We start from the raw sequence: 144,179 nt of genomic DNA on the forward strand, positions 1-144,179 counted from the left end.
CTGTGCGTCAGTCCCTATACCGCTGAAGGACTGCTGCAGTATAGGGCAGCGGTCAGCAGTAGTGCACGGCAACCCTATGTATTGTGGACCGATAGCGGTCCTTACAGAACAGCAGACTGTAACGCACTCAGGCCTATGTACCGTAGCACCCTATACCAAGTTACCAGTCCTTATAAGAACTTTTGTGGACCAAGCAGGTTGTGTGTTAGTGATTAGCAGACTGTACGTCAGTCCCTATACCAATGAAGGACTGCTGCAGTATAGGGCAGCGGTCAGCAGTAGTGCACGGCAACCCTATGTATTGTGGACCGATAGCGGTCCTTACAGAACAGCAGACTGTAACGCACTCAGGCCTATGTACCGTAGCACCCTATACCAAGTTACCAGTCCTTATAAGAACTTTTGTGGACCAAGCAGGTTGTGTGTTAGTGATTAGCAGACTGTACGTCAGTCCCTATACCAATGAAGGACTGCTGCAGTATAGGGCAGCGGTCAGCAGTAGTGCACGGCAACCCTATGTATTGTGGACCGATAGCGGTCCTTACAGAACAGCAGACTGTAACGCACTCAGGCCTATGTACCGTAGCACCCTATACCAAGTTACCAGTCCTTATAAGAACTTTTGTGGACCAAGCAGGTTGTGTATTAGTGTTTAGCAGACTGTGCGTCAGTCCCTATACCGCTGAAGGACTGCTGCAGTATAGGGCAGCGGTCAGCAGTAGTGCACGGCAACCCTATGTATTGTGGACCGATAGCAGTCCTTACAGAACAGCAGACTGTACTGCACTCAGGCCTATGTACCGTAGCACCCTATACCAAGTTACCAGTCCTTATAAGAACTTTTGTGGACCAAGCAGGTTGTGTGTTAGTGTTTAGCAGACTGTGCGTCAGTCCCTATACCGCTGAAGGACTGCTGCAGTATAGGGCAGCGGTCAGCAGTAGTGCACGTCAACCCTATGTATTGTGGACCGATAGCGGTCCTTACAGAACAGCAGACTGTAACGCACTCAGGCCTATGTACCGTAGCACCCTATACCAAGTTACCAGTCCTTATAAGAACTTTTGTGGACCAAGCAGGTTGTGTATTAGTGTTTAGCAGACTGTGCGTCAGTCCCTATACCGCTGAAGGACTGCTGCAGTATAGGGCAGCGGTCAGCAGTAGTGCACGGCAACCCTATCTATTGTGGACCGATAGCGGTCCTTACAGAACAGCAGACTGTACCGCACCCAAGCCTATGTACCGTAGCACCCTAGACAGACCAAGTTACCAGTCCTGATAAAGAGCTTTGTGGAACAAGTGAGTTGTGAATGATTAGCAGACTGCAGCAGAAGGGCAGCAGTCAAGTATAATATTCTTTCTATATTTGGAAGAAAGAATATTATACGTGTACAAGCCTATTACCGTACCACTGATACCAGTCCTGAAAAGAACCTTTGTGGAACTAATAGTAACAGCAAGTCTTTAAAATTATCCTCACTGCCTGACACACTGCTTCCTGCCTGTCCCTATACAAATTGGCAAAAAAGAGTAGGCTGGAACGATTAGCTGGAACAGCTCTTTTGTGGACCTGATAGTAACAGCTAATGATGATGATGATGATGATGATGAAGAAAGACTAATCTGGCTGAGCTGTCCCTAAAATAGCAGCATACAGCGCTCTGTCCCTTTATCTAAACTGACAAAAGAAACTCAGGCTGCTGACCTAACACCTATACCAGTCCTGAAAAGAACTTTTGTGTACCAAATAGCTAGCGTTTTCTCTGTCCCTACTCCACACAGGATCCTTTCCCTACAGTGACAGAAGAAAGAATGTAAAATGGCCACCGGATCGGGTGTATTTATAGGTTAGGGGGAATGTCCAAGTGTCCATGAGCTGTCATGTCTCAATTGGTTGTCCTGTAACACATGATAAACGTGTCACGAAAGGTTAAAGTTCTTGTATACATTAAACACGTAAGTCCGCCGGGGCGAACGACGGAAAAAGGCGTTCGAACCCGCGGACGGCGAAAGTCGGAAATTCGCCGCGAAACGACCGCCGGGCGAACCGTTCGGCCATCACTATATATGAGTTTATTGTGTCTTTGTGCCTTCAACCACTACAAAACTTCTAAGTTTCAAATCCTGTTTAACCTTTCCCATTAGAAGTCTGTTCCTTTTAACACGCTTCCCATTTCCATAGAAGCACTCTCCAATACAGATGTGTCAGCTGGTCACCTCTGACCCCTGGACATCTGTTAATGGAGGCCTGAGCACAGCTTGACGTTCTGTAGCCAAAGCAGGGAGATCGAACTAGCACAGGGAGCTGACTGGTGCAATGTGCGGGGATAAATCTGTGCCGCGTAGTTTTTAATGGGTTGGGAACATAGAAGTCTAAAAGGACTGAATGTACAATACTTAAAGGGCACGTTTCACCCTTTAAAGGGTAAGTCCACCATAAAAGTGATATATTAGCTATAGGTTGAGACCTATGGGCTTAGTCCTCCTGTGGCTTCTTGATTACACCAACAGTAAGATGTCCCTGCCATCATTCGGGATTCTGTTTGGTGTTCCCACCCACCTATGTGTCCCAGTTCTTCCTGTTACAGTCTACATAATATAAGATAAATAATTTATCAGGACAAGTTGGAGCACCTCATAATGGGCACAGCAAATGTGCAGATCTGGGAATTCAGTGTTATGCCGCATACACACGACCGGACTTTCCGGCAGACTAGGTCCGAAGGGATTAGTCCATCGGGCAATCCGATTGTGTGTGGGCTAGTCTGATTGTTTTTCGAAATAAAAACCTGACGGACCTAGAAATAGAACATGTTTCAAATCTATCCGACAGACTCAATTCCGTCGGACTAAAATCGGGAAAATCGTTCGTCGGTGTGCTGGTCCAACGGACTAAATACGACGCAAGGGAAGCTATTGACTATTTAGTCCCATTTACGTCATCACGTTCAAAACGAACTGACTTTCGAACTGATTTAGTCCGTTCGTGTGTGGCCAAGTCCGTTCGTTCGGAAAGTCCGTTGGATCTCTGCCGAAAGTCCGTTGGGAAGACCGTCAGACCTAGTCTGCCAGAAAGTCCGGTCGTTTGTACGTGGCATTACTAATAAAGTCTCTGGGAGATATAAGAAAATGTTGGATAGTTTAACTCTCAAACAAGCCTTTCTCCAACCAGAGTTCCATGGAACCCAAGGGTTCCTCCAGAGGTTGCTAGGGGTTCCATGAGCAATGAGCAATTTTCACTTCCCACATCAGTAAACACCGGCATAATAATATTATTAGCTATCTGTAAGGAGTATTCTTCCCTCTGACCATCACACTAATGTACCAGGAGCGGTAGATGTACATTAGTTATTAGCAGGGGTTCTCCGAGACTGGATAGTTATTTCAAGGGTTCTTCCGTGTCAAAAGGTTGAGAAAGGTGGATCTAACTTGACCACTTTTATTGTTTTCACAGGGAATATAAATATCCCCTGTGATAGCAATAGACTATAGGGGTGGGGGCACTTTTAAAAACTTTTTTTAATTGCTTATTTAATTTTTCTTTTGTTTACACAGTTTTTTTTTTGCTATCTCTTTTATTGTTATCACAGGGAATATACATTATATTACCAAAAGTATTGAGACACCTGCCTTAATGGCATCCCAGTCTTAGTCCTTAGGGTTCAATATTGAGTTAGCCCACCCTTTGCAGCTATAACAGCTTCTGGGAAGGCTGTCCACAAGTTTAGGAGTGTGTCTATGGGAACGTTTGACCATTCTATTAGAAGTGCATTTGTGAGGTCAGGCACTGATGTGGACAAGAAGACCTGACTCGCAGTCTGCGCTCTAATTCATCCCAAAGGTGTTCTATCAGGTTGAGGTCAGGACTCAGGTCAACACTATGGACTTTGCTTTGTGCACTGGCCAAAATCATTTGGTGGAGGGGGGATTATGGTGTGAGGTTGTTTTTACAGGGGTTGGGCTTGGCCCCTTCGTTCCAGTGAATGGCCTACCATGGCATACCAAGACATTTTGGACAATTTCATACTCCCAACTTTGTGGGAACAGTTTGGGGATGGCCCCCTTCCGGTTCCAACATAACTCCGCACCAGTGCACAAAGCAAAGTTCATAAAGAGATGGATGAGCGAGTTTGGGGTGGAGGAACTTGACTTACCTGAGTCCTGACCTCAACCCGATACAACACCTTAGGGATGAATTAGAGTGGAGACTATGAGCGAGGCATTCTCTCTAACATCAGTGTCTGACCTCACAAATGTGCTTCTGGAAGAATGGTCAAACGTTCCCATAGACACACTCCTAAACCTTGTGGACAGCCTTCCCAGAAGAGCTAAAGCTTTTATAGCTGCAAAGGGTGGGTCAACTCAATATTAAACCCTATGGACTAAGACTGGAATGCCATTAAAGTTCATGTGCATGTAAAGGCAGACCTCCCAATACTTTTGGTAATATAGTGTAAATATCCCCTCTGATAGCAATAGGCAGTGACAGGTGTTTTTTTAATGGAGAAATCTATAATCTATAAGTCCCAAAATCTTTGTTCTTAAAAGCATCTTATCTCACCAAGATTGGTGTGATCAGATACTTTCTCTATTTAAAAATGGCGCTATTTACATCCAGGGAAACTGGAAGTGCTGAATGCTCTTTGCCTCTTGTTTCAAATACCATAGAGGTGATCAGAACCATCTTGGTCTCTGATTGCCTCTATGAACAGCCAGCTGAAGCGCCGGTTGGTCACTCGGGTCTCTGATTGCCTGTATGATCTGCCAATGAAAGCATCAGCTGGTCGCTTGGGTCTCTTAGTGGAACGGGATAGCGGCTAATTAACTTATTTTACAAGAAAGCCGACCGTCTAAAAAAGGATACCAGGATGATGCCTGCGACTGTGGGCATCATCCCGGTATAACCGCTTGAAGTCCAGCAACGTACCGGTACATCGCTGGTCATCAAGTGGGTATACCAAAATATCAGTTTTGGCTGGACTAATCCTGAAGACAACAATCACATGGGCCAGGTTATTGCTTCAGACAATGCAGTTTGTCCATTCACTAAAAACCAGTGACGCTAATATGGGGTTGTGATGAGAAAAGTAACTTACATTTCTCTTTGATTAGGTAAAGTCCACCATGCTTCACAATTGCCTGCAGACATTCATTATTGTACCCCTCCTCAGCCATCCGGTTAACAAACTACCTCCTGCTACGGCCATATATTTTACATTTTGACTCATCAGTCCAGAGCACCTTTCTGCACCCCAGTTCCTATCTTTTCATGCATGGATGAGTCACTTAGCCTTGTTTCCAAGTCCTATGCATGAAAACATAGGAACTAGGGTGCAAAAAAATGTTCCAGAAGACGTCGCTCTGACGAAACGCGTAGGGAATGGCCAAGGACGTGCACCTTCCCATTGTCAACAATAGCAACGGCCGGCGGAGTTTGTTATAAACGCGAACGAATTTTTAACACTTTGTGAGTAATTTTCTTTTATGATGGAATAAAGATGGTATAAAAAACGTTTTTGCACTATGGATATACTTTTCTCTCCTCCCTTATGCATTTAACCACGGAGCATACTTGGAAGTGAAGAGCGAACATTCCCCCAGCGCACCAGCAGCAGAGTCTAAGCAGCAGCACAGTGGCTTATACTGTGAAGGCCCGGTTAACCCTATGAGGGTGCTTGATCTGGTGAGCGCAAACATATCTCCACAGCACTGAGTGGCACACCGGGGAGGAGTGTTTTTTCTTCTATATTGCCTTCCTTGCACTAGTCACTTTATTCTACCACCATCCCTTGAAACACTGCAATATGCGATTTTTCAGCAACTTCTGAATGCGATTTGAAAAAAATCTTTTCTTATATTGAAGGACGCTCTTTGGGACATTTTTTGCACAAATTTTTTGTATTGTTTGCACAGGTTGTTGCACGATATTTTATAGGACTGTTGTTTTGCACTTTTATACAGTCATTTTGCATAATTGTAATTTTTTGTTTATTTTGAATTTTTATGTATGTGATATCTATAATATTAGTAGAATATATATGCAGCACTGTAGGGTACGGCAGCACCAGCACTGTATATAGATATAAATAAGCAATATTTTGCTAGCACGGTTATATTTAAAGCACATATTCGTATGCACAGAGTTGCACAAACACAGGGTTTTAGCGCCATAGCTTATTTTCAATTCTCTATCTTTCACCTCCTCCTTTATTTAAGGGTGGAGGATCTAGGCATAGGCAGCTTCAACCCTTTAAGAATTTCCTTAGTAATTTCTTTCTTCTTTAAGCATTCACTTTATTTTTAAGAAACTAGTCCGTAGCGCAACTTTATTTATCTATTTGCAAAAAAATGACAGCAAGTACTCTGGACTGATGAGTCAAAATGTGAAATATTTGGCTGTAGCAGGAAGCAGTTTGTTGGCGAAGGGCTGGAGTTACAATAATAAGTGTCTGCAGGAAATAGTGAAGCATTGTGGAGGTTCCTTGCAAGTAGGGATGAGCTTCGTGTTCGAGTCGAACGTACGTTCGACTCGAACATTGGCTGTTCGGCCGTTCGGCGAATTCCGAACGTTTGGACCGTTCGCGTCAAAATTCGAGTGACGCGCGCGCGGACCACAATGCACTGCGATGGCGCAGTGCATTGCTGCCCCATGATTGGCCAAGCATGCACTGTGACCCCGCATGCTTGGCCAATCGCAGCGCCGGCAGCGAGGAGAGCCATGATTGGCCACAGGCATCCTGCCTGTGGCCAATCATAGCTCAGGCTGTGTAGTGCACGCCCCACACTATATAAGGCCGCCTTTGAGGCGGCCTCGTGTAGTGTGTTACTTAGCATCTGAAGCAGTGGGTGTTCTGTGTACCTTCAACACAGTACACACCAATCGTTTTTGGCTGATTTCCTATCTTGCTGCTGTGTAGTGGTTGTTGTCTGTGCCCTGACTGCAGTATACACCACTATATTCACCTCACCTATATAGCTAGTGATCTAGCTTTAACCACTTAACAACTGCCCATTGCCGATTAACGGCTTCAGGGGGGTTGTTTAACTCTGAGAGGCCGTTAATTAACGGCCTCCCAGAATTCTGCTCTCGCGTGCCCTGAGGTGTGCGCACTCGAGAGCATCCGCGACCGCCGGGTCGCATCACGGATCACGGTAAACGGCCGCTCATAGCGGCCGTTTACCACATGATTGCTCCGTCAAATGACGGAGTGATCACTTGGAAACAAACCGGCGTCATGTTATGACGCCTGTTCCTCCCTCCCCTCTCTGTACCGATCGGTACAGCGGAGGGGAAAGAGATCAGTGTCAGCAGCGATGTGGGCTGCATCTGCAGTGCCCACATCGCTGCTCACCGAATTTAACCCCTCAATTCCCTGCCAATACTCTGCAATACCAGTGCATACTCTGCAGTACCCTGCCATTACTCTGCAGTACCCCGCCATTACTCTGCAGTGCAGTACCCTGCCATTACTCTGCAGTGCAGTACCCTGCTATTACTCTGCAGTACCCCCCATTACTCTGCAGTAACCCCCATTACTCTACAGTACCCCCCAATACTCTGCAGTACCCGCCATTACTCTGCAGTACCCCCCAATACTCTGCAGTACCCGCCATTACTCTGCAGTACCCCCCATTACTCTGCAGTAACCCCCATTACTCTGCAGTACCCCCCAATACTCTGCAGTACCCGCCATTACTCTGCAGTACCCGCCATTACTCTGCAGTACCCCCAATACTCTGCAGTACCCTGCCATTACTCTGTAGTACCCCCCAATACTCTGCAGTACCCTGCTATTACTCTGTAGTACCCCGCCAATACCCCGCCAATACTCTGTAATACCCTGCCATAAATTGCCATACCCAGCCATACTCAGAGATACCCAGCCATACTTGGTGATACCCTGAAATACCCAGCCATAGACGCCCCCCACCCCTCACCGCCCTCCGGTGCTTCTACCAACTCGCCAGTACGATCAAAGCCAGAATCTTTTTTTTATTTTTTATTTCAGGCTTCCCAGCCTAGAGGTGAGATGTGGGGTCATATTGACCCCCCAGATTTCACTGTAAAGAGGACCTGTCACCCCATATTCCTATTACAAGGGATGTTTACATTTCTTGTAATAGGAATAAAAGGGATCAAAAATATATTTTTGGGGAAAAAAATTTCAAACTAACATAAATAAAGTAAAATGAACAATAAAAAAATAAAATAAAAATTAAAGCGCCCATGTCCCCATGTGCTCGCATGTGCCACACATGTGAGGTATCGCCGAGAATGTTAGAGCGAGAGCAATAATTCTAGTCCTAGACCTCCTCTGCAACTCAAAACATGTAACCAGTAAAAAAAAAATTAAAGCGTCGCCTATGGGGATTTTTTAAGTAGCGACGTTTGGCGTCATTCCACGGGCATGTGCAATTTTGAAGAGTGACATGTTTGATATCTATTTACTCAGCATAACTTCATCTTTCACTTTATGCAAACATTGGGATAACAAGTGGTTAATAATAGAGCTTGCAGTCAGTAGTGTTAGGAGATAGTGAGTGCTGTCTGCGTGCTCTGTACCCAGTACATACCGCTATAATATAGGGCAGGCCCCTACTTTCAAACATCCAACTTACAAACATCTCCTACTTGCAAATGCAAGGAGACAGCAGCAAGTGAGATGAAAAAAGATGGACGACAAAACAAATTATACAGGGGTGATAACCCTTCCCTATGTTTTCCAAAAAGCTTAAAGATAGTTTTTTTGACTGGAGCTACACTTTAAAAATGTACCGGTTGAAAATGACAAACAGATTCAACTTAACACAACAAACCTACACAGTCCCTGTCTTGTTTGCACCGCCTGTATACTGCTGTTCTGAGTATATAGGGCCTGGGGGCCACACGCATTTCCTTTTTTTAATATGGGTACGGGGTTCCCCTTAATATGCGTACAAGACCCAAATAGGCTGGTAATGGGCAGGGAGGGCTACCCATGCCATGTTTCTGAATGATTTTCAACCATATTGCAGGAACCAGATATAACATTAAAACCGCAAGCAGTTTTAAATGGTGTAATTTCCGTTTAATGTCATTTTGTGCAGGGACTGTTCTAAACACGGGAAACACGTGGCACTTCACAGGCATACTACAGACACCCCCCAGGCCCCATATTTAAAGGAATATTTCACTTTTTTTTTCACTTTAATCGTCATTAAAATCAGTGCTCCCGCCAAAACGGCAGTTTTTAAAACTTTTTTTTGCAGTGACCCATGTCCCCTGAGGCAGGAGGCAGGTCCCCAAACCCTTTTTAGGACAGTATCTTGCATATTAGCCGTTATAATTAGCACTTTCCATTTCGAACGTTCGAGTCCCATAGACTTCAATGGGGTTCTAACGTTCGTACCGAACGCGGGGGTCGTTCGCAAGTTCTGGTGCGAACCGAACCGGGGGGTGTTCGGCTCATCCCTACTTGCAAGTTTGGAGCTGAATTTCTGCAAATGGAGTTGGAGATTTGGTAAGGATCAATGGTGTGCTCAATGCTGAGAAATACAGGCAGATACTTATTCATCGTGCCATACCACCAGGGAGGCGTGCGATTGGCCTCAAACGTATTCTTCAGCAGGACAACGACCCCAAAGATACAGCCAATGACATTAAGAACTATCTTCAGTGTAAAAAAGAACAAGGAGTCCTGCAAGTGATGGTTTGGCCCCCACAGAGCAATGATCTCAACATGATGGAGTCTGTCTGGGATTTCACGAAGAGACAGAAGGATTTGAGGCAGCCTTCATCCACAGAAGATCCATGATTAGTTCCTCAAGATGTTTGGAACAACCTACCTGCCGAGTTCCTTCAAAAACTGTGTGCAAGTGTACCCAGAAGAACGGATGCTGTTTCGAAGGCAAAGGGCGATCACACCAAATATTCATTGGATTTGGATTTCTCCAAATCGTTCAGTTCATTTACTTTCCATTTGTTAATTGATAAAAATAAACTATTACCACTTCTCTTTCTGAAAACATTTTTCATTTGCAGCGTTTTTTCACACCTGCCTAAAACTTTTGCTCGGGACTGTACATATTCCAACTGTGTATTTAGATGTTTCCCTGAAGTTCACCTCTTAAGAGAAGCATCCAGTCTTTATGTTTTTTTAATACCTTGAGGGGTGGTTGCACAACTGTGGTCTGCTTTATTTGCATTATATACCGCTTATTATATATTACTTCCATGTACATTATTCATTGATGTCTAGAGAACACACGTCATGTAGATAGACCAGAAATTACTCTAGAGTTTAGAAGATGCTGATTTCAGTTTGATGGGGAGGATAAAGAAAACCTGTCATTAAAAAAAAACAACATACCAGTCTTTATTAACGGTTCCAAATTTACCAACATATTCCAATGCACTCCATGTGCAGTACATATAGTAATGCCTAGTACTATTCACATAAATCCCTCTAACCTTGAGGCTGATGTCCCTACAAAAGCCATACAGATACCCACTGGTGTCCGTAAGGCGGAAAGCAAGTTAAAGCAGAACTCAGCTTTGAAAAATTCCCAAATTCCTTTTATACATGCTTAAATCTAGCTGTTTTTCACCTTCGATCATATGATGTCCTAGACCAGTGATGGCAAACCTTGGCACCCCAGATGTTTTGGAACTACATTTCCCATGATGCCCACCTACACTGCAGAGTGCATGAGTATCATGGGAAATGTAGTTCCAAAACATCTGGAGTGCCAAGGTTCGCCATCGCTGTCCAAGACTCTTCATCGTCTTCTGTCACATGACGCGCATCGTAGGAGCGGGCAAGAGAGGGTGGTTACATTCCAACCTACAGTGGGACCATGGAGGGCAAATGTAGCCACCCTCTAACAAGGAGTCACATCACAGCAGCCAAAAAAATAAATGAAATCAGAGACCAGACCTACACTAAATAAAACAACCTATCTGCATCTGGTTCCTTCCCCGTTCCTCTCCCACAATTAGATTACAAATGACCTAGGCGAGAATGACTTTGAGCTCCCCCATTGCCTCTGAGGGCACATGCGCATCTCCAGATTCCGTGCGAGCGCACATGTGGCGAGTAAAAACCTGTGGAACATCTGCGTATGTGTGGGAGTGCAGGTCCCAGATCTCCTGGTGTATGCCCATGTGTAGGAAACCCCCGCGTGTGCGCAAATGTGCATCTGCTGGCGGGTGGAGCCCCTTCCATCATACCTGTTGGATTTTCAAAGATGGAGGTACAGAAGAGAGGAGGCATAATGAAGGACCAACTTTTCTCTTTATATTAAAAAAAAATTATAAAAATGATCTGTGTGGCTGTATTAACCAAATTGCGTCCTGATCCCCTATGCCGGACATGCTCGGCTAAACTTTATACAAATAAATGATATACAATAAACTATATAAAAATACATTATATACAATATACAACATATAAATACATTATATACAATAAACTACATACAAATACATTATATACAAATAAATAATATACAATAAACTATATACAAATAAATTATATACAAATAGTTTATATACAATAAGCTACATACAAATACATTATATAGAAATACATTATATCCAATAAACAATATGCAAATAAATTATATAAAATAAACTATATACAAATACAATATATTCAATAAACTATATGCAAATACACTATATAAAATAAAGTACATATGAATACATTTTATACAATAAACTATATAGGACTACATTATATACAATAAACTATATGCAAATACATTATATACAATAAAAAACTATATGCGAATACATTATATACAATAAACTACATACAAATACATTATATACAATAAACTACCATATCTGCAAATACATTATATACAATAAACTATATACAAATACATTTTATACAATAAAAAACTATATGCAAATACATTATATACAATAAACTACATACAAATACATTATATGCAATAAACTACCGTATATGCAAATACATTATATACAATAAACTACATAAAAATACATTATATACAATAAACTACTGTATATGCAAATACATTATATACAATAAACTATATACAATTATAATATATTCAATAAACTATATGCAAATACAAATGTTTAGATCTTCCAAAAATAATAAAAAAACATTGATAAGAACATATTTTGTATATTCAGAGATTTTGGGTCCAGGACGGCTCCCCCTGCATCCTGCGAGTGACAGATTCTCATGGTGGGCAGATTGTAGAGGACAGGCAGGCAGGGGGCAGGGATAACAGATGTATGGTGCTATAGGTAATTAGTGGCATATGGTTCTGGGTGGGGGCTGAGACCTCTGCCATCTGATCCCAAAAAAAAAAAAAAAAAAAGGAGAGGGAGACACCGAGGACACTGAGGACTGTCAGTACAGTACAGAACAGCCTGACATAAGGGAACATTATTACACACCACCACCGGCAGGCACAACTCGTCCCGCTACTCAGGATCTCAGCATTATCATGCTGGGGGAGGGGAAAGAATAGGAAGGGATTCACGCCGATATAAAGGGAGCTACAGGTGCATCTAAAAAAAATTTGAATATCATCAAAAAGTTAAATTATTTAAGTAACATAACTCATAAAGGGTAACTCATGTATTTTATATAGATTCATTACACACAGAGTGATATATTTCAAACATTTCTTTCTTTTAATGAAGCATGAAGGGCTCTAGAATATCCTGGTAGAGGGCTGCACTGACTTTGGACTTGATAAAACACAGCGGACCAACACCAGCAGGTGACATTATTATTATCATGCAGGATTTCTATAGCACCAACAGTTGATGATATAAAAGGGAGACGATACAGTTACAATACAATAAAATACAAAAGGGTTAGAAGGGCCCTGCTTAGAAGAGCTTACAATCTAATCGATAGCTCCCCAAATCATAACTGACTGTGGAAACTTCACACTGGACCTCATGGTCCCAGAGTCTGGAGGAAGAATGATAATGGTTCCGTAGGTTACACAATCATGGGGAAGACTGCGGACTTGACAGTTGTTCAGAAGGCAGTCATTGACACTCTCCACAACGAAGGGAAAGCTATGACAAAAGGTCATTGCTAAAGAAGCTGACTGTTCACAGAGTGCTGTATCCAAGCATATAAGTGGTAGGTTCAGTGGAAGGAAAAGGTGTGGTAGAAAAAAGGTACACAAGCAACAGGGATAACCGCAGCCTTGAGAGGATTGTGAAGGAATGGCCATTCAAGAATTTGGGGGTGATTTAACCACTTCCATACCAGGCCATTGTCATATGACATGGGCAGGAGCACTCTACCAACCGCGGAGATCGGGGGTGAGGTGTGTCTCTTGGGACACAGCCCATCCCAGATCAGTGTAAAGAGCCAATAAAATCGTCTCTTTGCCACATGACCAGCTATGTCCAATCACAGCCGGCCACATGCACTGTCCTCGTGCACGGCACTCATGCGCACCCCTAGGGGACGAGGCTTGTCACCCTGACACAGCCCAGCCCTGATCGTGGTAAAGAGGCAATGAAATTGGCTCTTTACCACATGACCGGCTGTGTCCAATCACAGCCGGTCACAAAATGTCAACAAACCGTGGAAATTAGCTGTCCCCAGGTTCTCCTCCCTCACACACAATGTGTGAGGAGCAGATTGCGGTAACAGCTAGTTACCACTTACAGTACACACTAAACACACAGAGTCCCCATCTGAACCCCCCTTGTATCAGAGTCCCCATCAGAACCCCCCTTGTATCAGAGTCCCCATCAGAACCCCCCTTGTATCAGAGTCCCCATCAGAACCCCCACTTGTATCAGAGTCCTCATCAGAACCCCCCTTGTATCAGAGTCTCCATGAGAACCACCCCTTGTATCAGAGTCCCCATCAGAACCCCCCTTGTATCAGAGTCCCCATCAGAATACCCCTTTGTATCAGAGTCCCCACTCAAACCCCCCTTGTATTAGAGTCCCCATTAGAATATCCCTTTGCATCAGAGTCCCCCCACCATTGTATCAGAGTCCCCTTTAGATTGCCTGCTTGTATTAGAGTCCCCATGATCAGAGTCCCCATCAGAACCCCCCTTGTATCAGAGTCCCCATCTTGTATCAGAGTCTCCATCAGAATACCCCCTTGTATCAGAGTCCCCACTCAAACCCCCCTTGTATTAGAGTCCACATTAGAATACCCCTTTGCATCAGAGTCCCCCCCCCCCATTGTATCAGAGTCCCCTTTAGATTGCCTGCTTGTATTAGAGTCCCCATGATCAGAGTCCCCATCAGAGTCCCCATCTTGTATCAGAGTCTCCATCAGAATACCCCCTTGTATCAGAGTCCCCACTCAAACCCCCCTTGTATTAGAGTCCACATTAGAATACCCCTTTGCATCAGAGTCCCCCCCCCCCATTGTATCAGAGTCCCCTTTAGATTGCCTGCTTGTATTAGAGTCCCCATGATCAGAGCCCCCCTTGTATCAGAGTCCCCATCAGAATCCCCCCCGCATCAGAATTCCCCCTCATATCAGAATCCCCACCTAAACCCCCTCCCCATATCAAAGTGCCCATCAGAATCTCCCTTGTATAAGAATCCCCCCTTACATTAGAGCCCCAATCAGAATCCTCCTTTATATCAGAGTCCCCATCAGAATCTCCCATTGCATCAGAGTCCCCATCAGAACCCCTGCCCCGGTATCAGAGTCCCCATCCGAATCCCCCTTGCATCAGGGCTTCCATCAGAATCTCCCCTTGCATCAGAGTCCCCCCTTGTATCAGAGTCCCCATCAGCATCCCCCTTGCATCAGGGTCCTTCCCTTGTATCAGAGTCCCCTTTAGAATCCCCCTTGTATTAGAGTCTCCATCAAAACCCCCCCTTGTATCAGAGTCCCCATCAGAATACCCCCTTGCATCAGAGTCCCCATTAGAATCCCCCTTGTATCAGAGCCCTACCTTGTATCAGAGTCCCCATCAGAATCCCCATTGCATCAGAATTCCCCCTTCATATCAGAGTCCCCATTGGAATTCCCCCTTGTATCAGAATCACCATTTAACCCCCCCCCCCCCGCATCAAAGTCCCTATCAGAATCCCCCCTTGAATAAGAATCCCCCTTACATCAGAATCCCAATCAGAATCCTCCCTTATATCAGAGTACCCATCAGAATCCCCCCCCCCGTATCAGAGCCCCCATCAAAATCACCCTTGCATCAGAGTCCCCATCAGGATCTCCCCTTGCATCAGAGCCCTCCCTTGCATCACAGTCCCCAGCAGAATACCCCCTTGTATCAAAGTCCCCATCAGAATCCCCCCTTGTATAAGAATCCCCCCTTACATCAGAGTCCCAATCAGAATCTTTCCTTATATCAGAGTCCCCATCAGAATCCCCCTTGTATCAAAGTCCCCATCATAACCTCCCCCTATCAGAATCCCTATCAGAATCCCCCTTGCATCAGGGCCTCCATCAGAATCTCCCCTTTTGTCAGAGTCCCCATCAGAATCCCCCTTGCTTCAGATTCCCCCTTGTATCAAAGTCCCCATCAGAATCCCCCCTTGTATCAAAGTCCCCATCAGAATCCCCTCTTATATCAGTGTCCCCATCAGAATTCCACCTTGTATCAGAGTCCCCATCAGAATCCCCCTTGCATCAGATGCCCCCTTGTATCAAAGTCCCCATCAGAATCCCCCTTGAATCAGAGTTCCCCCTTGTATCAGAGCCCCCTTTAGAATCCCCCTTGTATTAGAGTCTCCATCAGAACCCCCCTTGCATCAGAGCCCTTCCTTGTATCAGAGTCCCCATCAGAATCCCCTCGCATCAGAATACTTCCTCGTATCAGAGTCCCCATTGGAATTCCCCCTTATATCAGAATCCCCATCGAGCCCTCCCCCCCCCCCCCTGCATTACAAAATTAGACCCCCCATTAGAATCCCCCCTGTATCAGAATCCCCATCAGAATCCCCCCTTGTATAAGAATCCCCCCTTACATCAGAGTCTCCATCAGAATCCCCCCTTGTATCAGAGTCCCTGTCAAAGTCCCCTTACATCAAAGTCCACCTTATATAAGAGCCCCATTACATCAGAGAGTTGGATAAATTCTTGCAGCTGCCCAGATTTGGCCTGTGAGCTGGAGACCCCCATTATATTGGGTTAATGGCCCTGAGAAGAAAGACATGGAGCATTTCTGATCAGAATGCAGTTCAGAAAACTTTTGTATAATGGATTTAATAACACTTTAAAGGATATCTATGGCCACTTTTCCTTTTTATAACATCTGCGTGGTAATAAAAATACAAACAATAGGTATTATTGACAATCCGTTATAAAAGTACTTGATAAATCTCCTTTCATGTTGTGAGTTCTGCCTGTCTGCTGGCCGTCTCTTTCCACAACTTCCTGGATTCCCAGCATGCTTTACAGCTTCTCCTCCATTTCTAAGGACTCCATATCACATGGTACCTCACTACCTGCAAGCAGTGACTCCTGTACTAACTCCACCTGTCTCCGCCTGATTCCTGTAGCTTTACTGCTACAGTGCGGCCCCAATGCACTGTATAGATATATATATATATATTTATTTATTATTTATACGTGATCCAGCATTCCCGGGCAGGCTGTGTTGTCATTCGTTACGGCACAAGCCGATTAGCGGGTTCCGGCCAATGATTTATGAGATCTGCTGAGCGAATGACAGAAGAGAGCCCTGTGTTGGTAAATAACACAGGGCTTTCTATGGAAAGCAGCGATGTGGCTGATTTTTTTTTTCTCCCTGCAAAGCAGGGAGTAAAAACAGTCGCATTGCTTAGTAAAAGCAGAACTCAGTACACATTTTACACATCTTAGACACACAGTTAACCCTTTGATTGCCCCTAGATGTCATTATTACAGTGAAAGTGTATATTATTATCACCGATCACTGTATTAATGTCACTGACTGTTAGTTCCCCCCCAGTGCCAGATTAACCGCCACACTATCACAGGAAAAACAAATTCCAGTATATAGCCCATAATTTGTAGACGCTATAACTTTTGTGCAAACAAATCAATATACGCTTATTGGGATTTTTTCTTTTTTACCAAAGACATGTAGCAGAATTCAGTCTGGCCTAAATTTATGAAGAAATAAATTTTTTTTATCAGATATGTTTTAGAACTGAATGTAAAAAATGTTTTTGTTTTGTTTTTTCAAAATTTTTGATCTTTTTAAACTTATATAATAATAATAAAAAAATTAAAATAAAATAAAGTGGTTAGCAAATACCGCCAAAAAACTCTATTTGTGTATTTTGTATGAGTAGAGCATTGTATGACCGCACAATTACCAGTTAAACTAGCACAGCGACTAATGGTAAAAAATGTCCATGAAGGGAGTAATACCTTCTGGAGCTGAAGTGGTTAAAGCGTATCTAAATCTAAAACTCTTTTTGTTTTGGATGAAATGGGGAACAGGTAAAACACCTGTCAGATTCTTTTTTACCATCTGTGTCCTATTGAGTCCTCCTCCTATCCTCCTTTTCTTTCAAGAGACACAACAGAAGGCCGGAGGAAATCTCTCCAACGTATGGAAATCCTCTTTTAGAAAGCTGTCATCACAACAAGTGTCCCCATTGGAAGATTTCCTCTCTATTCCTGTTCTGATGACAACTCACAATGTGGAGTTTTATTTCTCTTGCAGTCCCAGTGACAATGGTTTTTGGCAGAAAGAGAGTGAACCTCTACAGCGGGGATCATATATAAAAAAAAAATTGACAAGGTTGCTAAAAGTGGTCATATATTCGTAAAATGCCCTTCAAAAATGTTCCTTTAACCTCCTCCCGCCCACCATATAGACAAATGACGGGATCCCCTCTCGTTCTAGGACCACGTTATGTGACGTTACCCCAGTCTCACTGTGCTTGCCCCCCCCCACCCCTGATCTCAGCGAAGAGCTAATGAACAGGCTCTTTATCCATGTGATCGGCTGTGTCCAATCACAGCTAATCACATGTAAACATGGAAGTGCCCTTCATCGTCTCTCCTTGCCTCACACTGACAGAAAGGAGTGGAGAGCCGATCAGGTGGGATCTCCTCACAGGGGAGACCTGTAAAGATAATCAAGGCACTGATTATCTGTGCAGCCATAATAGTGCCCAGCAGTGATGCCAGTCAATGTCCATCATAAATGCCAGTCAGTGCTGCCTTTCAGTGTCCATCAGTGCCTGCTTATCAGTGCTGCCTATCCGTGCCGCCTATCATTGCCCATAAGGGCCGCCTATCAGTGCCCATAAGTGCCGCCTATCAGTGCTCATCAGTGCTGCATATCAGTGCAGCGTATCAGTGTTCATAAGTGCCGTCTATCAGTGCCGCATATCAGTGCTCATATGTGCCACCTGGTGGGTGACACTGATGGGCACAGATAGGTGGCACTGGTGGGCACAGATAGGCGACACGGATAGACGGCACTGATGGGCATTGATGGGTGGTATTGATGGGCAGCAGTGATAGGTGTTGATGGGCAGCAGTGATAGCCAGCACTGACTGGCATCACTAATGGGTACTGATTACTTACACTTGTGGACACTGTTTGCTGGCACTGGTGGATACTCACTGTTGGCACTGGTGAGCACTCACTGGTGGGTGCTTTTTTGTAATCAGGGCACTGATTATCAATGCCCTTATTACATGTCTAGATGTCCTCTGTGAGGAGATGCTGCTGATTGGCTCTCCTCTCCTCACACTCTGTCAGTGTGAGGAAAGGAGAGCCGATTACCGGCATCTCCGTGTTTACATGTGACCGGCTGTGATTGGACACAGCCGATCACATGGATAAAGAGCTGCGGCTCTTTACAGAGATCAGGCTTGCGCCGTGTCCTAGGTACACAGCATCGGTGCGATTGCTGCGCTGCGCGCCACCGGGGACACTGGAGAGCGGCCGTTCTGGGAGCCGTCATATGACGTCCACCCAAAAGGTGAGCCGCACCGCTCCGCTGCAAGTGGTTAACCACTTTCAGACCATTTTGCTGGCCAAAGACCAGACCACTTTTTGTGATTCGGCACTGCATCGCTTTAACTGACAATTGCGCGGTCGTGCGACGTGGTTCCCAAACAAAATTGACATCCTTTTTTTCCCACAAATAGAGCTTTCTTTTGGTGGTATTTGATCACCTCTGCGGTTTTTATTTTTTGCGCTATAAACAAAAAAGGAGCGACAATTTTGAAAAAACGCATTATTTTTTACTTTATGCTATAATAAATATCCCCCAAAAATGTATAAAAAAACATTTTTTTTCCTCAGTTTAGGATGATACGTATTCTTCTACATATTTTTGGTAAAAAAAAAAATCCCAATAAGTGATTACTGATTGGTTTGCGCAAAAGTTCTAGCGTTTACAAAATAGGGGATAGTTTTATGGCATTTTTATTAATATTTTTTTTTTTACAAGTAATGGCGGGGATCCGCGATTTTTATGGTGACTGTGACATTATGGCGGACACATCGGACATTTTTGACACATTTTAGGACCATTGTCATTTATAAAGCAATCAGTGCTATACAAATGCACTGATTCCTGTGTAAATGACACTGGCAGTGAAGGGGTTAACCAGGAGGTGGCAGTATAGGGGTTAAGTGTGTCCTAGGGGCGTGTTGCTAACTGTGAGGGGCGTGGCTGTGTTTTACACATCACTGATCTCCACTCCAATCACAGGGAGCAGAGATCGGTGACACTGTTGCTAGGCAGAACAGGGAGATGCTTGTTTACATTAGCATCTCCTCGTTCTTCCTCCCCTTGAGACGATCGCGGGTATCCCTGCGGTGATCGAGTCTACAGGACCTGCGATCGGACTCACGAAGGTCCTGACTGGCCTGCGCACGCGCAATGGCACGGCGGCAAATTTACAGGGACATACCTGTACGCCCATTTGCCTGTCCATGCCATTCTGCCTACGTACATCGGCGTGCGCCAGTCGGGAAGTGGTTAAGCAAAAAAATAAAAATCCCAGCGGCTTCCTTGGAGCGACAAACGTGCATAGGGCACCCTATTTAAATGAATAATCTGCCCTGTGTGCGTCACGCATACAAAATGGCTAGCAGAGAACCACATTCCCGCTAAGCGATATGTGAACGGGGGCCTAAAACAAACGCATCAAAACAATATCTCTACCAAACTATGACTATATAATACAGTGAAGACATTTCCTATACAGACACAATCATATAAAACAATGGTGTCAATCATTCAATCAATTATCCAAAAACACATAAAAAAACAAAAGGAGAATTTCTTCTACTTGATGCTTTCACAAAACAATGCGTTTAAAGTAGACTTTCACAACAAAAAAAGACTAACATGGAAACACCAGCTGCCCATCTCATACTTTTTTAACTTGTTCAGATCCACACTTCAGCCGAATGACGGCTACAGCGCAGACCTACTTTTCTGGGAGTACGTCCATTGATGTCCTGCCGTGCCTGAGTGGCCTGCGGACCCCCTGCAGGTGCCCGCGGCGTGCTCTGTAATCAGCGAGTCTATGAGACTCGGCTGATCACAGATCGGAGTAAGGGGTCGATCCCGACCTCTTACCTTGTGATCATCTGTCAGCCAATAACAGCTGATCATGTGATGTAAACAGAGCCGCTAATCTGCTATTTTTTCTCCTCGCGCTGACAGCGTGAGGAGAAAAAAAAGCAGATCACCGACGGTTGTGAGAGGGACATCAGTCCCGATCAAGGAGAGCTGCGGCCAGCTCATCTGTGCCACCTGCCAGTGTCACCTAGCAGTACACAACATTGCCACCTACCAGTGCCCACAGTGCCACCTATTAATGCCCACAGTGCCACCTATCAGTGCCCACAATCAGTGCTGCCATCAGTGTCACCTACCAGTGCCCATCAGTGTCACCTACCAGTGCCCATCAGTGCCATCAATCAGTGGTACCTATCAGTAACACCTATCAGTGCCACTCATCAGTGGCGATCAGTGCCACCTTATCAGTGCCTATTAGTACCGCCTTATCTGTTCCCATCAGTGCCACATTATCTGAGCCTATCCATCGCCTTAACTGTGCCTATCAGTGCCCACCAGTGCAGCCTATCTGCCCACCAGTGCCACCTCATCAGCGCATATCAATGAAGGAGAAAAATTACCTGTTTGCAAAATGTTATAACAAACTATGAAACATGATTTTTTTTTTTTTATTCCATTTTTTTTTTGTTTGTTTAGCAAAAAATAAAAACCCCATCTGTGATTATATACCACCAAAAGAAAGCTCTATTTGTGGGAAAAAAATTATAAAAATTTAATTTGGGTACAGTGTTGTATGACAGCAGGCTTCCAAAGACAAAAATGGCGGCCTGGGACCCAGTGTTTGCGGCGGCAGATCAAAGCAGGACAGTGCTAGATTCACTGTGCATGTAAGTATGTTAGTTGAGCGAAAAAAACAAAAACAAAAGCAGGTTACAAGCAAAATGACCACTTGGGGTGGTGAAGTTTCACCCTAAACACATCCCCCATAACACACTCATGTTTCACCATAGAACACAATGTGACTTCTAATGTGATAATAGATCTGGCTGTGTCTGCATATATCCTAAATCAATCGTCCCATCTCCTTTCCTCTTCTTCTGATGGTCAAGTCTCTCCCCCATACCTGTAACTTCATCAGACATTCATATAGTGTAACTCCAAATTTATTTAATGAAAATAAAAAAATAATTATACAGTATATATACGGTACAAGGAAAGTTCTATAAACTGCACCAGTATTTTGAGTGATGGACATACCAAGTTGCCAAGACCTTCCGTTGTTACTTAGACTCTATCCCTCCTTCTGACTTATAACTGTTGAAGAAGAACACACTGAAATCACCCCCACTCAACATGTTTCGCCATCTCAGGCTCTTACCTTGATCTGGTAGCCAGTCCAGCCACTGCCCGCCATGCACCAGTATCTTCCAAGTGATAGAAATACCATTGTAGCAAGGTCTCTGGCCTTGTCCAGTCTGATGAGAACTTTCCAGGCCAAAGATAGCTGACATCCTTCTGTATGTGGTGGGTGCAAGGTGGACACAGTTATTCCAGACACCTCTTGGATGTAAAAGAGGTTTTATTTGTCTTAACAGTCCTTTTTTGGTATTTTTGGGGGGAGGAGGGTTAGGGCCAGGACACCCTTAGGTAGCTGTAAATTCAATTGGCAGACTCTGAGACTTCAATAGGAGACTTCAATAGGAGGACAACCATGTAGCGAAAGGCCCCAACAAGGTGACACATCTGCACATGCAGGAATGCTGTCTCCTATAGTAACAGTCTTTAACAGTTCCTAACTCAAACGTAACAGTTCCTTCAGATTAACTACAACTGCTTCTTGTAGTTCTTGTAGTTCTTCAACACTGAGCTCCCGGTCTCTCACTAGACCCTCTGATTTACTGACTCTGAATCCCTTGAGCTCCTCCAATCTTTGCGGTGGTACCTCCCTCAAGCGTCAACCACGCTTCCTTGCTGGGTCTCTAGCTTGGCACTCCAGATACTTCTCAAGCTTCACCACTGCTGACTGGCTCTGTGCCTAGCTTGACACACAAGGCTGCTCTGCAAGCGCCACCTCCACTGGTTGGGTCCCTGACTTGATCACCACCTGCAGTTTCCCAATTCTCCAACGTGCCTGTTCGGTGAGAATGTTGCTCCGGTACTTGCTTCAGTTACTCACCGTGGTCCCTGGTAACAAGGCAATTGGACCCTTAGTGGTGACAGCTTCCCTTCTACCTCCGACCACTAACAGGTTCTCTGGCCGGCAGAACTGTCCCTTCTGGTTGGACTATAAGCCGCAATCCCAACCCAGCGATGCTCTCTTACTTCTGGATAAGCCCTCACACAGCCTACCAGCCAGATGCCCTGGGATAGGCGCAATCTCCGGCCTAGCAGCCCGGGGCACACGACACATGTCCACCAGACAGCCGTCCAGGTGGCACCGAACATAGAGCATCTGAATCCACCCAAATATATAGGTTCTCCCAGCAGACCAAGGGATTCAAGAAAACCCCTGCCCATTGGCTGAGACACCCCACATACCCATAACTTGACCCTGGGTTGCCCTTCTCATATCTAGTACCACCAAGCACCCTGCCACCTAATGGTAGAAGAGAAAAGTGCAACAGGGCCAAACTTAGAGAGAAATCCATAGATCTTTATCAATCAACCAGGATAACTACTCCTGGCAAGTAAATTTGTGAGGGGCTCCCTGCCTAAACTACAGAGTGCATACCATGTTGCAAAGACTCTATCCTCCCTTCTATCTTATCAACAATGGAGACCAAGAATGTACTAATGTCATCCCCTCTTGGTGTGTTTCACCATCTTAGGAACTACTTACCTAGTTCTGGTACCCAGTCCAGCCACCATCCGCCATGTACCAGTATCTTGCATGTAAAAATACCAAGTTGCTGAGAACTTCTTTTGTTACTTAGACTATCCTCCTTTCTGGCTTACTACCAATAGAGACCAAGAATGAACTGATGTTGCCCCCACTTGATGTGTTTTACTGTTTTAGGCTTTCTCAAGAGCTACTTACCCAGTTTTGGTACCCAGTCCAACCACCACTGGCCATGCACCAGTATCTTGCATGTGATAGAAATTCGCTGCAGAGACCTTTTGTTGTTACCCAGACTTTATCCTCTTTTCTGGCTTGCCAAGAATGTAGAACAGCAGTGTGTTACTGATGTCATTCCCTCTCGGCATGTTTCACCACCAGGCATTTGCAGGAGCTACTTACCTAGTTCTGTTATCCAGTCTAGCCATCAAACGCCATGCACCAGTATCTTGCACATGATGGAAATACCAAGTTGCAGAGACCTTCTGTTGTTATCTAGACTCTATCCTCCCTTCTGGCTTACCACCGATGGAGACCAAGGATTCACTGATGTTACCCCAACTTGATGTGTTTTGTTGTCATAGGCTTTCCCAGGAGCTACTTACCTAGTTCTGGTACCCAGTCTAACCACTACCCATGATGTTGTCCTCCAATGGGCCAGCCCTCTACATATGAACAATGGGAGAAATGCCTTCAGAAGCCCATAGGTTCTACTGCAGCATGAAGAAGAGGAAACACCAGCTGAAGGTAAGCATAGCAGCTGGACAGTATACCAGAACTAGGTAAGTACTTCATATAGCAGAATAAAGGGGAGGTAAATTAGATTAATTCAATGTAGCAGGCAAGATGGATAGGGAAAATTTTGGGGGTTCATTCAGACTATTGGTGTAGAAAGAGCTGGGCAGTGTTGCTCACCGCAGCCCCACCACAATTTGCCTTGTTTCCTATGGTGTCAGTTCAGCACGGTGTCCTCCCATGGCACCTCAGCGGCTATGCCCTGACACCACAGAGGGCACTGTGCAGGTACTGATCACCACTAACAGCACAGAGGGCAGGGTATAAGGGAAAGGTTTGTGTAGACAACAACATGCAGTATATGATAAATAGACTAGGTGTCTGTCTGTGCACCAATTGCTAATCAGCTATACATCTATCTACTGATAGTTATCTAGAAGAGAATATGATGTTGGGTCTTTCCGCGTGCTCACCCCATTGCACCCATTGAAGGGATTGTATCTATTCATAGGCGAAGAGAAGGCGGAGTTGTTGGCCCATATCCCCCAGTCAGATATGACCTTTGATGTTACTGCCAGCACAGATCAGTCAGATGTCAAATGGTTGCATCATGTCATAGGACATTATTCCATTGCAGCTGGTTTTGATATTTACCTGTCCTACAGAACATACTTCTCCTAGCTCCAGTGGTGAGAGGTCACATGATCAAATGCCCAGGCAGTAGTAGTTCTCTAGTGATGGGGAGAAAAGTCCCTGCAATGTTAGTGATTGCACTTGAATGTCAGTTTTCTAACTCCCGTCAACTGAGATCATGAGATCAATGCCTAGGCATTCGTCTGGGAAAGCAGAGGACCCTAAACACAGTTACCACCCAATGCAACGTTCAGCCCTGTCCCACCACAGCCTACCATGGACTCAAACTGCTGGATGCATTACCTGGGCCTCCTGGGAGCACTAGAACAACGAGAGGGATGCACCAGAAATGCAGAATCACATACAGTATGTATATGTGATTCTATGCACCTGGCCTGCACTGTCGCAGTAGATGTGCAGTGCGCGGTTGGCAAGTGGTTAACATGTGTTTGGGGTGTTTTTTTTTTCCCAAAAGCTTTTTAGGGGCTTGTCTGCTTGCAATTGCTTTGAGGTCACTTCCTTCTTCTTTCCTCTTTGGGCTATTATGAGTGCTGCATTGTCTTTACATGCATTTGCAGTGCGAAAAAGCTTGCAGAACTTTTTTGCACTGCACTTAACTGTAATGGTGTGAACAATGCCCATAGGATAACCTGGATTTTGGACTTTGGGGTGGCACCTGCTATTACTGGCACCATCCTTAACACAGTTACCACGCAGAGCAAGATAGCGGAGGTTTACATTGCCAGGGACGTTTGCTTGCTGGGGAGCGACCCCTCAAAACAGGGACTGATAGCAAAGGTTTACATCGCAGAGGATGTTTGCTTGCTGGGTACAGACCCCTCAAGACAGGGACTGATAGCGAAGGTCTACTTCGCCAGGGACGTTTGCTTCCTGGGGACAGACCCCTCAAAACAGGGACTGGTAGCGAAGGTCTACATTGCCGGGGACGTTTGCGTGCCGGGGACAGACCCCTCAAAACAGGGACTGGTAGCGAAGGTCTCCATTGCCGGGGACGTTTGCGTGCTGGGGACAGACCCCTCAAAACAGGGAATGGTAGTAAAGGTCTCCATTGCTGGGGACATTTGCGTGCTGGGGACAGACCCCTCAAAACAGGGACTGATAGCGAAGGTCTACATTGCCGGGGACGTTTGCTTGCTGGGGCAGACCCCTCATAACAGGGCCTGATAGAGAAGGTCTACATCGCTGGGGATGTTTGCTTTCTGGGGACAGACCCCTCAAAACAGGGACTGTCCCCTGCAGAAGACAGAGTGTTGGGTCCAAGGCTGGCTGACTGGCACCATCCCTAACACAGTTACCCAGCAGAGCGCGGAAGTCTACATCGCCAGGAACATTTGCTTACTGGGGACAGACCCCTCAAAACAGGGACTGATAAAGAAGGTCTACATCCCCAGGGACATTTGCTTACTGGAAACAGACTCCTCAAAACATGGACTGATAGCAGAGGTCTACATTGCCGTGGACTTTTGCTTGCTGGAGACAGACACCTAAAAACAGGGGCTGATAGCGAAGGTCTACTTCGCCAAGGACATTTGCTTCCTGGGGACAGACCCCTCAAAACAAGGACTGATAGCCAAGGTCTACATCACCGGGGACATTTGCTTGCTGGGGACAGACCCCTCAAAACAGGGACTGTCCCCTGCAGAAGAAAGTGATGGGTCCAAGGCTGGCTGGCCGCATGTGCCTAGTGGGAAATCCAGCCCTGCAGACGGACATATATACAGTATTATATCACTTGAGTGCAGGTCTGTTAGACTTCCATGGGGTTTTATTATGAAGCCTTACATTACATTCAGTACCATGGACAGAGAAGCTCCACATCTGAAACTCAGTTCCCTTACAGAAACTTACGGAAAGTATCAGCTATGGCATTGTTACCAAAGTCGGACAAAAGGCCCCTGCCGGCATTCGATGATTGTTGCCTGAGGCTGCTGTGAGCTGCATGCAGCAGCGGGATGATTCTGCCCATTATTTTGTGTTCCATAGAGATGGACTGCTGTGTATGCAGACTTCTCATGGTGACCAGTAAATTCAAGGGAGGGGACATTGCTCAGAACTCAATATATTCTCAGATGGGTGCAACATTTCTCTTTTTCTTCTAAGGGCTCTCCTGCACTCAGACATATTGTTTTCACGCAGGCTCTTGCTGACAGCATGATCCTGCATAAAAAGTTGTCCGCTAGGTTTACATGTGTACGGCAAACATAAACCCTATCGACCGCCACCACTGCTTATTGCCTGACAGGTAAATATTAACAACGTTTAGACAGCAGCGGCATCACTGCTGATTACACACCATTAATGTTTATATCTCCCCCCCCAAATGAGATCTGCAAGCAGTGTTGGTGCATGTGCAGAATGTCTTTGGCTGATTCTAAATAACCAAAGTCCAAGTTCTTTATGAGTTGCATAAATGACTCAGGGGGAGATGCAAACATCAAAAGAATGTCATCAGTGACTGCGGCACTATTGTCTACACTGACTAATGATATTTCTATGTCAGCCCTGATCAGTGGCAGCAACCAATAGGGTCTATGTACAGTGTACATTAGCAAAAATTATATTTCCATGCCAGCCCTGACCAACGGCAGTAGCCAATAAGGTCCATCTACAGTATGCATTAGCACAAATGATGTTTCCATAGGTGTGCCAGGTGTGCCTGGGCACACCCTAATTGCTACATGCAATGCCGATTCCCTCTATTACCTGGGCTTCCCGCATGTTGGCGCCCTGCCCCACGGTGCTGCAGGCTTCCCACGTATCCGCCCCCCAGGTACTGCGGGGGTGTTTCAGGATGGAGATTGGGGGAAGGAGCTAGTAAACACGTAATTTCCTGACTCCTTCCTTTTCTAGATGTAGCACCCTGAAGTTTAGGCAGGGTTGGTATCGAATTTAGTTGCCAAGCGATAGTTGCTTTGGCCAGTTGTTAGGTGATCAATTGATTTCCCCCTAATTCTGCAATTGCTGCACTTCTCTCTTTTGTCACTAGGTGGCATGGTAGCCGGTGACATTGGATAAGACAAGGCCATAGTAAGGACAGATTATGAATGAATGGGGTGTCTCATCCAATTGGCAGGGGTTTCTTTAAGTCCCTTGGCCTGCTGGGAGAGCCTATTTATCTGGGTGGAGTCAGGTGATCGGGGTTCTGTGCCACCTGGACAGCTGTCTGGGTGGAAATGTGTTGTACTGTCCAAGGCTGCTAGGCCAGAAGCCTGAGGCCTATCCCGGGGGCATCTGGCTACTATGCTGTCTGATGTCTATCCAGAAGCAGGAGAGCAGTTTAGGGTTGGGACCACTGGCCTGCAGTCCAACCAGAAGTAGCGGAACCAGCTATGGTCGGAGGTAGAAAGGGAAGCTGTCGCCACTAAGGGGCCATCCACCTTGTTACCGGAGACCACTGGGGTGAAGCTTGTGGAGCATCAGTGAGTGCCAAGCCAGGGACCCAGCAGGGAAGTGGGGGTGATACTCGAGGAAGATACTGAGTGCTAATCAGGAGCGGACTGACCATTCAGCCACTCGGGCACTGCCGAGGGCCCCGGGCCACTAGGGGGCCCTCCAGGGTTGCCAGCCTCAGTAAAACCAGGGACAGTATGTAAAAATCTGTGTTTTTTTTACATCTATCTCTGAAATGTCCCTTACAGACATCCTTTTGGTCTAAAAACCCAGAGATTATAGCTGCCCCACCTCTTCAGTACCTTCTCAGCCAATAGAAACTTGTCTCTGTATACTGTGTGTACATGTATGTGTATACTGTGTGATTGTATACTGTGTGTGTGTGTGTTTGTGTATGCTATGTGGCCGCATAATCTCTGATTGCCTGGGGGCCCCATAATCTCCTATTGCTCGGGGGCCCCATGAGTTGCCAGTCCGCCCCTGGTGCTAATAGTGGAAGAGCTCAGAGGATCCAGTGGCTATTGGATCCAAAGTCTAGTGAAATAATGGGAATTCATTGAGCGAAGATCCACAGTGAGTGAGTGTGGAGTAAACAGAGAACTGTTTGTGTTGTCAGTAGTTGAATATACTACCGTTAGTAACTACTACAAGACTGTTGCCATAGGAGACATCGGTCCTACCTATACAGAAGTGGTGTCCGGCTGGAGGCCTTCACCTGTATAGCTGTCTTTCTATAGAAGTCTCTGAGTCTGCTAATTATCATTGCATCTGCTCAAGGGTGTCCTGGCACTAACCCTCTCTCCCCCAGTTGTGTTCAAGAGACAATAAATCTCTTTTTGCATTATAAAAGTGCTTGGCGCCCACCATTTCATCTTGCATTACACCCAACATGCCTTGTAACCCACTCTACGCAGAAGAATGTCAGCTGTCCCTGACTCTGAAGGTCAACATTATGCCTCAGGGGCCCTGGGACTTTGCTACATAAATGAACAGAGTAAACGCATTCACTCACTACATTCATTCATAACTAAAGCATAGTAAACTGTGTTTATAATGCTTCAGTTTGTGAATGAACAGGAAGCTGCTCAGGACAGAGCACTTCCCATTCATTCACTGTCCCGTGCAGCTGAGGCTGCAGAGAAAGGCATGTTTGTTTCAGCTTTTGGAGTGCACGTGCACACCCTAATTCACTAGGCTGTGCACAGCTATGGATGTTTCCATGTCAGTCCTGAGCAACAGCAGCAGCCAATAGGGTACATGTATGCTGTACATTAGCACAGATGATATTTCCATGTTGGCCAGTGGCAGCAGCCAATAGGGTTAATGTACACTGTACATTTACATGCATACAGTGTAAAATATGGTCTATCTATAGGACTGTGGACCTATACTGAGCACATGATGAGGAAAGCACCAGCAGATGTCACTTTCCAAAGCACCAGCAAATCAATAGATAGGGGCAGCTAAAATTGTGAGCAGATCTCAGCTTTTCCTGTAAACCTAAACAGACCGGTGCATGCTGGGTCGGTGACGTCACAAGAGGGCGGAACCACCAGGTGACGTAGCCAGATGGCCCCACCCCTTACCTATATAAGAAATGTCAAACGGGGGAGCCTGCAGTAGGTGGCCAGCCTTCATGGTGCGGTGGGCGGCGTGACTGACGATGGATTTACATCGGGGGCATTGTTTTTTATTTTTTAATAAATTAATTGTAAAAACCGTCTGTTTTTTTAACTTTTTGGCGCTTTTTTGGGTGAATGGGTAAGGGTACCCCTACTCATTCACATAGGGGGGCTGGGATCTGGGGGCCCCCTTCTTAAAGGGGGCTTCCAGATTCCAACAAGCCCCCTGCCCACAGACCCCCCCATGAGGGCACCCCCCCATGTTGAGGGCATGTGGCCTGGTATGGTTCAGGAGGGGTGGGGGGGGTGCTCACTCCCCCCCCTCCCATTTCCTGGCCTGCCAGGTTGCATTCTTGGATTAGGGTCTGGTATGGATTTCAGGGAGTTTTTTTTTTTTTACAATCATCTGTCAGCGGGGAATAGCTGACAGCTGATGAGTCATCCATTGTTAAGGATGCGGCGGCCGGCTTCCTGGCCCGCTCTTTAGCAATCAGCTATTTGTCAAAAAAACAGCGTGGGGGTCCACCATAGACATGTGCGGTTCATTTTATTTCTGAATTATTTTTGGACAAATTTTTCATTATTCGTATATATATCCAAATACCCGAATTACAACATAAACAAATTTTACCGAATGCTCCGAATAACGTAATGAAATTTGGACTGAAATTCGAATCGAATTTTACATTGAACTCCAGTCGAATTCTCACTACACATATTGCTGAAATCGAAGACTGTGTGTGTAAGGCCGCGTACACACGGGCGGACTGTTCGCCCAACTTTGTCCGCTGAACAGTGTTTGGGCGGACAGTCCGCTCGTGTGTGGGCTTTCAGCGGACAGTTTCAGCGGACAGTTTGACGACCAAGGTTTTTCGGAAATTCCCCAAAACTGTCCGCTGAAACCTTGTTTGAGCGAACAGTCCGCCCGTGTGTAGGCTTGTTCGTCAAACTAAGTTCCGCGCATGCTCAGAAAGGATTTACACGCCGAAAGTTATAATGCAGTGTATAGGACGTCGTATTTTTCGTCCCGTCGTACGTGCCGTTCACGTCATCGCGCACGGTTTCAGCAAACTGTTCGTTCGTCGTGTGTGGGCATGTCCGTCCATGCTAATTTTGAGCGGACTGTTTGCCGAAACTGTTTGACGGACAAAGTTGGGCGAACAGTCCCCGCGTGTGTACGCGGCCTTATTAGAGCACCATTTCAAAATAATGCTATTTTTGTTAAGCCAAAAGGTGATTTAAAGAGTCTGTGCGGTGCGATGTCAGCCATACAGATAGTATGGCTGACATCGCACCGCATTCGGTCCAAACACGCACAGGACCCTTTTTTCTGTTCGGACCAGAATCGTATCGCATGTGTGTTCACACATATGCGATCCGATACATGCCCAAACTGTCAGTTCGCAGTGCGATATGCGAGCTGAACCCCATTTCAGCTCGCATATGGCGGTGTGAACTGCTGTGCATGTCGGGTGCGATGCGGGAACCCGCAGTTGATTTACAGGGTTCTCGCATCTCACTAGTGTGAACCGGCACTAAAACAATATAACATTTTCATTTAGACCGATTTGAAAATGTATCGATTTCCGGATTCCTTTCCTTTTGATTCCATTATGCATGAGATTTAGGCTCTGTTCACACCTGGGCGATTGGAATCGCAGGCGGTTTCGCCATCATTCTGACTGCGATTCCAAATCGCCGAATGCTTGTGCGATGGCATTACTTCTTAATGGTACCTTGATTGGGACAAGACTCCCGTACGATAAATCGCGCTGCAATTGTGGCAAATCGCAACGTGCAGCGCTTGTAGACATATGCATGACTAAAAAATGTGTTTAGTTTTGTCTTAGTTTTTTAATCTAGTTATTTCATTTAGTTCAATTCGGTTGATTCCTTCAATTCATATTCGGAATTTCAAATTTTCTTCGAACTTACTGATTTTTTTGATTCTAAATGTTCAAATTGATACATTTTCGAATCGGTCGAAACAAAAATGTTATATTATTTGCGATTTGAATGCAGCAAAGTGAACAAAACAAAAGAAAAATCTTCATCAAATGACTCTTTAATTGCTTAAGGACCGCCTCACGCCGATATAAGTTGGCAGAATGGCACGGCTGGGCACAATCACGTACCTGTACGTGATTCTTTAAGTGCCCAGCCATGGGTCGGGAGCGCCCTGCCGGCGGCGCACTCCCAACCCGATCCTGAGCTCCGTGACAGTGGCCGTGGGACCAGCGGACCCAATCGCCGCTGGTGTCCCGCAATCGGGTCACAGAGCTGAAGAACAAGGAGAGGACTGTGTAAACAAACCTCTCCCCGTGCTTCCTAGTGTGGCTGTCACCGATGGTCTGTTCCCTTTTATAGGGAAAGACGATCAGTGACATCACATGCCAGGCTACGCCCCCCTACAATAAACAAAACAACACATAACGTCACACCTAACCCCTCCCCACTCCCTAGTGGTTAACTCCTTCACTGCCAGTGTCATTTACGCAGGAATCAGTGCATTTAAATAGCACTGATTGCTGTATAAATGACAATGGTCCCAAAAATGTGTCAAAATTGTCCGACGTGTCCGCCATAATGTTGCAGTCACAATAAAAATTGCTGATCGCCGCCATTACTAGTAAAAAAAAAAATTTATAAAAATGCTATAAAACTATCCCCTATTTTGTAAACTCTATAACTTTTGCGCAAACCAATCAATAATCGCTAATTGCGTTTTTTTTTTACCAAAAATATGTAGAAGAATACGTATCGGCCTAAACTGAGGAAAAAAATGTTTTTTTATATATTTTTTGGGGATATTTATTATAGCAAAAAGTAAAAAATATTGAATTTTTTTCAAAATTGTCGCTCTATTTTTGTTTATAGCGCAAAAAATAAAAACCGCAGAGGTGATCAAATACCACCATAAAAAAGCTCTATTTGTGGGGAAAAAAGGACGCCAATTTTGTTTAGGAGCCACGTCGCACGACCACGCAATTGTCAGTTAAAGCGACGCAGTGCCGAATCGCAAAAAGGGGCCTGGTCCTTTGGCTGCAAATTGGTCCGGGGCTTAAGTGGTTAAATCACCTTTGGCTTAACAAAAACAGCATTATTTCGAAATGGTACGCACATAACACGCACAGTCTTTGAGTCCAGCATTATGTGTAGTTAGAATTCGACTGGAGTTCAATGTAAAATTCGATTCGAATTTCAGTCTGAATTTCCAAAATTCTGACAAATTTCGTTACTTTATTCGGAGCATTCGGTAAAATGTATTTATATTGTAATTCGGGTATTCAGATACATCCAAATCTCTGAATAACGAAAAAAAATTGTCCAAATAATTCTGTGATTCTGCCTGTGATTGCAGTCGCTTAGGTGTAAATGGAGCCTTATGGCCCGCACACACAATCCGAAAATCGGACGGCAGATCGATTAACTTTTTCCGCTTGCTAGTCACAAGTAGAAATTGAAGACGTTACTAAATTATGAAAATTCTCGTGCTGACAAGAAGTATGCTGATAGGAGGAGAGTGCAGACTGGACTCACCAGTGTGGTGCTTCTCTTTTCACTGTTCACTCGCAGGCTGCAGTGGGGCCAGTGTGACCTGGGTTCAGAGGAAGTGGGTCATATAACGCTGCCCATCAGACTGCCCATGCAGGGCAGGGACTAGGGGTGGACAGAAGGGCGGCTGCCCCTGGCACTATAGTATCATGCGAGGTCGGAGGGAAGGCAGCTCCAGGACACTTGGAGGGATTTGTGTTTGGAGGGGGGAATTGGGGAGGTGACAGGGGATAAGTTCTAGGAGGATTCGGGCTGTGTGCTAGGAATGGTGATTTGGGGGGATTTGTATTGGGAGGGGCGGAGAGGTTTTGTGCTGGGAGGGGGGATTTGAGCTAAAAGAGGTGATATGGTAGAGGGGAGAGGGGATTTGTGCTAGAAGAGGGGATATGGGGGGTTGTGCTAGAAGAGGTGATATGGTAGAAGGGAATTTTTTGGGGGGAGGAGGGGGATTTATGCTAGTAAGGGTGAGTGGGGGGTATTTATACTAGAAGGGGAAATTTGCGGCGGTGTGCTAGGTGGGGGGATTGGGGGGGAATTTGTACTAAAAGAGGTGATATGGCAGAGGGGGCATGGAATTTGTGCTAGAAGAGGTGATTAGGGCGTATTTATGCTAGAAGGGGATATTTGAGGGGGGTGATAGGTGGGGGGATTGGGGGGAGAATTTGTGCTGGAGGGGGGATTTCTGCTAAAAGAGGTAATATGGTAGAAGGGGGAGGGAATTTGTGCTAGAAGAGGGGATTCGGGGGGAGGGGTGGTTGTGCGAGAAGAGGGGATATGGTAGAAGGGGATTTTTTTGGTGGGGTGGGGGATTTGTGCTATTAGGGGTGATTGGGGGGTATATATGCTAGAAGGGGAAATTTGGGGGGGGGGGGGGTTTGTGCTAGGAAGGGGGATTTGTGCTAAAAGAGGTGATATAGTAGATGGGGGGAGGGAATTTGTGCTAGAAGAGGTGATTAGGGCGTATTTATGCTAGAAGGGGAAATTTGGGGGAGGGGGTGCTAGGTGGGGGGTGGGGGGGGGGGGGTTGGGGGGGATAATTTGTGCTAGAGAGGGGATTTCTGCTAAAAGAGGTAATATGGTAGAAGGGGGAGGGAATTTGTGCTAGAAGAGGGGATTCGGGGAGGGTTGTGCTAGAAGGGGTGATATGCTAGAAGGGAATTTTTTGGGGGGATTTGTGCTAATAGGGTGATTGGGGAATATTTATGCTAGAAGGGGAAATTGGGGGGTGCTAGGTGGGTGGATTGGGGTGAGAATTTGTGCTGGGAGGGGGGATTTGGACTGGGGGAAGAAGATTTGTTCTTGGAGTGGAAGATTTGTGCAAGGAGGGGGACATTTTTGTTTTTGGGAGAGGGAGACTTGTGCTGGGAGGATTTGGGGAGAGAAAGAGAGTATTTAAACTTGAAGGGGGGTGGGGGGCAACAATTAGTGCTGGCAGGGGAGATTTGTACTGGGGAGGTGCAATTTATGCTTAGGGGTTAAGAATGCAGATAAGAGATCAATTGTCTTTAGGGTGGGGGGATTTGTGCTAGTAGGGGAAATTTGGGGGGGATGTTAGGTGGTGGGGATTTGGGGGAGAATTTGTGCTGGGAGAGGGGATTTGGAGTGGGGGAAGAGGATTTGTTCTTTGAGAGGAAATTTGAAGGGTAGAGGATTTGTGCTAGGAGGGGTTGATTTTTGTTTTTGGGGAGGGGGATTTGTGCGGAGAGTATTTGAGCTTGGAGGGGGGCGGGGGGGAATGATTAGCGATGACAGGGGAGATTTGTACTGGGGGAGGGGCAATTTATGCTTAGGGGTTAAGCATGCAGGAGTTTCTGACACATAATTCTTATGCATCTTGGGTTGGGAGGGGGGTACAGTTTGCTATGTTTGTTGCCCTGGGGTTTAGATGACCTTGTCCCGGCACTGTGCCCATAGACCTGTGAACCCTGAGTGATATCAGACAATGCCAGGCGGTGTAACTCTCCATCATCCATCTAAAGGTGAAATGAATATCACTTTTGGGTGGATTTTCCCGCTCATTTTTCAGGTGCAATAAGTGACTTGACATGGACATTAGATTGATGATGATGGAACATCCAGGCTAAGCTGTAGATCAGTGATTCTCAACCAGGGTTCCTCCAGAGGTTGCTAGGGGTTCCTTCAGCATTGGGCCATTTCTGCCTCTCAGATAAGTTCCCACTGACACCATTGATCTTTTCGCTATCTGTAAGGAGGTAATTCTTCTCAATGACCACAAGTGTAAGGACCATTCTTCCCACCGACCATCACACTAATGTATCATGAGTTGTAGATTTCACATTTTTAGCAGGGCTTCCGGAGACTGGAGAACTATTTCAAGGGTTCCTCTGTGTTGAAAAGGTTGAGAAAGGCTGGTGTAGACTAACATACACCATCAATAGACTGATCTTTACAGCTCACTATCCAATATCCATTTCCTGCAAATCTGTTAGTGGGCCGTCCGCCCTGGGGGGCCGGGATCGAGTAGCGTTTGGCCCGTTGTATGAAGGTACTCGGCCTGCGACCCGCCCATGGATTCACCAGGGATGACTTGGACTTGTCACAGCTGATTTGTAGCTCAGCCCATGGAGTTGGGCATAGTTGTCCAGGTCATTGCAGTATTGTGTGCTCATTGTGTCGTCATTGTCAGAGAAGAGGTCCTAGTATGTGTTGGGATGGGGGAAGATGCACAATAATAGACAGCTGGGATGTGAATGGGCTCCTCACCCCCCCTCTAAACGGTATGTGTTGGTGACATTGTCCTCATTACAATGTGAAACATCCCTATAGTACAGCTGGAAATCTCAGTTGTCTGCCTGCATGCATTGTTCCAACCACTCACGTATATCTAATAGTTACATCACTTCTATAAAATATAACTAATATTCGGAGAGCAATCATGTCACCCCCTCACTAAAATGTATGTGCAGCGTAAAGGTGACACCTGTTAAAAATATGTTAGTCTTGTTGAGTAATGTTGTCACGCTTGTCCAGCTCTATTTATTTATTAATTAATGGTGTCACAGCCAAATATATCTGATGTATGGGGAGTAGTGATGTCATTCCTGTATGATGTCATTTACATGTTGGATAGCTGCCTGTATCTTCTATATGGATTGGGCTTGCTGATGTTTAGTCTTTTTTTTTGCCTATATGTTTAATAAAGTGTACAAAACGATATTACATTTAAAAAAGAGCGATGCCGCTTCTGTAAAATATATATTTGGGGAGTAGTGAGCTCATCATTGCAAAATATAATGCGAAGGCTATACTGAAATAAATACAAAAGTGGGCATAACTTAACCACTTCAGCCCCGGAGGATTTTACCCCCTTCCTTACCAGAGCACTTTTTGCGATTCGGCGCTGCGTCGCTTTAACTAACAATTGCGTGGTCGTGCGACGCTGCACCCAAACAAAATTGGCGTCCTTTTTTTCCCATAGAGCTTTATTTTGGTGGTATTTGATCACCTCTGCGGTTTTTATTTTTTGCGCTATAAACAAAAGAAGAGCGACAATTTAAAAAAAAAAAAACAATATTTTTTTACTTTTTGCTATAATAAATATCCCATTTAAAAAAAAAAAAATTTACCTCAGTTTAGGCCGATATGTATTCTTCTACATATTTTTGGTAAAAAAAAATCGCAATAAGCGTATATTGATTGGTTTGTGCAAAAGTTATAACATCTACAAAATAGGGGATAGATTTATGGCATTTTTTTTTTTTTTTACTAGTAATGGCGGCGATCTGCGATTTTTTCGTGACTGCGACATTATGGCAGACACATCGGACACTTTTGACACATTTGTGGGACCATTCGCATTTACACAGCGATCGGTGCTATAAAATTGCACTGATTACTGTGTAAATGTGACTGGCAGGGAAGGGGTTAACACTAGGGGGCGCTGCAGGGGATAATTATGTTCCCTGGGAGTGATTCTAACTGTGGGGGGAGGGGACTCACAACGGGAGGAAACCGATCGGTGTTTCTCTGTACTGAGAACACACCATCGGTCTCCTCTCCACTGACAGGAAGTGGATCTGTGTGTTTACATATGCAGATCCACGGTCCTGCTGTGTTCCCAGTCAATCGCAGGGTGCCCGAGCGATGTCACGCGCACGCACACCGGGTCCCGAGCGATGTCGCGGGTGCGCATGCGTGCGCGCGTGCGAATGAGAAGACGTCATAGGACGCCCGCCCAAGATGGGAGATCCCATCTGCGGGCGTCATATTACAATACGCCAGTGTTGAAGTGGTTAAGTTACATAGGTTGTTCAAATTTCACATGTTGGTAGAGTAAAGCCTCTTACACACGATCGGACTTTCCGAAAACAAAACCGTGGAATTTTGTTCAAAGGGTGTTGGCTCCAACTTGTCTTGCATACTAGCCAAGCATGTTAGCCAATATTTATTGGGGGAAAGTCCGACAACGAATGTCCGATGGAGCATACACACGGTCGGACTTACCGCCAACAAGCTCACATCCAACATTTCCTGTTGGAAAATCCGATCGTGTTTATGCGGCATAACTCTTCCTCTAGAGCAGTGGTCCTCAGGGCCCACTAACAGGCCAGGTTTTATGTATTACCAATCACTGAGCAGCAAATGATATCACCTGTGATGTATTTCCGTTATCTTGCAAACCTGGCCTTTTAGTGGGCCCCCGAGGACAGGGTTGATGACCACTGGTCTAGAGTAAGGCTGGTCATACATTATACAATTTTCTTCTATAGATTTCCTTTATATTTACCAAAACCATATAATATGAGGTCAAATCTGAACACTTTCAGTTTGTGTGCAATCAGGCAAGCCCTTGTACTACACAGTTGAAGGTAAATCTAAAGGAAATTGAATAAGAAAATTGTATGGTGTATGGCCAGCTTTATTCTTCTTTTCCATTGCAGTTAGGTAAGTACTAGATTCAAAGCAGAAGCAATGTTCTGTCGTGGAGTTCTTGATGGGGCTGCAGGCTGTCCAACGTTCACAGACATCTATAGAATTTATACGGAAATGACACCGACAAGAGCAATGTGCACAGATGGATGAAGAGGTTTAAAGAAGAGGAAACCAGCATTGAAGACAAACCACGCAGTGGATGAATTGTTTCACGTGGACAGACGAGGCGGAATACGTGAGCTTGCTGCTCAACTGGACTGTATACAGAAGATGGCGGAAGACTTAGGGTATTGGAAAGTGTGTGCAAATTGGGTACCTCGACAGTTGGCACCAGAATTGATTAAGAGAAGGGTGGAACTCTTGATCTGCTCGAAGCATTTGAAGCCAGTGAAGACACGTTTTTTTGCTGGTCTGGTGACAGGGGATGAAGCTTGCGCACATCTTTGTAAACCGGAAACAAAGAATCATTCCATGGAAATGGCGTGACACCTAAAACGTTCAAGAGCCAGCAACCAGCACAGAAAGCCACGGTGACTGTTTTTTGGGATGACGGAGGCATCATTCTCCTTGATTTTCTGGAATGGGGCCGTACCATGACCAGGGAGCAGTAAATTGAGGCAGTTAAACTTAGAGAGGACATTAGGACTAAGAGGCCCGAACAAGAATCTGAAAACTATCCACATTCACCAGGACAATGCGCGATCACACACATCTTTGGTAACAAGTCAGGCGATTTGCAGATTCGGCTGGTCAGTGCTCCCTCATTCACTGTACAGTCCAGATTTATTGCCCTGCAACTTTCAAATGTTTGATCCAATAAAGAACGGTCTTCGGAGACAATGATTTGACAACACAGATGAGGTGGAAGTGGCTGTGAAGTAGTGGGTACAACGGTACACACATACATTTTTTCAATAAGGATTTAAGAGTTGGGTTCAATTGTGGCACAAATGCATCACTTGTGATGGAGACTATGTTGTGTAATACCTTTGTATAAAGGAAGTTATGCCTTGTACACACGGTCGGACTTTCCGATGGAAAATGTTTGATGGGAGCTTGTTTTTGGAAATTCTGACCGTGTGTAGGATCCATCGGACCGTTTCCATCGGAAATTCCGTCGCACAAAATTTGAGATCTGGTTTTCAAATTTTCCAACAACAAAATCCATTTGTGCAAATTCTGATTGTGTGTACACAATTTCCAATGCACAAAGTGCCACGCATGCTCGGAATCAAGCAGAAGAGCAGCACTGGCTATTGAACTTCATTTTTCTCGGCTCGTCGTATGTGTTGTACATCACCGCATGCTTGACATTCGGAATTTCCGACCAACTTTGTGTGACCGTGTGTATGCAAGACAAGTTTAAGCCAACATCTGTTGGAAAAAATCCATGGATTTTGTTGTCGAAAAGTCCAAATCACTGTCTGATCGTGTGTACGGGGCATAACTCTGCCAACATTTGACATTTGAACGATCTATATACAGTAACTAACAAAAAAGTTATACCTACTTTTGCTTTACTTTCGGTATAGCACTTGCATATAATTGAAGATGGAGAGTAGTGATGTCACTTCTTTAATTATGAAATATTTGAAGAGCAGTGATGTCATTCTTGTATATTTCTAAAATATTCATAGTGTAGTGATGTCACTTTGATAAATACATATCACTCTGTAGAGTAGTGATGTAATTCCTGTATATTTATAAAATATTTGGAGAGTAGTGATGTCACTCCTGTAAATATATAACATATGTTTGGGAAGTAGTGATGTCCTCCTTGTCATACAATATACAGTACTGTATGTGGAGGGTAGTGACATCACCCCTGTAACAGATGTTGGAGATCAGTAATTTCACTGTATCATATAACATGTATTTGAAGAGAATTGTTGCCACACCAGTAAACTACTGGGAGACCAATTATGTCAATCCTGTAAAATATAGTGAGCATTTTGAGTGATAATGTCGCTTTTGCAGAATATAATGTATATTTGTGGAGTGGTGGTGTCATTCCTTTAAAATATGTCTGGAAAGTGGTTATGTCCCTCCTGAAAAAAGTAACATGTTTGTAAAGCAGTGATGTCATCCTTGTTTACAATCTAGTATGTATTGGAGAATGGTGATGTCATCCTTGTACAATTTAACATATATTGGAGAAGAGTGATGTCATCCTTGTACAATTTAACATATATTGGAGAAGAGTGATGTCATCCTTGTACAATCTAATATGTATTGGAGAACAGTGATATCATCCTTGTACAATTTATTATGTATTGGAGAAATGTGATGTCATCCTTGTACAATCTAACATGTATTTGTAGAGTGGTGATGTCATCCTTGTACAATTTAATAAATATTGGAGAACAGTGATGTCATCCTTGTACAACCTAACATGTATTTGTAGAGTAGTGATGTCATGCTTGTACGACCTAACATTTATTGGAGAATAGTGATGTCATCCCTGTACAGTGTAATATGTATTGGAGAACAGTGATGTCATCCCTGTACAATGTAATATGTATTGGAGAACAGTGATGTCATCCCTGTACAATGTAATATGTATTGGGGAACAGTGATGTCACCCTTGTACAACCTAAAATTTATTGGAGAACAGTGCTGTCATCCTTGTACAACTTAACATGTATGTTTAGAGTAGTGATGGCATCCTTGTGCAATCTAACATTTATTGGAGAACAGTGAGGTCATCCTTGTACAACCTAACATGTATTTGTAGGCTAGTGATGTCATTGTACAACCTAACATTTATTGGAGAATAGTGATGTCATCCTTGTACTATGTAATATGTATCGGAGAACAGTGATGTCATCCTTGTACAATCCAACATTTATTGGAGAATAGTGATGTCATCCTTGTACAATCTAACATTTATTGGAGAATAGTGATGTCATCCTTGTACAATCTAACATTTATTGGAGAATAGTGATGTCATCCTTGTATAATGTAATATGTATCGGAGAACAGTGATGTCATACTTGTACAATCTAACATATATTAAAGAAGAGTGACGTCATCCTTGTACAATCTAACATTTATTGGAGAATAGTGATGTCATCCTTGTACAATCTAACATTTATTGGAGAATAGTGATGTCATCCTTGTACAATCTAACATTTATTGGAGAATAGTGATGTCATCCTTGTATAATGTAATATGTATCGGAGAACAGTGATGTCATCCTTGTACAATCTAACATATATTAAAGAAGAGTGATGTCATCCTTGTACAATCTAACATTTATTGGAGAATAGTGATGTCATCCATGTACAATCTAACATTTATTGGAGAATAGTGATGTCATCCATGTACAATCTAACATTTATTGGAGAATAGTGATGTCATCCTTGTACAATCTAACATTTATTGGAGAATAGTGATGTCATCCATGTACAATCTAACATATATTTGTAGATCATTGATATGATTCTGTAGGAGATGACGTATCTGTATGTAGGTAATAGATGGCAGCCTATGGGTAGTACATAGGAGATGGTACTTGTACACGTCATGAACCTTGGGTTGAATTCCTAGGCTACACTCAGGAAGATGTCGCATACTCAGTACATGCCAGGCTGCTCAGAGCTGACACTACAAAGACAAGACAGGGGTACCGGAGGGAGACGGGAGAGGACAAGGCAGAGGATTGGAGGATGGGCAGGGAGATGTGAAGGATGCAGAGGAGGAATAAGTGATGGAGGAGGAGGAGGAGGTGACTGACAAGGCTGCATTGAGGACCAGAGACCGGAGGTGGGGGGGGGGGGGGGGGCTGAGATTGAATTCTAAATTGGATAGAATGGTAGCACATATAGAAGGAGAGCTGATCGGCAGGTGTGACAGTCTCCTCCTCCGTGTCCCTCTTCTCAGGGGGCCCTCGAGCAAAGAAAAGAAAAAAAAATCCAAAGAAAAGAGGAAGGACGGAGGCATCTCCTCCCCCCTCCTCTCCCCCCCCTTCTCCTCTTCGCAGCCAATAGCCGAAAGAGCTGCACCATCCTCACTTCCATATATAAGTGCGGAGAGGGGGACCCGACTGTTCACATGAAGGGAGAATAGGTGTCAACACTTTGGGAAAAGACACAGAGCATCACATCGGACCCTACCCTCCTCCCTTTTCTCTCACTCCCTTTCTCCAAATTCTAGCAACCCCCCCTCCTCTTCTTTCCAGACAAAGGCCCCCCACCCCCCTAAACTGCTTATCCATCCCTTCTCCTCACCGATTTTTGGGAACCTTTTTTTCTACCTATTTTTGAGCCACCTTTGGATTCTTGTCTCAGTTTCCATATATATATAATATATATATATATATATATATATATATATATATTTTTTGCCAAGCTGAGGAATCTTTTTGGTACCGTTTGATTCTTATTACCTATTTTTTTTTTTTTTTACATTTTTTTTTTTTACGAACGTTCCCTGTCTCGATCCCGTGACGGCCGCCGGGAAGGGGCAAGGGAGCGGCGGGGTGGGCAGGCGCACCTCGGACGCCAGGACGCTGAGGAAGGGATCCCGACGGCAAGAGAGGCGCAACCGAAAATCCACAGCATCTAACCTACGTTCCCTCAGCATGGTGACTGTAAGTACCGCCATTTTATGCTATTGCCCAACGGGGAAAAAGGGGGGGGGGGGCGGGGATGGGTGGTTTGAGGTCTCCTCGAGTGTGATGGCAGGAAGGGGTTAAGGATGAAGATGACGGGTTGTATTCTGCAGGAAAGGTGGATAGAAAAGGGTGGAAGGATGGAGGAACAATTCCCAGGGGACACCCATATGGGACTTGACTACGTCTTACAATGCAGAAGAAGAAAAGACATTTCCAATGGGAGGTTGCCTTGTGTCCTTGGTACGGCGGAGTCATACCACGTATCGGAAACAGAAAGATAGATAGATAGATAGATAGATAGATAGATAGATAGATAGATAGATAGATAGATAGATAGATAGATAGATAGATAGATGTGCAGACCAACACAATATACACCCAGCCCATTTGCAGCTGGTACCTACAGGAACATGGTGATGGTGGTGTTGGTGGAGAGGGGGGGGGGGGAGGTGGAGAGAAGGTTCTTGAGAACAATAGAAGAGACATGGCAGTGATTGGGCGTGTGAGCACGCGTGTGCGTGTAGGCATGGCTGCTTGATAGACATATGATGTGTATAGTCAATGTATTAAGTACTAAGCAAAATGAAATGTTAACTCGATATATAAAGTCTTATCCATTCTTTCCATTTGAGCACCATCCTATGTTAATGTTGGTGTTGAGGTTTAATATTATGTGGTATCCCCATACCATAATATATAATATACACATAGGGGTCTATTTATAAAGGTTTTCACCCAACTTTCACCAAGGATTCTTCCATGAAAGCTGTGAATAATGATTTCATTATATATAGCGTCCTCTGCAACACTGGGCACCCTGTTCCCCCCCATACGAACGGACTTAAAGGGCTTGTGAGCAAAGTACAGCAACCCATAGCTGCCAATCAGAAAGCATCTTTCATTCATCCATCAAACGTTAACCAAAATCCAATTGGTTGGTATGAGGTACTGCACTGTGCATATGATAATTTGTCTCTTTACTGCCTTATGGAAAGGCCGATGGCCACACAGGGGTTGATTTACTAAACAAAATCTGGTGCCACTCCGCAATCAGCTTCCAGCTTTTTTGTCCAAGCTTAATCGAACAAGATGAAGTTAGAAGCTGATTGGCTACCGTGTACGGCTGCACCAGATTTTGCGCTCTCCAGTTTTAGTAAATCAACCCCACAGTCTCCCACATACATTGTCGCATGTGTCGCACCATCTGCGATAATGCTGTCCAGTGTCATGCCCTGTCCTGCAGGTTCGGTTGACCAAGCAGTGACGACCAAGCACAGTTACCCATAGCAACCAAATCTCCATTTCTTTAAGCCTACCAGTGATTGATACATTCTGATTGGTTGTCATCCACTTTTCACACTGTCTTTGACTACGCTGTCCGGTGTCATGCTCTGGCTGACATATATTGCCCTGTGCTGCACAGGTTTGGTTGACCAAGAAGTGATGACCAAGCACAATAACCCATAGCAACCAAATCTTCATTTCTTTAAGCCACACAGGTGAAAGATGCATTCTGATTGGTTTGCCATGCTTTACAGCAGTCTGCTCTTCGCTGTGTGCTGTAGTGAGTAAACGTGCATCGTGCCCTTTGTTACACACTGCCGCACATGGAGGGCTTGTACATCTGGTAGAAGTTACAGAGCATCTTTTAGTAGTGTGAGCAAACGGTCGGTGAGCCAATGGTTGGTTGCCATGGGTTACCACGCACTCTTGTATCTGGATCTATAAACACAGGAAGGCAGAAGACTCTGTTACCCATAGCAACCCATCACATGTTCACATTCCAGTCTACAGTGGCAGAAAATGTGTGGTTGCTATGGGCAATGAGGCCGGTTTAGGCCAAGTGTTATCTAACCAAAGGCCATGCTACCTTTTGCATCTGCTGACTATCCTCGGCCCTATAGCAAACACTCTCCATTTCCTGTGTTGGAGCCACAACTGGCCCTTGACAGTTCACCTTGTGTCATATTCTGTCAGTGGCACGCATCCCCTGAAAGGCTCCATTCTCTCCTCAGCCTCCCCCCTCCTCCCTGTTTTCTCTGCAGTATCCACTCCTTTCTCTCAGACACAATCCGTCCTCTGTCTGACACTCCACTTTCACACTTAGCCCTCGGATTCACGTACCACGTTCACATGCTACCCCCGGACAATAGACTTAACAAACAAAAATGGCTGCTGGAAGTTCATTTCTCAGAAAAAAACAAAACAAAAGGGCCGGGGTCTTCATTAGCATTGGTTAGGTGAAGGCAGACAGAGCTACACCTACAGGCCTAGGACCATGTCGGGGCCCCCCCGATAGTCCATCATCCAATAACGATGGTCATCCATTGCTCTGACAAGGACCTCACCTAGAAAAAATATCTTAACCCGATAAAAAGAATGTAGTTGTTTTTTTTTTTTCAGCAGTGGCAAGTGTCATTATGGCCTGGGGGGGCAGGAGGGACGCTGCTGACAGAGAGATGGATGATGGAGATGGTAATGAGATACATAGCGATGGAGGAGAAGAGGGAACGGTGAGAAACGAGACAGGTGGAGATGGATTAGGAGGGAATTTGTGAGACACGGAGGCAGGAGTGAGGGTGACATTGTGAGACGGCAAGATGGAGAGAGGAGATTTCAATGCACGGTCTTGTGGGCGGAGGTTGTCATTGTGATATATGGTGTGAGGAGGATGGAGAATGGGGGTCACATATATCAGGAGACCATGATGGAGTAGGGGTAGGGACTATGTTATGGCGAAAATAGATCATGAGGTACTGCGGGATTTGGTTGGCGCTAGAAAAATGCTGATGACAGAGGAGGTAGGGTTCACAAACTGAATTAATTGTTACAGAGGAACACCTGACTGAGAAACATGCGAGGCTAGAACGCTTTTGCCAGTGCACCAGGCTTTGCCTATGGTGGATGCGCGTCCACCCAAACAACTAAAAATATCACTTATCTCTACGGTGGCCACACTGTACAGGAGGTGAAGATACCATTGATATAATGTGTGGCCTTCAGGCGGTATGTGGCATGTACCATAACCACCTTCAATTTCAAAGGTGACCCGCGATCAATGTGCGCCAGAAGTAGACACAGAATTCCAAATTTTTACCTCAAAAACCGCGTGTACTTCTAGATTAGGCCTTTATGTTAAAAGGCTGGGGCAGCACAATGGCTTATTGATTGGCCCTTCTGCCTTGAAGCATTGGGGTCCTTGGTTTAAATCTCACAGGACACTATCTGTATGGAGTTTGCATGTTCAGGGTAATTGTCCCTAGTGTGTGTGCACAATGGCTATGGCTATGTACATGTGCTATCACATTCTGCATCGGGTCCCAAGCCAAGCAATAGGGGGAAGGGTTGAGGAAAGACCCGGTGAACTACCTCATAAAAAAAAAATGGCTAGAACATTCTATGATAAAGGCTCAAGGGTATCAGACATGGTACCAGGCAGCTGGCCCATAGAGTCACCAAGAGTTGGCTATAACCAAATGGGTAAATGCATACATTAAGGTTGAGTGCCAGCACTCCTGGTGACGAATTGGAAATCACCTTTGTTTTGTCTGCATTGAACGGATTATTATGATTGGTTGATGGGGATTTCAGTATGTCATGTCTTTTGATCTTTGAAATATGTAGAAGCCAAAGGGGTCTCATTTATCAACATACCTGAATGATTAATTACATTTATGACAATGTCACGTGTGGTGTGTTAAATCCATAGTAACAGATCAGCTTAATGTATAAGTGACCAATAATTACACACCAATTTCACACCAATGTTTTTTCAGTGCATTTTCAGTTTTGCATTAATGCACTACAGTCAATTTATCATGATTTCCTATGGGTCACGTTCCTGTGGGTTTTTGACCCGCTGTGTTTTTTGGAAAGGGTCAGGGATTTTTTGTTGCATTTTTTCTTTCATAGACTTGAACGGAAGACAACAGATACCTCCCAAAACCCAAAAAGCATCAAAAATGCACCCGGAAAATGCACTAACCGCAGCTTGCATAGGTGTGAACCTGGCATTGATGTATAAGAACATTAAAGTGTTACCAAACCTGTAAAAGTAAAAATCAGTGTGTATATGCTGTAAAGCATGCTTGTTATACTCACTGTGGAACCAAGGGGTTAATCCTCTGCATTGTGTAAAAAGGCTGTTTTCTTCTCTGATCCTCTCCTTCTTCCACTGTCCCCAATCCATCTCCTGATAAGACAGAGTCTTTGGAATCACTCTGCACATGCTCAGTTTTGTGTGTATTGCTAGAGAGCTTTTTTTCTTCTTGAGAGTGTGCATGTGATCAGCACAGGGCCAATCAGCACTGTCCAGATAGAGGGTCAGGGGTCCTGCAGCCTCTTAGCACAGTCAGAGGTGGATGAAAACTCCTCCTACAAGCTTTAGCCAGACACTGATAGAAGTCACAAGACTGCTATATACTGCTGATGAGAATAGGTATTTAGCCATTTATATTTACTAAAATAATTGCATTTCCATGTTCTGTGTACTGTGGGAGACCAGATTTAGTGAATGCAGGGTCCTGGGTTTAGCCCGCATCCATATTTGTTCACCAGTGGAATGCGTGTGAAACTGCGTGACAACATGTGTCCAGAACCGTCTTTACCGTAGGGCAAATGGGGCATCTGTCCAGGGCCCCACCATTGTTAAGGGGCCCAAAGCAGCTGCCCCTGGAGCCTGTGCTGACCGCCGGCTTTTTTTCCACTGGAGTTCCGCTATTTTCACTTGTAAATACAGGAGCGCTGCTTCTGTATTTACAAGTGACAGTGCTCTCCTCCCAGCGGTTGTTCACATCCCTCCCTGCTCTGCAAAACACATCCTCGATCTCTATTAGAGAGCAGAGAGAACAGAGGAAGGAGGGGGAAGGGAATGTACACAGGCAGAAGCTGCTTCAAGCCATGGACATGCAGTAAGCTACAGCTGCTCTTCTGCAGGCACACTCTGACTTTATTTAGCTGGTGAGGATTGATACCAGAGCAATGCTGTGCATTGATGGGGGTCAGCTCCAAACTGGAATCTGGGGAGAGGAGAGCTGCACTCCGTACACAGATCCCCCCTAAATCCTGCACTCCGTACACAGACCCCCCTAAATCCTGCACTCTGAACACAGATCCCCCCTAACTCCTGCACTCCATACACAGATCCCCCCTAAATCCTGCACTCCGTACACAGATCCCCCCTAAATCCTGCACTCCGTACACAGACCCCCCTAAATCCTGCACTCTGTACACAGATCCCCCCTAACTCCTGCACTCCATACACAGATCCCCCCTAAATCCTGCACTCTGTACACAGACCCCACAGATCCCCCTAAATCTTGCACTCCATACACAGATCACCCCTAAATCCTGCACTCTGTACACAGCTCACCCCTCAATCCTGCACTCTGTATACACAGCTCACCCCTAAATCCTGCACACTGTATATAGCTCACCCCTAAATCTTGCCCTCTGTACACAGCTCACCTCTAAATCCTGCACTCTGTTCATAGCACACCCCTTAACCCTGCACTCTGTACGTAGCTCACCCCTCCACACTGCTCTACTGCAGGTGGCATAACTAGTGATTTATTTCTGGTAGCCTGTCCTCAGGAATACTGCTCCTATTGGCCTCTGTTCCTAGATGCACTCAGTTAACCTTCATAGCTGTGCGTGCTCTGCTCTGCTCATTGCTAATAGCAAGGTCTAGGAATTTTCTGTCTATTGGCGGGTCCCCTCACCTCTCCAGTCCATGGTGTGCAGGCAGTGAGGAGATGATGTGCCTTAACCTATAGCAGCCAATCAGTGAGTTGTATTGATGTGCTGTGACCTCTAGCAACCGATAAGTAAGTGATAATGATGCACAGTAACCTCTAGCAACCAATCAGTGAGCAGTAAAAATGTAAGCTCTAGCAACCAATCAGTGAGCGGTAAACATGTAACCTCTAGCAAACAATGATTGAGCGGTAAGCATGTAACCTCTAGCAAAAAATCAGTGAGCGGTGAGGATGTGCAGTAACCTCTAGAAACCAATCGGTTAGCAGAAATGATGTGCTATAACCTCTAACAACTAGTTGATGAATCGCAATGTTTGCTGTAACCTCTAGCATCCAGTCAGTGAGCAGTAATGATATGCTGTAACCTCTGACAACCAATCTCAATTTCTGCCAGGCCTGATTTTAAGTCCGTGGGGGAGCCCAAAGGCAATGTTTGCCCAGGGTCCAATCAATATTAAAGACAGCCCTGCATGTGTCATTCTTGCAGGCATGTTATGGTGCAATTCATTCTTAATGCCCAAAAACTTTGCAAATACCTCTCCTCCAGTGATCCAATGGCATTGAGATCCTTGTCGACACTGACAATATTCTCACCTGCTTCATCTGGTTTCTGAGTCTTGGCTGACATGAGATGATGTAACTCCCGTACATGCACAGGAGTTAACTTATCCCGACACCAAGACACTGTGCTGAGAATGTAAACTGAGCTGTGCATGCGCAGTTCAGTGTACCTTCTACAGAAGATTGCAAACCTACAGGTAAGTTTGTTTTATCGCCGAAGATAATTAGCCTGCCTGCACGCAATTTTTTATATGTTCACTTCAGGTCCGCTATAATGGCACACCAGTGCACCTTGCTAACACGTTTGCATTAAAACATGCCAAAGCATATGGTAATAAAGTGCCATGCATTTTGATGCGGCACGCTTAAACAAAAACAGTTCATGTACTTCTTTAGTGCAATTGTGGTGTGTTTTGGGGGGCCCAAACCAGCCGCACCTTAACCCATGTAAAATGCACATTCAGGCATGTGTCCTGTTACACAAACATAGGTGTGGGAACACATTAAAGCCCGGTCACACCATCGCTTTTAAAAATGCAGGTGTTTTTTCCTTAGGGCACATAATGCATTTTAGAGAATTTTTTATGTATTGCATTAAAATTTTATGCAATGCAAGACATGTTTTACGTGCGCTTTGCGTGCATTTTACATGTGTTTTCATAACCTGGTACATATGGAAATATGACTTGAAATGCCATCTCCATGCATTGGTATTGACATTAATGTATTGTGTGTTTTCACCAAAACGCACAAAAGATGCAGCAAGTGGGATTTTTCAAAAAACAAAATGCACAGGCATCCAATGCACTGATGTGAAGAGCTTTTAGCACTGTGATCCTGCATTGCAGGACATATAAAATGCATTGGTGTGAAGGAGACCGAGGGCCTATATGATGGGATATAAATCAAATGGGTTCTTTAGGTAGGCTGTCATTCTACGGATTTCTGGTAAATCTAAAGGATATTGACGATCATATTGTGACATGTTATGGCAGATTCAGAGATTCTTCTTTTTAATTCCAAACTTGTACAGGCAATAAAAAGACAATTAGAATCTGAATAGTTACAACACAGTTCTTCTTCTGCCAGACAAGGAAGCCCAGAGTGCAGTAGCTCATAATAACCAATCAATCAAAAATAATCTTTCTTCCTTCTAAATTAAAAAAAAACAAAAACCTTTCTCTAAGCTGATCACTGGTTGCTTGGTTGGTTGGTATAGCACTGTGTGGGCATGGCTGGACTTACCTCCTTCTCACCACCATCCTATAGCTAGTTGGCAATGTTGGAGTCCTCAGGAGTCCAGTGCAAGACAAACAGTGAAAAGTGAGAACTTCATGTTTGCTTTCGCTTATTCTTTCAGATTTTGTGATAAATTAGGCCCCTTATTCTATCAGACAGGTTTGGGCAAATGTCCAAAAAAGAGCTGAGCTTTTTTCCTTTCTTTTCTTGCTAGAACATAAGAGCTGGGCTGTACTGACAGCTAGTGGAAAAGAGAAACAGACTCAATGTCACACAGCTCCTCCTGGGTGTTGTCACCCTGTAATGGGAGGGACAGGCTCCATGCCACATAGGTTCTCCTGTCTGGCTCACCCTGTGGTAGAAGGGACAGACTCCATGTCACACAGCTACTCCTGGGTGGTGTCACCCTCTGGTAGGAGGGACAGATTGCACCTCACACAGCTCCTCCTGGGTGGTGCACCATGTGGAGGGAGCCGATTGCGGCGTTGACTGCTTGGTGAAGCCCAATGACAGGGAGGATCCATTTTTTTTTTGCACACACGACTGCTCTGTCCATCACCCAGCGAACTATTCCTCTTCCGTGTGACCCCCCTCTCCCTCTTCTCCCCCCTTTCCCTGTCCCCATCTCTCTCCCCCCTCCCTCCCCCCTCCCTCTCCTCTCTCTCTCTCCCCCCTCCTCTCTCCCCCCTCCCTCTCTCTCCCCTCTCCTCTCTCTCTCCTCCCTCTCCCCTCTCTTCTCTCCCCTCCCTCTCTCTCTTTTCTAACTCCCCTCCCTCTCTCTATTTTCTCTTTCTCCCCACCTTTCGCCAACTTCCCCTTCCCCACACTCTCTCACATATTTTACTACTTCCCTCTTTCTTTCCTCTCTCTTCTTCCCTTTCACCCTCCTCATTCACCCCTTTTGCTCCCCCTCTCTCTCTCTCTCCTACCTCTCTCCCTCCCTCCTCTCTCTCGTCTCTCTCCTCCATCTCTCCCCCTCCCTCTCTCCCCCTCCCTCCTCTCTATCTCTCCCCTCCTCTGCCTCTCTCCCTTCTCTCTCTTCCCTCTCTACCCCTCTTCCCCCTCCCTCTCTCTCCTATTTCCCTCTTTCTCTCCTCCTTCTTCCTCCCTTTCACCCTCCTCATTCACCCCTTTTACTCCCCCCTCTCTTTGTCCCCCTCTCTCCTCCTTCTCCCTCTCTTGGCAGGGAAGAGTCAGAGTGGAAGGTAGACCAAGTTGCTGCACCATACGCCTCTGAGTTGTACTTGCCCCCTGGGCCAAAAGTTGCCAGTTGGCCCCTGCTCTCATTTTTCTCTATACTAGTTTGCCTTTTCCTGACACTTTAGTACAAAGAAATTCAGCAGGTGTTTTTCTGTATTCAGGTTCACTGACTATAGTAAGGCCCCTTTCACACTGAGGCGGTGCGGGCGTCGGCGGTAAAGCGCCGCTATTTTTAGAGGCACTTTACCGTAGTTTTAGCGGCGGTATTTGGCCGCTAGCAGGGCAGTTTTAACCCCCGCTAGTAGCCGAAAAAGGTTTAAAACTGCCCACTTTGCCAGCGATATAGCCGCGCTGCCCCATTGATTTCAATGGGTAGGAGCGGTTTAGGAGCGGTGAATACACCGCTCCTTTACCACTCCAAAGATGCGGCTAGCAGGACTTTTTTCACTGTCCTGCTAGCGCACCGCTCCAGTGTGAAAGCCCTCTGGCTTTCACACTAGAGGGAAAGGGGCTGGTTTTTTCAGGCGCTACACAGGCACTATTTTTAGCGCTGTAGCGTCTGAAAACCGCCCCAGTGTGAAAGGGGCCTAAATGCATTGGCTGTGTCCACAGCAGATATGGGGCATAGGTTTAGGAAAATAGATGATGGATCTATGGCCTTTGTTAGGTATAACGTAGCGCTGTCTAGTAAGTGACGTTCACTATAGAGAGGGAGCTTGAGTTGCAGTGCATATCCTGGTGTGATGTGATCCAATGACATGCTGGAATCCTTGAGGACTGGCCATGGGTGAATTGCCATCAGTGCATTGTACACTGTACAGGGCAATGTATTCATTTTTATTGCTTGAATTATTTTTCCCATTATGGGCGTGAGTGGGACCTCATGTCTATATTTTGCCTAAGGCCTCACAAAGCCTAGAGCCGCCTCTAGACTCTATGTCACATAGCTCCTTCTGGGTGATGTCACCATGTGGTGGGAGGACCAGACTCCATGTCACATAGCTCCTTCTGTCAGTGTCACCCTATGGTGGGATGGACAATTTCCATGTCACATATTTTCTCTGGTGTGGTGTTACTCTGTGATAGAAGGGACAGTTACCATTTCACATAGCTCCTCCTGGGTGGTGTCACCCTGTGTTAGGAGGAACTGAGTCAGATGTAATGAGACCCCTAACCCTTTGCAACTGCCATTTTTGCATTGCAGTCTGAAATGTAGCACCACTGATACCAGTTTAAGGAGTAAACCATTGCAGTTGGCATATTACAGCTTTGGTTTTTCAGGCTTTAATCAGTCTGTCTGTATGCATACCACCCCTTGGCCACCCTGTTGGGGGACAGAAAGACAAGGTACAGTGTTCTATCACACACCACCACCTCATCTCTTTCATTTTTTGGTAGGAAAGACAAATTCTAAATGCCTTGGTCAACAAAGTTTGCTAAGTGCAAATGTCTGAAACCCATTGTAGCAAAACTCCTGCAGTTGTACCAAGACTAGGTGACTTCTGACTCGTTCTTATGGGTATGGCACTTGGCACTTATTGCTTGGCTCCTTGCACCTTTAACATGAATAATCTTGACTTGCAGCAAAGATAATTTTATGAAGCATTCTCTATCTCATGATGGTCATCCATACCCCACCATTGAGCCAGATCCTAGGCTGCGGCAGAATTCATGGCTTTAGAAATCCATTTTGTTTTTTAAATTTGTTGATAAATTTGCATTGCTAATCAGACGTCACTGCAAGTGAAAACATTACTCTAGTCGGCTTACTGAATAGCTTTTTCCACCCAGCTGGCTTCCATTCAACTCTGAAATAGCGCTACCGCATTCAGTCCGCTACTCTATGGCCTGTTGCATAATCACTATTCGATATTTTAATGAAGTAATTAGATATGAAATTGCTGCGTTATAGTGCAGCATGAAAGGCCTGACAATTAGAGAGGGGCCAAAGCATCAGCGTCAACTGAACAGTTTTGTTTGGGCTAATTAGCATTATTCTTTGTGTAACGAGCAGGCAGGACAATGAAGCTCGGCACCGTGAGAGGCTCTTAATGACACTTAAACCAGAGAGATGCGACCTGAGAGTCAGCTCAGGGTGTGCAGACCATCTGTAGACTGAATGCCACTGTGTCTCTGATAAGAAACATAGACATCATGTAATTGGCCTTACCTGATTCTGGTATTATACTTACAAAGGCTAAGGGCAGGGCTTTTTTTTCCTCAAAAATAGGTACAGGAACTCCCTCCTTCTGAGTTACTTCATGTCTTCATCCCTTACCCAACTCCAAGCACCGACCCTTGGTTCCACCCTCTACCCACCTCCCAGTAAGGCCCCTTGTAGAGAATACAGCAACAATGAACCCCCCGCAACAAAATACCACCTTAGCAACAATAGACCCCCAACAGCAGCAACAGATCTCCCAGCAGCCAACACCAGTGGACTCTCCAGCAGCCAGCAACACAAGACCCCTTCATCAACACTAGATCCCTTCCAGTAACAATTGACTTCCCAGCAACAAAAGTTCCCCCACCAGTAAAAATAGACCGGCACACAAAAATAGATTCCTTCCAGCAACAATAGATTCCCCAACAGCCAGCATTAATAGACTCCTCTATCACACCCTTTGCCATTGCATACATTCAGTTCTGCAGGTGCAGGAACTGCGTTTCCTCGCGTTACCACTAGAAACAAACACCCTGGCTAAGGGCAATTTAAAGCCACAAAAACATCAATTAAACACAATCTTCAATATCCACAAAGGATACAAATCTACTTTGTGTAAATCCAGTTATTACTTTGTAAAGCAGTGGCGAGATCATCACTGTGCTGGACATTGCATTGCTGTGGGAGGGGCCCAGAAGGTCCACCCACTACAGGGGGGTGGATACCCGACCATTCACTCTGTACAAGGAGAGAGAGCAGCAGTAACCGATCTTTATTACAGGAAGTTCCTGCACAGGAGTAATGGTAATTTGTATTTAGACAATAAATTGCTTATGCCAAAGACCAGCATTAAGCTCCCATTCACACCGAATCCAATTTTGAAATGGTGCGACTTCACTTCAAATCGCACGATTTCAAAGCCACATGTCAGTGCGATTTCAGGGGCTAATTGCCTGACATCTATTCAACTTCACATATGTCTATGCAAGTCACACCTGAAATCGCCCAAAATAGTGCAGAAAATTATTTTTCAAATCGGTGCGGCACCGCAAAGTCGGCATCACACCGATTTGAAAGGTTCCATTGCCGACACTAGGGTGTGGCTTGTCATTAGGATTAGATTAGGATCTGACAAATTGCATGACAAGTCACACTGGTGACTTTGCCTAGGCTGATATGATTTTGTCAGCTGCAGGCAGGAGGAAACATTTTTTCAGTCTCCGCTCCCTCAGTGTTCAAACTGCATCATTGTAATGCCTTTCACATGGTTGGCGGGAGGCAGTAAAACACTTTTGCCACCCTCTGGGCTGTTCTCATGCCATAGCCACTGCTGTTCAAATCAATGGGACTGTGCCGAAACTGCAAGCCAAACACTTGGTTCACAGTTGCGGCACACTAGTCCCATTAAATATTGCTATTTGACCAAAAAAAGCTAAGAAAACAGCCATTCAGGACCCTGACAGCAGCTGCTTAGCCGCATTCTGAACAGCAATCCACCTTGTACCACTGCTCAGGAGGCTGCTCACCTTAAGGCTCATCTATGTCAGGCATTTTTTTGAACATTGCCCAAAAAACTGTACAGGCACCAGGATTTACATGATTGTATTATCTCTGACTAATCATCTCAGTCCTGGAAGTAGATGATGACCCTGGATGAGGCCTGGACAAAGAAGGTGCCTTCCTTCTGAAGAAAAGTAGATAACGGCCTTGTCAAGGGGAGTACTGTGATCTCTGTGAGAGGTAATAAATTCCTGGAAGTGTTACACTGACCCATTACTGAGCCTGAATGTGCTTAGCATGAAAATATATCAAGGATTTGCTATCGTGGTCATATTTGCCTCACACAGATGGGGCTTAGGCACAGATTTCCTACAACGGATCAGGGCAATCTACGACACCCTATCAGCGACCATTGGATACCACTGCATCAAATCTCAATGACTTCTAATTTTCAGGGGCACACGCCAAGGCTGTCTGCTATGGCCTATTCTTTTTATATTGGTACTAGAGCTCCTTGCGGTTCACATTGACCGACATCCTGATATTAGGGGTCTTGAAATTACTGTAGTCCATCATAAGGCTTCTTTTTTCGCATTTGATATTTTACTATACCTTACTTCTCTGCATATTTCTATTCCCAACCTTATCTCCCTCTTTTCCCAATTCACTACTATATCAGGCCTTCATGTAAACCTTTCTAAGTCCACCACCATGAATGTTAATCTCCTGCCCTTCAATCGGCACAAATCCAATTCCCATTCCAGTGGTTCCCAACCCTTCCATATCTGGGAACTTTGCTCACTCCTGACTATGACTCTCTGTACTGAACTAACATCATCCCTCCTCTGCTTAAACACCTTGGAGGCTTGCTTTCCTCATGGAACCAAATGACTCTATTTTCCTTTTGCCCAAATTGCTGTACCCGGGGTTTTCAAATTCGATTTCCATCCCACATCTTATGTATACTACAAAAACAGGTTTTGAACTTTGTCTGGAACTCCACACGACCCTGGTTGAATCGCCACTTGCGCTATAGATCTAAAGGTCGAGGGGGCTTTGGAATACCTAACAACACACAGTTATGTGACAGCAACCCAAAGCCCGTTGATCCAACTTTTTTCAAATCAACATGTACCGCTCTGGGCTATGCTTGATGCACTACATCTACATCCTCTCCTGCTGACTTCCCCCTCTACCTGAATCCCTCAACCCCATATTAGCACTTACACTAAACATTTGGGACTTTGTGAAATATTCAGCAAGGTTAATATCTACTCACTTACCTTTACTTCATCTGTTTGACTACCCATTGTTCCTTCATCATTTTTTACACCCTTCCCAGGTGTGACGGAGAAACATGTGTTTAACTGGTGGGTCTTGCATGGTTTTGTAACAGAATATTCCTTAATAACGATCTAGGGGGTACACACATACAAACACCTTTGAGAATCTCATCAAGTCGCCCCGGGGGAGTGCTTGCATTATTTGAAACTACAACACTTTGTGGAGTCCCTGGTGAGGAATCACACCTCTCCTAAATCTCTTCCAAGTTTTAAGTCCCTATGTAGAACAGTTTCAACCACAAAGGAAGTCTTATCCCTAATCTATGCTTCAATCCTGGGAAATACATTTGATCAAACACAGTGACAGATGGCAGTAAGATTTGAATGAGACCTTAACCTCGGAGGACTGGGCGTGAATATGGCAAACAACCTTATTCTTGGCTTACCTATAGTTACAAATCAGGAGGGAGGGTTTACAACCACTTTAAATGTTCCTTTAATATTCAGGCCTTAGAAAATTCATATAAAGAACTCTCTCACTGGTACTTCACACCAGCATTAATAGCTAAATGTGTCCCTACTTAGTACTCACCAGTCTTCATGCATTCAAGGTTGTGGGGCAGAGGGCGATATGATGGTCTTTTCCAAAGGCACGCCACCTATTGGTAAGAGTATATACCAGCCTTCTCTAACCTTTTCAACACAGAGGAACCCTTGAAATAGTTCTCCGGTCTCAGGGAACCCCTGCTAAAAATTATAAATCTACAACTCATGATCCATTAGTGTGATGGTCAGTGGGAAGAATGGTCCTTACACTTGTGGTCATTGGGAAGAATGGTCCTTACACTGTTGGACATTGGGAATAATGACCTCCTTACAGATAGTTAAAAAGATCAATGGTGTCAGTGGGAACTTATCTGAGAGGCAGAATTGCCCAGTGCTGAAAGAACCCCTAGCAACCTCTGGAGGAACCCTGGTTGAGAATCACTGGTATATACTATGATACACTCGATAACACAGACCTCTGTAAAAATAATGGGAAGCTTTCCTCCAGAGGCCAATAAATGCATCCCATGGTGTTCTCACTGATTGTTTTGTAGCCATGAAAATGTGGGAAAAACAAACAATAGAATGTGCATGGGGATCACCGTCCCTTAACTTTGAAGAAGTCAAGACTTCATGGCGTCTTTATTTACGAAAATTTAACAGTGGTCTTAGAAGATAAGCTTGCAAGTTCCTTTCAATATGGCAACCTTGGCTAGACTACCAACTTATTTCGTAGTTCCCCTTGTGGCTGGCCCAACTTTGACCGAAGAGGTGACCATCTACTCATCTACTCATTTACTCCCTGGAGATGTGTTGGAGTGACCTCTGTGGTAGACCCCCCTCTTCTCCTGCCTTGTTTCTTTCCTTTTCTCTCCTTTCTTCCTTCTCTCTTGTTTTCCATCATTCCATCTAGATTTAGATCTCTTGATTCTTGGCTTCTTTTGTGAAACCTATTCTTTCACACCACCCCACTGCAACCTACCCATTTTGAAACCCTAACTCTTGGGCCAATTACAACGACCATCATTGATCTACACAGTTTATTACTGAAATGCCCCAGACAACATTATACAAAGCTGCAGGTACACTTCCCTTTTTTGTATTATTTAGACTCCTGACTACTTCAGATATATATGCTGTCTTCCAATTTCATTTTATTGTCTGTTGTAAAGCCTCTGCGTGGGTGTGATGTTATTCCCAACTTGCCGAGTACCACTTTATACTCATCAGCATCATACCATTGTTGCAACTTACGGTTACAATAAAGTTTACCTTGGAACAAGAAAATAGATTTAATGCTAGATCTAATTTATACTAATCGATTAACGCTACACAGGACCTTTTCATCAGGCTTTAACGCAACGCAGCGGTGTGAACCGGCTGGGTCATATCATTCACATTAGAAAATGGCGTTTCATCATGCTGACGTCTTCAGGGGGCCTAACCTGGTCAGCACAATGAAATGCCACATCGGGGCAGGCTGGACAGGTGAAGTCATCCCGCTGATGAATACTGAGGTGAGAGATATCTCAGTAAGAATAGCGCATCTCTCGCAGTGGGAATTGTGTATGGCCAGCGGAGAAGTTGCTATATATGTTATTAAGTGCTGTTTTCCTGGTACGAGGCTGTGCGCCTGTGAATGTAAGTAAGTGTTTTTTATGTTTCTAGAGGTATTTTAAAATAAATTGAGGATTTTACACCATGCGAAATTCTTTTATCTTTGGCTGTATCTGAACCTGACGGCTTGGCTTGCATACACAGTCACACAAAAGTTCTCTGAACTTTTGACCGTCAAGAAGATTGCGATGAGCCCAGAAAATGAAGTTCAATGCTTCCGAGCTTGCGTCGAATTGTTTCTGAGCATGCGTAGGAATTTTGCACGTCGGAATTGGTACAGACAATCGGAATTTCCATTCGGAACTTTTTCCGACCAAAAAATAGAGAACATGCTCTCAATCTTTTGCTGGCTGGAATTCTGGCAGCAAAAGTCCGATGGAGCGTACACACGGTCGGAATTTCTGACCAAAAGCTCACATCCGACTTTTGCTGGCAGAATTTCCGATCGTGTGTACGGGGTATAAGCCTTCAGGGTGTTTCAAGCTTGAATGACTATAGCAATCTCTAGTTGCAGGGCGCATTAGTGCAGCCACTGCTGCAGCCAAGTTGGTTCAGATCACAGGCTTCTTCTGCCACTTAAATAAGTGGTCTCCAAACTGTGGCCCGGGGGCCGGATGCAGACCTTTGCTTGCCTTAATCTGTCCCTTGGGGCATAGTTTGGAGACCACTGACACCAACAATGGGGCATAATTACTCCCACTGACACCAACAATGGGGCAGATTTCCTCCCACTGACAACGATGTGGCACAATTCCTCCCACTGACACCAATGATGTAACAGAATTCTTCCCGCTGACACCAATGATGGGGCATAATTCCTCCCGCTGACACCAACGATGTGGCAGAATTCCTCCCACTGACACCAATGATGTGGCAGAATTCCTCCCGCTGACACCAACGATGTGGCAGAATTCCTCCCACTGACACCAATGATGGGACAGAATTCCTCCCACTGACGCAACCAATGGAACACTATTCTTTACGATACCAACAATGGGACATTATTCTTTCTGATACCAACGATGGGACAATATTCCTCCCACCGACACTGACAATGAGGCACTATTCATCCCAGTGACACCAATAAAAGGGCACAATTCCTCCCACAGACATCAATAATGTGGCACAGTTCCTTCCATTGGCACCAAAGATAGGGAATTGTTTACTCCAACTGGACACCAGGACATTTTATGCCCCCACTGACCCTAGTCCCTCCTAAAGTCTGAAGGACAGTAAACCAGCCCTTTGTTTCGAAAATTTGGAGACTTTTAAAAAATGTTAGGAAAAGTTAAAACCTCATCTTTTTTCCCATTTGAGAAAGTTCCCTTTACTTCCTGTCCTGTAGGAGGAAAATCTTTTCTTAGAAAGTTGCCACCGGAACTAGCGTCCCCATTGGAAGATTTAACCTTTATTCCTGATCTGGCGACATCTTAAAATTCGTTTTTTTTTAAAGCGGGAGTTCCGCCATTTTTTTTTTTAAAGTCAGCGGCTGCAAATACTGCAGCTGATGACTTTTAAAATAAGGACACTTACCCGCCCAGCGCGCGCGCGATGTCGGCACCCGAAGCTGATCTCTCGATCGGCTCTCGGGTGCTGCCGCCGCCATCTTGGGTATGGGAATCAGGAAGTGGAGCCTTGCGGCTTCACTTCCCAGTTCCCTACTGCGCATGCGCGAGTCGAGCTGCGCAATAAGGATGGTCCCCGCTGTCTCTGGGATCCGTGTGTTTCCCAGCAGACAGTGGGGGACCCGCAGGAAGTGGCGTAAATATTCGCAGATTCTGTGGATATCTATGCCGGAAGTGGGTGCAAATACCTGTACTATGCAGGTATCTGCACCCCCCTCCCCCCTTCCGGCGCCATAATTGGAACCTTTTAGGGGGGAGGGGGTTCCAATGAGCGGAAGCTCCACTTTAGGGTGGAGCTCCGCTTTAAGTCCCAGTGTGAGCATTCACCAGAAAAAAAATAGAGGATGAACCTCCCCATCCTTTACCACTTTAATAAGGAAGAGACAGATTTTTGTTTATATTGATCTAATTGAGCTGTCTTAATCATATATATTGTTGATTATATACTAATTAATTATATAACCTGAATAATTGGTTTTATTAATGACTTGCCTACTGCTTCCTATGGAGTACTCACACATTTGTTCCTGATTATTGCCATGAACTTCTCGTTGCACACATTCGTTACACTGCAAACATGCCGCAGATGATTAAAATCCTCATATGCATTTGCTCTCTGCTTGAGTCTAGCTGCTGGAACTGGAAGAAATTCACAAAGCACAAGATTCAAGAATATACAGTGGGTATATAAAAGAATCACCCCCTTTAAAATGATCACATTTTGTTGCTTTGCAGCCTAAAATGAAGACAGACACAGTTTTTGTTTTATCCAGCTGTATTTACTAGTGCAACTTAAAACATCCAAGTGAAAAATATAACACTAATATGAATTTTTTTAAAGATTCAAAAACAGAATCACTGAGTTGGAAAAAGGATCACTTCCCCCCTTATATTAGTATTTTGTTGGACCACCTTTCGCTTTATTCACAATCTTAAGTCTGTTGGGATATGTCTCTACCAACTTTGTACATTTAGACTTTGCAATATTTGCCCGCTCTTCTTTGCAGAACTGCTTAAGTTCAGTCAACTTTGATGGTGACCGTTTGTGGACTGCAGTCTTTAAGTCATTGCACAGATTTTCAATGGGGTTTAAGTCTGGGCTTTAACTAGGCCATGCATGGACATTCACCTCTTTCTCTTTCAACCACTGTGTGGTAATTTTTTTGTGACGTGCTTTGAGTGATTGTCATGTTGGAAGGTAAACCTTCTTCCCATTGACAACTTTCTGGCAGAAGGCATCAGGTTTTCCTCAAGAATTTGATGGTATTTTGTCGCATCCATTCTTCCTTGTATCCTGACAAGTGCTCCAGTCCCTGCTGCAGAGAAACACCCCCATAACAGGATATCACCACCTCCATGCTTTACTGTAAGATTGGTGATCTTTCGGTGGTGAGTTGTATTGGATTTCCACCAGAAATATTGTTTGGTGTTGAGGCCAAATAATAAAATTGTAGTCTCATCTGACCATAACATCTCTTTCCATGTGCCCTCAGAATCTTCAAGGTGGGTTTTGGCTTAGCTCAGTTGTGACTGCATGTGGCCTTTGAGGAGTGGCTTTTTTCTTGCAACCCTCCCATGCAAGCCATATTTGTGGAGAATTTGTGATATTGTTGTCACATGCACACAATGACCACTCTTTGTCATCAATTCCTGCAACTGCTTCAAAGTTGCTGTAGGCCTCTTGGTAGCCTCTCTGACCAGTTTCCTCCTGGCTCTTTCACCCAGTTTGGAGCGACGTCCTGATCCAAGGAGGGTCTGTATTGTACCAAATACCTTCCACTTCTTAATATACTTTAATGTGCTTCTAGGCATTGATAAAGCCTTTGAAATATTTTTGTATCCATCCCCTGACTTGTGCCTGTCCACAACTTTTTCCTAGAGATCTTTTGACAGTCCCTTGCCACCCATAGATGATTGTTTGCTTCAGTTGCACTTCCAGGGGCTGAAATGCTCCAGGAAAGCTCTTTTCATGCCGAGCTAATCAAGATGACCACAGCTGAAAGTCAAATGCCTTTGTGTGCCATTGAGAGGGCGATTAGCTAAACCTTAATGAGTTTACAAGTCATTTTTAGGAGGAGGGTGATCCTTTTCTATACCCACTGTAAATCATCAATATTTGCTTATCCGGCTTTAATGATCTTGCAGTCAGGATATGATCTGGCTTCATCACAACCAAAAACTCCTGATAAGGGCTTTTTGCAAAACAAAGGGTTTACAGTTGGGAAAGAACGCAGGCTGGGTGCCACCAGTCTGGTTATGATCTTTAGTAGTCCAGACAGCTGGCAGGAGGCGGGGCAGTGGCACAAATTCTTCACAATGGCAGGCTAAAAAGAGTATTATCGATGTGCTGTATAACATTATAAGTGTGTGGATCGTAGTAGTAGTAAAGCCCCGTACACACGAGAGGACTTATGTCCGACAGACTTCCAAAGGAGTTCCGTCGGAGTTCTGCTGGAATTCCGACGGAGTTCTGACAGACTTTTCGGCCGAACGGACTTGGCCACACACGATCACACTAAACTCCGACGGATTCGAACGTGATGACGTACGACCCGACTCGAATAAGGAAGTTCATAGCCAGTAGCCAATAGCTGCCCTAGCGTCGGTTTTAGTCCGTCGGAGTAGCATACACCCGAGCGGATTTTTCGAAGGGGACCGGGTCCGGCGGAGTTCCGTCGGGAAAATTTGAAGCATGTTCCATATTCTAAAGTCCTTCGGACTTTGGTGAGTCAAAAGTCCGTTGCAGCCCACACACGATCGTATAGTCTGACGGACTCAGTCCTTCGGACTTTGGATGTTGAAAAGTCCGCTCGTGTGTACGCGGCATAAGACATTCATTACAAACCCTTTGACAGATAAAACAGTTCATATGCTGAATATTGTGCGTGTGTTAGGCGAGATATGCCCTTTAAATCAAAGACTAGCAGTGCAGCTAATGCAGTCAGAAGAAGCACGTGATCTGTTGATATTGATGAAACCCTTGCATTTCCTTGTTCTCTGTCTTGCACACATCAGCCTCCTCAGGCCTCATCTGTCAAAGTGTCTAAGGGAAGAATGGCTTTAGGATGCGGTATAGCAGAGGCCATCTTCACCCTTCAGGCTCTTTAATCAATGCGACCCCGCGTCTCTCTTTTCGCTCTCCATGCACCTGCATCCAGCCAGATCCTCCGACATTTAGCCTCTTTCCTGCTCTCATTATCCTTTTCGCTCCTGTGTCTTTGTTCATCCACCCCCCCCCCCCCCCTTCACACTCCCCCTCGCCGCCTCCTCTCTATTCTTAGATGCCTGCGCTGAAGAACAAGCAGAGTGTCTATTTTGGTGAGATGATTTTATACACCTGGGTTATTTTTACTCTGCGTGTTCACCTGAAAGACTCAGACTGTGTGGGCTGCTGCAGTGCCAACATCGACTGCACCTCTCCTCCCTTCCTAATACGCCAGCAGATCAGCAACGGCACGTTGACACCGCCAATCCTGCACATGCAGCGTGAACACACAATACTACAACCGCATACATTTTAAAGCATGGCTCCAATTACATAGAAACCTCCTTGCCAGGCTATTGATTCATTCAGAAGTGATAATACATGTTCTGATCCAGATAGTGAAATTATCTGGTCTATCTTAATACCGGATTGCCACTCACCTACCTAAAGCAAAAATAAAGCATGCAGTGTCAAAACTTGCTATTTAAATTGATAGGAAGTAGGGCCATGTTGCCCACATGTGTGCTCTCAGACCGCAGCAGGAAGGACTGTGGGAGCACTGGTTTGCACAGGAGCTTTAATATAAATAGCCTCTAAAAGTCTGAAATAACATGTCCCCAGGCTCTGACTGACTCCTACTGTATGTCAGTGGTTTCTATCCACACCTGAAGCACATCCACAGCCTTTGATCATCTCCTGAAGGAGGTCCAACATCTAACTGTCTCCTGCAGTATGTCCCTAGTCTCCAGCCACACATGAAGCACATCCACAGTCTGACCATCTCTTGAAGGATGTCCACAGTCTCTGCTCTGGACACCTCCTGAAGGATGTCCAATGCCTGTCTCCTGCAGTATATGTCCCTAGTCTCCGGCCACACATGAAGCACATCCACAGTCTGACCATCTCTTGAAGGATGTCCACAGTCTCTGCTCTGGACACCTCCTGAAGGGTGTCCAAAGCCTGTCTCCTGCAGTATGTCCCTAGTCTCCAGCCACATCTGAAGCACAATAGTCTCTGACAATCTCCTAAATTATGTCCACGGTCTCTAAAAATCTCTTGAAGGATGTCCACAGTCTCTGTCTCCTGCAGCATGCCCCTAGTCTTCATCCACAGGTGAAACAAATCCATAATCTCTGACCATCTCCTGTAGGATGTCCACAGTCTCTGACTGTCTCCTGTAGCATGTCCCTTTAGCCACATCTCAAGCACATCCTCAGTCTTTGACCATCTTCTAAAGCACATCCACAGTCTCCAACCATTTTCTGAACGGTTGTCCACAGTCTCTGTTTCCTGCAGCATGTCCCTAGTCTCCATCTACACCTGAAGTACATCCATAGAGTCTAACCATCTCCTGAAGGATGTCCACAGTCTCCTGGAGCATGTCCCTAGTTTCCAGCCACATCTGAAGCACAATAGTCTCTAACAATCTCCTAAATTAAGTCCACGGTCTCTAAAAATCTCCCGAAGGATGTCCACAGTCTCTGTCTCCTGCAGCATGTCCCTAGTCTTCATCCACGGGTGAAACAAATCCATAATCTCTGACCATCTCCTGTAGGATGTCCACAGTCTCTGACTGTCTCCTGCAACATGTCCCTTTAGCCACATCTCAAGCACATCCTCAGTCTTTGACCATCTTCTAAAGCACATCCACAGTCTCCAACCATTTTCTGAACGGTTGTCCACAGTCTCTGTTTCCTGCAGCATGTCCCTAGTCTCCATCTACACCTGAAGTACATCCATAGAGTCTAACCATCTCCTGGAGCATGTCCCTAGTTTCCAACCACATCTGTAGCACATCCACAGACTTTAACCATCTCCTAAAACACATTCACAGTCTTTGACCATCTCCTAAAACACATCCACAGTCCCTAACCATGTTCTGAAAGGATGTCCACAGTCTATGACTCTTTCTTGCACCATGTCCCTAGTCTGTAGCTACATCTCTATCTACTAAAGCACATCCACAGTCTCTGACAGTCCTCTCCTGCATTACATGTACTTAATATTATATATGGCTGTTTGGTAATATCATGGGCTACAGCTGAGGCCCCCTATACCTCATAAGTTGACCAGTACTGTTGTAGGAGGAACATGATGTGAGTCTCTTTGTTGATGTCAAGTGTCATAGTTTAGCACCCCTATTCCTCATAAGTTGACCAACACTGCTGCAGAAGAAACTTGAGCTTGCGAGAGAAAAAGAGTTTAATATTGGGGTAACTAGTGTGGTACTGTTCACAAAAAGTTCAAAGAGCACTATTGATGAGGCAGTGGCATGGAACTTGCAGATATACTTGCTTTTCCTAAGTTCCCCCACCATTTTGTTCAAAGACAACAAAAATACCTGCTACTTCCATGAATGGAGGTCCAATCAGCACATACACACAATGAGTCCATAGCCCTGTTTAAGCTATGAATTTAGTGACTCAAAGCTTGCATGGGATGGAAGGTAAAAGAAGGAGTAGGGGTGTGAAAGTAATGCAGATACCTGTATGTGTCTGTGGAGGTCTGCATTAATGTGAACCCGTTGCTTTACCTTACGTAGGTAGGCTATACGGTCATATATTATAGAGTATATGCAGTATGTTGAAAATCAGTTTTCAGTTGCTTATTTGGGGTTTCTCTTAAAGTGTAACGCTACTCTCTCCTCAAATTTACTCAATTGACTTTCTCCAGCTATTAGCTACTAATAAGTCAAATCCAGCACCACCAATATACATGTTCTGAACAGTTCAATTCTGGCAGAGGCTCTTACTCATTTTGAGTCTTTCCATAACTTAAAGGAGTTCTCTTATCTCAGTATACACTTTAGTTTTATAACATCAGCATTGTAATAACAATACAAAGAATAGTTATGAATGACAATCCAATAAAAGGTTTCTTGAAAAATCTCCTTTCATGTTGTAAGGTTTGCCTGTCTCCTGGCTGTCTCCTTCCAAAATGTCCTGGATTCCCTGCATGCTTTACAGCTTCTCCTAAATTTGTAAGGACTACATATCCCAAGGTACCTTGCTACCTGCAATCAATAATTCCTGTACTGATTCCGCCTCCTGAAACTCCTCCTTTCAGATCCTCTGTAGATCAGAAGACAGGCTCTGTGAAATGTGTGACACAGCAGTGCCTACTCACAGGGCATAGTGACTACGTGTCACAGAATTCAAGATAAATATATGATTTAACGTTATGACCATAGACAGGAAAAGGTTTGGCTGCCACTGATTTTTGGTAATCTATATTACCAAATACATATTAATTTGCTAATGATTTTTTTCTGATTACTGTTAGTCTAATTCTTAAAGAGGAAGTAGACCCTGATGAGTTTACTTCCTCTTTCATTCCCTGCAAAGGTAAAGCATAATGGACTACTATGCATCGCATAGTAGTCCATTATGTGTCACTTACCTGACACAGGAGCCAGCGAAGTCACCGCTGTCCCCTGTAGTCTGGCGCATCCATCTTCTCGGGGGGTCTCGCTGCCTCGCCGCTGTCATTCGGCAAAGCCGCGATGACGTCACTCCCGCGCATGCGCACGGGAGCCGCCACTCGCGGCATATCGCCGTTGACCGCGGTGCGCTCAGTGCGCCTGCACCATAGACAGCGGTGCCTGTCTTTCGGCAAATATCTCCTAAACCGTGTAGGTTTAGGAGATGTTTCTTGGACCTACAGGTAAGCCTTAATCTAGGCTTACTTGTAGGTCAAAGTTGGTTGTAAGGGTTTACAACCACTTTAAGTGTGTATTTACACCGGTACTAACTTCTCGAAATCTCCTGTACACTGGAAATTAGACTTTAACTAGAATAGAAATAGTGTCTGGCCTCAGAGATTAAACAAATCCCCTTACATAAGTTGTACCTGTTTATCTAAAGCCTTCTCTTCTCTACATCTGTTCAAAGTCCAGAATTGATAAAGTTTGCCTAAACTTCCAGAAAACAGGATGGAGAGCGGAAGTTACACTCTGCAGAGCTCAGTGAGAGGTGATTAAAGGGAAGGGACACACACCCCTACACACAGCACATAGAAACAGAGCTGAGGCTGTCAATCACAGGCTGTGTGCCAGAGCTCCCTCCCCGTCACCTTTTTTCTCTTGGTGTCAGGAAAACTTGTCAGAAGTGACTCATGCAGATAGCCGAGGAACCAGGCAGCAGATAGAAATTACACTTAGTGCTCTGTAGATCGAGACAACTACACACTATAGATGGATATGCTTTGTTCATATTTCACGTCTTAGGTTTACAACCACTTTAAGGCCCTGAAAGATGAATTAATGAAGTATTTGATCAAGGTTGTTGCAGTAAAGAGGGTGACCCAAAACCTTCAGGTCCTTTAGTAAATTTGGATTACAGACAAGTTTTCATTAATATCAATGGTGTCAAGTCCCCTGTCTAGAGTCAGTTCATGTCATCTTCACATTAGACTTTGTCGCTCTATGCAAGCTCTTTAAAAGAAAAAACGAAAAAGGCTGATGGCGGTATTCTTTTTGACATACCAGACAATAAGCGAGCCGTGTGCCTTACAAACTGGATCGAAGGAACGCGTCCTTCAACTCACCTTATAAACCGTAGCTACTCCTCAGTCGCCTTATAACTTGATCCCATTGCATCCTCAATGTAGCCCTCTCTCTTCCACCCTATATTCTGATTGTGTGGATTGTATACTGTTGTGAACCTTGCCGTACCAGACTATGGGCATTGTAAATGATCCATCCCAATGTTCTTACACTTATGCATTGTATTTTTTACGCAGTAAAATTAACAAAAAAAAACAATAAAAAATCTATTGAATGAAAAATTGGATTAAAGAAATATAATCATGGTGTGTGGGGACCTCGAGACTAAAGAAAGTGTCAGCAGTATTTTCAACTGGGACCAGTGACTGTCTCTTGTGTGGGGCTGGGCAAACGCATGCTGGACGCCGATGTGGGAGGAGCAGCAATCTGACCAGTTACTTATCTTAATTACTAATGTTCCCCCTTTTCCACTCATCTCTTACCTTCTCCAGTCATGTAAAAGCCTAACGTTCATATTTATGACCTTGGTGTCCATTCCTGGTGCCTCAGTAGGTATTGGGCTCTTAAGATTTTATTTATTAATAAAGCTGTTATATTGAAGAACAAATAGTTTTGTGTGTGGCCATATTTAGTTAGAATGACCAATTCTCTTGACAAAAAAATTCGACCCTTGTATAAAGGGCTCCAACCTAAAATAACATGTGTTGGGGCTTGCACTTGCTTCAACACACATTAACGTCTAGTTTACACTTGCTTCAAAACAAGGCTTCGGACAGGCTTTGTTAAAGCTCTCTGAACGCCAGTCAAAGCTCCTGTCACTAAATAAAATGGTTAACTTACGGTCCTGTTTACACAGTGCCAGCGGTGTGGCACGGCACTGAAACACCTACAAGGCCCCCCCCCCCAGGGCACCCCAGAGGCTGTGGTGTCCTCTCCTCCTCTCCTGGAGTGCGGGCCGCGGCCACATCCGCTCCAGTGTCCACTCCTCCAGCTTCATCCGCCATGTGTCTCCTGTTCCGCCAAAGCGATAGGCATCCAATAGGATCGCCTAACACTTTGGGCAATCGAGAAACAGGTTTCACAAGAACTTTAGTGTGAAAATAGCGAAAATTTATTCGCTATGACCACACAACTGGGTAGCCTTAGAGCGCAATGCTCTGCGCTCCGAGGCCACCCTTTTTTGAAGCCTATTAGAGCCTCTGGCTTTAATCAGGTGCTTAAAAATAAAACACCCACCCCGCATTTAAATCCATGGACCGGCGCCACTGATGTAGATCAGGGGGCCGGACGCATGGATAGGGCAGGCGGCGCCCGTGCGCCCTCTATGGATGGGCCGCCACTGGTACAGTACCTTTACTCAGATTGTCGGGTACTGCACTGTATGGGGGAGGCAGATAGCAATGCACAGCACACACTCCAGAGGACACCTCTCCTTCTCTGCTTGTACTTTGCTGACTGAATCAATGCTTACTGAGCTCCAGCGGTTCCGATGTAGTGTTCGGCTGGGGTTCAGGACTCTCTAATGGGGCTCACGGCACCCCTCAGGTGACATCCTGGTTGAGAAAGGCAGTTGTAGAGTGACAACGCTGCTCCTGCAGAAGCATACATTCTGTGAGTGTTGTCACCCTAGGACAGGAAGCCCTCTACTAGCAGGATGAAGGGTGAAAACTGAAGGAAAACAAGGCTGTGGGGATAAAGCAGATCCCTTAATGCATTAGTGGACTTGAAGATACCAGTAATCCTTTTATTTTTTAATTTTTTAGGGGGGGGGGGATTATATACAATTTAAAGCAATATGTCCATAAACTGCAGAGCTGCTGGTGATTTGTCAGACCTATAAGAAGAACAGATCTCCCTGCAAGGCTGACTTAACCTTCCCTATAGAATCATGGTACAGCTTTTTGTAAAGAGCAGCCGTTTTTCAGTATACAGTTACTGCAGTGTCAGCATCAGCGTGTTCATAGGATGCACAGCATCAGCCGCCCATACTCTGCTAGATGCTGTGCCAGCCTGCCCCTTGCACACAGGGCGGTGTATTGTTAACCCCTCCGGAGGCATTATAAGAATATTCCGTTTTGGTGACAGGCAGCGAGTGATCACCAATCTAAAGGGCCCATTGTGAAAACAAATTCCATTGTCATCCCTTCTGATGCCATTTCTCGCCTTCATCTCTATCATTTTTTTTTTTTTTTTGGGAGCCCCCTAACGTGCGTTCCTTGGCTGTGCCAGGCCTAGTCTCCAGGTGGAAATGAACGGGTTATAGCGGGGTGCGAGCCGGGAAGGTCTTGCTGGTTCTTTATACAATGCTCAGTTTCCATGGAAACTGGGCCAGTAGGCCTCAGGCCTGGATTTCTGGCATGGCATTGACAGATGTCTGCAGAGGAATTGCAGTGGGTAGATGATAATAACGGAAGTCAGTCTTTCACACACATGCTCTCAGAAAATGAACCGTGTCAAATGTAGCTTAGACAATGCAGACCACATTTATAGGAAAACTGTTCTGGAACTACAAGTCATGGCAGGCCTTACTCATAGGGGGTGGTGTATGAGGGCGTTTGTGGATTATGGAGCCTTGTTGGAGGGTCTGGGATGGAATATTTGAGTTCTAAGTTTGATTTTTTATTGTTGTCTTTGCCGTGCATCGCCTTTGTACATCCTGTTCTGCATCTTCTTTTATCTCTCTTGATTGAGGGACTTTCAGAGTACCAAGGCTCATTTACCTCTAGTCCAATAACCCAAGTACAACACCCCTTATCCCAAAATGACAAAGCAACTAATATCCATTTTGTGATGAATGGCCATAGCATTCCCTTTTTTTACACAATAAACAGAAATTAAAGTGGTTCTAAAGGCAGAAGTGTTTTTTACCTTCATGTATTCTATGCATGAAGGTAAAAAAACCTTCTGCATGCAGTTGCCCCCTAGAACCCCCCCCCCCCAATACTTACCTGAGCCTGATGCGATCCAATTATGTGCTCTCCTGGGTCTCTGCCTACTTATTGGCTTTGACACAGCAGCGGGAGACATTGGCTCCTGGGCGGAGGGGGGAGAGGGGCAGGACTGAGCTGCTCTCGGTGTGTCCTATAGCAAGGAGCTAGCCCCCATGGCACTTGGCAGGGGGAAGAAACCCTGAGCACTGGCGGAGGACCTGAGAAGAGGAGGCTCGGGGCTTCTCTGTGCAAAACTAGTGCACACAGTGGGTAAGTATAACATGTTTGTTATTTTTATAAAAATAAAAAAATGTAGGTTTAATATCACTTTAAATACAACATTAGAGCATAATGCAAACAATGCATAAATAAATGCATAAACAGGACCAGCAATTGCTACCAGGTCTAAGTTCTTTGAAGGCACTTATAATCGCAACAAAAAACAGCTGTATGCCGCCCATTGAAAAGAACCCCAGCCATTACTACACTGCCTTGGGGACAATGAACCACCTACATGCTTCCAGATACGACCTAGTAAAGACAATGCGACCTAGAAAAAAATTGTTGGTGCCACTGAGGTGTGATGTGTGCCCACTGGGACTCAGGGATCGGGGGGTTGGGGTCCTTTCATTCATCCAGAAATGCCTACATATGTGTAAGAACTATGAGACACCACTCAACCAGCCCAGTGTGTGCAAGTGTAGTTATTGCCTTAACCAGTGCCTTCTCCACTGGCCACGTCCTGACGTGTTTCGCCCTGCCCCCCGGGGCTTAGTTTTAGAGGTCTAAGCCCCAATGGGCAGAGTGAAACATGTAAGAGGACGTAGCCAGTGGAGCAGAGCTGGCTGAGGCTATTAACTAACACTTGCACACACCGGGCTGGGTGAGTGGCATCTCATAGTTCTTACACATATGTCAGCATTTCTGGGTGAGTAAAGTAAAGACAATGTTACCAATGTTACCTATTGCTAGGAAGGGGCACCCATACCTAAGATGGGTCCAACCCATAATCCTCCAAAATATAAGATAGCAGCGCCTTCAAAGACCCAGAGGGGTCTCCCACTGCTATGACATGTGAACAGTATGACCTGGACACCAAAGTGCAAAACAAAAAGGAACAACCCTCAACCACCTAATCAGGCAAGTAGTATTCTTCATTCAAAAATACCCCCCCCCCCAACCCACTATACAACTCCGCCTCTTCTGGTCCATCCAGTCATGCTGTCCCTGCTCTTAGCTTTGCTCACTTCCAGACCAGGCACTAATCCAGAGTGTCTGTGAGCGTTCTCATTTATCATAGTATAGGTAGTAGTGAAAGCATATAAACACAAAAATGTAATATCTTGCAGCTGACTAGTTACTAATCCTTCAGTGTGGTGACTGCATTCTTTTTTCCTTTATTTTCACCCGGTTGTAGGCAGGTTCCCATCGCTCTTTCACATGCAGCTGGAACCTTACCTATTCCAGGGCACATTCTGTAATTTGTAACTGCCCAGGCCCACATAGACTTGCCGGTGTCTTGTCTAATAACGTCCTCCATCGGATAGTGTCCGCTGTGTACTGCGCATGCAGTACTTTAATACTCACAACCCTATGTCCGCTTGGATGGTGGGGCTACCACCTCCACTCACGGCGCAGGCGCCGTTCAGCTTCGGAAATTGTACGGGGCGGACACTATTTCATGGCCGGACACTATACGGCAGAACACCTGCCTAATAGCACAGATCCTGGCATGAGACCAGCTCACCCATACCCCTGATTCGTGTCTATAACAACCCCAGACGCCCAAACCACCTCTCACACAGATCTGAGGCTTTAAGGCAATCACAGCAGGTCACATGACAGTTGTTCACAATGGAGGGCTTCCTTTCATGCCATCCAGTGTGTACAATTGTGTCGCTAGCTGTGATTGGTCAAGTTAATCACATGGTACAGATAGGACCAATCTTAGCCCCTCAGTATAAAGGGTGCGGGACAGCAGGGACATCGCAGGTAAGCAGTTTGTTTGCAGGTAAGTGCAACATAATGGGCAAGTATGCGACGCATACTAGCCCATTATGCTTTTACTTTACAGGGGAAAAAAGAGGAAGTAAAACCCATCAGGATTCATTCATTTTCAGACACCATAGTTTGTGGACTCTATAACTTTCCTACAGACTCAATAATATAGACTGATTTGAATACATTTTGGGCTAAATATATAAAGAACAATTATTTATTTGCAAAATTTTATAATAAAAACCTTTTATTTTTATTTATTAATTTTCAGTCTTTTTTTGTTTATTTAGCAAAAAATAAAAAAAACAGTGGTAATTAAATACCACTGAAAGAAAGCTCTGTTTTTGTGAACAAAATGGTAAAAATGTGGGTTTGGCACTGCGCTCTAAGCCCACCCACTTGTGTGACATTAGCGAATTCATATTTACTAATGTCTTCCTGCTTCTCCTCCTGGCCAGTCAGGAAGTGGGTCCTGAGACCCGATTGGCTGGGGAGTCTTAGCCCTTGTACGCATGGTCGGAGAATCTGTCGGAATGAGTCTTATCGGACCGTGTTGTCAGATAATCCGACTGTGTGTGGTATGCATTGGACTGATTCCGTCCGAATCTCCGTCCGACCCAATTTTCCAACATGTTGGAAATATTTCCCGACCAACTGGGCCGGACAGACCTAATCCGATCATGTGTAGAGCATTTTCATCGGACCAAGTGCCACGCATGCTCAGATCAAATTCCTACATCAAAGCTATTGGCTACTAGCCTGAATGTAGTCCCATCGTAACGAAATTACGTCATCACGTTCTGAAAGATCGGATTTTTCACCAACTTAGCCCGACCGTGTGTATGCAACAGTTTCGGACACAATCCGTCGGACTAAATCCGACGGGCAAAATCCGACGCATTGGGTTGGCAAAATCTCCGACCGTGTGTACGTGGGCTTAGGACTTTGTGTTCGGCCCGGGAGGAGAAGCAATGCCTGTTTGGCTGGGAGCCTGGAGCGAGGAGCCGCCTCCTAAGGTAATGAGCACATTACAATAACACATCCATACATCAAACCATCAAATGATCATGACAGACAACATTTTTACTTCTAAATCAGACTTTACCTAGCACATACGTGTTACAGTAGGTACAACTGTTCTTGAATGGAGTTCGAATTTTGTTCATTCAGATAAGAATTTAAGACTATTTTTTGATCCTTCACCTTCTATTTTTCACATCATTGTGGTCGAAAAGGATTGATATATTGTCCCCATTAGTCATTAGAAAATCATATTCGAAGTGTGTATGGCTAACTTTAAGCTATCCATAGACATATAGATTTCTTCAGCCTGTAGGCTAAATGGAAAAATCAAAGGACTCATTCAAACTTTGCGTAGGGGAACGGGCATACCCGTTTGCAATTTTTTTGGGGTGGTTTACATGTGTGCTGCATCAAGGGCAGCCCATTCATTTAAATGGGTTGCCCCATGTGTGCTTTTGTTACACAAAAGAAGCTCCTGCACCTTTTTGGGTGACGAGTTTTGCGGGGGTTTTTTTGCGCTTATTTTACTTAAATTTTCGCCCGTTTCACTGCAAAATCCCACACGTTTGAGGTGCCATTAAGAATCACAATCATTCTGCCGCAATTTCAACTCACTTGGTGTGAATGAGGCCTAACTGATTCCTCCATCCATGCTATACAGCGTGGAAGCATGAATCTCCCACTGTGGCAATTGTGCTTTGACAACTGGCCCCACCAGCTTTCAAAATATCTGAACTGCGGCTGCACCTGATTAGAGGCAGGTGCTGTTAGGGCCAACAATTTTCCACCCAGATTTGATTTTTCAATTGAGGAATGTTGAACGGGAGGCAGCCATTGGACCCACACCTTGAGCCAATTTTGTCTGGTTTATCAGGAACCAGACGAAATTTGCATAGTGTATGGCCAACTCTGAATCTCCCAAAGTTTGGTTGAAAACATTTTACTGCTCATGCAAGCAGCTTGTTTGAAAACCAAATGGGGTATCCATACAACTTAGGGCAGTGATGGCGAACCTTGGCACCGCAGATCTTTTGGAACTACATTTCCCATGATGCTCTAGCACTCTGCAGTGTAGTGGAGCATCATGGGAAATGTAGTTCCAAAACATCTGGGGTGCCAAGGTTCGCCATCACTGACTTAGGGTATGGTAAACCAAATGATGAGACTTAGTCTCTGAATAGTTAAAAATAAAAGACATGTTAGATTAGAACTTTACTATCAATTTAATAGAACCTGATATCAAAGTGGAAAAATCCCTTTGATGTGTTAAATGACACGCAAGTAACATTATCAGTAATTTGACCTGGATTTGTGATTGAATTGCACAAAAACAGCAGCACAAATCTCACTAGTTGTAGCTAGGTTGTGAATTTTTGATTTACTCATTTTATACAAATAATTATAATTTCTTGTGACTTTTCCTTCCTAGCAATCCATGTAAAAATCAAGCTATTGACATCTGTTGAAGTCATACTGGTTCCTAATAGGATTGGTGAATGGTGAAGGTGATGGTTTTGACACTCTGGTGAAGGGGGCATGAGAAAAAATTTGGCAATCCATTGGGGTTCTGTAATTATAAAAAAAAGTTAAAGCGGGAGTCCACTGGGACTCCGCGTTTTTTTTTCTTTTTAAAAGCCAGCAGCTAAAAATACTGCAGCTGCTGACTTTTAAAATAGTGACACTTACCTGTCCAGCGCGCCCGCGATGTCGGCACCCGAAGCCGATCTCTAGATCGTCTTGTCGGGTGCTGCCGCCGCCATCTTGGGTTTGGGAATCAGGAAATGGAGCCTTTCGGCTTCATTTCCCGGTTCCCTACTGCGCATGCGCGAGTCACGCTGTGCAATAAGGACGGTCCTCGCTGCCTCTGGGATCTGTGTGTTTCCCAGCAGGCAGCGGGGCACTTGCAGAAAGGGACGGGCACTTGCGGAAAGGGGCGTAATCTACGCCCCTTTCCACAGAGAGCTATCCCGGAAGTGGGTGCAGATACCTGTACTGTACAGGTATCTGCACCCCCCTCCCCCCTGAAAGGTGCCAATTGTGGCGCCGGAGGGGGGGAGGGTTCCGATGAGCGGAAGATCCACTTTAGGGTGGACCTCCGCTTTAAGCGCACTTGCTCTATTCAGATCAATGGAAAGGCTAAATAAAATTTTGCTGTGTTTGATTTTCTGCCGAGTCTGTCAATCATATACACACGGTATCTCACAAAAGTGAATACACCCCTCACATTTCTGTAAATATTTTATTATATCTTTTCATGTGACAACACTGAAGAAATGACACTTTGCTACAATGTAAAGTAGTGAGTGTACAGCTTGTATAACAGTGTAAATTTTCTGCCCCTCAAAATAACTCAACACACAGCCATTAATGTCTAAACCGCAGGCAACAAAAGTGAGCACACAAGTGAAAATTTCCAAATTGGGACAAAAAAGTGTCAATATTTTGTGTGGCCACCATTATTTTACAGCACTGCCTTAACCCTCTTGGGCATCGAGTCCACCAGAGCTTCACAGGTTACCACTGGAGTCCTCTTCCACCCCTCCATGATGACATCACAGAGCTGGTGGATGTTAGAGACCTTGAACTTTCGTTTGAGGATGCCCCACAGATGCTCAATAGGGTTTAGGTCTGGAGACATGCTTGGCCAGTCCATCACCTTTAGCTTCAGCTTCTTTAGCAAGGCAGTGGTCATCTTGGAGGTGTTTGTGGGATCGTTATTATGGGAGGGGATCATGCTCTGCTTCAGCATGTCACAGTTCATGTTGGCATTCATGGTTCCCTCAATGAACTGTAGCTCCCCAGTGCCGGCAGCACTCATGCAGCCCCAGACCATGACACCCCCACCACCATGCTTGTCTGTAGGCAACACACACTTGTCTTTGTACTCCTCATCTGGTTGCCACCACACACACTTGACACCATCTGAACCAAATAAGTTCATCTTGGTCTCATCAGACCACAGCACATGGTTCCAGTAATCCATGTCGTTAGTCTGCTTGTCTTCAGCAAACTGTTTGCAGGCTTTCTTGTGCATCATCTTTAGAAGAGGCTTCCTTCTGGGACGACAGCAATGCAGAACAATTTGATGGGTGGTTGGATATAAGCAGACTCCTGTCCGTTTACACCTGACTGCCATCTGATCCGCTGGATGGAAAGAGAACGGATCGGACATAAGCGGGTGCACACAGACACGTGTCCTTGTACACCCACCACGCCAAAAAGAAAAATCGAGGTTATGCCTCGATTTGGGTCTGCCTGAAAAACAGACAGGCGGACCCGATCAGAAACGTTCACACGAAAGGGGCCTCACTCCCAAAAGATATAGGTCATACATGGTCAAATCACTTCAAATAAAACAGCTGAAAAATTATACAGCACATAGTTGGGCTTATTTAATCAGCTGTTCAAGGAAGAAACCCCTAAGGCCTTGTTCACACCAGGCAGGCAAAATTCATGGAAAAAATAAAAATCACATTTTCTGTAAGACCAATTCTGTGTTACAAGCCATCTGAAAAGGGGGGTGCAGGCTGCTTTGTTTGTACTTTGCCCCATAAGTTCCCATTCTAGTCTTCATAAAATTAGCACAGTGCATCCCAAAACACATGCAACCTTTGCTGTTGCACTGCATAGCACACCAATGTGCAATTTGCAGAGTTAACAAGCTCTTAAAGTGGACCTTACACTAAAATGCCACTTATTTAGAGTGGGCCTCCTCCTCCTAGCTACCTAAGCGAGGGGCATGTCACCATCCTTTTGGAAAGATCCCTGGGAATGGTGGATAGTCCTGATTTTATTTTGAAGATGATCCTGCAGTGTGCTACAAAAGTCTTCTCTTGAAATATGTGCTGCTGAACACTCCCTGCGATCTCATCTGCACGATTGTACCGTCACCCCCTGCAGTATGGAAGCTGGGGGGGAATGTTGGGTACATTAAGTAACTTTTTTCTTGCAAAGTTTTTTTTTTGCAGTTTTATGCAACATTTCAGCAAGGGCGTTCACTATATAAGCAGACCTTGTTTGGAGTGCAAAACATGCAGCAACCAATAAGAACTTACTTTGCTAAACTCAGACTAATGCAAAGGGGAATTGAATTGGTTGCTTTGTGTGCACGGTTGGCTCCTTGAACTGTTATATTTAGTAAGTCTCTATGTCAACAGGGGCTGGTGTTGATGGACAAATACAGTATGATTTCAGGTGCATTCCACTTCACTTATCCACAATGAAATTCCAGCACATCACTATATAACAGCAAAATGGTTGTTCTTTATTATAGACAGTGAAATACAGGTAACAAAATTCCAATGCATTTCCGCCATTTTAGGCCTTAATCATGGGCCATGATTAAGGTCTGATATGGCCGAAACGCGTTGGATTTTATTGCCTGTATTTCACTATCTATAGTAAAAAAATAGCTGCTTTTCTGTTATATACCGATCTGCCAGCATTTATTTGTGGATTGTGCAGCGGTGATGTTCCAGAGAACTTTCAGAAAGAGCACCAGGTTTTAGAGCCGCCTTCAGACTGCAGGTTGTATCTCTGCACCATTTGTTTGCATAGTCCCTTAGCCTGTAAGTACTTAGATTGATACAGAAAATAGAAGACTGTATATGGTGTAGTCTGTGGGCAAACCTTTGAAAGCACTGACCTGACTTGGACTTGGCATTTTAGATATCGTATAAAATAGTAAAGTTACTGTACTGTACTTACTGTATTTATATGATTACTTGACTTTTCACATATTTAGCAATGTATTTGCAGTTGCTATGGAATGTCTTTATTTGTAGGCATTGTAGTCTGAAGGACATTTAGCAGACTATACATTCTATCCTTCAACAAAGCCTTTCAGGACAGCTATACAGTAGCTGAATTGCTTCTGAATGTGCAGGCTCTGATGCTGTGTTCTTAACCTGGTTTCACCACCTAGAGGGACATGAAAAAAACTATCCTGAAGTCCTGAGGCTGCCCTGGTTGCATGTTTAATCCAGGTCAGTATCTCGCCAAGTAGTTACAGAAGGATGAAGATGACAGCCCCAAGCTTGCATGTTTTAAAAAACAGTTAGTTATTGTGTCTACCATATTTTTATCTAGACAGAAACATGGTAGACATAGATGGTACCTGGTCCCATAATGTGTAGCCCACCTTCAGCCTTCCCAGTACTGGTCTGTGCTTTCATGGCTGCCCAATGCCAGTTGAAATTTCACATACCTGGTGGACATGCCTCGTGCTCGCACAGTTTTGGACCAAAGTTCTGAAGCTTATTCATTCTTTGTTCAAGCGTCCTCTTCCGAGAGATCCTTGGTATGTATTATTACACCTTAACCCCCCCCCCCTGATTTTACTAAAGCGCAATTCAAATTGGAGGCCTACATTTTGTTAGCGGCAAAACAGGCTCCCGAAGCCTGGAAGAAACTATTTGTTTCCTTTGAGGAAGTTCATCGGTGGATCAACTGGTTCTTTATTAATGAGAAGATAACCAGCATCCTACTGGACACTCAAAATCATTTCTCCCAGATATGGAGATGCAATATGCCCATCCGTCATTGTTCATAGAGAGCTATAATTCAATATAGTAGTCCAGAATTGGGGTGCTGGATTTGGACATCCCCAACGCTCTCACTCGCCTTGCCCTTATCCCACCTCTCTCTCCCACCCTCCTACTCTGGACATCCTTCCTTTCTCATTCCTTATTTATTATTTCCTTGTTGCACATATTGTTGTTTTTTCAGACTTGACGTCTGGACCTGCTTATTGCCTATAGAAAAATGACCTGGCTCATCGATACCTACTCTAACTTGCAGGCTACAAGTTTTGTTTATTATTATGCGATTTATATTGTTGGATGTTTTTACATTCTTTGCAGCTACATTCTAGCTGTCAACTATCTTCAAAAAGTTCTCATATGCCATGTTTTGTACCTTCATATTTTTTCAAATAAAAAATCTAGTGAAAGTGAAATTACTAGGCAGTAAATACTTTCTGGGTTCCTAACTCTTTCTAAGCAAACTCGCAAAAAGTGTTTAGTAAACTGTGGACACTCATATTCATATATTTTTAAAAAGCAACAATTGGGTTTTAAAATGAACCCTTGCTGACCTCTGTAGCTGCAAGCACTGTGGAGTAATTCATTCTCAAAGTTTCACTTTGGTTTTCAGTAGTTCAGCTCACCTTGCTCCCCCTCCTAGCAGTGTCTCAGCATTATGCCACCCTTCTAATTTCTAATGTGAACACAAAGTGGGAGCACAGGAAGAGGGTAGAGCAGAGTGCTGAGACCCTACTTGAACAACTTCATTGCTTCTCTTGTGAACATTTACCATATCTAAAATAAAATAAATATTGCAGCTGACCACTCCTTAGCTGAGGTACCTGCTTTTTTCCCCTTTAATCTCACCTGATAATCATGGGAATAACACTTTCTGTCCCTGGGTGGCTATACTCAGTCCTCCACTGTATCTATGGAAGCAGCCGTGATTGTGCCCAGGCTGCACTTTACATTTTTTGTCCATCTCACTTGCATAGGAAGTGACGAGACTGGCGGTTTACATAAGAAATATAAAATGTATGTGCTTCCTGTCCAGCTCACAGGCAGTAACAAGTATACTGCATTTCTGGCAAGATCAACTAGTATTTTCTGCACTTGCTGAAAATGTTCTTAGCCTGAAAAAAGAAAACGAATTCTCCACCACATCTAAGGGCTGGTAAGCCGCAATATATTACATTTCTGTTTTCAGATTTGCATAGGCTTTAATACCTTTTGCACATAGAGCGTTGGGTCTTTAAATAGGATCATGCTGGTAGCTTTTACTTTCCCGATCTCTGGGACAGGGGTGAGAAGACGCTGGTCTAGCAGGAGGATCGGATAAGTAAATCTGTAAATCTTCTTTTCTATGTCCCCCAAACCTAACCAAGAAAAAAAATATTCAGATTCCCAGTACTTTAAAGTTCACCTTTTCTTAAAAAATGAAAAAGTAAACTAACATCCACCCCCTGCACTTTTATGGGTGATTATCTATCACTTCCCCAGGCATCCAGTGGTCTGGAGATTTGAAAGCTCCACTTTTCTTCCCTTTAGGGCTTCTGGAAGGGATCAGAGCAATTTATGTGCTGACATGTGATCACTTTGACTTGCTATGATCTATCCTGGTGAACCTACACTTTAAGGATTTATTTCTCAATGGTGCCTGCAGCTACAGAGGTTAGTGAGGGCACACAAAATGAAAATGTGAACTAACACCCACCCCCCCTGCACTTACCTCTATGGGTGATTAACTGTCACTGCCCACACATCCAGTGCAGTGGTCTGCGGATTTGAAAGCTCCACTTTTCTTCCCTTAGGGCTTTTGGAAGGAATCAGAGCAATTCATGTGACCACTTTGACCAATCGGAAACACTATGATCCATCCTGGTGAACTTACACTTTAAGGATGAATTTCTCAATAGCGGCGGCAGCTACAGAGGTTAGTGAGGGCTTGCATTATTATTATTTATTACCAGGGCTTTTTTTCATTGTGAATAGGGCGGGAACACCCTCTTTCTGGGTCACGCCTTGTCTCTGCCCCCTACCCACCTCTGAGCACCGTCCCTTGGTTCCACCCCCTACCAACCTCCCAGTACCACCCCTTTTAGAGAATACAGAGCCAAGTATCATTTTGTGGTGCTAAGTAATTTGTATGGAATCTGGAAATGTCAAGAAAAGCAATAAAATAGATTGCCACATCCACCCAGCAATAATAGATCCTGCCCCACCAACAATAGATCCCCACCAACAAAAGATCCCTTGCAAAAAAACAACAACCCAGCAACAATAGATCCACCACATCAAACATACATCCTGAAATGAGCTGTCGGCCAGATACAACAGATCTCCCAGCAGCCAACAAGAATAGACCCCTCTCAACAGTAGATCCCTCCCAGCAAACATTAACCCCCCCCCCCCCCCCCGCAACAATAGATCCCTCACCAGCAACAATAGACTCCCGAGCAGCCAGCATCAACAGACCTATATTTAGTGCTGGCGGCGCCGGAATTTCGCCCCCCTGAAAAAAAAGCCCTGTTTATTACTATTTATTCTATTATTAAGCCGAAACGTGTCTGCTTTTTTGTTTTCCTACATGTGCCAATAAAGTATTCTTATGGAATGGAGTTGCTGGATATTTTTCTATTTTAGGTGACGGACCGCTCGAGGAAGGGGGGGGCGGGGTTGGTGTTTCAGTGCCTTGCCACGCCGCGGGGGACGGGTGTTCTTTTTTTGCCACCCCCCCAAAAGAAGAACCCACCAGCTGCCACTGCTCACATACATACACATACTAGGGCCAATTTACCTACCGGCATGTCTTTGGAATGTGGGAGGAAGCCCACCCAGACACAGGGAGAACATGCATGTAGTGTCATAGTTGGGGTTCAAACCAACAACCGTAGTGGTGCCAGGCAGAAGTGCTAACCCCTTAGCCTCTGTACTGCCCACTAAAGCATTAAAGCACATTTCGGCCTTGTTAAGTATAAGTAAATATATGAATGTTTAGAGCCATATCTAGTCTTAATTTTTGGTTGGAGGACTAAAAGATTAATTGCCAAAAATAGGCAATAACAGATCAAACCAGGAAAGGGCAGAGGCTTTTTACGCCATTATAAATTAGTATGAAAAAACACGAAGACGGATTTAGAAGTGAATCTAATGTGCGCAGACAGGGGGTTTTAACATTACATTTTATACCCTTAAATCTGGGCTCTGTTTGGTGGACATCACTGACATTTGACAACTGTGCCCGGGAGAAGCATCGGTCAGATAGTATGAACATGTCTGATACCAGGGCTCACGTATCTGGGTCAGTGACAATGATTGCCCAGTTCAAGAACTGTCAGTATTTTCTTCTTCGATAAGAATCCGCTCGGAGGGGTTTAAATTCGGCCTTGTCATTAACCCTTCCGCCTCCGTCTAGCAGGATTTTAGTAATGGGTTTAAAGCCTTATCTCTTTTTCTCTCACTGTTTATTTCTTAATCCCAGCCTGGAGGATGAAAAGGGTCTTTATGGCCTAATTCGGCTGAAATCTCGTTAAAGTCGTCCTGCTTACTCGCGACTGCCATGCTAATTACACGGAGCTGCTGGCTCGCTGGCTTGACAGATGCTGCTCATTGCTGCCGTTCCCTCTGCTTTCACCACAACCATCCACAATGTATCCGGTGCCTGAGAATTTCCCATTAATAGCAGGAAGGAAAACTCAGCATGGCCGCCTGATTATTGCACGTTTACAGTGCTAATCCGGACAGCCAGAATATAAAAAAAAAAAAAACACAAGGCCATAATTAGCAATGAACAAGAGTTTTTGTTTTCCTCTTCCACTGATAACTGGAAATTACTAGCATAGAAAAGAAAGACGTGGTGTTAAAAAAAAAAAAAGGGGGCAGATGTCTTGCAACGCCGCAGTCCTTTCACGGTTGCAGCGGCCTGTGAAAAAAGATTACCAGGGAATAAGGAGAAGGCCGACATGCTTCAACAAGTTTTATTTGTCATTGTCGGGACAGAACACATGTTCTATTCTCAGGCTTCGCCACAGTGGATGCATTTCATGAATGTGACAGAAAAGTGACAGTTAAGACACTGAAGGGCTTATCCAGGGAGCAGAGTGCAGTAATCCTCTGCAGACAATCAGAATTCATTCTACTAAAGTCAGACCGGTACAAGATGGATATTATGAGCCCAATTCATCAAGCTGCAATATCGTTTAAGGCGTGCCAGTTAAGGCATGCTTAGGATAATCTTGATTGAGAAGCCACTTTAGCATGCCTTAAGCAAGCTTTAAACCAAACTTGTGCCCATGCAGAGCCATGCAACAGGTTTGGAATAAGGCCCAGCTCCAGGAATGTTTTTAAAAATCCACCCTTGCAGTGGGTCTTCCTGCATTTCAAGGGTTAATGGCTCAATATGTGCAGGGATGTAGAATAATATTACAGGTATTCATATAGCGCTTTACATGTATTATACATTCACATCAGTCCCTGCCCTCAAGGAGCTTACAATCTAAGATTTCTAAAGCAGGCCATAGACGGTTCGAATCTCGCCCGGTTCAGCAGAGACTGGCCATGATTCGAACCATGTATGGACAAGCTGAATTTAACCAAGTTGATAGATGAATTTTACATGCTATTATTACTAGCGGCTATTAAAGCCACCAGCAGTAATTACTGTGTTCTCCCGACCGGGATGGCTCCCCCGCCAAGAGAACAAAATGGGGATTTACTAAAACTGGAGAGTGCAAAATCTGGTGAAGCTCTGCTCAGAAACCAATCAGCTTCTAGATTTTTTTTTGTCAAAGCGTAATTGAACAAGCTGAAGTTTGAAGCTGATTGGCTACCATTCACAGCTGCACCAGATTTTGCACTCTCCAGTTTTAGAAAATCAACTCCTATGGCTCCACGGGAGGGATTCCCCCCATCAAAACTGACTATGTTGATGAGAGAATTAAGTGACATACTGTACATATACTAGGGCAAATTTTAGCAGGATCCAATTAACCTACAAGCACGTCTTTGGAGCATGAGAGACAACCCACATAGGGATAACATGCAAACTCCATGCAGGTAGTACCATGGTTGAGTGCCAACCACTCGAATATGGTATGAATGCTTACCTTATTCCTTGCTTCATGCAAGGTTTCTTTAGTGCTGCGATGTAAGTTGTGACTGATTCCAGTCAAACTCCAGCCTTCTAAACGTACAATAGAGGGTTAATAACCCTCTATTGCAGGGATAGGCAATTAGTGGACCTCCAGCTGTTGCAAAACTACAGTCCCATCATGCCTCTGGGTGTCATGCTTGTGGCTGTCAGAGTCTTGCTATGCCTCATGGGACTTGTAGTTCTGCAACAGCTGGAGGTCCGCTAATTGCATATACCTGCTCTATTGTATATGATTATGATGAGGCTCTACCCGCAGACTGGAGTTTCAGAGAGAGGAGAGCTCCCGAGCTGGCTAGAGCAAGCGTGTATGGTAAAAAGTCCAATCACAGTACAGTATTGGTGGGTGCTACAGTACAGTGACCCCAGGCTGGGAACTGTAGACACTCAATACGAAGAAATGTCACCAGTGCACCAAGGATTCCTCCAACGGGTCCAAAGCTTTATTACGTGGTCACATGGTACAAAGGCAACATTTTGGAGCCACATGAGGCCCCCTCTTTAGGCAAGTGACCTGACAAAGGGGCCCAACGTGGCTGCAAGACTTTGCCTTTGTATGTACTATGTGACCACGTATTAAAGCTTTGGACCCGTTTAAGGAATCCTTGGTGCACTGGTGACATTTCTTAGTAATGGGTATATGGTAAGCAACCCACCCCAACACCCAATGTCCATCACCCCCACTGCAAGGGTGTTTTTTTTTTAATCCTGGTGTTGGCCCCACATGCTCATCTTCCTTTTGCTCCCCTGCTGCTCTTTCCGGCAGACGGAAGCGTTGAAGAAACTACCCCATACCTCCTTCAGATATAGAGAAACGTGTGACTTACTGTATGTGACAAAGCTTGAGCTTGATAATTAGCCCAACACTGTCACATATGGACAGAGAGAATGCCCTCAGCCCCTTGTGAGCTCCAACTGGAGAGACTCAGAACTTACATGCCCTGTTATTTTTGGATTGTTGGGGCTACTCTAGAAATGATCCATCAAGCCACAAAATCTCTGTTGGCTTCCAATGTCAGAAGTGATCATTTCAGCCTCAAGGTGTATCCATAAATGACCAGATTCTATTTATTTAGGAATTGATGCATCCTGCATTTTGCTGTAAGCAGCCACCAAAGGAAGACAGTGAATTGAATAGAATTTTGCAATACCTGGATAACATGGAAATATGGACACTTGAGGACTCAGTGCTGCTTTTCTCCCTTTGGTACTCATGTGAACATAACCTTAAGCCCCTTACACACAGGCCAAATATTGGGTGGTATTGTCTGGTTCAATAGAAACTGGCCAACATTCGGCCCATGTGCACAGCAGCCAGTCCAAAAGAAGCCAGCCAAATGTCCAGCTTCTGTTGACTGAAAAAGGTCCGCCGAGCGGCATCTGATCAGCGCTCTCAGCCAATAGCTGACTGGTGTGTTCTGGTGGGGTTCTCTTGTCAGAACACCAAAGCTCAGCGAGGTGATCGCTATACTAGCATCAGATTATTAGTACAGGATCTTCTCCTGAGCTGTTCATGTTTTTTTTTTCGTTCAGCCCGCTCAGTTGAACGAAGAAAAAAAAAACCTGCTAGTGTGTGCTAGGCTTTACTGTACCTCCATTTTTAGGACTTTAACAGACACCCCACCCCAACTGCCAGGGCTATTATTTCATTGTGTACAACCAAAGTATTAAAATTTAGCTGAAGAGGCCAATGAAATTAGAACTTACTTGGGGAGGAAAGTGCTAGATGATTCTGGACTTCTTCCAGCCAGGAAATGAGGTGGACTCTATCTGACTTGTTGCCTCTTCCAATGCACATTGTGAGAAACTCACAGTGTGCAGTGAAATCAGAGTAGGCAATTTCAGTACAGGAGAGGGGGCTGTATAACTATACAAGACTGGAAGGAAGGCGGGAGGTCATCTTCAATAGGTGTGACAGGTTTCCTGGTGGGGTGGTCTCCTGAGGGACTTCCTAGAATATAAAAAAACTGTGAGTGATTCATCTGACCATTGGCCTCCCATAACAGGAAAATTTGTTTTGGTTGGGCTAGCACTTGATAGAATTAATTTGATAGAGTAATATAAATGACTCATCCTGATGAATGTGTCCTGACTAACATGAGTTGGTGACGGGAACGTTGATGAGCTTACATTCTGGTAATGTGCACTGATATCACAAGCTTTACTGAATCCAATTATGTAATCAGCAATGGGAACCTAACAAGACCACCAATGACTTTATGTCCATTAAAAATGACTTCATCCATTTCCTAGATGACATAATATGAACTGCACTGTCATGGCTGACAACCAACTCAGGCATTTTATTGATGGATGCTGACGTCTTGCCTTCCCTCTTCTTCTCTTCCCTCCAGCAGATAATCAGCACCATGGAAACACAGGCCAGTAATGGTCCCGGCAGCGTGGGCATCCTCAACGGCACAAATGGGGCCGCAGACGACAGCAAAACCAACCTAATCGTCAACTATCTTCCACAAAACATGACACAGGAGGAATTCAAGAGCCTGTTTGGCAGTATTGGAGAAATTGAATCTTGCAAGCTGGTCAGAGACAAAATTACAGGTGAGTTGCACATCATTTTTATGTTACATGTCATTCATCTTCCATCGAAAACATCGTGGACAGGCATCTTTACTTTCTATAATTATTTCTAGTTAAAGCAGAACTCAACTCCCAGCACTCCACTTAAAGTGGAAGAAAACTATAACTATTCTTAAAAAAACGTTCCTCCCCCATTTCTCCTACCTATCCTGCTTAATCTGTATAAAAGAGACCTGTGTACTTATCTATTTTCAATCTTCTCTGGTCCGGTCAAGTGATCCTACAGCTCTGTGGAGTGCTTGACAATAGCTGTGAATTCTGGGGAGTTGTGACATCACCCATAGGCTCAGATGGCCTTGCAGTTGTCAGAGCTCCCTCCTATTCCCTGAAGCAGCAGCTCACCGTCACAGAGATGCTGAAGATGCAGCATCACATGACCAGAACGGATTATAAATACATACGCACACCTTTTTTTTTATACCGTTTAGGCAGGAATGGCAGAACGAGGAGGAAGGCAACTTTTTTTTAGGAATAGTTACAGTTAGTTTTTTTTTTCCACTTTAAGGTGTGTATTCAACACTACCGGACTGGGGCTGAAGATTGCTTTAAGGGGTCAACAATGATGGTCTGCACTGCTATTAATATTGTTTTACTTATGAATAAAAAATTAAGTGATCAATAATATGTATTAGCTGTGGGGAGGTTTTGGATCTTTTGCAGGGTTTTTCATGTTATAAAATGTTGGCTGTGCTTTCAGGTAATAAGAAGTTTGACTATTTTAAGGGCCTAAAGAGTGCTGCTTGAAGATTTGCATATGCTTGCCAATGCCAAATCAGATGCTTTACTAGTGCTTATAAGTTAAGAATAATAAATACCCGTGTGCCTAGTTGAGTTGAAAAAGTGACAGGGTTTCTTAAATTCTGTCCTGTCTACACACACACATTAAAGTGGAAGTAAACCCATTGATTTAAACAGTTAAAAAAAAAAGGCATCCCGGGAATGCTAACTGCACATTGGCTGTGCTCTCAGCCAAACTATCAAACCATCCAATGGCTGGTGTCATAACAAATCATATGTGCAGCACCATAGCAGTTGAAGATTAAACAGAGGCAAAGATGGCAGCTTCCTTGGCTGAAAACGATAGGAGAGTTTACTTCCACTTTAATACTTGAGATCCCCTGTTGCACCATCCAGCCACCACCAGTAAGCTTTGTGACGGTCTGTGTCGGATCCTACAGTGGATGTGGACCTGGTCAGAGCCCATTCAATCATCAAGCTTTACATGGTGGGAGATAAGGATGTTATATGCTTCCCTGTACCCCTAGGTTTTTTAAAGCTCTCCAAAGGGTGAAAGGAAGAACAGGAGCATACAGCAAATGTTACAGAAGTTAGACAGGACTATCCAGGGTCCCTAAATGGGCAAATTGACATGTATTCTAAGGCCACAATATCAAATACTTTTTTTATTTTTTATTTTTTTGCAATTGTAAGTCCTTTTATGTATCTTTGAATTATTACCAGAAAGTCTTTCAGATAAGGGAAGAATTTTGTATAGGTTTGTAAACAAAATATATTTTACGGAAACCTGGGGCCTACATTGCTGATCTTGTTCTAAGAATACTAATTACCAGGCTGTCCCTGGCTGTAGTACTTTTTGAGTCACTGACCTGGAGCAAACATACAGATTAGAAAGTCAGAGTGAAAAAAAAACCTCCTAATCAACTCATGATAGAAATCAATGCCTTAGAATAGGGTTTCCCAACTAGGGTTCTTTGGAACCTTAGGGTTGCAAGGTTGTTCCTTGAACAGTGGCAGATTTGTCTCCCACTTACAATGACTACCAATGCATACCTTCAAACTTTCTGGGATGGGAATGAGGGACATCTACTAACAAAAGTATGTAGGCATAGGACACCTCCCTTAAAGAAGAAATGTACCAAAAAATTATTGGTTACATCCACAAGTGCTTTTTTACCACTACTTTTCCCTTATATTGGCTTTTGCAATTTACAAATGCAGCAATTTGGAAGTTGGATAATTTAGCACTGTAAAATATATTTTATATATATATATATATATATATATATATATATATATATATGTAGTGCATTTTATATACAACTATATAGATCAGACAAAAATTAGGGAAAAATAAGGAGGAAAGAGGGACAGAGGGCCTTTGGTTTTCATGAGGGACAGTCCCTCGAAATCAGGGACTGCCTGTGTCTGCCAGTGTCAGAGTGAAGTAAGAGCTTCTAATCAGTAGATGTGTTCCAAGTCAATGCCTCAGCATAGGGTTTCTAAGCTAGGGTTCTGTGGAACCCTTTCTAAGCTAGGGTTCTGTGGAACCCTTTCTAAGCTAGGGTTCTGTGGAACCCTTTCTAAGCTAGGGTTCTGTGGAACCCTAGGGTTCCTCCTGAAGTTGCTAGGGGTTCCTTGAGCAGTGGCAGATTTGTCTCCCACTTACAAGACCACAAATGTAAGGGGGCAATTTTCCACTGACATAAAATGTGATGGGTGACTTCTTCAGTTTTCCACTGACCACCAGTGTAGGAGGACAGTACAGTTTTCACAGTCTGTGCTTATTTTATGGGCATTATTATTATTCATTTTATTTTAAGATCATTATTGTCTTATATAGCAGGGGGTGGTGTAAAAAATGGAGAAAGGGAGACCAGTCCCCAACAGGTCACCCATACACGGTAAGGGATGGACTATCTCGGTACCAGTTTGGACAAACTACACAAAATGATTATACAAAATAAGATTTTTATTTATACAACTTTACCGCTTCATCAAAAGAATAATATTTGTAATGGATTGATAGAATACACATGGTAATAAAAATAACAGTAACACAAAGATATATGATGATTATTGCCATTATAGTGGGGAAGCAAGGGAAAAACAAAGACTGCCGCTTACCAATGAACCCACATACAGCCGGAGTCGCAACACCGCCAACGTTCCCCTACATCGGAGGTGGGGGACAGTTACAAGTGGAAGATAAAGGTAGCTATAATAAAAAGTATAAAGAATATAAATGATAGTACAATTGCAACATATAGGGCTGGGTTGAAAATGGGAAATGGGGGGGGGGGGTTGGTGGAGGGGTAAGGGGGGAAGAAAAGAGGAGAAAGAAGGGAAGGAAAAGAGGGGAGGGAGGGAAAAAAGGAGGAGGGAAGAGAAGAAGGGAGGGGGAAAAGGGGAAGAGGGAAGGAGAGGAAAGAAAGGCAGGGGCAGGAAAGAAGGGGAAGGAAAAAAGGAGGGAAGAAAGGAAAGGAGCAGGTAGGGGGTGGGGGGAATGTACTCAAGTACCTAAATGACTAACCTGAAATAGCCAAGATTGCTTGCATAGATCCAGGGAGGGCAGGGCAAGCAAACAAAACAGGATTGAAATCTACATGTAAACCCCTGTAATATGCACAGCCAAGCAGATCAATTGTGGACTTCAAAAAGAGCCACAAACCGAAGCACACGGTCTGCAATGCAAAGGGGAATCATACTGAGAGATGTATAGACATATGCCGGACCCCAAAGCCTGTGTAAACAGGGAGAGGGGCCGTGGAACAAAAGATCCATCTCAAGATGTAGCCGCAATGTATACAGAACATCAAGACTCACCTGACTCTGCAGGCGAATGCCTACTTAAATAGTCCCCAACCCGGCGGCTATCACACGCACCGAACATCGGCTGCGTGTGAAATCACTGGGTTTGATCACCCGCAAAGTGCAATGCGCGAATCCGAGCACATGCGCACACACAATATAGCTGAAGGGCTGAATGGCCCAAGCTGCAACAGGTACAAGTGAGGGAGCAGGCTCAGGGGACCTTTGGGCGATGCTCCCGCACCAGGGACATCACACATCTGCCAGGAGAAAGAAAGGGGGAGGTGCAAGGTGGGGGGGGGGGGGGCTGGTGGTCAAGTGCTCTAGGTATGCCACATTCTTCATTCTTTTATTTAAAATCTTCTACAAATTACTGATCATGCTGATGTACTTTGAAGCTGAAGATATAATCATTTTTACAAGCTGTTTCCTAAGTAGTAGTAGTAGGGTTGCCACCTCATCCCTTTAAACCTGAACACATATGAATTACACAGGTCTTGATGCTAATTTAATGCACATAAGGCACTAAGTGAGTTTAATTACCACCTTAATCAGCCACAGAACCTGTGTAATTAATATGTGTTTGGGTTTAAAGGGATGAGGTGGCAACCCTAAGTAGTAGTTACATGCAACATTACTCGTTCTGTAGTAGTGAAGACCTTTCTTAGCTTCTCCAAGCCACTTATTTGGTTCTTCAGAAGATCAGTGGCTTGGGCAAACTAGGAAATGTCTACACCATTACAAAACAAGTCCAGTTGAATGTGACTAACTACTACCAGATATAGTTAAAGTATATTGGGATAATAGCCCAGTAGTCTGCACCTTTAAAGGAAAGTTGGGAGTGGCAACTCCCATATTGCTGCCCTCAAAGGTTCACCCTCAATGTTTAGATTTATTAAATCTGTCTGTACACATGTATGGCTAAATCTTTTATGGCAAGGTTCCTTCAGGGAGATGATAATCATATCTAGGCTGGCCATCTACTTTAAAGTGATCCCTATTTGCCTAGCTTATTTTACCAAAATACAAAATACATTCATGCAAATAATTAACCCAAATGGACATATAATGCCACACTTAAAGTGCAAGGTTGCCCATAGTTGATTCTGTTATTTCTTTTTTTGCTCAACTAGCGGGTTGAATGAAAAAAAAAACCTGACCCCCCCCCCATTGTATCCTTGTATTCTAACAGCAGGGAGATTTCCCTTTAGCCTGCAGTGCTGATCGAGTAGAAATTTTCCAACTCTAGTGGTTGTACAGAAGTCGATTGGTAGATCAGTTTCTGTTTAACCTACATGAATCTAAATTTGGCTGGTCCCTGCTGAACGAAACACATTTTGAGTCTCGGAGCTTTTTTTTTCTGTTTCAGAGATATCTTGGTTCCACACATTATGCCTTTTTATGGTTGTAGTGTAGCCTATATCACTTATTATATATGTTTTATTTTGGGACAGACACGGCTTTAATCGGATAGCAGATTTTTATAAATATATTTATTTTGTGGGGGGGGGGGGGGGGTTTGGAAGAATTTTAGAAAAATGCAAGTAAAATATTTTTTCCTGTAATGTTTCCCAGTGCAACATTTATGTAATCTGTGCACCTCCAGATATTTAAACCCAAAATAAGCCATCAAAGTCTGCTGATTAAAACAATATTACATAAATGTACTTTTATGTAAATTAGCAGAATGGCAAAGCTCAAAGCGAATGTATGCATTTACAGGAGAGCGTTATACTCATTTTGATGCTACAATGCAATTCACACAGTAGAAAAAAAAGCTTTGCATAAATTGTTAGTGTAACATTAAGATAGGATCAAATAAAAGAGTCTGTGCTCATATCCAAATAGCATATATCAGGTACTAGATGGTTTGTTTACAAATAGCTTTTTAAAGCCATTGGTATTGAGGGGCAGGCGGTTGGCAAAAAATCAGACAATCTGCCATGATAAGTGTATCTAAACCCAAGGACAAACAATATATTACTGCTTACCAGTCCTTAGATGTGGTGGCTGCATTAATTTTCTTTTTGTCTTTGTTTTACCCTGTGATCCTGCCAGCAACACATTTCCCATTTTCCCATACTAGGGTGCCAATGGAGAAGCAGTACTGGCACCCTAGGAAAGGACTATAGAACACAGTGTCTCTTCAACTCCAGAATTACGAGGCGGTGGGATGGTTCTATAGTTCTATAGTTCTCAGAGTTGAATTGGGCTGGAAAATCATTACAAAATGTTGGGAACTTTGGGTTTCTCCTTTGATAGAACTGCATTGTATGTAATTTCTAGAATGTTATCTGCAAGCCTTCAAAGCAGGATTTGGCATGAGACAGGTTTAATGCACAGAGACCCGTTGGTGACGTCACTGTGTCTAAAATAAGGTGAATAAAAACAGTATTTTTATTTAAATGTTTTATTGGCATGTTGATGGGAAAAGAATGGAGAAACAAGGGAAGGCAAAATATATGCAGATTAAACTTCAGCTTTAAACTACAGTAGACAAAGTACAAATAGAATCCATTTTATTTTGCTTTGGGTTGTAACACCTTTTTCCAGGAACCAGATTTTCATTTTTCATCGATCTTCCCATCAGTATGTTACAGATCCTATTAGCCGCATTCACTGGTAATCTCATCATCTTCCCATTTCCTTATTATGACCATTCTATGAGCAGCTGCTAAACAAAGAGATTATTACATTTTCACACAATGACCACTTTTCACTCTCCTCTCCACTTCCTTCTCCCCCCACTTTCTTTTATTTTTAGCCCTTGTTTGTCACTTTTTGTATTTTTATGTTGGTACACGTTTTTTGCATGTGTGACTGGCAGGGTGTAGGTCCTCGTGCCTGCCGTGAAAGTCTTGAGAGGTGGTGGACATGGCCTTCTGGCTTGGTTTGCCTTCTCTCATGGGGTCTCCCTTCAGGGGAGCCCCACCAAGTACTTAGGTGGGTCTGTTTCGGCAGACCCTCCAGAGAAAGAGGTCCATCTGGTTTCGGCCAAATGGACCAAGTGTAAAGTACCCTAGTCCTGCCCCGGGGATCAGGGCAAGGCCCTCTGATATTAGAGGGCTTGTGTAAACCCGTTGCACATTTTTGTGTCTCACTCTTTATGTGTGTGCACATTATTTTGGCACCGGGGCCATGGGCTTTAAAAAAAAGGAGAGATTATTACATTAGCAAGCCAGCATCCACTTCTTATGTTCTAGAATTTCTTTTTGGTAAAGGAGAAATGTAAAGAAATTATCTTTTCAGTGGTGTCTCAGCAGCAGACAATCTTTACAGTCAGAATTGCTCAAAGAGAACCTGTCCCAGAACAATAAAGCTAAAGGGGAGGTAAAAGGTGGAATTAGCTGCTCCAACAATGTACTGTAGGTTTTAGTATATGCACTGGCATGTATTATTATTATACAAGATTCATATAGGGTCAACAGTTTGCACAGTGTTTTAGAATACAAAGAGAGGCAGTACGATTACAATACAGTTCAATACAGAAGGAATAGGACGGCCTTGCTCACGGAGCTTACAATCTACAGAGGGAGGAATGTGGTACAAAAGGTAATAGCTGCGGGGGAAAATCTGAAGGAGATGGCCAATGTAAAGTTTTTAGGTGGAGGTTGGATAGGCTTCCCTGAATATATGAGTTTTCAAGGATTGCCTAAAGGCCGACAGGGTAGAAGCTAGCCGGCCATACTGGGGTAGATTGTTCTAGAGTATGGGAGAGGTTCTAGAGTAGTCCTGGAGGTGAGCATGGGAGGAGGTAGGAAGGGAACTAATGAGCAAGATGTCTTGGAAGGAGCAAAGAGGACAATTTGGGCAATATCTTCAAACGAGGTTGGTGATGTAGCTGGGGGTGATGTTGTGGATGGCCCTGTATGTTGTGGTTAGTATTTTGAGTTTTTTACGTTGGGCTAGTGAAAGCCAGTGAAGGGATTGGCAGAGAGGGGCAGCAGTAATGGATCGGTTAGTAAGGTATATTTGTCTAGCAGCAGCATTTATGATAGACTGAAGAGGAGGAGATAGTCTGTGCAAATGTAGGCCACTGAGGAGGGAGTTGCAGTAGTCAAGGCGGGAAATAACAAGGGAATGAATAACTTGTTTTGTGGTGTCGTTAGTTAAGAAAGAGTGAATTCTGGAAATGTTTCAGAGGTCAAGGTGGTAAGATTTAGCCAGTGATTGGATGTAGTGGAGAGGTCAGAGTCTAGGATTACACCTAGCACCAGGCATGGGTGGAGAGACCAATAATTGTGCTATTGATCTCAATTATAAAGTCATTAGGGGGGATTGGGGAGGAGGAAATATTACAAGCTAATTTTTAGATTAAGTTTTTGTAAATGGTGTGACATTAATACTGATATGTTGCTCAGTACATTTGTCATATGTGCAGAGATTGAGGGGGTGAGCTGGGGAGCAGAAAGGTGGATCTGGGTGCATTGGCATAGAAATGGTATAGGAAGCCATGGAAGGTTATCAACTGGCCCACGGGCATTCCAGAGGGCACATAACAGGTGGGGCTGGCTCATTGAAGCAAGTTATCAGATGTACAAAAGGAACCTATCCAAACCGTTTTTTAAAGGTTATATAAAATTAGCCGTTAATAATATTCTTATTATCTAACTCTTCCCCGCTCTATCCAAAACTTTTTAAAAATTGTTTTTACATATGCTTTATTAAATAGAACAGGGGTTAAAATATATGTAAGCCAGATCATTAAAAGCTCATAAAAGTTCTAGACTTCTTTGATGGCTGAGCCTGTTCAATGTACTGACTTATCACCCCTGCCCAGGAAGCCCAGGAACAGCCTTCCAAAGCCCTCATTCAAACTGGAGACATTTTTTTCTAATTTCCCTATTCCTGACTATGCTCAACATGCAGAATCCCATTCTTTCTAATCACCCATGTTCATTCAGTTGCCTTGCGTTCTATTCCCTACCCTCAAAAAAGTAAATAAGCTGTATTCAAATATTTTTGGCCCTATACACTTCTATGGGAGCACCTATAAATGCACATTAGGTGGGTTTCAATGGATGAAGAACTGCTCACCTCCCTTTGCCCAGTCCAGGAAGCAAACACCCGAAAGTTTGATACACATGTAAAAGCATTTGAAATACGCTTGTAAAAAGCCTTAAAAACACCTGGAAAAAAAAAACACTTTGCTTACACTCTGCTTAGATGCGAATGAAGGCTTATTCCGCGTACACATGGTCGGAGAATCCGTCGGAATGCGTCTTATCGGACCGTGTCGTCAGATAATCCGACTGTGTGTGGTATGCATCGGACTGATTCCATCTGAATCTCCGTCGGACCCAATTTTCCAACATGTTGGAAATATTTCCCGACCAACTGGGCCGGACGGACCTAATCCGATCATGTGTAGCGAATTTTGATCAGACCAAGTGCCACGCATGCTCAGATCAAATTCCTACATCAAAGCTATTGGCTACTAGCCTGAATCTAGTCCCATCGTAACGAAATTACGTCACCGCGTTCTTGGCAACCGCTAAATCAGACAACTTGGCCCGACCGTGTGTATGCAACAGTTTCGGACACAATCCGTCGGACTGAATCCGACGGACAAAATCCGACGGATTTGGTTGGCAAAATCTCAGACCGTGTGTACGTGGGCTTAGACATGAATGGCTGGGTGCTGCTGTACTCAAATACTCAAATATTCGCCTGTACTATCATAAACACGAGTGAATGGCCTTGCAGGGGTCAAATATTCATCAGTGCAGACCTATGAAGTGAGCCAGTAAAGGGTTCCTGCAAACTCCTATCACTTGAAAAGCCACCAGTGGTACCTGAAAACCATGCATAGGCCCCAACCCCCCCTCACTCACTGATTGGAATACTCTGCTTCTTTACTGGATAAACACATAATTATGACGTAGTATCCATCAGCATTTAGACTAAAATAATAAAGCTGGCTGTACATAGTTATAAAAAAAATCTAACAAGTTCTTCCATCCACCCTGTGTAGTGTGTCCAGACAAATCTCCCAATGTTGCTTTTGTATTTTGACAGCTGGCACCTGTGGCTGCCAGAATACCTGCACAATGGCTACATCTGATTGAATGCAGCTGCTGTTTGGTTAACAATTGTTTGTCTGGCTCCTTTGATTTTTTAAATTGAAGAATGCCAGATGGAAGACTGGCGACAGGCATGGCCAGGGCCTGGACAGATCGAACTTAGGGTGTAGTAGCCAGATTAAAGCCAAATCATGGAGATGCCTGAAGACTGGCACCTGGGGAGAAGATGCCAGTGCTGGCATTGGACCTGCACTGGTACAGACAAGGTTAGGTTAATCCTTTAGTTCTGTGCATTAGCGTGCATTGCATTAAGGCAGCTCATTGAAAATTTTGGACTGCCAATGCACCCAAAATTCGTCATGAGCTATATTCTAGAAAGCAACACACTTGAAAGCATTGCCTTATAATGCTTTACACAACAAGGGAGGTGCGCTGCATTCGTGCAGTGGGGTGCTGTTCAAGATGAATGGCACCACAACGCAGCAGAGCATTTAACGTATGGTACCACAGCACAATAGTGTAAATGGGCCCTAGGTCAAAATCAAGGGCACTGCAATGCAGCATATGTAACACAAAGTGTAAATGTGCCCTATGTCCTTGTAAAATTACTGTACACAAGACATCTACTTATACACTAAAATAGCAGCTTTGCATCATCTAAATCTGGTTGTAGTTGGGTCCTGCAAAAAGCAGCTAACAGCATCTTCCATGGAGTCTGCTTGCAGGGAAATCTTTGGATTGTTTTAGGATCTGGGCTCTCCATTCATTCAGTGAAGAGGGTTTGATTGCTATTGACTGATGACGCATATTGCTTCTTCTACATGGAGAGGCAGGTGGTCCCCCTTTGTTGTGTACACAGAGCTGTCTGTCGGGGGACCTTTGCCCTTCCAATGCCACTAGCAATTGTGGAGATCTCTTTATCTGTATGTGACAGGACTCGCCGTCATGACACTCCTTACACTTTCCTTTTCTTTCTGCCTTCTCACAGGTCAGAGCTTAGGATATGGATTTGTAAATTACGTGGATCCCAATGATGCAGATAAGGCCATTAATACCCTCAACGGGCTGAAGCTACAGACTAAGACCATCAAGGTGAGCAAGAGGGATGACACTGGAGAATGAGAAATGTAACCCACGCCAACCAATCTATTGTCTTCTTCTATAATGGTCTTTGTGTGTAAACATTATGAGAATACAGCTCATAGATCTGGATCATAGCAACTGGTTATTTGTCCTTTGTATTCCCACACATGCTCTAGCAGCATATAAAGGGGTTCTCACTGGTTATTATGGGGCAATATAGCGAGTTCTTCTTGATGCGTTAATATGCAACTTCCAAACTGCACTAAGAAAATTCAGCTGGAATCAAACTGATCGACACAATGACAATGAATGACATTCAAATGTAAGGTGAGCCTTCCCTGTATGTCAGCATCATGGCTCACAGATGGGAAAATGCAATCAAGGAATATATTAGACCAGGTTCATATTACTATTTAAGTCGATAGTGTAAATAAATATATAGATATGGATTACTGTAGATGTATAAAAATGACTATAGCAGAGAAAAACAGCAGATACATGTACAATGGATATAGATGAAATTAGTATATACAAATATAGTTAAAAGCCTGCACTACACCCCAGTAACCTATTTAAGCTGCTGTAGTTATTCAAAAAATGTGACCATCAGAAAAAGTCAATATAGATAAATCGCTATAGTAAATTCCTATATCGGCAAACGAGTGGAAAACTGGTCTGGATTTATTGAGAGCAGTGGTGGTGGAACCTCCAAGAAGGAGGAGTGTTGAAACGCCCTGCAATGGAAGAGTGCTGGAGCCCTTGAGGTGGAGAGGAGGATCCCTATATGTGGAGGAGTAGTAGAACCCTTGAGGTGGAGAGGAAGATCCCTATATGTGGAGGAGTAGTAGAACCCCTGAGGTGGAGAGCAAGATCCCTATATGTGGAGGATTAGTAGAACCCTTGAGGTGGAGAGGAGGATCCCTATAAGTGGAGGAGTGGTGGAACCCTTGAGGTGGAGAGGAAGATCCCTATATGTGGAGGAGTAGTAGAACCCTTGAGGTGGAGAGGAAGATCCCTATAAGTAAAGGAGTGGTGGAACCCTTGAGGTGGAGAGGAGGATCCCTATATGTGGAGGAGTAGTAGAACCCTTGAGGTGGAGAGGAAGATCCCTATATGTGGAGGAGTAGTAGAACCCTTGAGGTGGAGAGGAAGATCCCTATATATGGAGGAGTGGTGGAACCCTTGAAGTGGAGAGGAAGATCCCTAAAAGTAAAGGAGTGGTTGAACCCTTGAGGTGGAGAGGAGGATCCCTATAAGTGGAGGAGTGGTGGAACCCTTGAGGTGGAGAGGAGGATCCCTTTAAGTGGAAGAGTGGTGGAACCCTTAGATTTATTGAACACATACAGACCCTGTAATAGTGGGTCTAAAAATCTGGTCAGTGGATTGTGCAGGTGGAGGTTTCACACAGTGATTGAAGGAGCACTATATATGAAAGCTATAGTAGAGTGAAAGATAAAAGTATTCTTGGGACTATTCAAATGCGAATGTTGCTGTGCAATTAGATGGACATCGAGCACTTTTGCACTGGACACTTTTAGTTGTGGATTTTGCACTTGAATAATGAATGAATTTTGGGATTGGAGCACTATGCACTTTACGTATGTGTATTTTTGACGGGTAAATATAAACATGGATTAGATGTATAAACATGAGATAGACAGAGAGAAATATATACATATAATAAATAGATAGATAGATAGAAAGGTGGCGCGATAGATGCATATAAGATACTGTAGATAAATATATATACATTATATGTTAGATGTATATACATAAGGGGTGGATGGATGGAGAGATAGTTAGATTTACATATGCAGAAAAACACATAGTAAGTACATAAAGATAGATGTTTGATGTGAAGGTGCTATAACGTTAACATTATAGTGCACACAAAGGCAGGAAACACATTCGGGATGAGAAGCCTGGCCAGAAGAGCTTACAGTCTTAAAAAATAAAGGCTAGATAATAAAGTTAATAAGACAAATATATTTTTGTTGTGTACAATTCTATACATACAGAATTGTCTGGAACAGATTGTCGCCCCCCCCCCCCCCCCCCCATCAGTGAAACAAAGAAATAAGATATGCCTCCCCCTCCCCGATGGCAGACTGACAGATGCCCTCCAAGCAGTATACCTTCTCTCTTAAGGTCACAGCATATCGTTCAGGCAGCAGGTCCACCAAGATGGAAGAACATTCTTTTGTCTTGCCTTTGTCATTCAGATGTCGCCCCCTTGGGGAGAGGGATGCTGTGAATAGGGAGGGAAGGGAAGGAGGGGACTTGGGGAAGAGACAAAAGCACTCAGCCATCTGTCCACTCTCGGGCTAATTATGGGGTATTGCCCCTGGAGATTATCTCAATGGAGGAGGGTGTAGTATAGGTTGGGACAGGAAGCCAGCTGCTGCCATTAAAGACCAAATCAGTGCAATGCAGGAAAAAGTTAAAGGATAAAAGTCTCGCAAAGCCAAAAAGTAACCTAATCAGAGATAATGAAAAGAGGGGCTGGACCTATTGTGACCCCGCACAGCGACGGATTTAATGTGCTGTCAGTGTCACTTATTCCTAATGAAAGTGACATGGGTCATCAAGGACTACAGCTGATACGTGTTGTGTTATACTGGCGGAGCCATCATCTTAGATAGCAGCTGTTGTTTAATGACTACTACCTATTAGCTGATACTTATTGCTGCAGAAAATTTGAAAAATAATTATTGCAGTATGGCAATGCCTTCCCAAAACAGAAGGTGTTTATAAGTCATCACCAAAAACAGGTCCTTTATTCCCCAATGTAGGATAATGGGTGGAGCCGTGCAAATGGTTCCTTTAAAATACAAAAATGTAATTTAGCAGATTGAGATAATCAAGCATATCAACGGTAGCAATTTTTGTTGATGTCGATTGTTTACTGCCTCAGTTTGCTAAATTTAATTTTTTATATTGACTTTTAGAGGTAATCACCATGGAAATAAATGGAGATTGATAGATCCCTTAACCATTACACAGTAAATATATCGAATTTACGGTGCAAATAGTTGAGGACTGCAAGATTGAGGACTACAAGCCGACAGCTACAAAGGCCTGTTAGGACTTGTAGTTTTCCTATTCACAGAACACTGTGAATAGATGACACGGACGCGTTTTTTTTAGATTGTGACAGCCAGCAGGGGGAGAAGATAGCCTACTCACTGTCAAAACGGGACTCGAGAGGGTGTGGTGGCCTGATGCATTTCTAACATATTACATGTTACACCCTGAATATGACTGTAACATGTTAAAAAAAGGTGAATTTATATTTTAAGCTGGCCTTACAGTAGAAAATATTTGAAGAAACGTTCATACAAATAGCCATATGAATGTTCATATGAAAATTCTCATCAGTACATTTGATGACTTGATGAATGTAGTGTAAAAAAACGTTTTCTTTTAACTTTCGATTTTGGGGTGAAAGGATTTTTCCCGAATGAAAAACATATTCACGAAACCAAATTCCCATTCAACATCCAGAATGCCCCCTCTCCAACTCCAGCCTTCCCATTGAACAGTGAATCGTCACCATCCCTTCTGTCCAGTGAGAAAGTTGTCAAGCCATTTTAGGAAATAGTGGAGTCATCTTCTCAGCTATTGGAACTGTTTGGAAATTGCACGTTTTTGCCGGATTAAGCCAAAAGTGTAGCAGAGTTGTTGGTCATTAGGAAGTACAACATTTAACAAACAACCCAATAAAACAATTTCCTGATGATCAATTCACCAGGAGCTGAGGCCAGGAAAGGCATGAGGTCCACTTATCTTTCCCTGAAGATAGAGTGCACCAGTGAACTAAACACAGACTGGGAAATTGTACAGGAGTGATATCAACAAGTGGTCATACACTGACACATTAAAACCTGAGTGGAAACTGGCCTACACAATTGTACCTAAAGCCATACTCGTATAGATTTCTCTTGCTCAGCCTGCGTACTGAACAATAGAAATCTAACAGATTCCTCCATCCATGTCAAAGAGCATGGATGGACAAATCGCCTACTGTGCCTCTTGTATTTTGACAGTGGGCAACACCAACTTTCAGAATACATGAATTGGATGCAGATACTGTTCGCCCAACAATTTGCAGCCCAGCTCCTTCAATATTGCATTCAAACAATGGCAGGCAAAATAGTACGACTAGGCCACTCACTGATTTAATTTTGGATGGTTCATTAGGAACAGCCCAAAATTCGCTCAGTGTATGGCCAGCTTTACTTCACTGAGCTTAAAGCAGAAGTATGGCCAAAGCTTGTTTGTCCATATTTCTCCTGGGGATCACAGGAGTGCACTTTGTTCTGGACTCCTGTGTTCCAGATTAAGTTGAGAGCAGCAAAAGACTGCTGATGGCTGACATCACAGAGCTGGTCCAAGCTCTACAGGGATCCCAAAATAATTGTCGGGATTCATTCAGAAGCCTGACCAGCAGCTGGTTCAGACTCTTAGTGGACCTGTGATAAAGCCTGCTGTCGCCTGAAGTCACAGAGCTACTGCAGGATCTGCAGGGTTCTCGACAATAATGTCAGGATCTGTCCAGGTGACAGCTGGCTCAGCCTCTCAGCAAGCTTTTGAGAGCCCGAGCCAGCTAATTTCACCCCATCTACAGGGTGGCGTGCTAGTGAGTCACCGACTCTCTGCTCACTGAAGACTGAGAACCGAGGAATCAACAGTCTTTGATCACTCAGTTCTCGGTGTAGAGCCGGTGGGGGACAGATATAGCATCGATTTGATTCTGCAGCCATCTAGGTAAGTCTGTATGTTTTTTTTTTTGTGAACCCATACTTCTATTTCCCTGTCCTTTGCCTGCTTGTCTGGAACCTCCCCCTGACGCTAATTACTGTCCCTGTCAGATGGGTGACCTGTCCCTACACACATCTGACCCAAGATAGCTGCTAGAGTCAAGTGGGGTGGTAGCATCCAATTAGATATTTTCCCCAGTGACCCAGGAAATCATAGAGGAACCATATTTCTCTTGACTTCCTCTCCCTTTGCATAATAGCATCGATAAAACACAGATATTTAAAAAAAAAGAAAATCTGTAAAATTAAATCTGAAGTCAAATTATTATTATTTTTTTTTTTTCTTCTGTTAAACTTTTGCTTTATGGAGACAATTGCATCAGATCTGTCTCCATCTGCTCTGCCTAGTGTTGATGCTGCAAAGGCTCATGGGAGACTCCCTTGAGCGACTGAGTCTTTCTGTGGTAACGGTGGCTAGGGGCTCAGCAAACAATCCTTTCTCTCTAGGGAAAACAACCAATTAACCTCTTCATTGCTGCAAGCGCCGTGTTGGTCTGTGGCATTTCTGATATTATAACATCAACATCAGTTTGGCACAAAATATTAAAAGGATTGATGAATGTAAACAAAATCATTTCTTTAAGGGGTTAATCGGACAGTCGTGATTGAAATTTATGAATGAAGATGTAAAATGTTTGAGAGTAAGATATCAGGCGGGTGGAGTGGGGACTGATATTTCCGAACACACGGTGATATCAAAGAATATAAGGACCTGCTGGTGTTTCCTTATGACTCGTAACAATGTAAATACTCACCAGAACACTACAGATCTTCAATTGGATCTCCTCCTGTACCAAATTGTAATGTAAATGTAAAGTCTTCCCTCATGTTTTAAAGCGCTGAGCAAACTGTTGTCGCTATATAAAACCTGTATAATAATAATAATAATAATAATTAAGTCCACGCTGTTTTTTATTGAAAAAAGATCACAAGCAGTAGTGCAACGCTTTAAAGCCACGCAGGACCCCTTCATTAGGCATGTGATGATGCTTGCAAGTGTTAGCCAGTGACAAACAGAGTTTCCAAAGGGCCCCTGTGCGAGACCAATTGTTGGACCCCTCCATTCAACTATTGTCCAAGATCCCAGCACCCATCTGACCTTTTGCAGTCTGCATCAGGGTCCATTCACACCAGCCACTGAGTTACAACGTAGCAGCTGGTGTGTGCTACGATGGGGCAACTGCAGTGCCCATGCGCTGATTGCATCTCACTGTTCCTTTTTTGTAACAAACTTTATTGAAATGTCACATAGTGACATTTCATAAAGTTCTATTTGCCACCACACAGCATGAGGCGGTGGATTTCCTTGCACTGTGCTGCGTTAAAAAAAAGTACGGCCTGCTGTATTTTTTTTTTTAGCACACACTGCCCACTCAATGCGCAATGCTCACTTTGCGGTGGTGTAAACATGGCACATAGGAGACAAGGCATTTTGCCTTGTCCTGCGATATCGCTGCACTGAAATGCCCACCCAGTGGATACATGGTATGACTGCTTCTGGTAGAACTGTGCACACTGTGCAATGTCGTCGTCCTCCCCCTCGCAAAGCTATGGGAATGACCAGCATTTGGTCATTATAGGCAATACAGACATCATTCTTCATAGTTATTATTATTATGAATGATTTATATACAGTAGCGACAACAGTTTGCCCAAGCCAGCACTTAACAAAATGGAGGTAGTCAGTAAAGTTGCAATACAATTTAATTCAAGAGGAATCAGATCGCCCTGCTGGTTAGAACTTAATTCTAAAAGGAAGGGTCAAGTGATACAAAAGGATCATACATGATGTCGATTAACTTGCCTATCCAAATAGGACATCAAGTTCCATGGTCAAAAAACAGTGTATAAACCAAGAACTGTTCTTATAACCAAAAGCAACCACTTTTTCATGAAAATCCTCTCCTCTAAAGAAAGCCTTACATTTGTTTCTCTTAAATGTGCTGGTGATCAGATATTAGCTTTAAACCTCAGTTGAGGCCCTGAATCAGTTTTTGGGGTGTATTTCATAATGCCAAAAGCACAGTAACCCAACGCAAATAATCATTTATCATCTTCCATTGCTCTGTCTGTGTAAAGCTAAAATCGAGTTGCCCTGGGATACCACACTTTGCTCTGCTTCATAAAGGAAGACATATTAATCTTTCAGTACTGTATGTCTGTGCCATCCAAAAAAGCTGAATTTAGTCAACAGATAAAGTTGTTACATGTTGTGGCATGGGGTGCTTCTACACCACTACCTGGCGTCAGAGCTGGTGAGACTTGGTTCTCTGTCCCGCATTGGGAGATGTCTATGTATACAAGCTTTGTACTCCTAGTAGGGTTTAACGAGTGGTTGCGTCTTTGTCCCATTGGGGACAAATGGGGACAAATTCCCTCCATTCCCTGTTTTGTAGACACAACATGAAGTGAGAAGAAATTTCTCCAAAGTGAGGGATGTCCATGAAACAGGTGTCCCCATTGAAAGACTTACTCTTTTTTCTGTTTTTGTGAAAAAAAAAAAAAAATTCACATTTTTCCTCACATTTGGTCTTAGTAAAAATGGTCAATAGGACAGATAGAGAGTGTGGAGACACGGGCAGTTCTAAAAAATTAAAAGGGGTTCCAGCCTTGCCTATTTTATTCAAAACAAAATAAAAACTTTTTGGCTTTGGAGACATCTTAAAAGAAAAGATTGACACCCATGTTTCTTGCTTTTTTTACACAGGTATCCTATGCGCGGCCAAGCTCTGCCTCCATACGCGATGCCAATCTCTATGTGAGCAGCCTTCCAAAAACTATGAATCAGAAGGAGATGGAGCAGCTTTTCTCACAGTATGGCAGGATCATCACCTCTCGTATCTTGGTTGACCAAGTCACAGGTATGACAGACGTTTTACAGTTAAAAGGCTCTCTCTATATAGATACAAGTTGCTTTTGTTTCCAGCTAAGTTGCGTCTAGAAAAGAAAAGACTAATTGTTTACATTTTTTTATAGTTTAACGTTTGTCAAAACTTTTTTTTACATTTTGAACAAAGTAGGGAAAGGTTAAAACCTCTGACACTGTCACTATTTTAGAATGGAAAAATCTAAACTGTGAACTTGGTTTTAAATGGAGGTTGAAGAGAATGGCTTTATGCAGAGGGACACTTATGATATTCCTGGTTATCTCACTTACAGGGGTCTCGCGAGGAGTGGGCTTCATCCGGTTTGATAAGAGGATAGAGGCCGAGGAAGCAATCAAGGGATTGAATGGGCAAAAACCACTGGGAGCTAGTGAACCAATCACAGTGAAATTTGCCAACAACCCCAGCCAGAAAACAGGTCAGGCCCTGCTTACCCACCTTTACCAGACCACAGCCCGGAGGTACACAGGGCCCCTTCACCACCAGACACAGAGATTCAGGTAAGCCACCCTTACAATAAACCTATCACTCCATTCTCATCCCTGACTCTTTTCTAAACCCTTTCCACTCCATGCCCACATACCATAGAACTAACACATAACAGACCAAGTCTGTGCTACTTTCTTCATTAATAGGCTCTTCTCTTATATTAGTGCTTATCAGTTATGAAGAAAGTCCTTTAGATCACAGTTCCAATTTGCTTCCCAACTCTTAGTCACCCTATGTCTCTTCCTACTACACCTCTTAACTGGCTATGTAACACTCATCTCATAACTTTGCTGACACCCCAATCATTAGCAATCCTATGCTGATGCACAACACCCAAAGCTCATTTGGCGCTACCAAACAGGTTCTCTTCAATCATTTGTTCATCTATGGATTATTTGACACCAGGGGCTATCCACCACTCAATCTGTGTGGTTTTTCATGCACCATAGTGATGCCATAATACCACCTTAAAGTTACCATGCTCTTTACCCTTAAAGAGCAAAGGCTTTTGTCATTCCATTATTATTTCTACATCATTGCCCACCTGCTTAGGGATCTTTCCTCTGTAATGTTTGGTTAGGCATCTATCTTACATATTTATGGACTCTACAACATGCATTTAGCATCCTAGGCCACTGTTCATCCCGTTTCATTCTACTTATGGACTATTTTGTCAACAAGCTTAGGGGGCCTTCACTGTTGACTTATGTCTACTGTACCCTCTGAACCACAGTCTTTTGGCCAACTCACCATCAGTTCTTCATGACTGGTAACTGTTGGTAAAGATGTCTGGAGGCTTGAATATCATTTCCGTGTCTTCACGTCAATTGTTCATTTCATGCTGACATCGCACCAAGGTCAGGTTCTATCATTCGTGACTTTCCTGACTTGTCCTTCTACTTGGTCTTCTCTAGTCAGCTATCTCAACCACTCCTGTGTTAACCTTCATCTAGTTAATATACCTATCCAAATAATAGACAAGATTTCAGCAACCAAACTGATGAAGCATCAGATTGTTGTTTGGGCTCATCCAAATGTCAAGATCATGATATTGTGGTACCTTATCATTGACTCTTAAATTGTTGTGTCTGGCTACATTAGCAATCAGCGTCTGTGGTTTGTTCCATCGGCATGTCTTGCAACTGTCTTTGGTAAACCCATTTTTTTTTAGTGATGGAAAAGCTTTAACTTTTTTTACAATCATCTGAACGTAAAAGAATATCCTCACAGTTTCATGAGCATTAATTTGGGTGCATTGGCCAAAAAGTTGATACATCAATAATCAAAAGTGTTGGATGTCTTCTTCCCATCAATGTTTTCTTTTGTGTAATTTTTTTTTCATTCATCCTAAAAGGTAGATGTTCAAGTAGGTTTAGTATGTAGCTTGGTCTCGATTTGCAAAACAGGAAGAACTGGTGTTGTTCATATGTTCATACCAACAAATATAACATGGGCAACACTTTTTTTTTTAAATCAGTCAACTAAAGTGCTTGTCTAGTGGAGATTTCTTTGTCTAGCATTTTCATTTTTGTGTTGTAAATTGTGAGTCTTGTATAGTAGTTTTGTGGTTCTTTTCTGTTGTTGTGATTTTTAGCTTTTAGCTAAAGAATTTAGTGTTCTTTGCCTGCTAGACGAACAGTATTAAATTCTATGCTAACTCAAGGCACTTACATATAAGTTAGCATGTTTGTGAATGTTTAGATTTATAGAGTCTACTTGTGCTGTTTTTTTTTTTTTATATGTTTTTTGTACCTTTGTGACTACCCAGAGCAGCTTTGTGGCCCCTCCCACCCCTGTAATCCTGGGCAATGACTAACACTGCACTACCTCTCCTGTCCCTTCTTTGCAGGCTGGACTCTTTAATAAACATGGCGTATGGAGTCAAGAGGTAAATAAGAGACTTAGACCCCCAACCCCATGCCCACTCTGCGCTCCATTCTTAGTTTTTATCTACTGAGGCTTAATAAATGGACAGAGATACCTTGCTCCGGTATGCAACACACAATATTCTCCACCAATATCCTTAATTACATATGCATATTTGCATATGCAAATATCAATAAGGCCCCCAGTATTAATATGTTATATAATATAAGACGACTTACTTTTATGTCTTTAGTTTTTTGTAAATCTCCTACAACTTGCGATATATATATATATATATATATATATATATATACATACATACACACACACATATACTGTATGTATATATATATACGGTATATATATATATATATATATATATGTATATACAGTATATGTATACATTTTTTGTTTTAGTATTCTGTAGGATTTCCCAGCAAAGAATGCATATATCCAAGCTATTTTATCTCTTGTCCTCAAAATTTCTCAAACTCTTGCTAAGCACAGATTCCTGTGATATTTACTAAGGAGCTTTGTGTCATAGCTCAACACAACCTATTTTGTCATAGAGATGTTGGGACCTGTAGTATTATAATGGAATACTTGTAATTTTTATGCAGTGTAATTAGCGAAGATTTACAAAATATTGTATATACAGTGAAAGGTAGTACTAAGATATTATCTATTGCTCTTAACTATAAGTATATAGTAGGAAAGCTAGCCTGGTGCTTACGTGGTTAGCCCTCTAACTTGGCAGCACTCAGGTCCTGTGTTTGACTCACACTATGCAGTACGGAAGGATTGCACAAATTTCCTCCCCAACTCTAAAATTCACTGATAGGTTAATTGGCATCTAACGTTGCAATGGCGCTTTGTATCTTTTCAAGAAAACCCAGTGGATGGCGACCACCATCCAATTGGTTGACCCTCTGACACTTATTACTTTAATGAGCTTGGGTATCTCTGACTCCATATGTTAATCTTCAGTTCTTCTCCGTAGACTCATGGCTGTAATTATTTGCTATCCTTTCAGCTGCTCTGAGATATTTTTGGATTTTTTTTTATGTTCTTTGTCACATTTGTGTCCTTTTATTGAGGGTAACAATGGAGTTTCCACTTTCAGACTACATTATTTTGCTATAGGTAAGGTGTTAACTTGCAAAGGGTGATGAGTATTAGGGTTTCCATCTAATTTGCACACACAGATTTTCCAGTCCATTGGAGAATTTCTGTAACTTTCTTGTTTCTCCACAGAAAAAGGAAATAGTTCACTTATCGCACATGCACTGATTTGCAATTTTGGTAAAGATGGGGGAGAGCCATCTTGTTAGATCCAAGAGTTGGTGCAGACTTTACATGAATGGGTGGATCTACCTCCACCTTTTGTTCTTGGTGATTTCCACCTATGTGCAGTTGGGTTTAGGGCTGATCTCTAGCCAAGAATGGTGTGAGGCAATACAATTCTCTATGATTATCAGGACTGATACTCAATTGGAGATCTCAATTCACTCATGCACAGTGAAAGTAAACGTCTATTGTTAGCATTGTTGCCTTGCAGCCCTGGGTTCTGGGTTTAAAATCACACCTGGGACACTATCTGCATATAGTTTGCAGGTTCCCCTTGTGTATGTCCATCCAAAAACATATTGGTAAGTTAATTGACACTTTCCATATTTCCTCTGGTATGAACAAGGTAGGTAAAGTTTTCAGTAAGTTTGAGGTCAGTACCTCTAGATACTTATTCATACTCCTAGAAAATAAACCCTATAGTTGTCATAGAGAGTACTGCAAGTGGTCACATCATTTTGCTAGTATTTACCAATGTATGACCATCCTTATGCTGTACATGTACACAGAAATTTCTGCCAATATTAACTAGCTTTTGATTGGAAAAACAATGGGTTAAAGGGGAAATATGACCAAAGATTTTTTGGCCATACTTTTCCTATGGATCACAGGAATGCAGTTTGTTCTTCACTTCTGGGACTCATTTTCAGTCGACAGCGGGCTAAAGCCCACTGTTGGCTGACATCACTCAGCCGGTCCAGTCTTGGAAAAGATCCTGACTATATGGTCGGGATTCACCCAGATGCTTGGACCAGCACCTGGCTCAGTGATCTGCTGAAAGCCTGAGCCAGCCCCTTGTGCCCTTTCCACAGCCCAGTACTCCAGTGGGCGCTGGAGAGGAGACCAGAGAGCCGCTGACTTACAGTCACGTCTCTCTGCTAAGATTGAAGGGGGGAGAACTGATTAATCCCTGGTCTTTGATCGCTCACTTCTCAGTGAAGAGGTGGCAGGGATAAAATATATATATTTTTTTTTAAATCCCAAACTTCCCTTTTAAAGAAACATGCAGTCATCCCTTTTATATAGATATACAGTAAATATGCACAGTAGATCGTTGATAGTAGGTTACCCATCTGACCCTGTCAACCACTGTTTCTAAAGCTGACCAGAGATATCAGATAGAGATCAGATGATCACACCATCCATTTGTTTTTGGACACACACTCATATTTTACAAGTCTCTGTGTATATGTGCTCAGCTGACTTTGCAGCAGCCTTTCTGACTTGGTGAAACAACAGAACGTTGGCCACAAAATTCCAGCTTGATAGACTTAAGCATGCCATAGAAAATTCTTGGTCCTTCGTTTTTCGCATTATGAATTAGTGTGCCAGCTGCGACATGTGATTTTTGTCCCACAGTCCAAAAAAAAGCCTGATCCAGCATGCTGGATTTTGTTTAGAAAAACCAAAAATATGATGGCTCAATCGCATGCGCCATTTTAGTTTTTTCAACAGAATGTTCCGTTTTTGACTCGTCTGTGGCCTGCCTTATCCTTCAACTAAAGATGCTGTCCAAAGAGTAACTATATACACTCCTATTGTGTTCTGCTCTTGCCAGATTGGACATCGTCTGTAATCCATAGTTACCCCAAAGTTCTTATAAGGTAAGGTTGTCTGATGATGGACACCGCCTTCAATAAGGATTTTCTGCCCTTTCCCCCCCATAGAGTTCTTTAATCCTTTTTCTGTTTTGTCTATGACTTGTTGTGTTGTACATAAAAAAGTACATAAGGTTCAGTCAATACCATGGTTCTAAGCAGTTCTAGTTCATAGTTAATAGACTGTTGTACCATAGAAGGGATTTAGGGAGGAAACTTGAAACCCTTCAATGGAGTGTCAGAACATCAAACTGCCCTATGGCTCTGGTGTTTCTTCATACAGAGAGCTGACTGTAGCTCCGCCTGTTGGTGAAATTTAGTATTGCAAAAGTATAGTTTTGTACCTTCACTAAAAGATATATATTCATACTTGTCTGAGCAACCTCTGAAAAAATATCAAAATGAGGTATTACTTTGGCAGAAGAATAGTCCTGTTTCCAGAAATTCTGCCTAAAGCTTCTTGCTCTCTTGTTGTGCTCTGGAATATCAGCTCAATGCAGAACTGGCCTCCTGTATTAGGGTAGTGGTGGCCAGGAACAGCTTGTTTGCAGCAAAGATGGATGCAAACATAGAGCCAGGATATTCTGTTGGAAATAGGCTTTAGTTTTTATAAGAATAACATAGTGTGCAGGTATATAAAATTGTATATCAAAATACAGTGCCTAAGAAATTGCAAAAAAATAAAAATATTACAAAAAATTAAAATATTATTGTCTAAAAATTAGTGATTAATATCCTGTAATTTCCAAAATTAGGCCATAGCAAGTGACAGCTGTCCATAATACAGTGATGCCCGCCATGTCCTTTGCAAATAAAAACAATTATAGCTCTTTCTCTGATAGAGAGCCCTGAAAAATGTACCGCTGTGACAATTCCCCCACTACAAACCACTCACCAGATAGGTACGACCCCTAATCAATTGTAAGCTCCAATGTGCTCAACAGTCCATCCGCATCCTCTGCCAGATCGCTATCCACTCTTCTACCTTTCTAGTGGTATGAAACCTGTTTTATGTTTTGGTCTGCTTATTTGTGGTTTTTGATGGACTGAATTTGTGTATCATCTCTTGTGAGCTGTCTATTTAACTTTAAAGGATTATTTCACTTTTACCAAAAAACTGCCTATGCAGGTAAGGGATGTCTATAGATAAAAACAAACTGTGCAGCTTTGACCAAAGTTAAATAATTTCCTTACTATAGGTGTAGGCCACTTATGTACCTCCAGAAGCCTGGCTGAAAAATTCCCAGAGATGCCATCATCCCATCCTGGCTTGTTGGTAGGATGTTGCTAAGACACTCCCAGCTGATCCAAACCCCATTGCATGCTTTTCTCCCCTGTTGCAGTATCTCTGAGCTCAGAGATGCTGCGAGAGAGGATAGCGGACCACACATTTGCTCTCTCAGGAGAGCTCTCTCCTGTAATGGTGGGGGGGGGGGGGGGAGCAGTAATAGCTGGGGTTGTCTTAGCAACATCCTAGCAACAAGGCAGGATGGGATGATGGGAGTTTTTTAGTCAGGTTTCAGGAGGAATATAAATGCCCTACACCTATTGAGAGGGCAATTTCCAACTTCTGAGGCTAGTCAAAGCCCCACAGTTAGCCATATGTATAGGTGTCCCTTACCTGCATAGGTAGTTTATTGGTAAGAGTAAACTAACCATTTAAGAGTAGCATTTTTTACCATCCATTTTAAAGCAACCTTGCCTTCATCCTGCTGACGAAAACTCCCAGGCTGCAGTTTCCTTTGTTATCAGGGGCAGCTATCTTTTCCGGGACATCATTGGCTCTTTGGTGTTCCTGTTGTCAGTGTTCTGATGCAGGAAGTAAATCTCACTCATGGGCATCATTTCTTTTTGGGTTTTTTTTTTTCCTTTTCCTCTTTGATGATTTTTTGTGCCAAAGAAACGAAGTACAAAGCAACAAAACATTGGTACATGCCTCCTCAAATCCAGCCAATTAAATCTCAAGAGACAGGACTGGACAGCTCATAAGGGGCCCAAACCTCACATGATGAAGACACGGAAGGGGTAGAGGACTGTTTGCTCAGGGTGGGAGGGAGGACTGTCATGTTAGACATGTTTTTTCTCACTCAGGAGAGTTTAGCAGGACTGCGTTAGAAATAAGTTTCCTGCCATAGGCCAAGAAAACCCCAATGGAACATTCGTTATTCTTCATATGTAGGAAATAATGCCAATGGCATTTCCCTTTATACAGTCATTACTGTATTTTGTGCTTTATATGGAGTTCTCCTTAAACTTTATTGTTTGCCATGTTTGTGACTTTGAAGCTCTGTGGGCTACCTCTGCCCTTAGAGCAGGGGTCTCCAAACTTTCTAAACAAAGGACCGGTTTACTGTCCTTCAGACTTTAGGAAAATCGGACTGTGGCCATCGGGAGTACAAAATTTCCCATTGCCAGTGGGAATATACAATCCCCCATCATTGGTGTCATTGGTAGGAATTGTGCTCCATCATTGGTTTCTTCTGGCCCCATTGTTGGTGTCATTGGTAGGAAATGTGCCCCATCATTGGTGTCATTGGTAGGAATTGTGCCTCATCATTGGTTTCATTGGGTCCCATTGTTGGTGTCATGGAACTGTACCCCATCATTTATGTCATTTGTAGGAAATGTGCCCCATCATTGGTGTCGTTGGGAGGAAATGTGCCGTTCATTGGTGTCAGTGAATAAGATAGCATCCCAAGGGCCAGATAAAAGCAAGCAAAGGGACACATCCGGCCCCTGGGCTGCAGCTTGGAAACCACTGCCTTAGAGCAACTAATTACACTGAATCACAGTGGCAAACACTAAAGTCTGCAGGTGATTCTAATTGACTGGTTGATAGGGGACAGAGAATTTGTGAACCATATTATTAATCAAGTCGTGGTGTATTGTTGTATTTATAGAGAATAATAAAAATATATTGCGCTAAAGATCTTTAGTATCAGTTGGTTCAGTAAGATATCAGTATCCAGCACAATATTGAAGAAAGTCAATAATAATATATATATATGGTAAGTGTGCAGCGCTTTAAATCCCCAAAGGACAATCCAGGAACAAATGTTCAATAATAGTTCAATCTGTGACAGGCAGGGAATAGGGAGACCGATCAACAGCACCCAACAATACAGCCTCTTACACCATGTGGTGGACCCTCATCACACAGGTCACCTCAGTCAGCATATGTAAAGTAAACTCAGGTATGAAGGAAGCCCAACAATCTTCATACACTTATGCCTCATACACACGATCGGACAATCCGCCGGACTTTGCAAAATTGTCCGCTGGACTCGGCTTTGGAGCGCGCAATCCGCTCGAAAGCCGAGTCCGGCGGACAATTTTGAATCAAGTCTTCTTTCAAAGTCCACCGGACTTTTGGGGAAAAAAAGTCAGCCGGAGCACACACACGATCAAATTGTCCGGCGGATAGTCCAATCGTGTGTACGGGGCATTAGTGGCAGCAGACCGGATAGTGGATGCAGCAAACCTGGATTTGACTCTCCTTGTTCAGAAATTACCCTCCGGGGGTAATCATCAAATATATGTCATCCCATGCAGACAAAAGGAGATAAACCTCATTGCGCAGTACATCATAACAGTATTTCTTCAGATAAAAATGATTGAAATTGCACTCACATTGCTGACAAATAAAAGCAAGCTATGTTTGTATGTAGACAGCCTCTCCCCACCAGAAAGATGGTCGCCGTGTCCCAGCATGCAGTAGTGTCACGTTGCTAGTGCAGCTGCATTCTGGGACACGGTGGCCATCTTTCTGGTGGGGAGAGGCTGTATACATACAGAGTTTGCTTTTGTTTGTCAGCAATGTGAGTGCAATTTCAATTGTTTTTATCTGAATAAATACTGTACTGTGCAATGAGGTTTATCTCCTTTTGTCTGCATGGGATGACATATATTTGATGATTACTGCTGGAGGGTAATTTCTGAATAAGGAGAGTCAAATCCAGGTTTGCTGCAACCACTATCCGGTCTGCTGCCACTAAGTGTATGAAGATTGTTAGGCTTCCATCTTAGCTGAGTTTACTTTACATATGCTGATGTGACCTGTGTGATGAGGGTCCACCAGATGGGGTAAGCAGCTGTATTGTTGGGTGCTGGTGACGGGTCTCCCTATTCCCTGCCTATCACAGATTGAACTACTATTGAACATTTGTTCCTGGATTGTCCTTTTGGGATTGTTGTATTTATAACCTCACCGGTGATTATTGGTAGATTGGTGGTTAATGATATGTTCTCTTTGTTTTCGGTGTATACGCAGTTTAAGATTTGACTAAATAGACCTATTTTCCTTCTTATCTGATGACAGCAATGCGTCTTGACTGTGAAACAGCATATGTCAGATTTTGCTAGGTGTGGTTACCATGTTGTTTATGTGGAGAGTCAGACATTGTGTAAAGATAGTGAACCGCAATGGAGATGCACAGATTGCATTACTAAGTGATGATACTAAAACAGACAAGTCTTCTCCCTAGAGAAACCTTGGGTGTAAAGGTCCTAGTCCCTAGAAAAGTATTAAACAAGAAGCCCCTATTTCCTAAAGTAACATTAGACAGGAAGTCCCTATTCTCTACATCAAACAGGAAGTGTCTTTACCCTGCAGAAGCATAAAGCAGAAGGTATCTATTTCCTGCAGAAACACCAAACAGTAAGTGCCTATTCCTTGCAGAAACATCAAACAGTAAGTGCCCATTTCCTGCAGAAACATCAAACAGGAAGTGCCAATTCCTTAAAGAAACATCAAACAGGAAGTGCCCATTTCCTGCAGAAATGTCAAAAGGAAGTGTCTATTCCCCGCAGAAACATCAAACTGGAAGTGCCCATTACCTGCAGAAACAGCAAACAGGAAGTGCCCATTTCCTGCAGAAACCTCAAACAGTAAGTGCTTATTCCCTGCAGAAACATCAAACGGGAAGTGCCCATTTCCTGAAGAAACATCAAACGGGAAGTGCCTATTCCCTACAGAAACATCAATCAGGAAGTGGTTATTTCCTACAGAAACTTCAAACAGAAAGTTTGTATTCCCTACAAAAAATATTAATCATGAAGTGCCTATTCCCTACAGAAATATCAAACAGGAAGTCCCTATTCCCTGCAGAACCATTAAACAGGAAGTCCTTATTTCCTGCAGAAACATCAAACAGGAAGTGAATATTTACCGCAGAAACATCAAACAGGAGGTTCCTATTCTTTCAAAAATCAAATGGGAAGTCCTTATTTCCTGCAGAAACATTAAAAAGGAAGTGAATATTTCCTGCAGAAACATTAAAAAGGAAGTGAATATTTCCTGCAGAAACATCAAACAAGATGTGCCTGTTCCTTGCAGAAACATCAAACAGAATGCCCGTATTTCTTAAAGAAACCTTGAACTTGCAGTTCTTCCACAGTTTATCGTTTTTTTTCCCATCCGTTGACAGATGAAAAACGGACATCAATGCATCTCACTGGAAAAACGGATGTAAATGGATGATCATCCATTTACATCTGTTTTTCCATTGAGATGCATTGATGTCCGTTTTTCATCTGTCAACGGATGGGAAAAAAAAAAGCATATACAGTCTGCATGTCTACATCCGCTTCCATCAACATCCATTTTTTGGAACAGAACAAAGCCCTATTTTTCTTCCGTTAAAAAACGGATTGGACTAAAAAAATGGATGTAAACCAGAAAAAAACGGCTGTAAAAGGAGAGGAGAGCAGAAAGCAAGCAGCCTATCACAGAGGAATGCACTTTGACCACGGTGATCAGGGGGGAACTGCCCTGGTTATCGTGATCTGTTTAGAGGGGGCATACAGGAAGTGGTAGGTTTAGGGTTTTTGTTTACAGTTTAGAGGGGGGCAGATTACATAGCACTGTGCTATGTAATCTGCCCCTATGTGTTTTTTTTTTTTTGGGTTAACAAATGCTTTAAGGATTCTAGCTGGCAGATATAAAACAATGATGTAAAAACGGGTGAAAAATTTATGAAAACTTCATACATTTTTTTCTTTGAAAAAAAGTGACTGAACTGATGAAATGAGCGGTCTGCACCTGTGAAAGGGGCATAAATGATTTGTATAGTAAGTAAACAAAACTTAAACTGTACTTCCAACTAGAACAGATTAAAAAAAAACAACAGTGCAACTTCCCACAGCCATCTCCTAGCGAATTGATATCTCCCCTGTTGACAGAGAATGGTAGACAAAACTATGAATTCTCCAACGGGACAAAGTGCAGAGGTTGCCCAGGTTTATAGTTCCATGGCAGCCCCTCAAAGCCTGCTATGCAAAAAGTTTAAAACTGGTAAACAACGTTAATCATCATATCTTTTCTAATCATTTTTTTGGGTGGGGAATTTATACAGTAGATCCAACTACCTGTCTATTAAGGTCCCTTTTTAATAAGCTCAGTATATTACATTTCAGTTAATTTAGTCCATTTCTGCGTGTACGGTATTTTGTTTTTATTTATGTAGCTGTAGACCTTTTTGTATGTCTCCTGCAATTATTACTGTATCATGATCATTTCAGTAGTCGCAGTTTCTTTTTCTACTTCGCAAGTTTTCCCATAACACGCAATTTCATTAAACATTCTCCAGTTTTCTCTTGTGCTGTCAATTTATCAAATTATTGTAGAATTTAGGAGAATCTAGGATCCATCAGCAATATTTGATGGTTGGAAAAGGCCTTGTTGGGCACTAGATTGGTGCATTGGTTACCTGACACTTTGTTTTCATCTTATGCCGCGTACACACGGTCGGAGAATCCATCGGAATGCGTCTTATCGGACCGTGTCGTCAGATAATCCGACTGTGTGTGGTATGCATCGGACTGATTCCGTCCGAATCTCCATCTGACCCAATTTTCCAACATGTTGGAAATATTTCCCAACCAACTGGGCCGGTCGGACGTAATCCGATCATGTGTAGAGAATTTTGATCTGACCAAGTGCCACGCATGCTCAGATCAAATTCCTACATCAAAGCTATTGGCTACTAGCCTGAATGTAGTCCCATCGTAACGAAATTACGTCATCACGTTCTGAAAGATCGGATTTTTCGACAACTTAGTCCGACCGTGTGTATGCAACAGTTTCGGACACAATCCATCAGACTAAATCTGACGGACAAAATCCGATGGATTTGGTTGTGGAAATCTCCGACCGTGTGTACAGGGGCTTATAGTTGTAGCATTGTTTTTTTCTTCTGTTCCGTTGTTTGCCTTCATCACGTTTCAGTAAATCAACATGTTGTCTTCCACTTGGTAGGCCACTGTTCCCGACCAAAGGGTCATTTGTTTTTCCTCTTTTTCCCAATTTTTTATTTCATGACTAGATCATTTTATTTCAAGCTTTCTGAATTTCTGTTCTTATTGTTTCTCCATTATGTACTACTTGAATTCATTTTTCTTTACGTTAGTCATCACGCTTTGGTTCATTTAGTTCAGAAAACATCTGCTGACTTCTATTGCTCAAACCTTCTTCCATTAATCGACTTGCCTGTTTGGTATATGCCCTTTTTTTTTTAGTACATAGATTTCACCTAGTTGTAGTGCAATTCTGATCACCTTCTGCATTGTATGTGTACCTTCTCCTTCAATCTTTCATGTGGAGCTTTTCTATATCTTTAATGTCTTTCTCCTCAGATCATCACTCCTCCTTCCGTCTGTCATAGACCTATTCCTTACACCCAATGTAGTCCGCTCTCTTTCCTTCCCAGGTTCTCTCCTATCACCATTGACAGTGTTACCAACCTTGCTGGAGTCAGCTTGACTGGTCCCACTTCCGCGGGCTGGTGTATCTTCGTCTACAACCTCTCCCCAGAGGCCGATGAGAGTGTCCTGTGGCAACTGTTTGGGCCATTCGGAGCAGTGACAAACGTCAAAGTAATTCGGGACTTTACCACCAACAAGTGCAAAGGCTTTGGATTTGTCACCATGACAAACTACGATGAAGCAGCCATGGCCATTGCCAGCCTGAACGGATACCGACTTGGAGATAGGGTCTTGCAAGTGTCATTCAAGACCAGTAAACAGCACAAAGCATGAAAGGGAGCACATTGAGTGGAGGGAGCAAGAGATAGAAATGGGGGAAGAGGTGCAAGAGAGGGGGCATGAAAAAGAGAGAGAGAAAAGGCAAAAATAAGTGGAACTTTATACTTTTTACCACCATTAAGGTTGGACACATGGGGAAACAAGCCCAATAAATGAAGGGCTTTAGAATAAAGGAAGGGCTAAGCAATATGCTAATTCTAAAGCTGGTTAAAAATGTTAACCCAAGCATCTCAAGTTCTGGTGCAATCGATTTGTACTATGGCGATGCTAGAGCTAAAAATGGCACTTCTGTTCTTGTTGGGATTTTGATGCCACTGGGTTTTAAATAAGTAAGTAGGTGCAGGTCTGAGTAGATTTTGTCTGTCAAATATGAACACAAGAGATTATTAAATCAGTTTTCGAAGGTTCAGAACCAAAAAGGAATCAGAAATGAATGGCTGAGAAGATGCTTAGAATCTTAAGCATAGTTAGAAGAGTACTGAGATGTGTAAACTGAGCACGTCCGAGGAAAACAGATACATAGTGCTCTCTGGCTGGTATGGGAGGTTTAGAGCTTGAAAACTCTATGGTTAAGAGTGCCTCTCTCACTTTGACCATGAACTAATTTGGTTTCCCTCTGCCACAAGGCTTTGCACCGTTTCACTGCCTCTATCTCTACTCCATGTTTTTACCACTCAACATCCTTCCTTCTAAAGAGTAATAAACGAAGAAATGAGACGGGCGCAGAAACAAGAGAGAAAAAAAAATATCTATTTTTATAAAAAAGGAAAAAAAAAAATCCCGTGAACATTTTAAGCCTTTCACACTTGTCCCAAAACACAAGAGTCCGTTGACAAATATACAACGCACAAAATAGTGCTCAAGTCACAATCGGAATTAATCTTTTTTTTTTTTAATTCTGTTGTGTGACTGTCAATTCCATTAAGGAATTAAAATGAACCAGCAAAAAATAACTCCCTAAAAAAATAAAAAAAAATAAATAAAAAAATATATATATATAAAGACATAAATATGCATCATGTTGCTATATATGTACATAATTCATGTTTTGAACATATTATATATTATCTTTATAAGTAATTACCCCCCAAGTAATAATATTTGAATAAAATATTTATTTGTTAAGGGATTCCTAAGTTTTGGGACTTGTTAAAAGCCTTTTCATTCTGAGACTTTATATATTTTACACATTGGCCCCTGGTTTGGTAATTAAAATCATTCACACCCCCCACTCATAAAGGGGAATCCAAATTTTTGTGTATTTTTATTAAATATTAATAGTGAATATTGTGCCAGGTTTGGGTTAAAAAAATTAGAGCAGATGAAAATTATAGCTACAGCCCCACTTATTCAGGACAAATCTACATTTTCTGCATTCTGACAGAGAAAAAAATATATATATATATTTTTAAGATTTGTATTTTTCTCTGAAATGAGAAAAGTATGTTAAAAAAAAATATAACATTTTAATGTGGGATTTGAGATTTGGGAAACAAATCCCTGAGATAAATAAGTGGACCGGCTCCTGGTGTGTCGTTAGCAATCAAGTACCTTTGGAGAAAGGCAGTTTTCAAATATTATAGGGTTTTCTTGAAGTCAAATGTGTTCCCGGTACATATTAAATCTTAGATTTATATCATTCTATATCTCTAGTACTTTTTTTTTTTGTTAGAACAAATATTTTTTTATCTGTTGGACAAAAAGGAAAGCACTATTTCTGGCAAAGGACTATAGCACAAAGGTTTTTTTTTCTGGCAAAATGACTCCGTTCATGGCCGTTTTTTTAAGAGGCTAAATAAATATTATAAAAAGTTGTTTTTTTGCCAAGTCACCTATAGCCATGGTTTCAGTTTCCCAACCAGACAACCTTGAGCCGGCTCTTCTCTGTGCTAAACAAATGTTAAAGTACACTTGATACACATACTAATAATTAAAAAAAATTTTTAAGTGGGACTGCAGCCTTAATTTATAGCAAATATTCATAATATATAAGTTGAACTAGCTTGGCATCGAATCATTGTGTAGCAAAATAATAGCTAGAAGAAAAATTTGGTTGTTCATTAGTTAAGTTAGCGTCTGTTCTCTAAATCGTTTTTTCGTTTATTTTTAGGTTAACGCCCCAGTGGATGTGTTTTAATATTATTTAATTGCTTTTTGTGTTTATTTTCTAATAAATAAAATAACGTAGTCGGGATAAGGTGGAGAGCAACATCTCTTACCAAAAAAAAAATCCCCAAATTTTAGTTAGTTATTCGTTACTAGGTTATGTGTGGTTTATTTGACTGTGTTTAGTAGAATGTTGTAGGATCTCTCAAATTAAACATAAAAGAGTCAACAGAGGTTAAAAAAAAAAAATGGACATTTATGTAAAGAAAAAAAGCGAACAAAAATCTTTAAAAAAAACAAAAACACCTGGCGAGATCTTTTGAACTGTTGTTTTAACTTATTTCGAAGTATTTATTCTTTATTTGTGTGGGTATAAATATGTGCATATTTATGTTTGTTCAGAGCCTAAGCAAACAAAGTTTCTTTTTTTTTTTTTCTTTTTTCTTTTTTTTTTTCTTTTTTTTTTTTTTTGTTAAAGCCCTTCTTCACCAAGGAAAAAGGGTTTACTCGGCATTGGAGGAAAAGGTGATAATTTATTTAAAGAAAGAAGAAAGGGGGTTGAAACATTGTTTAAAAAAAAACACAAATCACAAAAAAAGAATAATGTGCATTTTTTATAAGCTGGTTTGAAAATCCATTGAGCTGAGAGCACTGAATAATAAAATGTATAAAAATAAAATAAAAAAGATAATTATTAATAAAAAAATGATGTTTGCGTTTGCTTATTTTGGACGAACGTAATGCTGCTTGATGATCAATGGTGTAAGGGTAAAGGGAAAAAACAAACAAAATGGAAATAAGGTAAGGAAGCTGCCCTTCTTACATCAAGAGTGCAAGACAATAAAAGTGAATATTATGAAGAACAAAAGAAAAAAGTTGATTTTAAGAAAAAAAAAAAAAAAAAACACGCGATAGCACCTAGACATCCTCTGTTCTTCCAGCCTTAAAGGTGCCTGTCAGTAGACTGACATCATGCTTCAGCAATTTATAAATGCAGATAAGGTTCAAAACAAAATCCCTTCCTCTTATGTTGTCAAGCCTTAAAGGATATCTCCAATTTTGTGAGAAAGAAAAAGCAAATAAAAAAATATAATATACAGTGCCTTGAAAAAGTATTCATACCCCTTGAAATTTTCCACATTTTATCATGTTACAACCAAAAAAACTTAAATGTATTTTATTGTGATTTTATGTGATAGACCAACACAAAGGGGCACATAATTGTGAGTTGGAAGGAAAATGATAAATTGTTTTCAATTTTCTTTACAAATAAATATCTGAAAAGTGTGGTGCGTATTTGTATTCAGCCCCCTTTACTCTGATACCCCTAGTGGGACTCATTGCCTTCAGAAGTCACCTAATTAGTAAATAGAGTCAATCTGTGTATAATTTAATCTCAGTATAAATACAGCTGTTCTCTGAAGCCCTCAGAGGCTTGTTAGAGAACCTGAGTGAACAAACAGCATCATGAAGGCCAAGGAACTCACCAGACAGGTTAGGGATAAAGTTGTGGAGAAGTTTAAAGCAGGGTTAGGTTATAAAAAAAAATATCTCAAACTTTGAACATGTCACGGAGCACTGTTCAATCCATCATCTGACAATGGAAAGAGTATGGGACAGCTGCAAACCTACCAAGACCGTCCACCTAAACTGACAGGCCGGGCAAGGAGAACATTAATCAAAAAAGCAGCCAAGAGGCCCATGGTAACTCTGGAGGAGCTGCAGAGATCCACAGCTCAGGTGGGAGAATCTGTCCACAGGACAAATATTAGTTGTGCACTCCACAAATCTGGCCTTTATGGAAGAGCGGCAAGAAGAAAGCCATTGTTGGAAGAAAGCCATAAGAAGTTCAGTTTGTGAGAAGCCATGTGGGGGACACAGCAAACATGTGGAAGAAGGTGCTCTGGTCAGATGAGATCAAAATTGAACTTTTTGGCCTAAAAGCAAAATGCTATGTGTGGTGGAAAACTAACACTGCACATCACCCTGAACACACCATCCCCACCGTGAAACATGGTGGTGGCAGCATCATGTTTTGGGGATGCTTTTCTTCAGCAGGGACATAGAATCTGGTCAGAGTTGATGGGAAGATGGATGGAGCCAAATACAGGGCAATCTTAGAAGAAAACCTGTTAGAGTCTACAAAAGACTTGATACTGGGGTGGAGGTTCACCTTCCAGCAGGACAACAACCCTAAACATACAGCCAGGGCTGGATTAAGAACATCATGGGCCTGGTGCTGAGGATTTTGATGGGGTTTTTATAAAAAATAAAAATGCCAACAATTTCTTATTCTAACAAATTAAATTAAATAGAGAGAGGGAGGATGAAAGAGAGAGAAAGGGGCTGAGAGAGGGGTGTGATGGGTAAGGGAGAGAGGATGAGAGAGAGAGAGAGGATGTGCATGAGCATGCATGGGAGTGACAGCAATGCAGCCCAGCCAAGGCAAGAGACTGAAGACACAGAGCCTGGAGGGAAGACTGGGTGAAGATCATAGCACAGCACTGGAGGGCACAGTCTGACAGGTAAGTGTACCTTAATGTGCTAATATACTGTGTATACTAGTACATTATGACATAGCCTACCTCAGGGCCTCTAAAAAGTAGTAATGTTAGCAAAGTTTACTATCGCTTTAATATCACAGGATCCCAGGAGCCTCTCATGGGGCCCCCTACTGACCCTGTGGCCCTTGGGCACTGCCCAAGTGCATAGTTGCCAACATTTCAAAAATATTTTCAGGGACACTTTTTTTTTACCAGTGGTATATTTAGAGTAGCTGACATCCCCTATGTTCCTCTATACATCACAGTAGTAATCACAAAATTAAATGAGTACTACTAATGGGCAGAACAAATGTGAGGACTGAGAAGATTTCCTTTAGTTGAACTAACAAAAGTGTGCCCATTCTACAGCTGGGAACATTGAGAATATTCAATATCATTTAAAAAAAAAAATTTGTGGGTAAGAGGCATAGGGGAGGAGTATGGATGGTATAAAAGTGGTCTGGGAGTGGGCATTTCTTGCATGTCTAGGGGGGCGAGACTGCAGCAGAAAGTGGTCAGGGTCCTATTGGAAAGCAGATGTTTCAAGTGTGGACCATGGTTGAGGGTGACAACGCCCCCTAGAATTGGACTAATACGTTTTGGACTAATATTTTTTATTATACAGTATTTGAGGCACTAGAGCGGTGTGACCATGACCGCATGTACCAACTAAAATTATAAGATGCATTAGTGCAATACACCCCCAAGAATTCTTGGTTCCCATATATTGTAGTACAAAGGGATCCCTCTCTGGCTGCTTTGCATTATATTATTTAAATTGGAAATTAACACAAAAAAAGATTTGCTATGGTATAGGAAACATCTATAAATATTAACTATATCCAGGGCCATGCTGAGGGAGGATGCTGCTTATGGTCTCCATATTTGTCATTTGCACTATGACAACCAATGACGGAGTATGACCTGGGGCTGGACATGCACTGGGGATGGGGTATCTAGAGTGGCTTCCATGGGTGGTACAAACCTGATCATGGCTAAGCAGTGCCCTGAAAAATTCACCTTTATCTGGAATTTCTCCTGAATAAAAATAGTACATCACTTCCTGGTATGTGTGGGTGCCTAGGCACTCCTGTTCCTACAGCCTGGTAGCTGTATATCTGCTGAGATCTATGGCACTACTGCCACTGACTGCTAGTTTCAGAAAATTTTAAGCGAGATTTGGTGATATCACCACTGTGTGGCTCACTGTTCTCCTTGCTGAAGGCTCTGATATGAGGAAGCAAAGCCCTGCCTCTACCAACATGGCCGCCTCCACATAGAGACACGGTGCAGAACTAAGCATAGCACCATGGCCACAAGGCACCACAAGTGGGAATCTAGTGCTCAGCAGGAGTCCAGGGGGCCGTCTGCAGCCTCAGTGTCCGCAAACCTCCTTCTTGGCACAGCAACCACCAACGTGCTATTTTAGCATGGTGATCCAGGGTATAATGTCGCATTCGCAATACTACAGCAGCTGGTGTGCGCTTCTGTTCTACCACACAGCATACAGAATTATTAACTGTTGCCAGAACTGCCAATCAGAAGCCGTTGTTCAATATCTTGGCTGTCGTGAGTTTAGAGTTGCTGCTGCACCCTGCTGGAGAGGGCTCCTACCATGAAGAGGTGTCTGCAGCTGCAGGGTTCAAGGAGTGTGGCAGCATTTAGGGCCCTTGTCAAGCGTGCCATCTGCCAGTGGATAGATGAGATGAGAGATGACAGTTCTGCTATAGGTACTTTTTTTATTTCACTTACTTCAAAGGGATCCCCAGGAATGATAACTATGAGGGACAGTGGGAGGTTCAGCAGGAACCAGCCAAGATTTGAACCGGTAATGGGCAGCCTTAATGTGCTGTACCAACTTGGGTACAACCAGTAGGTTTGCCACCTTTTCTTCAAGCCAAACCCAAACACTTTAGCAGCCTGGGACACCTTTGGGTGCCCCAGGGAGAGCAGTAATGTGGTCCGCATAGTGCACCATGACCAACAGTGGGTGTGGCCAAATTGCTCTTGCTGACATCATCGCCTTGCCCCTAAGTAATGCCGAAAGTGGTCCCCAGACAGCTGCCCACAACTCCTGGATGGCAACAGATTTGTATGTGACTATCTTGGTTACTTGGGGAGCCACAGACCAGTCTGAATAATGTGTCCAGGTTTCACGTGATTCAAAACCCGGACTGTCCGGGTGAACAGGTGGCAACCCTAACAACCAGCCTTCTGGATTCTCTTTCGATTATCGCTAGTGGCTGCTATAGCCAGTAGCATTAATCACTTCCCTCGGCGGGGACAGCTTTCCCCACTGGGAGAATAAAATTGCTGATTCTCCTGTTAAGGCTGTCTGTGTAGATGGTGGGATCATGCAAATTTCTTTCCAGTAACCTGTGGTTGCAGGAAAGAAATTTGCACCATCTATGGCCGGCCTAAGGGTGCATTCACACTGCTCCACTGAAAAAAAAAAATGCATTAAAAATGCATAAGCATGTTTGATGCATTTCTAGTGTGTTTTCTGGGTGCCTGATTCCCAGCATGCACCTGTGAATCATGGATATGTGGGACTCCAAAAAAAGCACCAATAAGACAACAGCAGTGTGTTTTTGATGCGCTTTCTGTTCATTTCAATGGGGTGCTGCTTTTTTAGTGCGGTTTTTAACCACTTCAGCCCCGGCCTATAGACATATGACACCCACCGATGGGATCTCCCATCCTGGGTGGGCGTCATATGACATTCTCTGATTCCCGGCCGTCTAGGGGGCGCGTGCGCGGCATCGCTTGGGACCCGGTGCGTGTGCCCGGCGCCTGCGACGTTCACCGGGCACCCGCGACTGCCCAGGAACACAGCAGGACCGTGGATCTGTGTATGTAAACGCACAGATCCACGTCCTGTCAGAGGAGAGGAGACCGATGGTGTGTTCCCAGTACAGAGGAACACTGATCGGTCTCCTCCCCTTGTGAGTCCCCTCCCCCCACAGTTAGAATCACTCCCATAGGGAACATATTAACCCCTGCAGCGCCCCCGGTGTTAACCCCTTCCCTGCCAGTCACATTTACACAGTAATCAGTGCAATTTTATAGCACCGATCGCTGTGTAAATGTGAATGGTCCCAAAAATGTGTCAAAAGTGTCCGACCTGTCATAATGTCGCAGTCACGAAAAAAAAATCGCAGATCGCCACCATTACTCGTAAAAAAATAAAAAAAAATTCCATAAATCTATCCCCTATTTTGTAGATGCTATAACTTTTGCACAAACCAATCAATAATCGCTAATTGCAATTTTTTTTTACCAAAAATATGTAGAAGAATACGTATCGGCCTAAACTGAGGAAGTTTTTTAAAAAAAAATGGGATATTTATTATGGCAAAACGTAAAAAATATATATATATTTTTTTAAATTGTCGCTCTTTTTTTGTTTATAGCGCAAAAAATAAAAAACGCAGGAGCGATCAAATACCACCAAAATAAAGCTCTATTTGTGGGAAAAAAAGGACGTCAATTTTGTTTGGGTGCAACGTCGCACGACCGAGCAATTGTCAGTTAAGCGACGCAGTGCCAAATCTCAAAAAGTGCTCTGGTCAGGAAGGTAAAATCTTCCGGGGCTGAAGTGGTTAAAAGTGCACCAAAGATACAGGACTTTTCAAAGCGCACCGCCCCCCGGAGCTCAGTGGTGTGAACAGCACCGCAGGATTTAAAGGGAAATATTTTTATTGCATTTTTAACAAGGTAAAAACGCATGTGTGTGCGAAAGCAGACTAAAGTATAACTAAAGGCAACACTTTGTTTTTTTTAGTTTTGGATATAGTGGATTGACCCTGTCAAGTTTTATTGCTATCTGTCCCCCCCACTTAGGGAGATTCACCCTCCGTCTATTTGTCCTGGCAAACCTTATCACTGTCAGGAAAAGAAAATCTCACATTTTGGATTGGCACCAGAAGAGGGAAATCTTCCAATGGGGACACTAGTTCTGGTGGCAGCCTGGGATTCCCTCACTTTGGAGGGATTTCCTCTTCCTTTTTGTTTGGCTATGGGACAGGAAGTGAAGGGAAATCTCCCCAATGACACACAGATGCCCAAACAGTTATAACCCTCCCTAAGGCTAGGTTCACTGGGTGGTGCCGCTAACCCGCACAAATTCCCGCAGCTGCACCCCCCCCCCCCGCACAGTAAGACGTGGGACCCACGGGCATGGTGCCCTTAATCCTAATGACCCGCCACCCGCACTGGAGATTGCACCCGCACCGGGAACCATGCTGTACGCGCATTTGCCGTGTGGGCTGTGATTTTCCAAAGTAGGGACTTCTTTCCTGTCCTGAGTTTCACTGGGCATGGCAGCCCATTCAAATGAATGGGCTATCGTGCCCGAGCAAACGCAGGCCACATGGCCCGCACAAGTGCGAAACTAGCCTAATTCACTAGCCTAATTAAGTTCACACATCTGCAGGTGGGGAATGCGTGGAAAATGAATGGGCCTGGGTTACTGGGGACTGCCGCCTACCCCCTTGCCAGAACACACTGGTCAGCGCCATAGGTGTGCGCAGCCTATTGCATTAGGGTGTGCACCCCAAAGCCACACCTCACAAGTTTTTGAGATGGGAATGAGGGACACCTATCAGCAAAAGTATACAGGCATAGGACACACCCCTTGCCACGCCCCCTTAAAGGAGAATTGTACAAAAAAAACAAGATTGGTTAAACCCACAAGTGTTTTTTTTACCACTACTATTCCTTTATATTGGCGTTTGGAATTTACAAATGCAGCAATTTAGAAATCAGATGAAAGGTTTAGTGCTGGGAAATCCTTTTTAAAAGATAAAAAGTGCATTTTATATACAACTATATAGATCAGACCAAAATGAGGGACAAACGAGGAGGAAAGAGGGACAGAGGGAGCTATGCCAAAGCTCAATACTCAAATACAGAGAACAGAGGCAGTGGCTAGGGGAGTACACATACCACGGTTGTAACAGTAGGCTTGGCAGCAATTACTTTTTTCTAATTATTTTTTAGAATTTTAATTTTTTTACACTTTTTTTTTTTTTTTTAGGTATTTGTTTATTAATTTTTACATTTTTAACTAAGCTTTTGGGGGGCTGTTGATAAATGTCAGGGGTCTAAACAGGTTTTTAACAATCAGATATTTTTTAAGTCAGAACACATTTAGGGCCAGTTCACACCACATGCAGTCCAGTGTGCGTTTTTTTTCTGCATCAAAAACACATGGAAAGTAGGTTATATGGTTTTTCAATGGCATAGTTTACACCAGTGCATTCAGTTCCAGGGCTTGTCAGTTCCAGAGAAAAAAAAAAAGTAGAACATGCTGCATTTTTTTCTGCACTGGACTGTACTGGAATGTGGTAAAACGCATCAAAAGCGCACTGGAATGCACCTAGAACACATCTGGACTGCGTTTCAATGGTGTGAACTGGCCCTTAAGAAAGTGAAAGGGATTGAGGACAGAGATTCATCAGTCCCTTTCGTTGCAGCCTCAATTGCGCAGATGAATGAATAGTAAGCGCTCACAATTGTCCTATTCATTCACAAACGGAAGCAGAGTAAAACGGTTTACTATGCTTCAGAGATGAGTGGACACAGGAGCAATTTGTACCAATCGTTCACTGTGTTCATTCAGAAAGAAAATGAAGGGGCTCTCCATCCTGAAACATCCCCCTGTGTGCCCATAGCAGCTGCCAGCGGGAGAGGAGGGAAGCCGCCAGAGTTACAGGCAAAGTAGGTGGATGGGGGTGCAGATGCTAGAACTGATCCCCCTGCAGTGCAGCTGGAGGAAGGGAGTGGAGGAGAAAATGACATTGATGTAGGGGGAGGAAAAATAGGATTAGTGTCTGCAGTAAGGCCCTGCCCTCCCCCCCCCGTTTTAAATCACTTCCATACCGGGCCTATTCTGGCCCTCCTCTCCTACATGTATAAATATTTTTTTTTTAATAGAAAATTACTCAGAACCCCCAAACATTATATATGTTTTTTTAGAAAACACCCTAGGGAAGAAAATGGCAGTCATTGAACCTTTTTATGTCACACGGTATTTGCACAACAATTTTAAAACAAATAAAAAAAATAACAAAACAGTAAAGTTAGCCCAATTTTTTTATATAATGTAAAAGATGATGTTATGCCAAGTAAATAGATACCTAACATAACTGTGCACACTCATGGAATGGCGCCAAACTTTGGTACTAAAAATCTCCATAGGCGATGATTTAATTTTTTTTTTACAGGTTACCAGTTTAAAGTTACAGAGGAAGTCTAGTGCTAGTATTGTTGCTCTCGCTCTAACGCACGCGGCGATACCTCACTTGTGTGGTTTTAACGGTGTTTACATCTGTGGGCGGGATTTACGCGTGTGTTCGCTTCTGTGCGCAAGCACGCGGGGACGGGAACGCTTTAATTTTTTTTATTCTTTATTTTACTTTTTTTTTTTTTTACACTTTCTCTTTCATTTTTTTTTCTTATCACTTTTATTCCTATTACAAGGAATGTAAACAACCCTTGTAATAGGAATAGTGGTTGACAGGTCCTCTTTATGGAAAGATACGGGTCTATAAGACCTCGCATCTCTCCTCCAGGCTGGAAAGCATCAGATCAAAAAAAAAAAAAAAAAAAGAACGATCCCATGCTTTCCAGCCGCGATCGCAGCTTTGTTTGCAACCGTGGCCCAGACGTGACGTCATAACGTCGCGCCGGGCCTCCAACGGTCACAGAGATGACTGGAGACCACCGGAAATCTCTATGCGCTATATCTGGCGGAGGCGGATTCTTTCTCAGGGTCCTTGATGGCACGGGAGAGCCCGGAGAAGCACTGGGGGGAGGGATGTCCCATTCCATCGCCTGTAAGAACGATTAAGCAGCGGAACTGCCGCTATGATCGTTCTTATGGCGCACAGAATTGCCGGCTCTAAAAGATGATATCTGGATGATGGCTGTAACTGCAGGCATCATTTATATATCCCCACTGAAATTCAAAGAGGTCATATGACGTATCTTGGGTGGGAAGTGGTTAACTGATAGGGCCCGGGCACGGCCTGGAGGGCTGCCTGTACTGCCTTATTAGCAGTCTTGGTGTACAGGGTGATTAGGGTGTGCCCAGGCACCTCCGGCACACCCTATGCGCACAGCCATTGGCTGCAAGCACTGATCGGATGCTGGATGAGAAGTGGGGCGTGCATGGACTGGAAGCTTTGACCTAACAATTCCGCTGTGTCCTTTGGAGATCCATAACCAGGCATGTACAGCGTGCGGGGGAATGAAAAGAACCATCGGCACTGTCCTTTCTAATTAGCATTCCTGAAGATCTCCTTTAGGCTCCATTCACACTAACGCCACTCCAAAGTCGCACAATTTCCAGTGCGATGTTGATCCGACGTTACACCTCTCTGGATCAAAGTCGCATCAAAGCAGTGCAGGCGCCTTTTCAAAGTCGCTGCAACTTTAAGTCACCCCGAATTAAACGGGTGCCATTGAAAAGAGCGGGCTGCGATTTGTCATGTGACTTTGATGTCCAAAGTCGCATGACAAATCGCTCAAGTGTGAATGGAGCCTTGGGGCGAACGTGTGCTTTGCCCAGCCACAGCAAAGCAGGAGGTTCACTGTATTTGCAACCCATCCATTATAACATCTCTTTAGTAGGCACTGGTGACCAGCTCTTTGCAGGCATAATATTGAAATTGACACCCCCATCCCTGGCATTACATGCTGGGGTGAAGCTGGCAGTTCTCAGGAAGCGTGGTTTTGTTAATGTTCAAATTTCAACTAATTGATTCCCCATCTGTTTGTACTGTTGGCCAATTAGGAGTAGGTAAGACACAATGTAATATACAGCACAGTGTACAGTGCGGAGTGATGCTTGATAAGTAATGTACAGCACAGTGTAGAGAGTAGAGTGATGCTTGATATGTAATGTACAGCACAGTGTACAGAGCGGAGTGATGCTTGATATGTAATGTACAGCACAGTGTACAGAGCGGAGTGATGCTTGATATGTAATATACAGCACAGCGTACAGAGCAGAGTGATGCTTGATATGTAATGTACAGCACAGTGTAGAGAGCAGAGTGATGCTTGATATGTAATGTACAGAACAGTGTACAGAGTGGAGTGATACGTGATATGTAATGTACAGTACAGTGTACAGAGTGGAGTGATACGTGATATGTAATGTACAGCACAGTGTAGAGAGTGGCGTAATGCTCGATATTAAATGTACAGCACAGTGTAGAGAGCAGAGTGATGCTTGACATGTAATGTACAGCACAGTGCACAGAGCGGAGTGATGCTTGATATGTAATGTAGAGCACAGTGTAGAGATGCACACTATGTAATGTACAGCATAAAGTAGAAAGTGGAGTGATGTGTAATATGTAACATACAGCAGAGAGTTGAGCAATACTCAACTATGTAATGTACAGCACTTATTGTAAAGGGTGTAGTGATGCACAGTACTTATTGTACAGCATAGTGTAGAGAGAGGGGTGATGTGAAGTACAGCTCAATATGGGAAGTGATGAGGTCTGAAGGGATGACAGAGGAGATGCAATATGTTGCGTTATAAAGAGAGCAGCTACACCCAGGAGAGGGTGAGAGGTCCAGGGAGGCACACAGGGAGTAGGGATGAGATGATACAGGATCCGCACACAGGGAGTAGGGATGACATGACACAGGATCTGCACACAGGGAGTAGGGATGAGATGACACAGGATCCGCACACAGGGAGTAGGGATGAGATGACACAGGATACACACACAGGGAGTAGGGATGAGATGACACAGGATCCGCACACAGGGAGTAGGGATGAGATGACACAGGATCCGCACACAGGGAGTAGGGATGAGATGACACAGGGAGTAGGGATGAGATGACACAGGATCCGCACACAGGGAGTAGGGATGAGATGACACAGGATACACACAGGGAGTAGGGATGAGATGACACAGGATCAGCACACAGGGAGTAGGGATGAGATGACACAGGATCCGCACACAGGGAGTAGGGATGAGATGACACAGGATACACACAGGGAGTAGGGATGAGATGACACAGGATCAGCACACAGGGAGTAGGGATGAGATGACACAGGATACACACAGGGAGTAGGGATGAGATGACACAGGATCAGCACACAGGGAGTAGGGATGAGATGACACAGGATACACACAGGGAGTAGGGATGAGATGACACAGGATCCGCACACAGGGAGTAGGGATGAGATGACGCAGGATCCGCACACAGGGAGTAGGGATGAGATGACACAGGATACACACAGGGAGTAGGGATGAGATGACACAGGGAGTAGGGATGAGATGACACAGGATACACAGGGAGTAGGGATGAGATGACACAGGATCCGCACACAGGGAGTAGGGATGAGATGACACAGGATCCGCACACAGGGAGTAGGGATGAGATGACACAGGATCCGCACACAGGGAGTAGGGATGAGATGACACAGGATCCGCACACAGGGAGTAGGGATGAGATGACAAAGGGAGTAGGGATGAGATGACACAGGATCCGCACACAGGGAGTAGGGATGAGATGACACAGGATACACACAGGGAGTAGGGATGAGATGACACAGGATCTGCACACAGGGAGTAGGGATGAGATGACACAGGATCCGCACACAGGGAGTAGGGATGAGATGACACAGGATCCGCACACAGGGAGTAGGGATGAGATGACATAGGATACACATACAGGGAGTAGGGATGAGATGACACAGGATCCGCACACAGGGAGTAGGGATGAGATGACACAGGATCTGCACACAGGGAGCAGGGATGAGATGACACAGGATCCGCACACAGGGAGTAGGGATGAGATGACATAGGATACACATACAGGGAGTAGGGATGAGATGACACAGGATCCGCACACAGGGAGTAGGGATGAGATGACACAGGATCCGCACACAGGGAGTAGGGATGAGATGACACAGGATCCGCACACAGGGAGTAGGGATGAGATCACATAGGATACACACACAGGGAGTAGGGATGAGATGACACAGGATCCGCACACAGGGAGTAAGGATGAGATGATACAGGATCCGCACACAGGGAGTAGGGATGAGATGACACAGGATCCGCACACAGGGAGTAGGGATGAGATGACAAAGGATCCGCACACAGGGAGTAGGGATGAGATGACACAGGATCCGCACACAGGGAGTAGGGATGAGATCACATAGGATACACACACAGGGAGTAGGGATGAGATGACACAGGATCCGCACACAGGGAGTAGGGATGAGATGATACAGGATCCGCACACAGGGAGTAGGGATGAGATCACACAGGATCCGCACACAGGGCGAGTAGGAATGAGATGACACAGGATCCGCACACAGGGCAAGTAGGGATGAGATGACACAGGATCCGCACACAGGGAGTAGGGATGAGATGACACAGGATCCGCACACAGGGAGTAGGGATGAGATGACACAGGATACACACAAAGGGAGTAGGGATGAGATGACACAGGATACACACACAGGGAGTAGGGATGAGATGACACAGGATACACACACAGGGAGTAGGGATGAGATCACACAGGGAGTAGGGATGAGATCACACAGGGAGTAGGGATGAGATCACACAGGATCCGCACACAGGATCCGCACACAGGGCGAGTAGGGATGAGATGACACAGGATCCGCACACAGGGCAAGTAGGGATGATATGACACAGGATCTGCACACAGGGAGTAGGGATGAGATGACACAGGATCCGCACACAGGGAGTAGGGATGAGATGACACAGGATACACACACAGGGAGTAGGGATGAGATGACACAGGATACACACACAGGGAGTAGGGATGAGATCACACAGGGAGTAGGGATGAGATCACACAGGATCCGCACACAGGGCGAGTAGGGATGAGATGACACAGGATCTGCACACAGGGAGTAGGGATGACATGACACAGGATCCGCACACAGGGAGTAGGGATGAGATGACACAGGATCCGCACACAGGGAGTAGGGATGAGATGACACAGGATCTGCACACAGGGAGTAGGGATGAGATGACACAGGATCCGCACACAGGGAGTAGGGATGAGATCACATAGGATACACATACAGGGAGTAGGGATGAGATGACACAGGATCTGCACAAAGGGAGTAGGGATGACATGACACAGGATCCGCACACAGGGAGTAGGGATGAGATGACACAGGATCCGCACACAGGGAGTAGGGATGAGATGACACAGGATCCGCACACAGGGAGTAGGGATGAGATGACACAGGATCTGCACACAGGGAGTAGGGATGAGATGACACAGGATCCGCACACAGGGAGTAGGGATGAGATCACATAGGATACACATACAGGGAGTAGGGATGAGATGACACAGGATCCGCACACAGGGAGTAGGGATGAGATGACACAGGATACACACAGGGAGTAGGGATGCGATGACACAGGATCTGCACACAGGGAGTAGGGATGAGATGACACAGGATCCGCACACAGGGAGTAGGGATGAGATCACATAGGATACACACACAGGGAGTAGGGATGAGATGACACAGGATACACACAGGGAGTAAGGATGAGATGATACAGGATCCGCACACAGGGAGTAGGGATGAGATGACACAGGATCCGCACACAGGGAGTAGGGATGAGATGACACAGGATACACACACAGGGAGTAGGGATGAGATGACACAGGATCCGCACACAGGGAGTAGGGATGAGATGACGCAGGATCCGCACACAGGGAGTAGGGATGAGAGGACACAGGATACACACAGGGAGTAGGGATGAGATGACACAGGGAGTAGGGATGAGATGACACAGGATACACAGGGAGTAGGGATGAGATGACACAGGATCCGCACACAGGGAGTAGGGATGAGATGACACAGGATCCGCACACAGGGAGTAGGGATGAGATGACACAGGATCCGCACACAGGGAGTAGGGATGAGATGACACAGGATCCGCACACAGGGAGTAGGGATGAGATGACACAGGATCCGCACACAGGGAGTAGGGATGAGATGACACAGGATCCGCACACAGGGAGTAGGGATGAGATGACACAGGATCTGCACACAGGGAGTAGGGATGAGATGACACAGGATCCGCACACAGGGAGTAGGGATGAGATGACACAGGATCCGCACACAGGGAGTAGGGATGAGATGACATAGGATACACATACAGGGAGTAGGGATGAGATGACACAGGATCCGCACACAGGGAGTAGGGATGAGATGACACAGGATCTGCACACAGGGAGTAGGGATGAGATGACACAGGATCCGCACACAGGGAGTAGGGATGAGATCACATAGGATACACATACAGGGAGTAGGGATGACGTGACACAGGATCCGCACACAGGGAGTAGGGATGAGATGACACAGGATACACACACAGGGAGTAGGGATGAGATGACACAGGATCCGCACACAGGGAGTAGGGATGAGATGACGCAGGATCCGCACACAGGGAGTAGGGATGAGAGGACACAGGATACACACAGGGAGTAGGGATGAGATGACACAGGGAGTAGGGATGAGATGACACAGGATACACAGGGAGTAGGGATGAGATGACACAGGATCCGCACACAGGGAGTAGGGATGAGATGACACAGGATCCGCACACAGGGAGTAGGGATGAGATGACACAGGATCCGCACACAGGGAGTAGGGATGAGATGACACAGGATCCGCACACAGGGAGTAGGGATGAGATGACACAGGATCCGCACACAGGGAGTAGGGATGAGATGACACAGGATACACACAGGGAGTAGGGATGAGATGACACAGGATCTGCACACAGGGAGTAGGGATGAGATGACACAGGATCTGCACACAGGGAGTAGGGATGAGATGACACAGGATCCGCACACAGGGAGTAGGGATGAGATGACACAGGATCCGCACACAGGGAGTAGGGATGAGATGACACAGGATCCGCACACAGGGAGTAAGGATGAGATGATACAGGATCCGCACACAGGGAGTAGGGATGAGATGACACAGGATCCGCACACAGGGAGTAGGGATGAGATGACACAGGATCCGCACACAGGGTGAGTAGGGATGAGATGACACAGGATCCGCACACAGGGAGTAGGGATGAGATGACATAGGATACACATACAGGGAGTAGGGATGAGATGACACAGGATCCGCACACAGGGAGTAAGGATGAGATGATACAGGATCCGCACACAGGGAGTAGGGATGAGATGACGCAGGATCCGCACACAGAGAGTAGGGATGAGATGACACAGGATACACACAGGGAGTAGGGATGAGATGACACAGGATACACAGGGAGTAGGGATGAGATGACACAGGATCCGCACACAGGGAGTAAGGATGAGATGATACAGGATCCGCACACAGGGAGTAGGGATGAGATGACACAGGATCCGCACACAGGGAGTAGGGATGAGATGACACAGGATCCGCACACAGGGAGTAGGGATGAGATGACACAGGATCCGCACACAGGGAGTAAGGATGAGATGATACAGGATCCGCACACAGGGAGTAGGGATGAGATGACACAGGATCCGCACACAGGGAGTAGGGATGAGATGACACAGGATCCGCACACAGGGTGAGTAGGGATGAGATGACACAGGATCCGCACACAGGGAGTAGGGATGAGATGACATAGGATACACATACAGGGAGTAGGGATGAGATGACACAGGATCCGCACACAGGGAGTAAGGATGAGATGATACAGGATCCGCACACAGGGAGTAGGGATGAGATGACGCAGGATCCGCACACAGAGAGTAGGGATGAGATGACACAGGATACACACAGGGAGTAGGGATGAGATGACACAGGATACACAGGGAGTAGGGATGAGATGACACAGGATCCGCACACAGGGAGTAAGGATGAGATGATACAGGATCCGCACACAGGGAGTAGGGATGAGATGATACAGGATCCGCACACAGGGAGTAGGGATGAGATGACACAGGATCCGCACACAGGGAGTAGGGATGAGATGACACAGGATCCGCACACAGGGTGAGTAGGGATGAGATGACACAGGATCCGCACACAGGGAGTAGGGATGAGATGACATAGGATACACATACAGGGAGTAGGGATGAGATGACACAGGATCCGCACACAGGGAGTAAGGATGAGATGATACAGGATCCGCACACAGGGAGTAGGGATGAGATGACGCAGGATCCGCACACAGAGAGTAGGGATGAGATGACACAGGATACACACAGGGAGTAGGGATGAGATGACACAGGATACACAGGGAGTAGGGATGAGATGACACAGGATCCGCACACAGGGAGTAAGGATGAGATGATACAGGATATACACACAGGGAGTAGGGATGAGATGACACAGGATCCGCACACAGGGAGTAGGGATGAGATGACGCAGGATCCGCACAGGGAGTAGGGATGAGATGACACAGGGAGTAGGGATGAGATGACACAGGATCCGCACACAGGGAGTAGGGATGAGATGACACAGGATCCGCACACAGGGAGTAGGGATGAGATGACACAGGATCCTCACACAGGGAGTAGGGATGAGATGACACAGGATACACAGGGAGTAGGGATGAGATGACACAGGATCCGCACACAGGGAGTAGGGATGAGATGACACAGGATCCGCACACAGGGAGTAGGGATGAGATGATAATACAAAGGTACATGGTGAGAATGTATACAAATCAGAAAGGTGATTGCTTTATCAAGTCTGACCAGCAGACGGTGCCAAAGTACACTTTCCAGCAGAACCATGCAGCAGCGCTAGTTCCAGGGCACCCCACTTCTGGGAGCTGGGCAATGCAGTGCCTAGCACAGAATGACAGCGTTGGCTGCGCCCTTTAACACCATCTCAGACTTTTATTTTTCTTTAAAAGAGTTGGATTAAAGAAAAAGAGCTGCAGACCAAAGAAACCAGTAAGCAAGCTTTGTATTTTTTCAGTGTGGAGTAAAAAAACAGGAGAAAGAATATGTCAATGTTATACATTATATATATATATTTTTGTGGCTTCAGTTTTTGCAAAGTGGGGCTGAACTCCCAGACTGGACAGGCTCACAGGACAGAAGAACTGCATTGATTTGGAGGCAGTAAGAAATGGCCAGAGATCAGGTTCGGAGGACATGCACCTCTATCGTCTCGGTACTGATGTTCCTCCCAGGAGCCTTGGAACAAATGGATATATAACATAAAAAAAGTAGCAGCCTGGCGCACCACATACATGGATTACTGTTGGGCAGATAAGTTTCCTCACTTGTATTTTGCCTTCCCCAGGTCCCCCCTTACCTCAGCTTGCTAAAGAAATATGTAGATAAAACCTTTCCATTTTTATTACAATGAAGGGAAAAAAGTATTTGATCCCCTGCTGATTTTGTATGTTTGCCCACTGACAAAGAAATGATCAGTCTATCATTTTAATGGTTTATTTAACAGTGAGAGACAGAATAATAACAAAAATGTCCAGAAAAAACACATTTCAAAAAAGTTATAAATTGATTTGCATTTTACTTTCAATATGTTTTTATTTATAATGCAAGGTGAGACAGTAAGAAAATCTCACAAGTAATACGGTCAATGAACAAGTAAAATCTGAAAAATATGACCCTTACCCCACACAGCAGCCGGGTCAATCAACAGTAAAACATGAGAGCGTAAAACCATAAGTCAAATGGGCTAAACGTAATCAGTATAATGGTAGATTACACATTACAAAGTAGCTCAAAAAAGTATGGTGCTCCACCAATCAAATTTACAAGCATGTCCCACCCTCTGTTAGACCCATTTGGATCTTGTCCAAAGAACCTTTGATATCCATATTGTCAAGAATAATAACAGAACAGAAAACGGAGCAGAGCAGAGGGGGGAAAAGAAAAACAAAGAGGGGGGGAGAACTCCCCTACACCCCCCTTCCACTAGGAACGACCGCACAGAGTTGTGCCTGACCTTTTTTCAAATTATAAAAAACATCTTGTTAGACAGTAAATATAGAGAAGAAAGAAAGAGAGAAGAAAAGAAGAGGAAAAGAAAGAAAAAAAAGAGGGAGAGAGGGAGGGTCAACCAGCGGCAAATCACAGTGGAGAAATATATTTGATCCACAGATCCCAAATCACGTCAAATTTCTTGGAATTATTACGAAGGGTCCAGGTGAGTCTATCATTGACCATAATCCAGTTAAGCTTAAGTTTTACAGAATCAAGAGGAACCATCGACTGCTTCCAATATCTAGCTATAGTTATCCTAGCAGCTAGAATTATATATGTGATCAGTTTGAAAGATTTCTTGGGAACCCCATCGGGGAGCTTTTGAAAAAGCGCTACCTCCGGGGCTCTACGAATATTAACCCCAGTAACCGTATATATGAGGTTAAATATACGAATCCAAAATCTGACTATTATCGGGCACTGCCACCAAATGTGGCACATTGTACCCATCTGACCACACCGTCTAAAGCACATGGGGGATGCAGATGGGTGCATCTTAGCTATCCTGGTTGGCACTAAATACCATCGTAGTAGAGTTTTGTAGTTTGCCTCAATCAGTACAGTATTAACAGATACTTTAGATAAAGCATAAGCTATATCTTGCCAATCAGGCAGGTCAAAAGGTAAGATTCAAGTCCCGTTCCCAATGGGTCATATAGGGGAGTTTAGTAAGTGGGTCCGTAATAGTAGCATAAATGGTAGATATACGTCCCCGTATTAGGTCCTGTGATTGGCAAGATAATTCAAAATTCGTAAGAGTAAACGGTCTATCTAGCAAACCAAGTTTAGAACGTATAAAGGATACAATCTGATTATACCGAAACAGCTCACTAGGGGGCATCTGTATTGTCTCTACAAAGTACTGCAAGGAATGAGGTCGGCTTCCATTTAAATAGTCACCTATCCGTAGGAGGCCTTTATTGAGCCACCACCGGAATACCTGTGGGGTCAAGCCAGGTGGAAACTCTGGGTTACAAAACACCGGAGCCAAGGGAGTATGTGAAGACACCAATAATTTACGATGGCGCACCCTGTCCCAAACCTCAAGGGAGTGAGACAGGGTGGGGCATAAGATAGGAGGGCGAAGGCGACTTGGCAGCCACATCAAGGAGCCAATAGCAAGAGGATGGCACGAAAGGGCTTCAATAGACACCCAAAGGGGTTGAGGCCCCCTGGCCGTGGTATATGAAAGCTGTGTTATTTGAGCTGCTTGATAATAAGCTTGCAAATTAGGGAGGCCAAGCCCACTGCGCAATTTCGAGGTATATAACGTTGATTTATTCATGCGGGTTTCCCATTACCCCAAACAAAACGGAGAACCTCTCCTTGTAACTGTTGCAATTCTTTCCTCGGGACTGCAATGGGTAAGGTCCTAAAGTAATAGAGTAGTCTGGGGAGAAACGTCATTTTGACGGAATTAATCCTGCCAAACCAAGATAAGGAATAATCCGCCCAACACCGAAGGTCCTCACGTAGTCGGCGAAAAAGTGGGGGATAATTGGCTTTGTATAAAGTGCTAATTGAGGATGTCAATTGAATACCTAAATAGGGAATAGAGGTTGAGGTCCATTGGAAATGAAAATCGCGTCGCAACTGTTGTTCTATTAAAGGGGGCAGAGAGATATTAAGGGCCATAGTTTTTTGAGTGTTTAAAGTAAGTCCTGAAAGTTGGGAAAATTGGCGAAATAAGGACAACAAATTAGGTAGGGTAATTGTGGGGTTGGTAATATACATAAGAACATCATCGGCAAACAGGGAACATTTATGTTCCTGCTGTCCACAACATATTCCATGAATTCGGGGATGAGATCGAATCGCTACCGCTAAAGGCTCTATTGCCAACGCAAAAAGTAATGGAGAAAGTGGACAGCCCTGCCTCGTGCCACGGCCAATGAGAAATGGGGATGATCTATAACCCCGGATAGCAACCTGGGCCGACGGTTTGCTATAAAGTTTTCGTAATAATGAAATAAAAATAGGACCAAAACCAAAGGACCCAAGAGTAGTAAATAAATAGTCCCAATTAAGGCTATCAAAGGCCTTATGAAGGTCCAATGAGAGCAATAGCAGTTCCCGAGATCCAGGAGCATCCCATTGGGAGCGAACCGCAGAAATCAAAGCTATGGATCGGCGAATTTGGTCTAAAGTTTGGCGTTGATGTATAAAACCTGATTGGTCTTTATGTATATATTGTGGTAAAAAGGCACCCAATCGTAATGCTAATAATTTCGTAAGGATTTTGAGATCACAATTAATCAATGATATAGGGCGATAATTAAGAATATCAGTAGTATCTTTGTTTGGTTTAGGTATAACACTAATGTGGGCCCTGTTTTCATCTAAAGGTACTTCGCCACCGTCTCGTAAGGAATTAAAATAGAGAGCCATATGGGGGACCAGGTATTCTGAATTTTTTTTATAATAGCTATTAGGGAGTCCATCAGGACCAGGCGATTTATGCAGAGATAATAATTTAATGGTGTGGTGTAACTCTTCACAAGTGATAGGTTGGTCCATAATTTCTCTATGAGGTTCCATAAGAGACGGTAGCGATAAAGTGCTTAAGAAATGGTTAATAGAAACAGACGTATTGTCGTGAGTTGGGGCATAAAGTGTAGTATAAAAACTCTGAAATTCGTTAAGGACACTCTGATGATTTTGAGAAAGATTACCCCCTGAAAGTCTAATCTTAGGGAGAGCCGTATGTGTATGTTTAGGGGTAAGTTTGTGCGCTAGCAATGAACCTGGACGATCACGCCATGTAAAGAACCTATGGTTGGTCCAACGAAGACATTTTTCGGCCCTTGTAGTAAGGCATATATTAAGTTCGGTGCGGGCCTGTTCCAGCTTAAGCAGTAAGTCCGAATGAGGGAGTCGTTTATGTTGGGCAGCTAGGGTTTCGTATTCCTTAGTTTTGGTCAAGATCAAGGTGTTGTCAGCCTTATTAAGTCTGGACGTCAATTGAATTAGAGAGCCCCGAATGGAGGCTTTATGCGCCGCCCAATTAATAGCAGGGTTGGTATCTGATTTGCATTTTAATGAGTGAAATAAGTATTTGATCCCCTATCAATCAGCAAATTTCTGGCTCCCAGGTGTCTTGTATACAGGTAATGAGTTGAGATTAGGAGCACTCGCCCCAATCTCTGGATCTACCGATCATTTAGACATCCAGGTTTCACTTAAAGAGGAGCTGCACCTAAAAAAAAAATATTAAAAGCCAGCAGCTACTAATATTGCAGCTGCTGACTTTTAATAAAATCACACTTACCTGTCCCAGGTTCCAGCGATGTCGGCGGCAGGTGACGAGCGATCGCTCGTCTCGCTGCTGCCACCGCCGCCATCCTCTGTCAGGGAATCGGGAAGTGAAGCATGACAGCTTCACTGCCCAGTTCCCTACTGCGCATGCGCGAGTCGCGCTGCGCGTCTCTTATGGTCCCCCGCTGTGTCTCTGGGAACTGTGTGTTTCCCAGAACACAACAAGGGGGGGGGGGGGGGGGGCGGAGCGTCTGCGGCGGTCTGGCCGGAAGTGGGTGCAGTTACCTGGATTATCCAGGTAACTGCACCCCCCTCCCCCCTGAAAGGTGCCGATTGTGGCACCGGAGGGGGGGAGGGATAAGATTAGCGGAACTTCCCCTTTAGGGTGAAGAACCGCTTTAAAGCGGAACTTTAGTCAGAAAATAAAGTCCTACTAGATTACTTCAGGCTGGCCCCTTTTGCAGGTATAGCTATGTAAAACATTAAAATTAAGTGTTTATATTGTTTACAATCCAGTAATACACCGTTTCACCCTGTTCTGCACTTGCTCAGTTGCTCTCCATTTTTAGCACTGCTGAATTTGTAGAGGCCGATCTGCTGACAGGCTTAGGCCCCTTTCACATGATCGGCCCGCAAAAGATCCACCTGTCTGTTTTTCAGGCAGATCTGAGTGGGCCACCCATTGACTTGTATGGGAAGGCAGATGTCAGAGGAGATGTGACCACTGACACAGACGGGTAGCAATACGTTTGCCATCCATCCAGTGGATTGGATGAAAATGGACAGGCTGTCCGTTTTCATCCGATCTTGCCATAGAGGAGAGCTGCGCTCTGACAGGTCCATCCCTACAGTGAGCAGAGACGGACCTGTCATCCGCCGGCTCAGTGGGGATCAACGGAGCGATCACACGCTGAGCTAGCGGAGTCAGCTGAATGGATCCACCCTGTGTAAAAAAGGGGCCTTAAAGTGAAATGAAGCCCTCCTATCCTTTACAGCAGGGGTAGGTAACCTTAACCACTTCAATAGCGGGCACTTTCCCCCCTTCCTGCCCAGGCCAAATTTTCAGCTTTCAATGCTGTTACTTTTTAAATGACAATTGCGCGGTCATGCTACCCCGTACCCAAACAAATTTTTTAGAATTTTGTTGCCACAAATAAAGCTTTCTTTTGGTGGCATTTGATCCCTCTGCCTTTTTTTTTTTTTGCTAAACAAAAAAAATAAAAAATTTGGAAAATAAACTCTGTTTCCGTTATAAAATGTTATAAATAAGTTTTCTCCTTCACTGACTGGCACTGATGTGTACTTATGGGTGGCACTGATGCCACTAAGTAGAATCATGTCTGGGCACTGAGTGGCATCCCTACTGGTCCAGGGTGGCATAGCTGGTGGCC

At 44.0% G+C, this 144,179-nt stretch overlaps 1 protein-coding gene across 11 annotated transcripts; it reads left to right on the plus strand.

Moving 5' to 3' along the window:
- The first annotated feature begins 42,115 nt into the window (after positions 1-42,115).
- On the plus strand, positions 42,116-120,136 carry ELAVL3 (ELAV like RNA binding protein 3). Of its 11 annotated transcripts, none has more exons than XM_077470347.1 (9): positions 42,116-42,738; positions 81,247-81,368; positions 86,942-87,146; positions 90,015-90,137; positions 97,746-97,849; positions 105,368-105,521; positions 105,820-106,045; positions 107,884-107,922; positions 118,531-120,136. In XM_077470347.1, exons 2-9 carry the CDS (start codon positions 81,336-81,338, stop codon positions 118,877-118,879), a joined length of 1,233 nt encoding a protein of 410 aa, XP_077326473.1. In that variant the 5' UTR covers positions 42,116-42,738; positions 81,247-81,335; the 3' UTR covers positions 118,880-120,136. The 11 variants fall into 11 exon arrangements, with proteins under 11 accessions (XP_077326473.1, XP_077326472.1, XP_077326474.1 ...); XM_077470346.1 differs by having other exon boundaries at positions 42,119-42,738; positions 86,939-87,146; XM_077470348.1 differs by having other exon boundaries at positions 42,119-42,738; positions 86,939-87,146; positions 118,552-120,136.
- The last annotated feature ends 24,043 nt before the right edge of the window (positions 120,137-144,179 follow it).

The sequence above is a fragment of the Lithobates pipiens genome, unplaced genomic scaffold (genome assembly GCF_037356315.1).
Source record: "Lithobates pipiens isolate NorthernLeopardFrog02 unplaced genomic scaffold, aLitPip1_a1.2 Scaffold_8, whole genome shotgun sequence".
NCBI lineage: Eukaryota > Metazoa > Chordata > Amphibia > Anura > Ranidae > Lithobates > Lithobates pipiens.

Coding starts and splice junctions, on each gene's coding strand:
- ELAVL3 (XM_077470346.1), top strand. CDS start 81,336: ATGAATTTCTCAATAGCGGCGGCAGCTACAGAG. Junction 87,147..90,014: donor GGTCAGAGACAAAATTACAG/GTGAGTTGCACA, acceptor TTGCCATTATAG/TGGGGAAGCAAGGGAAAAAC. Junction 90,138..97,745: donor GTTACAAGTGGAAGATAAAG/GTAGCTATAATA, acceptor GCCTTCTCACAG/GTCAGAGCTTAGGATATGGA.